Raw genomic sequence first — 142873 nt, forward strand, 5'->3', positions numbered from 1 at the left:
CCGCCAGACTGCAGGGCTAACCCTCTCAGGGCCAGGTGTGGCCCGAGACCCGAGTCCGCTGTCACCCCAAAACCTAGCAGGTCCAGACAGATAGTGAGGGTGGAGCACATAGGGGGAGCGTGAAAGGGGACGATGGGATGCAGGCCAGCCCCGGGCCAGGCACAGGGCTTTGATCAGACTGTCACCTCCGTTATTAACCAGGGGGCCTGGCTGCTACTGAAACGTATCACTGGCTCAGATGGGGCTGTGGAGCTGTCCCATCTCAGCAGGTCCCCCCCCAGGTCACCGTCCCTGCTCCCCGTCTTCTACCTGGTGTCAGCGCACGTGTATTTTACTGTCCCGGGTTTCTCCTCTGCCTCCCTCCCCCACTGGACCACTAGCTCCAGGAGGGGGGAGCGTATCTGTTTTATTCACTAATGTACACACAGCATCCAGGACCACACCTGGCCCGCGGCAGGGATGCAGGTGCATGCACGAATGTCTCTGTCACAACCCCTAATTCCACGCTGCTGCTGACCAGGGGAGGGCTGAAGGGGCTCCTTCCGTCTGCAGCGTGGGTCCCAGGCTGTGCTCGGGGCCGCAGGCGTGGGGGCATGAGGGCTGGTGGGGGAGGAGGGTCAGTGGAGCCTGCCCAGTGGCGTCGGGTGAGGCTGCTGGTCCAGCAGCTTTACGGAAAAGATGGAGTCCTTGGTGTCCAGCAGGACCACAGTCAGACAGAGCTCTACAAACATTAAAGATGTAAGTTGGGACTTCCCTGGCGGTCCAGTGGTTAAGACTCGGTGCTTCCACTGCAGGGGACACAGGTTTGATCCGTCCTTGGGGAACCAACATCCCACATGCCATGCAGTATGGCCAAAAAAAATTTTTTTTAATACTTTTTAAATAAAGAGGTAAATTGCTGTACAGTGCCGGCGGGGCTGCTCTGGTTCCTGCAGGTGAGCCCAGCTGTCAGGAGGGCAGCTTCCTCCCGACGTCTCCCCACCCCTGGGGCCTCGGACTCCTGGGGCCACTTCTGCTGAGTCAGGGCACAAACCCGCAGGGCCTGGTTCTCGGAGATAAGAGCAGCACACCTGGCGGCTGGGTGCCCCTTGACCCACTTCCTGCGAGGCCCCGCGACAGATGGGGAAATGCAGAACCTGGAATGCTCACCTCCCTGGAGACGCCATCTGGCTTGCTTCTTCCTCTGCTCCCGGGGGCGGCCACCAGAGACACATCCTCCCCTTGGAACCCGGGCAACGCTTCCAGGCCTTGGTGTGCAGTACAGAATTGCAAAATAGAGTCCGGCCCTACCCCAGTCTCCTGATAGAAGTTCAGGACTGGCAGAGTCGTTATCAGGTTGTCCTGGAACGATCTCGGGAGGACAAAGGTCACCTCGTGGAGGGGTCATTTTCAAGTAAAATTGCCTGGCGTGGGGCCTGCCTGCAGCCAGCAAGCCAAAGAGGAAATCGTGAAAGGGTGGGGAGAAGCAGCCCCTGCCCTGAGGGGACAAAGGAGCAGAGTTGAGGCCGTTACTGGGAGGTCCATGCAGGTCAGACCTTGACAACGGTGACATCTGTGAGATGCTCTGTGCCAGGTGCACTAAATCATCTAAGCCTCGAAGAGCCCTGCAACGTGTACTGTCATTTCTCACCATTTTACACACAAAGAAACTAAACCGTAGAGGGGTGAAGGTGTTTTTTTGCTTCCCCAGATAGTTCTGATATGGGCGGCCGGGGTTGAGGAGGCTCAGTGGCCAAGTCTCCCCTCTTAACCGAGGCCAAGGGAGGCCCTCTTGGGGCTGAAGGTTTGGACAAATAAAAAACTGAGGGGTTTTTTTTTCGGGGGGGGGTGTTTGTTTTTTTGTTGTTTAATATAAATTTATTTATTTATTTTTGGCTGCGTTGGGTCTCCATTCCTGTGCACAGTCTTCCTCTAGTTGCGGTGAGCGAGGGCTACTGTTCGTTGCGGTGCACAGGCTTCTCATTGTGGTTTCTCTTGTTGTGAAGCATGGGCTCTAGGCGCACGGGCTTCAGTAGTTGTGGCTCATGGGCTCAGTAGTTGTGGCTCGTGGGCTCTAGAGCGTGGGGGCTTCAGTAGTTGTGGCACACGGGCTTAGTTGCTCTGTAGCATGTGGGATCTTCCTGGGCCAGGGCTCGAACCCCTGCCCCCTGCACTGGCAGGTGGATTCTTAACCACTGCACCACCAGGGAAGCCCCTGAGGGGCTTTTTTGAATTGTTCAAAGTGGTGTCTTGAAACTCCCCAAGTCTTAAACCTGGGGCTCAGATGTAAACCTGGGTGGAAGCCGTAACCTGGGCCTCAGACACCAGCCGAACCCCGCAACGCTGCAGTCTGGAGCAGAGAAGGCAAGTGCCCAGTACCCCACATGACTCAGACCTGACGCCCAGCCTTCAGGCCTCTGCACCTGACCAGGAAGCCCCTGACAGGAGGCCACCCCTCAGGCATCTCCGGGACCTGAGGAGAGGAGCCCCTGATAGGACGCCCAGCTCTCAGGTGACTCCATGACAGGATGGCTGCCCGAGCCGTGTGGCTGACAGGGTCTTGGTTCTCCGGCCTGGTGTCAGGCCTGAGCCTCTGAGGTGGGAGAGCCAAGTTCAGGATATTGGTCCACCAGAGACCTCCCAGCCCCACATAATATCAAACAGCAGAAGCTCTCCCAGAGATCTCCGTCTCAATGCTAAGACCCAGCTCCACCCAACGGCCAGCAAGCTCCAATGCTGGACAACCTTTGCCAAACAACTAGCCAGACAGGAATGCAACCCCACCCATTAGCAGAGAGGCTGCCTAAAATCATACAAAGTTCAAAGACACCCCAAAACACACCACCAGACGCAGCCCTGCCCAGCAGAAAGACAAGATCCAGCCCCATCCACCAGAACACAGTTACCAGTCCCCTCCACCAGGAAGCCTACACAAGCCACTGAACCGACCTCACCCATTGGGGGCAGACACCAAAAACAACAGGAACTAGGAACATGCAGCCTGCGAAAAGGAGATGCAAAACACAGTAAGTTAAGCAAAATGAGAAGACAGAGAAAGAAAGAGCAAGGTAAAAACCCACCAGACCAAACAAATGAAGAAGAAATAGGCAGTCTACCTGAAAAAGAATTCAGAATAATGATAGTAAATGTGATCCAAAATCTTGGAAATAGAATGGAGAAAATACAAGAAACGTTTAACAAGGACCTGGAAGAACTAAAGAGCAAACAATGATGAACAACACAATAAATGAAATTAAAAATTCTCTAGAAGGAATCAATAGCAGAATAACAGGCAGAAGAATGGATAAGTGACCTGGAAGATAAAATAGTGGAAATAACTAACATGGAGCAGAATAAAGAGAAAAGAATGAAAAGAATTGAGGACAGTCTCAGAGACCTCTGGGACAACATTAAACGCACCAACATTCGAATTATAGGGGTCCCAGAAGAAGAAGAGATAAAGAAAGGGTCTGAGAAAATATTTGAAGAGATTATAGTTGAAAACTTCCCTAACATGGAAAAGGAAATAGTCAATCAAGTCCAGGAAACACAGAGAGTCCCATAGAGGATAAATCCAAGGAGAAACATGCCAAGACACATATTAATCAAACTATCAAAAATTGAATATGAAGAAAAATATTAAAAGCAGCAAGGGAAAAGCAACAAATAACATACAAAGGAATCCCCACAACGTAAACAGCTGACCTTTCAGCAGAAACTCTGCAAGCCAGAAGGGAGTGGCAAGACATATTTAAAGTGGTGAAAAGGAAAAACCTACAACAAAGATTACTCTACCCAGCAAGGATCTCATTCAGATTGGACAGAGAAATTAAAACCTTTACAGACAGGCAAAAGTTAAGAGAATTCAGCACCACCAAACCAGCTTTACAACAAATGCTAAAGGAACTTCTCTAGGCAAGAAACACAAGAGAAGCAAAAGACCTACAAAAACAAACCAAAAACAATTGAGAAAATGGTAATAGGAACATACATATCGATAATTACCTTAAATGTAAATGGATTAAATGCTCCAATCAAAAGATATAGACTGGCTAGGGCTTCCCTGGTGGCGCAGTGGTTGAGAGTCCACCTGCCGATGCAGGGGACATGGGTTCGTGCCCCAGTCCGGGAAGATCCCACATGCCGCGGAGCGGCTGGTCCCGTGAGCCATGGCCACTGAGCCTGCGCGTCTGGAGCCTGGGCTCTGCAACGGGAGAGGCCACAACAGTGAGAGGCCCACATACCACAAAAAAAAAAAAAAAAAGATATAGACTGGCTGAATGGATACAAAAACAAGACCCGTATATATGCTGTCTACAAGAGACCCACTTCAGACCTAGGGATGCATACAGACTGAAAGTGAGGGGATGGAAAAAGATATTCCATGCAAATGGAAATCAAAAGAAAGCTGGAGTAGCAATTCTCATATCAGACAAAATAGACTTCTAAATGAAGACTATTACAAGAGACAAAGAAGGACACTACATAATGATCAAGGGATCAATCCAAGAAGAAGATATAACAATTGTAAATATTTATGCACCCAACATAGGAGCACCTCAGTACATAAGGCAAATGCTAACATCCATAAGAGGGAAAATTGACAGTAACACAATAATAGTAGGGGACTTTAACACCCCAGTTTCACCAATGGACAGATCATCCAAAATGAAAATAAGGAAACACAAGCTTTAAATGACACATTAAAAAAGATGGACTTAATTGATATTTATAGGACATTCTACCCCAAAACAACAGAATACACTTTCTTCTCAAGTGCTCATGGAACATTCTCCAGGATAGATCATATCTTGGGTCATAAATCAAGCCTTGCTAAATTTAAGAAAATTGAAATCGTATCAATTATCTTTTCTGACCACAATGCTATGAGACTAGATATCAATTACAGGGGAAAAAAACTGTAAGAATACAAACACATGGAGGCTAAACAATATGCTACTAAATAACCAAGAGATCGCTGAAGAAATCAAAGAGGAAATCAAAAAATACCTAGAAACAAATGACAATGAAAACACGACGACCCAAAACCTATGGGATGCAGCAAAAGCAGTTCTAAGAAGGAAGTTTATAGCAATACACTTCTACCTCAAGAAACAAGAAAAATCTCAAATAAACAACCTAACCTTACACCTAAAGCAATTAGAGAAAGAAGAACAAAAAAACCCCAAAGTTAGCAGAAGGAAAGAAATCATAAAGATCAGATCAGAAATAAATGAAAAAGAAATGAAGGAAACAATAGAAAAGATCAGTAAAACTAAAAGCTGGTTCTTTGAGAAGATAAACAAAATTGATAAACCACTAGCTGACTCATCAAGAAAAAAAGGAAGAAGACTCAAATCAATAGAATTAGAAATGTAAAAGGAGAAGTAACAACTGACCCTGCAGAAATACAAAGAATCATAAAGGATTAGTACAAGCAACTGTATACCAATAAAATGGACAACCTGGAGGAAATGGACAAATTCTTAGAAAAGCACAACCTTCCAAGACTGAACCAGGAAGAAATAGAAAATATAAACAGACCAATCACAAGCACTGAAATTGAAACTGTGATTAAAAATCTTCCAACAAACAAAAGCCCAGGACCAGATGGCTTCACAGGCGAATTCTATCAAACATTTAGAGAAGAGCTAACACCTATCCTTCTCAACCTCTTCCAAAATATAGCAGAGGGAGGAACACTCCCAAACTCATTCTACGAGGCCACCATAACCCTGATACCAAAACCAGACAAAGATGTCACAAGGAAAGAAAACTACAGGCCAATATCCCTGATGAATATAGATGCAAAAATCTTCAACAAAATACTAACAAACAGAATCCAACAGCACATTAAAAGGATCATACACCATCATCAAGTGGGGATTATCCCAGGAATGCAAAGATTCTTCAATATATGCAAATCAATCAGTGTGATACACCATATTAACAAACTGAAGGATTAAAAGCCATATGATAATCTCAATAGATGCAGAAAAAGCTTCGACAAAATTCAACACACATTTATGATAAAAACTCTCCAGAAAGTTGGCATAGAGGGAACCTACCTCAACATAATAAAGGCCATATTTGACAAACCCACAGCCAACATCGTCCTCAATGGTGAAAAACTGAAACCATTTCCTCTAAAATCAGGAACAAGACAAGGTTGCCCACTCTCACCACTATTATTCAACATACTTTTGGAAGTTTTAGCCACAGCAATCAGAGAAGAAAAAGAAATAAAAGGAATCCAAATCGGAAAAGAAGAAGTAAAGCTGTCACTGTTTGCAGATGACATGATACTGTACATAGAGGATCCTAAAGAAGCTACCAGAAAACTGCTAGAGCTAATCAATGAATTTGGTAAAGTAGCAGGATACAAAATTAATGCACAGAAATCTCTTGCATTCCTATACAGTAATGTTGAAAAATCTGAAAGAGAAATTAAGGAAACACTCCCATTCACCATTGCAACAAAAAGAATAAAATACCTAGGAATAAACCTACCTAAGGAAACTAAAGACCTGCATGCAGAAAACTATAAGACACTGATGAAAGAAATTAAAGATGATACAAACAGATGGAGAGATATACCATGTTCTTGGATTGGAAGAATCAACATTGTGAAAAGGACTATACTACCCAAAGCGATCTACAGATTCAATGCAATCCCTATCAAATTACCAATGGCATTTTTCACAGAACTAGAACAAAAAATTTCACAATTTGTATGGAAACACAAAAGACCCCAAGTAGTCAAAGCCATCTTGAGAAAGAAACACAGAGCTGGAGGAATCAGGCTCCCTGACTTCAGACTATACTACAAAGCTACAGTAATCAAGATGATATGGTACTGGCACAAAAACAGAAATATAGATCAATGGAACAGGATAGAAAGCTCAGAGATAAACCCACACACATATGGTTACCTTATCTTTGATAAAGGAGACAAGAATGTACAGTGGAGAAAAGACAGCCTCTTCAATAAGTGGTGCTGGGAAAACTGGACAGCTACATGTAAAAGAATGAAATTGGAACACTTCTTAACACCATACACAAAAATAAACTCAAAATGGATTAAAGACCTAAACATAAGGCCAGACACTATAAAACTCTTAGAGGAAAACATAGGAAGAACACTCTTTGACTTAAATTATAGCAAGATCCTTTTTGACCCACCTCTTAGAGAAATGGAAATAAAAGCAAAAATTAAAAAATGGGTCCTAGTGAAACTTAAAACTTTTGCACAGCAAAGGGGACCATAAACAAGACGAAAATACAACCCTCAGAATGGGAGAAAATATTTGCAAATGAAGCAACTGACAAAGGATTAATCTCCAAAATATACAAGCAGCTCATGCAGCTCAATATCGAAAAAACAAACAACCCAATCCAAAAATGGCCAGAAGGTCTAAATAGACATTTCTCCAAAGAAGATATACAGCTTGCCAACAAACACATGAAAGGATGCTCAACATCACTAATCATTAGAGATATGCAAACCAAAACTACAATGAGGTATCACCTCACACCAGTCAGAATGGCCATCATCAAAAAATCTACAAACAATAAATGCTGGAGAGGGTGTGGAGAAAAAGGAACTCTCTTGCACTATTGTGGGAATGTAAATTGATACAGCCACTATGGAGAACAGTATGAAGGTTTTAAAGAAACTAAAACTAGAACTACCGTAAGACCCAGCAATCCCACTACTGGGCATATACCCTGAGAAAACCATAATTCAAGAAGAGTCATGGGGGCTTCCCTGGTGGTGCAGTGGTTGAGAATCTGCCTGCTAATGCAGGGGACACGGGTTCGAGCCCTGGTCTGGGAGGATCCCACCTCGGAGCAACTAGGCCCGTGAGCCACAACTACTGAGCCTGTGCATCTGGAGCCTGTGCTCCGCAACAAGAGAGGCCACGATAGTGAGAGTCCCGTGCACCGCGAGGAAGAGTGGCCCCCACACTAGAGAAAGCCCTCGCACAGAAACAAAGACCCAACACAGCAAAAATAAATAAATTAATTAATAAATCCCTACCCCCAACATCTTCAAAAAAAAAAAAGAGTCATGTACCACAATGTTCATTGCAGCACTATTTATAATAACCAGGACATGGAAGCAACCCAAGTGTCCATCCACAGATGAATGGATAAAGAAGATGTGGCATATATATACAATGGAATGTTTCTCAGCCATAAAAGAAACAAAATCGAATTATTTGTAGTGAGGTGGATGGACCTAGAGTCTGTCATACAGAGTGAAGTAAGTCAGAAAGAGAAAAACAAATACCATATGCTAACACATATATATGGAACCTAAAAAAAAAAAAAAAAAAAAAAAAGTTCTGATGAACCTAAGGGCAGGACAGGAATAAAGACACAGATGTACAGAATGAACTTGAGGACACAGGGAGGAGGAAGGGTAAGGTGGGATGAAGTGAGAGAGTGGCGTGGACATATATACACTACCAAATGTAAAATAGATAGCTAGTGGGAAGCAGCCGCATAGCACAGGGAGATCAGCTCGGTGCTTTGTGACCACCTAGAGGGGTGGGATAGGGAGGGTGGGAGGGAGGGAGACGCAAGAGGGAGGAGATATGGGGATATGTGTATACATATAGCTGATTTTATTTGTTATACAGCAGAAACTAACACAACATTGTAAAGCAATCATACTCCAATAAAGATGTTAAAGAAAAGTGGAGCCTTGCCAGCCCCGCAAGGCTGAACCCCACTTCTGCCACTTATTTCGTCTGTGCCCTGAGCAAGTTCTTACTGTGTGCGTTGGTTTCCTTGTTGCAAAGTGGGGATATTAGCGGGACTTCCCTGGTGGCGCAGTGGTTAAGAATCTGCCTGCCAATGCAGGGGACACGGGTTCAAGCCCTGGTCCGGGAAGATCCCACATGCCGCGGAGCAACTAAGCCTGTGCACCACAACTACTGAGCCTGCACACTAGAGCCCGCGAGCCACAACTACTGAGCCCGTGTGCAACAACTACTGAAGCCCGTGTCCATAGAGCCCGTGCTCCGCAACAAGAGAAGCCACCACAATGAGAAGCCCGCGCACCACAACAAAGAGTAACCCTGCTCACTGCAACTACAGAAAGCCCACGTGCAGCAACGAAGATCCAATGCAGTCAAAATTTAATTAATTAATTAATTTAAAATAAAATAAACTTACATTTTTTTAAAAAAGTGGGGACATTAGAGGCACCCGCCTTGCCTTGCACCAGTGGGTGTGCTGGGGTGAACGTGGGCATCATGGCTAATTGTTAAGGCACGTTGCTCAGCGGCTCACTGACAGTTTCTTACCTTCCAGAAAGTTCTCTTCACAGGACCGTGCAATGCGTACAAAAGGAAAGATGTGATTTGCCTGCTCCTTTAAGGAAGACTCTGCTTTACTGTCAAACCCATACCTTGAAATTGAAACTGGTATTTCACCTGATATGAAAAGTTCCTTAAGAAAACCTTCCAGGAATTCCTTGGCAGCCCAGTGGTTAAGATTCCACGCTTCCACTGCAGGGGGCACGGGTTTGATCCCTGGTTGGGGAAGTTCCACATGCCACACGGCCGAAAAAAAATTTTTTTTAATTCAGAAACATGAAGGGACTTCCCTGGTGGTGCAGTGGTTAAGAATCCACCTGCCAGGGGCTTCCCTAGTGGCGCAGTGGTTAAGAATCTGCCTGCCAATGCAGGGGACCAGGGTTCGAGCCTTGGTCCAGGAAGATCCCACATGCCGCGGAGCAAATAAGCCCGTGTACCACAGCTACTGAGCCTGCGCTCTAGAGCCCGCGAGCCACAACTACTGAAGCCCGTCCACCTAGAGCCCGTGCTCCACAACAAGAGAAGCCACCGCAACGAGAAGCTCGCGCACCGCAACGAAGAGTAGCCCCCGCTCGCCGCAACTAGAGAAAGCCCGCGCACAGCAACGAAGACCCAACGCAGCCAAAAATAAATAAATACATGAAAATATTTTTTTTAAAGTGAAACTTGGGGGGACTTCCCTGGTGGTCCAGTGGGTAAGACTCCGCACTCCCAATGCAGGGGGCCTAGGTTTGATCCCTGGCTGGGGAACTAGACCCCACATGCCGCAACTAAGACCCAGCAAAAATAAATAAATATTTTTTTTAAAAAAAAAGAGTATTAGAACTTTAATTAAAACTTTAGAACTTTAATTTTTTTAAAAAAAAGTGAAACAGGAATTCCCTGGCGGTTCAGGCGGCCCAGTGGTTAGGACTCCACGCTTCCACTGCAGGGGCCATGGGTTCGAGCCCTGGTCGGGGAACTAAGATCCCGGAAGCCATGCGGCATGGCCAAAAAAAAGTGAAACAATGCCTCTGAGAACACAACAACGAAGTAGAAAGAAAATGAGCAAATGCACAAAGAAAAACTGTAAGAGACCCTGTGAATAGAAAAAACACCTGCATGTTTCTTCTCTGCTCTGCTCTTACGACCACCCTCACACTGCTCTGCACTCAGGACTTCATGTCTGGCCCCCCAGTGTGGAGCTTTCCCCACACCAAGCAATCCTCAGAATCTCGGGACACCAGCTGAGGGCCCTACAGCTGAATTCTGACACCATCCACCTGGGGAGAGCCCAGACCCGGTCCCACAAGACAGCCCCACTTCAGATGCCCATGGCAGGTCCAGGTTGTCACCTGTGCTTCTGACCGACAGCGATAAACTAGAGATTTCCGTGACTCCCTCCTCAGGGCTGACTGTTTGCTAGCAAGCCTCAGAATGAAGGGAAACAGTTTCCTTACTAAATTCCTCACTTATTACAGAGGATACTAAAGGATGCTAATGAACAGCCAGGTGAGGAGGCACACAGCACAGGCCTGGACGGACCCTGAGCCCAGAAGCCTCTGCCCCCGTGGACTTTGGAGTCACCACCCTCCTGGCACATGAATGTTCCTGTTCACCAAACCTGAAGTTCTCCAAACCCCGCGCTTTAAGGATTTAACGAGGCTTCATTATAGAGGCATGACATTTATTTTTTTTGGGGGGGGGAGTTTTTTTCCCAGCTTTATTGAGATATAATCGACATGGAACACTGTGTATGTTTAAGGTGTACGACATGATGATCTGATACACGTAGATATTGCAGAATGTTGACCACCATGGCGTCAGCTAACACCTCCACCGCATCCCATAATTACTAAGTTGGCAGGATGGATTAAATCATTGGCTGCCAGTGATTAACTCGACTTCCAGCCCTTCTCTGCTCCTCAGAGGTTGGGGGTGAGGCTTGAAGTTCGAGCTAGGAGCTTTCCGAAAGTCACCCCATTAACATAAATCAGGTGTGGCTGAAAGGGACCAGTTATAACAAAAGACACACGTTCCATTCTGGTGACTTTTATCCTTTAGGAAATTCCAAGAGTATGTTTTAGGAACTCTGCCCCAGAAACAGGGATGAAGACCAGATATACTTTCCTTATTATAAATCGCAACACAGCTTGGAAATGGTATATAGCAGGGGTCCCCAACCCCTGGGCCGTGGACCGGTAGCGGTCTGTGGCCTCTTGGGAACCCGGCTGCACGGCAGGAGGTGAGCAGTGGACGAGCGAGCGAAGCTGCATCTGCCGCTCCCCGTCGCTCGTATTACCGCCTGAACCATCCGCCCACCCCTGGTCTGTGGAAGAATCATCTTCCACGAAACCGGTCCCTGGTGCCAAAAAGGTTGGGGACTACTGGTGTACAGGGTGTATAATGCAGGGAAATGGTTAAAGGAAATTCGAGAGGATCGGTAACGTTTCTAGGATGATTTGCAGGAAAAGCCAGCAGGAAGGAAGGACCAGAGAAGGGTCAGATTCACGGGAGCCCTCAGTCAGCTGCAGATCTGATGGGTGTTGGTAGCGGCAGCTGGGCAGCCAGGAGGTCTTAAGGAAGGCCCAGAGCTCCCTCTGGGACCGTGGAGGGCTACTGCTGTCACAACAGGATGGGGACTCATTGCGGAGGTCCCACCAAAGCAAAATTGGCCAAAGTGGTCCCAGCTGGACACCTGGGACCCTCCAAACACCTCCGCTCCCCTAGAGACTCTTGCCTTGTCTTTCTTGTCACATCCCCATCCTTCCACTGGGGATGGGTATCTGGACCCCTGGGACCAGTGGCCTTTGTCCTTCCCTGAAGAGTGGGGAGGGGTCCAGGGGTGGGTGCAGGGCTAGGATGATGAGACCTGTCTTGCTGCCCCAGAAAGAGTGGGGCACCTGGAAACTTAAGACCACCATTCCGCACCTGTCCTTCTTACCTGATGTCTATTCCAGAAGGAAGGGATTTGCCTGGGCCGAGGTGGCGGTTCCCAGGCTCCCTTCAACTTTGACCTTCCTGATTTCTGCTGTAGCCTACCAACATGGGTGTTAATAACTAACACTTCTCTCTAATTTCCCTCACTTTTGTATTTTTACTTAAACCCTTCCTTTAGCTTTGTCATGAGCCATTAGAGCTATGAAGTCCTAGCCTTGATGTAGCAGCTGTTTATTGACACAGATTAAACAAATGCCTAACTGTGAAAATCGATACTGTGTTCCTGTGTCACCCGAATCTCATCCTGTGCCCGGACGCACCCAGACCACTTTCGGTTCCAGCCTCCACTGATCACTGGCTACGGTCTGGAGCCAGTGCTCGACCCTCTCTAAGCCTCAATTTCCACCTCTGAAAAGTGGAGGGGACCTGGCAGGTGAGGTCACTGGACGTCAGTTTACAGGTGGACTGCCTAGTGACCCGCAGCAGGTGTGGGAGGTCTCCGCCTCTACAAGGTGTCTGACTCCGCCCCAGGCCAAGCTAAGCATGCAGGCTCCGCCCACTCCATCACTACCTTTCATCCAGTGCTTGCTGTAGGCCAGGTGCTGTGCCAGGCACTTTGCCGTGAGATACCATGCTGTGAAAATTAGTAAAGGGAAACCTCATTAAAATGGATTCAGGAGGCCACAAGGGGGAGCTCTCACCACTTGACCTTAATTCAGATTCTCCTCCGGAAGTGACACTGCTTACTTACTACATCCAGCAGGAGAAACAAAGATTTTCTCCTTGCCCGGCAACAGCTCAGCCAATGAGAGACTGTCATAACTCAGCCAATGAAAGGCCACTACACTTCCAGCCCCCAGTTTCCCCCAGTGGACTTTTTGTTTATAACAGTCCCTCCCAACTCCCCCTTCTCCTCTATAAAAGGGTTTCCTCTCCTCTGCTTTACTGGACTCGCATGTGGTTTGCCATGTTTGCATGTCTGTATTGCAATTCTTTGCTGCTCCTGAATAAACCCGTTTGCTGGTAAAATAACTGGCTATTTTGTTGTTTTAGGTTAACAACATTTAATCCCCCCAAAAATCCCATTGTGTTAGTCAGGGTTGTCCAGAGAAACTACCAATAGGATATATATAGATATAGAGAAAGAGATGTATTATGAGAGATTGGATCATGCTGTTATAGAGGCTAAGTCTCTCAATCTGCCATCTTCAAGCTGGAGACCCAGAAAAGTATAATTCTACTACAAACCTGAAGGCAAGAGAACAAGGGAGCCAATGATGTAAGTCCCACTCCAAGCCCAAAGGTTAAAAACCAGGAGCACTGATGTCCGAGGGCAGAGGTTGGATGTCCCATCTCAAGCAGAGAGCAAACTCACTCTTCCTGGGGATTTCCCTGGTGGTCCAGTGGTTAAGAATCTGTCTTCCAATGCAGGGGACACAGGTTCAACCCCTGGTCGGGGAACTAAGATCCCACATGCCACGGAGCAACTAAGCCCGTGTGCCACAACTACTGAAGTGGCACGCTCTTCAGGGAGCGTGTGTGTCCCCTGCATTGGCAGGCAGATTCTTAACCACTGCACCACCAGGGAAGTCCCAATAAATAAATATATTTTTTAATTATGAAAAAAAAAATTTCCCTTCCTCTCCCTTTTTGTTCAATTCAGGCCCTCTGTAGGTTGGATGGTGCTGTCTCATTGATGAGGGCAAGGCCACCTTCTTTACCCACTCTGTGATTCAAATGCTAATCTCTTCTGGAAACACCCTCACAGACACACCCAGAAATAATGTTTTACTAGCATCCCTCAGCCCCGTCAAGTTGACACATACAATTGACCATCACACCCATGTAATTCTCACAATAATCTTACAATAATCTTTTATTATCCTTTAATTATCAATACAAATAAGGAAATTGAAGCTGGGAGAAGTTAAAAAAACACATCCAAGTCCACACCGCGAGTAAGTGGAGGCACCTGGATTTGAGGCCAGGTGGCCTGTGTCCCGAGCCTCACTGGGGAGGTTTGTGCCAGCAGGGGAGGAAAAAACTATTTTCCTCTACCCATCATAGGTTCTCCAGCCAGGGCTCTAGAAATGAGACGGACCAAGGACAGGTTAATAAGAAAAAGGCAGGGACTTCCCTGTTGGTCCAGTGGTTAAGACTCTGTGCTTCCACTGCAGGGGGCACGGGTTCGATCCCTGGTGGGGGAACTAAGATCCCACATGCTGGGCGGTGCAGCCAAGAAGAATAAAAAGACAAAAAGAAGTTTATTAACATGGTCATCTCATGCGGACACAAGGGAGCACGAGTGATGAGTAACCCACTGCGTTCATTAGAACTTGACCTTAAATACTATCTTAGCTTAAAACCGAGGAAAAGGGTACTTGGGCTTTGAGGTGGCAGGGTACAAGTTATAGGAAGGTGACTGGGAAAGAATGATAACCAAGCGTTGTTTAGTAAGGTTTGCTATGCAGGTTTGTTTTTTAAATTTTATTTTTATTTATTTATTTGGCTGCGTTGTGTCTTTGTTACTGCACGCAAGCTTTTCTCTAGTTGTGGCGAGCGGGGCTACTCTTCGTTGAGGTGTGCGGGCTTCTTATCGCGGTAGCTTCTCTTGTTGCAGAGCACAGGCTCTAGGCACACAGGCTTCAGTAGTTGCAGCATGTAGGCTCAGTAGTTGTGGCACACGGGCCCTAGAGCACCTTGGCTTCAGTAGTTGTGGTGTAGGCTCAGTAGTTGTGGCTCACAGGCTGTAGAGCACAGGCTCAGTAGCTGTGGCGCACGAGCTTAGTTGCTCCACAGCATATGGGATCTTCCCGGACCAGGACTCAAACCCGTGTTCCCTGCATTGTCAGGTGGATTCTTAACCACTGTGCCACCAGGGAAGTCCCGCTATGCACATTTAAGTCTTATCTTCTCTATTGATGAGAGTTTCAAGTTCTCTACCTCCTTGACAGGAGAAGGAGACTCTTCACAAAAGGAAATTGCCTTTATGAATAAAAATTTCTGGGAATGGGCTTCCCTGGTGGCGCAGTGGTTGAGAGTCTGCCTGCTGATGCAGGGGACGCGGGTTCATGCCCCGGTCTGGGAGGATCCCACATGCCGCGGAGCGGCTGGGCCCGTGAGCCATGGCCTCTGGGCCTGCGTGTCCGGAGCCTGTGCTTCGCCATGGGAGAGGCCACAGCAGTGAGAGGCCTGCGTACCGCAAAAAAAAAAAAAAAAAAAAAAAAATTCCGGGAATGCCCTGATGGTCCAGTGGTTAGGACACGGCGCTTTCACTGCCATGGCCCTAGGTTCAATCCTTGGTTGGGGAAATAAGATCCCACAAGCCGTGTTGCACAGCCAAAAATAAAATTAATTACTTAATTAAAATTTCCTTTACAAAGGAAAACCTGTGCCCCATCTTTAGAGCTTTTCCTGTGTCTACTGGTTCTCAATGGCCTTTAGGTCAAAATAATTCAAAGGCCAAAGGGGCCTAGTTTGCGGTGGCATGTCTGGTGCCTCCACCTGCCTCAGAACTGCTCTCAGCCACTCTGAGGACCCTGTGCCTGGAGGCCCAGACTCCATCAGAGAAGCCTGTTGAGCTCAAAGAAGTTGATCCAAGGTTTTTATCTCACCATCCTTGATGCAGAAGTCTTCAGACTTCTGTAGGGTGGGGCGTGGCTGAAGGAGGGCTGCTGGTGCCATTACAGCCTGCTCTGGGCAGGACCCTACCAGGGTACAGAGTGCTGTTGGGTCACAGGAAAGAGGCAATCCCATCAGATGTTAATGTTTGTTGCTTTCACAGCCACAAAAGTACCTCCCCCAAACAGCCAGCCCTTATTCCAAGCAGAAACATCTGAGCCACACTTGGAGAGTTAGCTGCTGCTGCTGCTTCTCTTGTATTAAAAAGATTCAACCAAAAAGAAAGAAAGAAAGAAACAACAAAGAACAACAAAGAAAAAATAAAAATAAATAAAAACAAAACGATTCAACTTTCCAGAAAGAAAACCAAATGTAAAGTGAATGTCATACCTAGCAAGCTTTACAAAGAGGGTTTGACAAATTGTCCCAAAAGTCTTAACATTCATAACCTTTGGTCTGATAATATCAGTTCTAGGAATTTGTCCCAAAAAAATATTCAGATATGTGGAGATTTATGTTTGTACAAAGATGTGCATCATGGCTGGATTAATAAATAGCAAAAATGGGATAAATGCAGATGTCCAACAATATAGAATTGCTCAAATAATTATGTAACAGTCATATAGTAAAAACTATGGAATCATTATCAAAAAGCAGATTGTTGGTTGCCTGCAAAGGGGAAGGAGTGGGGAGGGATCATCAAGGGCAGGAGGAACTTTTGGATGCGCTAGATGTGTTCACTATGTTAATCGTGGTGATGTTTTCATGGGTGTATACAGATGTCAAAACTTACGAAATCATACACTATAATTATGTGTACTTTATTGTGTCAACCTTAAAATAAAATAGCCAGTTATTTTACCAGCAAGATGATTCAGGAATTCCAATTTGGGACATGCAAGCTATGGCAAACCACAGGCAAGTTTGGAAAACTAAGGAGAGGAGCATTCTTTTATAAAGGAAAGGAGGGATTTGGGAGGGGCTATTATAAACAAAAAGCCCATTGGAGGAAAGCCAGAGTTCAGGGTGGTGATAGTTTCTCATTGGCTGAGTGGTGGTGGTTTCTCATTGGCTGGGGTGGTTTCTGGGCTAGGAGAAAACTTTCTTCCTCTTGCTGTAGTAAATCAGTAATCTTCTTCCTTCTTCTTTTAAACGTAAAACTTGAAAGCATAGAAGTACTAAAAGAGAATATAGGAAATTTTCTTTATGACCCTAGAGTGGGGACAATTTTCTCCATAAGTCAGAATTTGGAAGCCATAAAAGAATAATAAATTTATAGAAAAAAAATTCATTAAAAAAAATCAAAGTCAAAAGACAAATTGGTTAGCCCTCAAGGAAATGCAAATCAAAACCATAATAAGATACTCCTTCATATCCACTAGGATGGCTATAATCAAAACTACAGTGGGAATTCCCCGGCAGTCAAGCGCTTACAACTCCACACTCTCAATGCAGGAGACACGGGTTTGATCCCTGGTCGGGGAACTAAGATCCCACATGCTGCACAATGTGGCCTAATAAATAAATAAATAATTTAAAATTTTTTTTAAAAATCAAAACTGCAGGTAATAACAAGTGTTGACGAGGATGTGGAGAGAGTGAAGCCCTCATACACTGCTGATGGGAATGTAAGATGGTGCCTAGCCGAACAGTGGAATAGCCACCAACAGATGAATGGATTTTTAGAGGTGGTACATCCATACAACTGGACAACATTCAGTCACAGGAAAGAATTAAATACTGACGTGCACCACCACACAGATGAACCTCAAAGACACGGCGCTCGGTGAAAGAAGCTGGACTCAAGGGCCCCACGTTGTATGATTCCATTTACATGGAATGTCCGGAACAGGCAAATCCATACAGACCTAAAGTAGATTCATGCTCAGAGTAGATTGGTGCGTAAGCCTGGGAGAGCTGGGGGCAAATGGGAAGCGACTGCTAGGGGTAGGAGGTTTCTTGTGCAGATAATGCAGATTTTCCAAAATTGACTGCGGTGATCATTGCACAACTCTGTAAATATACTAAAAACCATTGAAGATACACTTCAGATGGATGAATTATATCTTATATGTGAATTTTATACACACACACACACACACACACACACACACGCATTTCTTTTTTTTGGCCACACTGCACGGCTTGCGAGATCTCAGTTCCCTGACCAGGGATTGAACCTGGGCCACGGCAGTGAAAGCCCGGAATCCTAACCACTAAACCATCAGAGAACTCCCATGAATTGTATTTTGATAATGCTGCTTTAAAAAAGACACACTGGTGAGGGTATGCGGAATAATTTTATATGTCAACTTGACTGAGCCACTGGAGGCCCTGAACTTTGGTCAAACATTATTCTAGGTGTGTCTGTGAGGGGCTTTCTAGATGACATTGACATCTGAATCAGTGGACTAAATAAAGCAGATTGCCCTCCCAAATTTGGGTGGGCCTCATCTAATCAGTTGAAGGCCTGTATAGAAAAGGCTGACCTCCCCCTGAGTAAGAGAGAACTCCTCCTGCCTAACTGCTTTGGAAGAAGGACATCAATTTTTATCCTGCCTTCAGACTCAAACTGAAACATTGGCTCTTCCTGGGTCCTGAGGCTGCTGGCCTTCGGATTGGAACTACACTATGGGCTGTTCTGGGTTTCCAGTTTGCCAACTGCAAATCATTATTATGTGAGCCAATTCCTTTTTTAAAAAATTTTATTGAAGGGCTTCCCTGGTGGTGCTGTGGTTAAGAATCCGCCTGCCAATGCAGAGGACACGGGTTCAAGCCCTGGTCTGAGAAGAACCCACATGCCGTGGAGTAACTAAGCCCATGCACCACAACTACTGAGCCTGCACTCTGGAGCCCGCGATCCACAACTACTGAAGCCCATGTTCCTAGAGCCCGTGCTCCACAAAAGAGAAGCCACCACAATGAGAAATCTGCACACCGCAAGGAAGAGTAGCCCCCACTTGCCGCAACTAGAGAAAGCCCGCACGCAGCAACGAAGACCCAATGCAACCAAAAATAAATAAAATAAAATAAAAAATAAATAAATTTATTTAAAAAAGATTAAAATTTTTGATTGAAGTATAGTTGATTTACAATATTGTGTTAATTTCTTCTGTATAGAAAAGTGACTCGATTATACATATATATTCTTATATATCTATTCTTTTCCATATTCTTTTCCGTTATAATTTGTCACAGAATATTGAATATAGTCCCCTATGCTATACAGTAGGACCGTGTTGTTTATCCTGTATATAATAGTTTGCCTCTGCTAATCCCAAACTCCCATTCCTTCCTTCCCCTACCCCCTCTCCCCTTTGGCAACCACAAGTCTGTTCTCTATACCTGTGAATCTGTTTTTGTTTTGCAGATGTGTTGACCTGTATTTTAGATTCCACATATAAGTGATATCATATGGTATTTGTCTTTCTCTTCCTGACTTTCTTCACTTAGTATGACAATCTCTAGGTCCATCCATGTTGCTGCAAATGGCATTATTTCATTCTTTTTATGGCTGAGTAATATTCCATTTTATATATGTGTGTGTGTATATATATATATATATATATATATATATATATATATATACCACATCTTCTTTATCCATTCATCTGTCGATGGACATTTAGATTGTTTCCATGTCTTGGTTATTGTAAATAGTGCTGCTATGAACATAAGGGTGCATGTATTTTTTCGAATTATAGTTTTGTCTGGGTATATGCCTAGGAGTGGAATTGCTCTATCTTTAGTTTTTTGATGAACCTCTATACTGTTTTCCATAGCGGTGAGCCAATTCCTTATAATTATTACTTTATATTATATTATATATAAAATTGTATTTATATGTATGTATATCTCCTATATCCGATTGGTCTGTTTCTCTGGAGAACCCTAATACAGAGGGCAAACAGTAACACACATCAACACTGTGCACACACAAGGCCTTGACCCAGCTATCACAGTTCTGAACATCCACTCTATTGATTGACTTCCAGGTGGGCAAATTGACCTTTGTATAGTTATTCACTGCAACAATGTTATAGGGCAAGAGACAGGAAACACCCTGTGTCACGCTCTGTGTTACAGGGCACAAATAGACTGTGGTAAAATAAACCATATTGATAGAACACTGTGTACCTGAAACAATTTACAAATAAAGTTGAACAAGGAAGCTCTCTATGTGATGACAGGAAAATAGCGCCAAGACATATAAGTAAACAAGCTTCCTTTTACACGGGAAAGAAGGGAAGTATACATAACAACTCTTTTCTACTTGCATTTTCATAAGGAAATTCTGGAAGGATAACACAAGGAACCAATGAGTGGCTACCCATGTGTCCGATGGGCAAGTGCGGGAGTAAGACGTTTCCCTCAATACTTTTTTTTAATATAAATTTATTTATTTATTCATACTTTATTTTTGGCTGTGTTGGGTCTTCGTTGCTGCTCACGGGCTTTCTCTAGTTGTAGCGAGCAGGGGCTACTCTTCATTGCGGTGAGTGGTCTTCTCATTGTGGTGGCTTCTCTGAGTTGTGGAATATGGGCCTAGGCACACGGGCTTCAGTAGTTGTGGCTCGCGGGGTCAGTAGTTGTGGCTCACGGGCTCAGTAGTTGTGGCTCGCGGGCTCAGTAGTTGTGGTGCATGGGCTTAGTTGCTCCACGGCATGTGGGATCCTCCCGGACCAGAGCTCAAACCCGTGTCCCCTGCATTGGCAGGTGGATTCTTAACCACTGCACCACCAGGGAAGTCCTCCCTCGGTACTTTTTTATACTGACTTGATATTTGAACCATATTAGTGATTGGAACCGTCCCTATTTAAAAAAATAAAATACCCGTCCTGACCCACCTACAGTATACTTGTCAGTTGCCCTCGTAGAAGGTCAGGCCCCGGAAGGTGGTGTCTATTTTGTTCATTATTGTACTTTCTGAACCTAGGAGAGGTCTGGGTCTGGCACACAGCAGGTGCCCCAGAAACGCATTTGAGATGAACGGCTGAATAGAGAGAAACTGGAAACAAACGAAAAACAGCAAACAACAGAGAATGCTCGACAGGAATGAAGGTGCAAAGTATGGAATATCATAACGGAGTTAAGAAAGAGGTGTATCTAGACCAAGTGAGTTCCAAAACATACCGTTAAGTTGCGGGGTGGGGGGATTCCAAACAACCCAATCTGACTTACGTAAAAGAGACCCCTAAGTAAAACTGTGTGTGTGTGTGTGTGTGTGTGTGTGTGGTGTGATGTAAAATGTGGAAAGATCTGGAAGCACATCCAGCAGAGAGGGGAGTTGGCTGGGGTGGGGAGGGAGGTGACCAGGGGCTTCTGTGTAGTTTCCATGTATTCCAAGAGAATGCATCTAGTACTCGGGGAAAATGAATAACGTCAAATCAAAAAAAACCATAGAGACGCTTGTGTACCATACGACTTCCATTTCGTAAACACGCACGACATGAGAGTGAAAAGATACACAGAAAGCGCCATGGAAAGACGGCAAGGAAATGCAGCCGCGTCTTATCAGAGAGTGCGATTCCAGGCAATTTTAAAACTTTTTGATTACGGTTCAGTGTTCCCTGTTTTCCCACAATGAATACACCTTAATTGCGTAATTTAAAAGGTTAATAGAGGGATGGCCTGAGCAGCCAACCTTGTAAGTCAACTGCCGCTCCAGCCCCTGCGGCGACTGGCCGCGGCGTAAGCGGATCCGCCGGGGTTGCACGGACCGAGGGCATCCGGCTTGCGTAGACGGAGGGCACCCCAGGAGGAAGCGCGCGGCCACGAGGAAGCCCCGCGCGTGGAAGGGAGCAGGGAGGGCGCGCTCGGAGTACCACCGGGGCTCCGCGCTCCGGCCCGGCTCGGGGCTCCGGGCTGGAGGGCACGCACGCCGCCCCCAGCCTCCTCCCTGCGGCCTGAAATCGGCCAGGGGGCGATTTCACACGCCCGCCCGGCTCGGCGCCGAACCGGTCCCTCCCGAAGTCTGACTCTGACCCCGCGGGCGCGGCCCCGGGCGGCCTTGACCCTCCGCGATCGCCCGCCGGCCGACCTCTGCTGACCCCGGGCGGGTGTGCGGGGAAACAGCGCGCCGCCGAGGCCGCCTCTCCCTCTAACCTCCAGCTCCTCCTCCTGCGTAAAAGAGCGGCCCTAGGGGACCCGGAGACGCACAGGGGCCGTCGGCGGGCGCCGAGAGGAGGCAGGGAAGGGAGAGCGGAGGAAGCCGGGGGGCGTCCCGGGGCCCCCTCCCCACCCGCGACCAACGCCTCCCCAGCGAGCAGGACCGGCGGCTGCGCGGGACGCCCAGGACCTTGACCTTCCCCGGGCCTACGGCGGGCACCCAGGCGGGCAGGGAAGGGGCCTGCAGCTTCGGGATCGTCCTCCGAGCTTCCCACGAGAAAAACACAGATTCGAGGGAGCAGGACAATTGGGCATTTTTTCAACTGAAACTGCGTTCGGCAGCCGCCAGCAACCGCTGGTCTGCCGCTCCCGCCCCACCTGCCCCCCCCAATCCCCCCCAGCCCCGCTGCTGGGGCTGTCACTTCCTCCTCCGCACCCCACCCATCCCCGAAATTCCCCGGCTTTCCTCCTCCCGGCAAAGGCAAGAGATCTCAAGGAAACAGTTTATGTGGCGGCCAGTTAGCGCCTAGCCAATCCCCCTCTCTCCTTTCCACAAAAGGTTTGACGAGTTGGCGGAGTCCAAACGCAGGGGCTTCAGAAATGGGACTCCACCGCGGTTCCGGATCTGGAGTGGGGCGGGGAGACGCCTCAGGTCTTAGAAAAGGCAGGTGTCCCGGAACCAGGCCCGGTGGGAGGGCCCGAGAAAGGGGTCATCAGTCTATTTGGGGTCATCTGGGGACGCTTCTTGGAGCTGATGGTGTCTGAGTTGGGCTTTGAAGGTTAAGTGGGAATGTTTCTGGTGGGAAGGGAGACGGCCAGCGGCTTGTATTTCAGGGTCAAGGTCAGAGTAGGGGGCTGCACCCCTCCCCAGCCCTCCCCCACAGGCAGATTGGCAGCCGGTGTGTGAAAGAGCTGTGAGCATCCATCAGGGGCTGAATGGGTAAACAAAATGTGGCATACCCTTACCATGGGATATACGCGGCCCTAAAAAGGGATATGAAGCGCTGACACAGGCTACAACCTGGATGGGCCTTGAAGATATTATGCTCAGTGAAGGAAGCAGACACAGAAGGCCACATATTGTAGGATTTTATTTATATGAAACTTTCAGAATGGGCAAGGCTATAGAGACAAAAAGTCGATTCGTGGTTGCCAGGGCCTGGGGGCCTGGGAAGAGCGCTGCTGACGGGGGATGGGGTTTCTTTTAGGAAAAAAAGTTTTGGGGAACGTTCTGGAACTAGATTGTGATGGTCGTATAACCGTGTATATGTAAGAACCACTGAATTGTACACTTTTTTTTTTTTCTTTTTCTTTTCAGCTGCCCCCTGCACGGCTTGCGGGATCTCAGTTCCCCGACCATGGATTGAACCCAGGCCATGGCAGCGTGAATTGTACACTTTAAGAGGATAATTTTATGGTACACAAGAGTCATATCTTAGTAGATTTTTTTTAACAGGGAGGAGGGCTACGAGCAGAGCCCCACGTGGATCCAACGTCGTCCTCGTGGCTGCCTGTTTTGCAACAGAGGGAAAGTTTGCCCGCTTTGGGCCTCACAGCTGGACAGAGCCACAGCTGTGCCAGAACCCAGATGCCCTCTGAGCATCTTCTCTGGGGAATGGGGACTGGGTGTGGTTTTCCCCATCTCCCTTCCTGGCACCTAGCGCATGGCATGGGAAGGCACACTGGGTGGTGGGAACCGCGAGAATAGACGCCCAGAGGCCGGAAGTGAGGTGTGAGGTCTTGAGTGGAAGAAGCATCGCTCATCGAGGCTTTTGTAAACACAGGCTGGCGTGGTCTCTTGGGTGCAGACCTGGGGAGGTCTTGTGGCCCCGTCCTGGAGACAGGGCCGGCTGCCTGAGTGTCCCACCCGTGCGGTCGCAGGGCCAGCACTCGGGAGAGCCCTGTGGTTGGTGTAATGCCTCGTTGTCACTGTCTTGAAATTCTTACTGATTTTTGAACAAGGCTCTGCATTTTTGCTCTGTGCTGTGCTGGGCACATTACGTAGCTGGGTCTGCATGAGGTCACAGGATGCATCAAAGGTTTTGAGATGCAGAAGGTGACTTTAGGAGCCCTAAGAAGAAGGACAGGCAGGAGTGAAGTTTAGAGGGGTTCCTGCAGGGGACTTTGAGATGGGATGAGGGCCTGGAAGGGAAAGGCCAGATGGGAGGGGCCCCAGGGAGCTAAGCCGGCAGGGCCCTCCCTCCATCTGCCCACCCATCCATCCACTCAACCATCAGTGAATCAGGCAGCTAACATTTCTGAGACCATATGATGTATCAGGTGCTGGTTACAGCGTCCCCACCCTTTGGAGCGTATGGTCCATTGAATACCAGCTCCCATCCACTGCGTCCTAGGCCATGCACACTCTGTCCCACTTTCTGTTTTGTTTTGTTTTCTCATTTTCCCTTTCTTTTCACATGAGAGAGTGTTTGTTTCTCGCCTGCCTCTCCCACCAGAGTGTGGACTCCTGAGGGCAGGCCTTGGTCTAAAGGCTCTGTCACTACTGAGTTGCTCAGTATGTATTTGCCAAATGAATGAATGAATGGACAAATGAATGAATATGGGTAAGAAGAGGGCTGGATTCAGATCATTCGAGAGCCCTACTTGCTAGAAGGATTACGGTAACCTCTTCATGGGTAATTTAAAGGATTACGGTAACCTCTTCATGTGTAATTTAAAAGATATATACTAAAATAAATGTAAGAAAATCCATCAAAGTTCTCATTCTTCCCTTGAGGGCTATTTGCTGCTTTCTATAACATAGAAAATATAACACCCCTCGCCCATTTTTCTTTTCTCTGTGGCCCTGCTTTGCTCGCACCTGAAGTTTGACTTCTCCTCCTGGTGGGTGACAGCCCTAGGAAGCAAATGAGTCATGTCATTTCTCTTGGAGAGGGCCCCTCTGTTGGGGGTTTGGGAGGATCAGAATGGGGGTGCCAATGTGGCAGGGTGGAAGCTCGCAGGAGAGCAAGGCTAGTGGCAGAGGCAGGGCCAAGGCAAGAGGCCGGGAGCCTCACCTAGCCTGGGGTGGGGGCCAGACAGAAGGCAGCCAAGGAAGGCATCTGAGAACAGGTCCCAGGGGAGGGGAGAAGTGGGGCAGGGGTGACGCACGGGTTACAGAAGGAGAGGATTCTGGCGGGGGAAGGGGGGAGATGGGGCAACAGTGAAATGCAGCAGAGGGTCCCAACAGGATGGAACCTGGGGAAGAGGCAGGTGCGGCTGGTCACTGGGGAGCCCTGTTGTCTCTTCATCTGACTGTTCATCTGCATCCTTTATCACATCCTTTACTGAGTTGGTAAGTGTGTTTTCCTGAGTTCTGTGATCCACTCTAGCAAAGCAAGCAAACGCAAGGGTGGAACCTCTGATCCGTAGCAGGGGGCAGAAGCACAGGTGATAACCTGGACTTGCAAATGACCTCTGGAGTCAGGGGACAGTCTTGTGGGACTGAGCCCTTAACCTGTGAAATCCGATGCTATCAATGGGTAGATAGTGTCAGATTTGAGTTGATTCTTGGATACCCTAGTGGTGTTGGAGAATTGCTTGTTGGTGTGGGGAAAACGTCCACACACTGGGTGACCAGAACTGTCAGAAGTGAAGTGTTAGGGACTTCCCTGGCGGTCCAGTGGTTAAGACTCCACGCTTCCAATGCAGAGGACATGGATTCGATCCCTGGTCGGGGAACTAAGATCCCACACGCCATGCAGCGTGGCCCAAAACTTCTTTTTTAATTTTGAAAAAAGAAAATTCTTTCAAAAAAAATAAAAAAGGAAGTGAAGTGTTTCCTGTGAGCAGTGAAGAAAACAAACAGGGAAGAAACACATAGTGGGGAAGAGCTGGGGGTTTCCCTGCACAAGAAGGGTAGACAAAATCTGGTTTTCCTAAATAGGTACAAAACTGGTTAATATTCTACATGGCAATAAAAACACAACTTTGGCGAATACTTTTTTTCAACTGAAAGAAATCCTTGCATTGCTTTTTCTTTATTTAAAAAAAAATTTTATTGGCATATAGCTGATTTACAATGTGTTAGTTTCAGCAAAGTGAATCAGTTATACATGTATAACATATATCCACTCGTTTTTAGGTTCTTTTCCTGTGTAGGCCGTTACAGAGTATTGAGTAGAGTTCCCTGTGCTCTACAGTAGGTCCTTATTAGTTATCTATTTTAATCCTTGCATTTTTGTGGGACAAACATCTACCAGTTACATGTAACTTCATAAGAGTCTGGGGCTTAGTCAAAACACAATTCCCTAGAGAATGAGCCAATCCTTGGATGGGCGGGGTCAAAACACAATTCCCTAGAGAATGAGCTAATCCTTGGATGGGTGGTTAGACGGTGAGACAGTGAAACGACATTCCAGACATCCTTTTGCTTTGTTTCAAAATTTTGGATACATTTTTCTTAATCTATGTGGGTCAGGAGTTGATAAATGGGCTTCGGAAGGTCCAAGACTGAAATTATTTACCACTGTTGACGTGTGTGTGTGTTTTTCTGTAGCTGTCATCAGGTTTCCAAAGGGTCAGTGACTGCCTGCAGCTCCCAAGTTTCAAAACTATTGACTCAAGGTATTACCTCCTCATCTCCTTCTGCAAAGGGGAAGAATTAGCATCTCGACACAGAAGTCTTCTGCCGATGCTTATTTGGATATTCAGGCATCGGTTCAAATGTGCTGCAGGCTGGTCACCTCTTCCCCATCTCTGGGGTCCCAGTGTCCAGGCAGGCCAGACAAGATGCCAGCTTCAAGGAGCATCTGCTGAGGTGTCGCCTGCTCTTTGCCCAGCACGCTGCTCTGGTCACACCAAGGAGCTCAGGTCCTGGCCCGAGCTCACATTCTCCAGGTGGGCTGGCTGGTGGGACCCTCGGAGATGACTGGGATCTGAGGAGGTCATAATGCTGACCTCTGAGCTATTCGGACCTTTCCAAATAGCCTTAGAAAGGTTCCACATTTATCTGAAACGAACCTACATGGATCAAAGTGCGCATGTCGTCTGCCCCTGGCTGGCAGCCCAGCAGGTCTTGGCGATCCCTGCGCTTAGAGGCAAGCATCTCTTGAAGGAATGAATACATCTCATGCTGATTGTAAGATGGCAATTGTGCCCATGTTTCTGATTAATAAATGAGGAAATAAGTCATTAAACGTGCTGTTTATAGACAAAAGCTTTTAAAACATGCGCTCCATAGAGGGAGAAGGATAATCACAGCCAACATTTATATGGCGCCTACTGTGTACTGGGGAACATCCTAAGGGCTTCCCATCAGCTACTCAGGTAATCTTCATTAGGATCCTCCAAGGCAGCTTCCATTCCTCTCCCCATTTTCCAGGGGAGGAAACCACAGGACATAGAGGTTAGGATCACTTAGCTGGGAAGCAGCTGAGTCAGGGTTTGAAGGCCGTCTAACTTTGGAGTTCACACCCCTAAGTGACTAGAATTGCTGCTTCTTCAGATAAATAATGGTGGCGACAGACTTAGAGAACAGACTTGTGGCTGCCAAGGGGGAGGGGGGAGGGGAGGGATGGATTGGGAGTTTGGGGTTCCCAGATGCAAACTATTATATATAGAATGGATAAACAACAAGGTCCTACTGTACAGCACAGGGAGCTATATTCAATATCCTGTGATAAACCATAATGGAAAAGAATATGAAAAAGAATGTACATATGTGTATAAATAAATCACTCAGCTGTACAGCAGTCATGAACACATTATAAATCAACTATACTTCAATTAAAAACAAAGGTGGTGAAAATTTGCTCATTATCGGCCCAGCGAACGTCCTCGTTTTTTTCTTTTAATTAATTAATTTTTTAAAATTTTATTTATTTTTGGCTGCGTTGGGTCTTCGTTGCTGCGCACGCAGGCTTTCTCTAGTAGTGGCGAGCGGGGGCTACTCTTCGTTGCGGTGTGCGGGCTTCTCATTGCAGTGGCTTCTCTTGTTGTGGAGCACGGACTCTAGGCATGCAGGCTCAGTAGTTGTGGCTCATGGGCTCTAGAGCGCAGGCTCGGTAGTTGTGGCGCACGGGCTTAGTTGCTCTGCGGCATGTGGGATCTTCCCGGACCAGGGCTCGAACCTGTGTCCCCTGCATTGGCAGGCGGACTCTTAACCACTGCGCCACCAGGGAAGTCCCTTTTTTTTTTTTTTAAGTGAAGAAATTGAGGCCCAGATGGGGGAGCAAGGCACCCACAAAGCCAGCCAGGGTCAGACCTGGCCCAGGGTCCAGGCGTGCCCACGCCTGGCCACTGTGATGCCTCCCTGGGAAGGCAACCCTCACCTCTGCCCACCATCCTTGTGCCTACAAGGGCCCCAGCAGGGCCCTGGGTGTGGTGAGGTGCAGAGGAAAGAGAGTGGAGTCCACGCCCTGGAGAGGAGGGGGAGGCGACAGGACGGGAAGGAGAAGAGGGGCTGGGGCGCAGGTTTCCTTTACCACTCCTGCCCACAGCCCTGCCACCTCCCTGGCTGTGGACACTCTCCCCGCTGCTCTCCCTGCCGCTCCCCTGCACCAGCGAGGAGCTGGCAGCTGTCCGCACTCTTTCTCTCCTCCCCAGCTCCGCAGTCGCCCCAGGTGACCCAGTGTCTCAGCTTCATCACCTCTTCATTTCATGACCACCCAGATGGCCTCACCCCTACCACCAACAGTCAATGTCCTACTCACCTCTAAATCTTTTTTTAAGTTTTGATTATTAAAATTGAGGCCATGGGAATTCGCTGGCGGTCCAGTGGTTAGGACTCGGTGCTTTCACTGCTGGAGCCCTGGCCGGGGAACTAAGGTCCGCAAGCAGCGAGGCACGGTCAAAAAATAAATTAAATAAATAAATAAAATGAAATTGAGGCCTAACATCCGGGAGAAAACACCATCAAGTGTATAATCTTATGCATGTGGAGCAAGGCATTTTCATACACCCCACCTCCCCCCACCCCACCCCCACCATGGGCTCCTTTGTATATTTCTAGGTCAATAGCCATCACCTCTGTTAATATGTCTCACTTGGGACTTCCCTGGTGGCACAGTGGTTAAGAATCCGCCTGCCGATGCAGGGCACACTGGTTCGAGTCCTGGTCTGGGAAGATCCCACATGTTGTGGAGCAACTAAGCCCTTGCGCCACAACTACTGAGCCTGTGCTCTAGAGCCTGTGAGTCACAACTACTGAGCCCACGTGCCACAACTACCAAAGCCCGCGCTCCTAGAGCCCGTGCTCCACAACAAGAGAAGCCACCGCAATGAGAAGCCCGTGCATTGCAGCAGAGTAGCCCCCAGAGCCCGTGCTCGCTGCAACTAGAGAAAGCCCGCACACAGCAACGAAGACCCAACACAGCCATAAATAAATAAATAAATAAAAACTATCAGAGAGAAGAGAAAGAAAAAAAAAACTGAAAAAAAATATATCTCACTTATGTTATTGAAATAATACAGTATATTTATTTGTGTGTGTGTGTTTGGCTTTCTTTTGCTTAACATAAGCTCTGTAAGATTCATCCACCTTGTGTGTGTCAGTAGTTTACTCTTTTTTCTGGCTGTGTATTATTACACTGTATGGAGAAACCACGATTTATTTAACCATTCTACTGCTGATGGGCATCTGGATTGTTTCTGGAGTTTTGTCACCTTGAGCAAATCTTCTGTAAACCTTCCTGCCTGAGTCTTTGCGTGGACGTGGGTTCTCATTTCTCTTTGGTGCATACCCAGGAGTAGGATTACTGGGTCATAGGCCAAGCCCATTCAATTAAGAATCCGTTGTCACTCTGAGGTCCTTTCACTGGCACATGGTCTAGCCGCCTTCGTCCTTTGCTTGCATCTGCATTATCTCATTTTGTCCTCACCAGATCCCAGTGATGCTGGCAGAGCAAACATTGTCACCTCCCTGATGTGGAATTGCTACTATTTACTCACTGCCAATGGGGCTCAAGGTCCAAGTTCAGAAGTGCAGAACTCTGCGATTATAAAATTGTTTCCTATGGGAAATAGAAACTGAGTTCCAAAAAGTCTCACACACTTTTGGACCAGAACCTGCTGGGAGCTGCCAGCAAGAAATGAGGCTGGCAAGGGTGGGTGGGACTCAGCTGTGCTCTTCACAGGCCCAGAAGGCTTTACAAGTTTTGTATTACAATTGTTTCTCTATTTTAGGTTGGACAATGGCATTGCCATTCTGTTTTTTTTTTTTTTTTTTTTTTGCGATATGTGGGCCTCTCACTGTGGTGGCCTCTCCCATTGCAGAGCACAGGCTCCGGACACGCAGGCTCAGCGGCCATGGCTCACGGGCCCAGCCACTCCGCGGCATGTGGGATCTTCCCAGACCGGGGCACGAACCCGTGTCCCCTGCATTGGCAAGCGGACTCTCAACCACTGCGCCACCAGGGAAGCCCCGCCATTCTGTTTTTTATTTAAAAGGACCTTTATCTTTTTTTTAGCGATTCCTACTCAAGAACTTGTGGACAAAACGACAAGATTTCTGGGTTTGCTTTAAAGAAATCAGAAAAAAAGAGGGACTAGTTCAATATCCGAGTAATAATAAAAACATTACACGCATTTTTTAAAAAAAGTGTTCTTTATGGCCACAATAGGCGGCTGCTACAGTGTGTTCCAATCAAATCCGGGAAGAATTTCAAAAAAACAGAGCTTAAGAAAGATTACTTTCTGAGGCAGACTCTGGGATATTTTTGGCCCCAAGGGAACTCAGGATCCAACCAGGCCGGAGCTCCCCAGGGACCTAGTTCCTCAGTTCTTTATTAATAGCCACCCCGGGGAGCTGCAGTCCCAAGGAACAGAGCTCAAGAAGGGAATGAGGCCTCCACCGCTCGGCTGGAGTCGCCAGCAGGCGTGGGCTCATTATCGTCCCCGGAGAGAGTCCAGCCTCTGGAGCACAGGTGAAAGCGGAGGCGACCGCGGTCCCTGCCCCTGCCCCTCCCGGCCTGCAGGTGACACTGAGGCAGCGCGCAGGGAGGGGTGCACCATCAAGGCCACAGAGCCCTGGGAACAGACGGACGCCGGGCCAATCCCTGCGGGGCGCACGACGGGGCAAGGAGGGAAGGAGAAAGTGACCTTGGGGCGGGGACCTGCAGACAGCTGGGGTTCCAGGAAGAGGAGGGAAGGGCATATGGGGTAGAGCGACAGTCCAACTTGGGAGGCACAACCCAGGAAGGTCCACAGGCTGGTAGAGGCGCGCAGGTGATGCTGGAGGAGCCAGGGTAGGTGCGGTGCAGCCGAGCCTCGGGCAAGTGTGCCTCGGCCCAGACCACCTGCCCTCTTGGGCCACGAGATCTTCGGGGTTCGGGGCCTGGGATCGCTCGCGGGCCAGACAGGAGCCAGCAGGGGAACGAAATCTCCAACTTCTAACTTCAAAGAAATGCGAATGAAAATAAGGAGAGATACCCCCCCCCCCACTTTAGGATTGACAGCCAGCGGTGGTGATCTCCTGGAGACCAGGCCGCACTCCCACAACCGGGGAGGCAGGGGCGGGGGGTGGTGGACGCTTTTCCAGAGGGCAGCTCGGCAAGTAGCACCAAAATGTCACCAAGGTGTCTCACGTGCCCCTTGACCTGGCTGCTTCGCTTCTAGCGATCTACCGAGAGATGCAGGCGCTCAAAGATGCACACTGACGGCCCACACAGCTTCATTTGTGCCTGCTGCGGTGCAAAGGGGGTGCCTAAGTGTCCATGGGGCGCGTTACATACCGTGAAAGCCTCGGTCATCTCTGTGCCTCGACAGGGGATCCCGTCCACGACATAAGCCAAGTGAAATCAAAGGAGTGTTACAAACTGCACTCATCCTATGACTTCATTCAAAACAGCCTGGAGAGCGTGCGCCAACAGTGCACTGGGGGCGGAGGGGGGTGCGGAACTAGACAGGACTTTCATTTTCTCTTTGAAACCCATCTGGAAAGACAGAGGCCAGCAGGGAGTTTTCGCCGCCCGGAGGAGCGGCGGACTTTTAGGGAAGCCCGGTCTTTGTTCATAGAACTGGTTACTTTATGGAGCACCTGCTGTATGCGGGACCACCCGCTGGGGCCTGGGAAGCATTTTCGGCAGAGATAGGGAAGGGGCTGCTCACGCCGCGGGAAGTGCGGACCTCCACCCCGCGAAGTAGCTGCAGGTGGCAGCTACTGAATAGTTCACTAAATCTTACCTGAATAGTTTACTAAATCTTACCAAAGCCCAGCGAGGGAGCACTTTTTATCCCAGTTATATGAAGAGGGGGCTCAGAAAGGTCACTGGAATAGGCATTACCGTGTCGGTGTCGCGAGCCACGCTGCCTCAAGATCCTATCAGCTGTCACTCCTGGGATAAGGTCCAATGTGGAGTGTGGGCTCTGAAATCAGACCCGGGCCCAATGTCGAATCCACCTTCCTAGTGTGATTGTGGGCAGTTTAGTGATCCCTCCTCTGACCCGGGCTAGGATCAGCTATTTATAGGGGTGCCGTGAGGATTATACGGGGCAATGCCTATAAAGGGCGAGCTTGAGCTAGTCACTGTGCTAAGCGCTTGTACGGGCATGGCCCTAATGAGTTGGCCCATTTTTCAGATGAGGAAACTGAGGCTCGCAGGGCGAGAAATCTCGTCCTAGGCATCAAGCTGGCAGAGGTGGAGGTGGCCTGCACCCCTGCGAGCCTCAGTTTCCTCGCCCGACCCGCTCCTCAGGGCGCCCCGCCCCTGCTGACGCCCCGCCCCGTTCGTCCAGGTCCCGCCCTTGGCCCGCCGAGCGCCGGGAGTCGCCGCACAGCCCCTCGCGCCTCAGCCAATCGGCCGCGGGCGGCGTCGGGTGCCTTCAACCTCGCCCGCTGTCCTCCCGCCCGGCGCTCGCTCGCTGCCTCGCTCACTCAGCCGCCGCTGCTGCTGGGGCTGTCGCCGCGTCTCTGTCCACCGACTCGGTAAGGCCGGGCTAAGGCCGCGCGCCGCGGGGGGGGGGGGGTGCTGGCGGGAGCCGGGGGCTGGCTGCGGCGGGGCCCAGGGCCAGGGGCGGACGGGGACTGCAAGGGCCCGGGCCGAGGAGGGGGACGGGGGGCCGCCGCCTGTGTCGGGGCGCCGAGGGACAGCGGTTCTTAGAGAGCTCGAAACCGGAGCGGGGCGGGACTCCCCATACCCCGCAGTGGATTGGGTCTAGGGCGTCCGCGTCAGTGTCAGTCCGCATGCGGGCAGGTCCGGTGTGGCTGCGGGAGGGATGCTCAACCCTTCGGACTTAGCAGGACGCCTCCGGGCTGGGGCCAGTAGGGCCACCGGCTATCTTTCCCTTCCCATCTCACCGTCACTTCCCAGGAGTGGGTTGATTGGGTCTCGGGGTCTGCCCGAGGATCGGTCGGCCTTGCGAGCAGGTACTGTATGGGAGCTGCAGGGACGCTTGACTCTCCGGACTTGGCAGGATGCCCCCGGCCAGGGGACCCCAGGACTGCCGGTTCCCTTTCGCCAGCATCCCACTCCCCTCGCCGAAGTGGATTGGGTCTGGGGATCCGCGGTAGGGCGGTGGAAAGGACGCGACGGCGGGATGGATGCTGAGCCCTCGGGATATGGCAGGGCGCCGCGGATCCTTCCTTTATCTAGCCCCATCCCCTCCCCCTCCGAGAGTGGATTGGGTCTGGGGGGCCGTCCCGGAGTCGCGGGCCGGCCCAAGCGGGAGCCAGAGGGACGCTAGGGACTCAGCAGGGCGCCGCAGACCCCCTCCAGGCTCCCGACCCCCTCCAGGCTCCCGCCCCCGCAGCGCCGCCGTGGGGACACGCCCTTGGCGCTGGGACTCCAGGCGGTGTCCAAGCGCCCTAGGTGGATGCGAATGGAGGCGCCAGGCCTGGGTCCTCTCTTGCGAGCATCCTCCATCCCCCCATGCGGCGCGCGGTCTAGGGCAGGTGGGCGAGGAGAGCCTGCCCAAGGTCGCGCCGGGCCGGGGAACTTGCCTTGCAGGGGGTGGGAGGGTGTGGGCGCTTCACGTGACCAGGCCTGGGCGAACTTGGCCTGCGAGCCCGGACGGCACGGTCAGGGCGGTAGAGCAGCCCGGGCTCCGGGGCCCCTATTCCGGCAGCCCCTAACCCCATCGCCCGGGGCGAGCAGACAGTTCCTTTCGTTTTGGAAAGGCTGTGGAACAGTGTCTTTAGAGTGTAAATCGGTGGTTGACTCGCGTTAAAGCCGAACTGAACAAAGATGATCTTACTTTTTTAACTCGAAGAGTTAAAAATCTCGAGAAATCAGGTTGAATACAGAACTTAATATTCCCAACTCGGAGCTGCTTTCGGTTTCCTCTGTGCTCCATGTGATATTAAAATATTGAAGGGCAGATTTTAGTAGGCAACTGCTAACTTTGTAAGTCACCAAATAAAATCAGTTTAACCTTTTGAAAAGTGTATTTTGTTACACCATTTTCTCACACAGGCTTCCGGTTTCTGGTCATTCCAGATATTCAAGCATGCTTATTTCCTTCTAAACCACAAACCAAATGAATAAAAAAATGGCCGAACACACTGGTCTTTTAATTAATTTTTTTTTTATGCCAGCAAGCAATCACCCCCCTTTCCAAATTATTTAAGGTGACTCTTAGTGAGTGTGGCATAAATGAGAACATTAATGCTGATGATAATGCTTATCGTTGAGGCGAGGGAGTGTTTGGTTGTAAGTGATAGGAGCTGAATGCAAAATTCTCGTTGGAGTTTGGGGTGGTTCTGCCCCTGCGTGCCCGGGGGCTGCTTTTCGTATGTAAATGAACGGTTTCCTTCCAAAGATGTGTGGCTAGACCTGATCTTGCACATTGAACTCCATCTGAACAGCTGTTGGAATCAGAAAAAGAGCCATCTTAAGGAGTGCACATACTTTGTATCAAGAGTGGCAGAAATTGGCGTCATGCACAGGCCGAAATAACCTTTCGAGTTTGTACTGAAAACAAGCGGCCTAACCCAGAGGTGAAAGGAAGAAAGCTGGCGTCGCTGCCGCCCGGCCTTGGCCCCAGATCCAGCCCCCGTGGTCACCGAGCGGTCAAGCCTGGGTCTCCGAGGAGTCCTGGGGCGAGGGCCCGGGCTTACGCAACCCTGGCCCCGCGTGCCCATTCATGGAAGCACAGTTAATGGTTCCTTGGGCTGCGCGGTGAGCCCCTTCCGGAGGCGCTCTGGGCTCGCGGGGCGCGGGGCAGCGTTTCTGGTGTGGGTTGCCTTAGGGCACACCAAGCTCTTAAATGTCCCCCAAGTTGACCATGCAGGGCTCGGCCTTCCCACCCAGAGGCGCTGCATTTCGCCCGCTGTTGCCGGAGTGGCAGCGCCGCCGACGCACGCCAGCTCGCTCCGGAACGTGGCTCCGAGCCGACCCGGTGGAACAGGATCTGAACGCCCGGGGCGCGCCAGGCCGGGGGCGGGGCTCGCGGTAACCTTTCCCCTACTTTTCTCAGCCGTCACGTGACGCCCGGGGGGGGAGGGGCGGGCCGCGCCGACCGCAGCTGCTGGCATTGCCTGTGAGGACGCGTTCCAAGCGAGCAATTAAAGTTGCAGCCTGGAGTCTAAAGGCGGTGGGAAGGTGGGAGGCGGAAACGCTTACCCGCTCCGGCCCGGGGCTGCTTCTGCACTTTGATCCAATGCATTTTTTCCTTTGTTGGAAAAAATGTTTAGTCACTCTGCATGGTTATTATTGGCAGACCTGACAGTTCAGTTACCGGTGGGCGCCTGCACTTTGAATTCCGGAAAAATTGCTGCTTTTAAGAATAAAATTGTTGTTCAAGCTGGTGTGTTTCAAGTGTGTTTCGGAGACTCTCCCTCTTACTTTAACGAGACCTCTACTTTCTTCGAATGGCTTGAGCCCCTCTCGAGCTTTTCCGGCGAGGACTTTTCTGTTTTAAAAATAAGTACTACAGGCACACGGTGCAAAATGAAGGGGGTGCAGGTGGGAATTCAGCACAAAGCTGGCCTCCTCACCCGGTACCCCTCCGCAGAAGCTACCACTATTAAGTTTCCTTGACAACTGTAGAAATAGTCTAGGCTGTACAGGGCATTAAAAAAAAATCTGTTAGAGACATCTCACAGCTTCATCAACATCAAATCCTACTGCCAAAGAAACAGACCAATGCTGTATAAAATACAGAATTGGGAAGAATTAGGGAAGCAGAGGCCAAACTTTCATGGATATGTAAGTAAAATAGCCTTTTTGAGGGGGTTTCCTTTGCATTATATTTGTACACAATGATATTTATAATCTATATAATTATATTTTGAAAGATGTTGCATAAAAATAGGCAATATATGAATAATACTACCAACCTTCAACAGTTCATCCTAACGACATGGTAAAAATATGGATAATCTAAAGGAAGCTCTTAAAAATGTCTGTTACTTAACACGAGGAATATTTTCTGCTTGTTGATTTCTGATATTCTGCTGCGTTTTGTGAACTTTACCTTTTACCCCAAGCAAATATTAGGTGACTGAGAGCCTCAGTTCAGTGGAATGGCCTTTAGTTTTTTTGCATGTGAGCTGTTTTTATGTCCAGGACTGTTTAGGGAAGTTAATAATTGAAAGCAATTGTGCTGCCGAGTGCGGTGTGCCTCTCCAGGCGTACAGTAGGGTAGTGGCCACTATGGAGGGTTGGAAAATAGGGTAGCTACGCTCAGCTTACGAAGGCTTATCGGCTAATTGTTGGACACCGAGTTCTCTACGTAAAAAGGAAAGGAATCGTTCATACACTCCATGTGGTGGTTCACTCACCCATCCCAGGAATCTGAGGGTCATCCTAGATTCTGCTTCCTAAATGGCTCGTTTTGTTTTTTTTTTAATATTTACTTATTTATTTGGCTGTGCTGGGTCTTAGTTGCGGCATGCGGGATCTAGTTCCCTGACAAGTTTGTATTAAAAGCTAGAGTCTGTCATAGAGTGAAGTCAGAAAGAGAAAAACAAGTACTGAATGCCAACACATTTATGTGGAATCTAAAAAAAAAAATGGTTCTGATGAACCTAGGGGCAGGCAGGGATAAAGACGCAGATGTAGAGAATGGACTTGAGGACACGGGGGTGGGAGGGTAAGCTGGGATGAAGTGAGAGAGTGGCATGGACCTATATACACTACCAAATGTAAAATAGATAGCTAGTGGGAAGCAGCTGCATCGCACGGGGAGAGATCAGCTCAGCTAGGTGCTTTGTGACCACCTAGAGGGGTGGGCTAGGGAAGGTGCGAGGGAGATGCAAGAGGAAGGGGATATGGGGATATGTGTATACATATAGTTGATTCACTTTGTTATACAGCAGAAAGTAACAATATTGTAAAGCAATTATATTCCAATGAAGATGTAAAAAAAAAAAGCTAACACAAAATAACCTTTCCTTTAAGAAGCCGTCATATGCTGTAACTCGGACTTTGCTTTTTATGAAATAATACTTCATTTATAAGATTATACATGTATCACTGATTTTCCCAAGTGTCGGCCTCTCCGTGCCCTTAAAAAGATTTAATGCACGGAGTTTTGGTTTCTTTCTCCTTTTGCAAGCAGGCACTGTTGCGCAGAGTGAAGTACAGTAATGCTGCTGAAAGTTAAATGTCAAAGACGTTGGGCTGGGGTATCAAACGCAGTGGGAAGAGGAAGGATGGAAATCCACATTCTTGGAGGACTGCTGTTGGCCTGTGGCTGCAGTTGGGAAGGTACAGAGTATGTTCCTGCATTGGAGACCTAATGTGAGTTATGGGTAGTGTGCATACTTTATTTGACAGGAAACAGATCTTACGAATGGCGATGACATGTGCTCTAGCCGCCCCCCCCACACACACAGACGTCTAAGTGGCAGACCTGGAATTTGAACCTGGATCTGTGTTCTCCAAAACGTGTGCCCCCTCCTGCTGACAGGCTGCTTCCCAGACCACGGTGCAGGCAGAGGGCCTGGGTGTTGGCACCTCCCCCAGCCCAGGGCCCACTGGATGTGACATTGAATCAGCTGTGTGTGTTTCTGGGTTTCCACTTCCTCATCTCTAAGGCGGCCCCTCTGACAGCTGTCATCCTGTCTCACAGGGGTTTTCTGAGGATCCAAAAGAGGCCAGGTGTGAGAGTAGCTTTGAGGGTGTGAAATGAATACAGCTTCCAGCAAACAATACCATGGCCGCAGGCAGGCCTTTTTTTTTTGGCTGCATTGGGTCTTCATGGCTGCACGCGGGCTTTTCTCTAGTTGTAGTGAGCGGGGGCTACTCTTCGTTGCTGTGCGCGGGCTTCTCATTGCGGTGGCTTCTCTTGTTGCGGAGTACGGGCTCTAGGCGTGCAGCCTCAGTAGTTGTGGCACGCAGGCTCAGTAGTTGTGGCACGCAGGCTCAGTAGTTGTGGCTCGCGGGCTTAGTTGTTCCGCAGCATGTGGGAATCTTCCCAGACCAGGGCTCGAACCCGTGTCCCCTGCGTTGGCAGGCGGATTCTTAACCACCGTGCCACCAGGGAAGCTCCAGGGAAGCTCCGCAGTCGGGTTTTATGGATACGGCTGCCTTCTGCAGCCCCCAGATTGTAACGTGTGGTTTGACCACGTTCAACTGTACTTCTGGGTGCAAAGGAGAAGCACGTGCGTGGGAAATACGGGGCACCCCCGCAAGGTTTTAGGGGCGTTTGAGGGAACCACACCCTGGCGGAGAGGAGAGGTTCGGGGACTTCTCTTGGGTGGACGCATGCCTCTCCCAGCCGTTCTCGCTCAGGCCATTGTCCTGATGTTGGCCAGGCTGGAGGGGGTCCTTTTGGATGGACGTACAGAGAAAAACACCTGAAGAGGTAGTGCAGGTAATTGGGTTAGACAACTGTATTGGCAGGTTACGCCTGCCAAGACATTCTGTATTTTCTTTTTTTTTTTTTTGGCCGCTCAGCACGGCATGCGGGATCTTAGTTCCCGATCACGGATTGAACCCGCGCCCCCTGCAGTGAAAGCGCGGAGTCTTAACCACTGGACCACCAGGGAAGTCCCCAAGACATTCTGTATTTTCTTTCTAAAAATGTGACCCTCGATGACCTTTCCCCAGTTCTTTTTCTTGGTGAAATCACATTTCTCTGTATTTAACTGATTAACCATTACTTGTTGATACGGCACCGTATAAGTGTTACATTTGAATTTGCTTTATTTTTACAGTACCTCGGTAGGCAGAAGCTGTTGTTTCTCGAGAGCCATAGAAGAAGGGATAATGATTCAGGTTTCCCCTCTAACCTGCCTTGACTCAGCATCATTACCCTGTAAATGTGAACGGTTTATTATGACATACTTCACTGCGAGAAATGAACCGTGCGGCCCGTTTAATTAACGCGGCTATTCAGTGCTCTGTCATCAATTCAGGATGTAGTCATTCATAAATGAAAGTTCCTGCGCCTTGCCTGTGCACGAAGCCCTCCCCCAAATTTAAAGTGAGTCCTGAGTCTCATGTTCTTGCTTCTAAGATGCCTCCCTCAGATTAGGGAAAGAATAATTTGTATTTGTTTGTGTATACACTTGCTGAACAAACACAAGAGCACAATTACAGAGGATCATGTCTCCAAGGAAATAAGGACTGGCCCGTGGTGTGCAGAGAGGTGGGGTGCCCACACTCTAGTGGAGAGGAGCCCTTTTATTTTTTCTTCCCGTCACTGCTAATTTTTGCCTGCATCTAACCTCTCACCCTCATTAACAGCAAAATGGCAGGAATACTAAATACTAAAGAGCAAAAAGGAACCTGAGAAGACACATGAACCCCTGGGCTGGTGAAGCCTTTCCAGAACCTTCCTGGTACTTTCCTTGATGTGCTTCAGGTGGCAGTGCTGAGGTAAACCTGGGTACCACCTTGGTTGTCACGTATGGCAGGAACATGGTCTCCCCAAGTTGGAGCCAGTCCTGGAGGGCAGGATCAGCTTTGTTAGCTGAACCCTCCCAGGTGTTGGTCACCGGCCCATAGAAGAATATGTGGTAGATGGTAAGATAATTGCTCTGCCCCCCGCTAAAGATGGTGCTGCAGATTCTTTGCCTGCCCTGGCTTCTCACAGGAGGTTTTCCAGGGGTGGCAGCGCAAGTGTCATCCAACCTCACTCTGGTGAGGGATACAGGCTGTGCTCCTGGAGACCCTGCCCGGCACTCGTGCTGCGCTAAGCTGTCGCTTCCTGTGGGTGACCTTTTCTCAGAGGATTTCCAGCTCAGCTGTTTGCCTCTAGATGAGGTGGATTTTAATAGAAGGCAGGGTCCGCTCCTGTGGGCCTGTGAACTGTGCAGTTCTAGTGGGAATACTGGAAATACTGGAACATGGGAATAATTTTAGAGTTGGCACCCGCTGTATTTGTAGTTACTGTAGTTTGACTGCTGGTTGCAGTCACATCATTTTGGTTACGACAGAGTGACCTAATTTTATATCTGTGTTGTAACGTCAGGAATCTTAAGTAGAACTTTGTGTGGAGTACTTACCCCCTAACTCGGTAGGTAAGAACGTGAGTTTTGGAGCTGGACCTGGGACTGAGTCCTCGCCCTGCTGTTTGCTGGCTGTGACCTTGGGCAAGTTTCTTGACATCCAAGCCTCTGTCTTCTCATTTGTAGATGGAAATAGCAGGAGTAACCAATTCCTAGAGTTCCCGTCAGAATTAAACGGGGTAATGCAGGTACAATACGGATCGCATTGGCTGGCACATGCCAAAGACTTTGGTAGAAAGAATATTTTGTATCTTCCTTGTTAAAAGCACAAAAATTAATCTGTACGCCTTACCTATCTATCTACCTACTAGCTACTTCTCTCCTTATCTGTTAATTTCATGACTGTTCTGAAAGGCTTCTGACAACACATAATTTATCATATATTATATTATTATATGCTGTAAAGGCCGTTTTCTCGGAAACCTGCTGTCACATGGCCAGTTTTTATTGTTTGTTTTACATCATAGAGGTGATTTTCACACCTTAGTTTTCCCCAGGCCTGTTTTGAAGTCTGGCCCTGTACTTTCCATTGGGTGACCTTTCACCTCCTTTCCTGCTGCCTGTTGAAGAACCTGGGGGGGGGGTGGAGGAGGACGGCTCTGAAGGAGGCCAGATGCCCTTGAGGGAAACAGGATGTCTTATGGATGACTTTTTAAAAATTAATCTATTTATTTATTTATTTACTGCTGGCCGCATTGGGTCTTCGTTGCTGCGTGTGGGCATTCTCTAGTTGCGGCGAGCGGGGTCTGCTCTTCGTTGAAGTACGCGGGCTTCTCATTGCGGTGGCTTCTCGTGGCACGGAGCACGGGCTCTTGGCGCGTGGGCTTCAGTAGTTGTGGTACGCGGGCTCAGTAGTTGTGGCGCACGCGCTTAGTTGGTCCGTGGCGTGTGGGATCTTCCTGGACCAGGGCTCGAACCCGTGTCCCCTGCATTGGTAGGTGGATTCTTAACCACTGCGCCACCAGGGAAGTCCTTATGGATGACTTCTTGATTACATAACCAGTGTTACGATTTGCAGGCCACTGACCTCTGAGGTTAAAGGCTTTTGTTAAAAGGAATAGGTTGTGGAGAAAGACGGCAACGTGAACACATTTGACAAACAAAGTACAGACCAATTTATTGGCCAGGGAGTTAGAGGGTGGCAGTGGGCTGTTAAAACGAAGGTCGTCTTACCAAAATTGAATGAGATGTTGCAGCATTTTCCCCCCAGATTGTTCACTTCACGTTCACTGTTGGAGAACTGTCTGTGGGCTCATGGTTTGTTCAGAGAATTCAACAAGGATTCGTGTCCTGGGGAGCTTTACAGCTTATGTCGGGAGATTAAACGAATAACTGACAGGTGAAGGTCATTCGCCAGGAAGTGCAGCTGAAATGGCTAAATGTAACTGGTAGAACTCCTGTGCTTCCGGAATGTGCATTCCGAGGCAGGCACCTGGGCGAGGGGAGCTGTAAGCTAGGTGTGAAGCAGGAAAAGGGAAATCGAGAAAGGTCCGAGGCATCCCGGCTCTGAGTCGGAGTTCACAGGCCACAGGGCATGACCAGTGGGCCTGGCCAAAGAGGAGGTGACCGGGAGACTGAGCTGGGGAGGGCCTCGGGAATAGCGGCGTAATTCAAGACCAGAAGTGTGACTTTTAAAAACTGCAATAAATAGGTCGTCATTCTCAACCGGAGTGTCTTATTCTGGATCTCGGTGTTTTTCCTGGAGCGGATTAGCATAAGGTGCTTAAGTGCTCTGGTACAGACCTTGGTGACTGACTCCCTCCTTTAGTGGCCCTCCTGGTTTCTAAGGCGGCACCATCGCATGGTTCCCACCACGTTCAGCTGGGCGGGGGGTGGGGGGGAGGGCGGGCAGCAGCGCCCAGGTGTGTTCCGGGCCGGCAGGTTTGTGCACAATCACCATCAGGTGGGGCTCCAGGTGGGCGCTGTCCACCTGATGTGACCAGAAGTGATTTCTGTCCTCCCAGGGGAAATAAACGGGTCCGTAGCCCCGCGGCCGACACGCACACAGAGAGGGCTTTGTTTTCAGCATGTTGGATCAATTTCTGGATGTCTCCCCGCAGCTGGGGGGTTGCTGCCACCAGCGGCCACCTCCAGTTTACCCCCGAGCTGGTCTGGCGGAGCACTGCAGGAGGTGGCCTCACACCAAGAACAGTCCCCAGGGGGCCTTCTCCCCCCACCTAGCCAGACCTTCAGCAGGGAGGAGCAGCCAGCCTGCGCTTCCAGAAGGTTCTTCTACTGTCCCCCTGTTCCCTCCAGTTCAGAATTCTTGTCCGAGGGCCTCCGGTAGCTGCCCAGTGATGATTTGCGAGGACAGCCGAGTGCAGACGTGGAGACGGTTGGTGTGTTTTCTTCTCCAGCCTCCCGAGAATCCGGGGCACAGGTGCACATCCTGTGGGTGGGTCCCTGGGGAAGCCACGGCTCTCCACCCAGGTGGAGTGGTACTCGGGGAGAGGGGCAGCATACCTTCCCAGGGCAGCAGGTTCTGGTGCTGGCCAGCATGGGGTGAGGGATGGAGTGAGGACTGCCCTAGCCCGTCCGTGACCCGGCATGGCAGGCGGTTGGAGGTGTTTCAAGGAGAGAGTCGGCCGGGAGGATACGGGAAAGGTGCAAGGTGGGTCTTCAGTTGACTTGGTTTCGGCATCAGTGAAGGTGAGTTTGGAGAGAGACTCGTGCACAGACACAGGGCAAAGCCCTGGGCAGGGCCCTGTGGGTGGTTGGATCCCGGGTGCAGAGGGGCTGGAGGAGGACCCTCAGCAGATGCACTGGTGACCTTACCTGGAAGGGAGAGGAAGCTGGAGAGGGGGCCGGCGCGTGGACACTCAGGGTTTAGCTGCACACCGTGTGTGGGCATGGCAGAGCCTGCGCCAGCCCAGGGAAGCTGGGAAGGGGGTGCTGCCCGCTCGCCTGGCCCTTGGGGCCCTGCCGTACCCTTTTTTTTTTTTTTTTTTAATTTTTTGGCTGTGCCGCGCAGCATGCGGGATCTTAGTTCCCCGACTAGGGATGGAACCCGCGCCCCCTGCAGTGGAAGCGCGGAGTCTTAACCACTGGACGGCCAGGAAAGTCCCCTAGCGCGCCCTTTGCCTTCACCCTGGAAGGTGGAAGGGATGCAGAGAAGAGGCTGCCCAGGGTAAGTGGCCCGGATCCAGACACGGTCCCCAGCCTGCCAGCTGGCCCCAGGGCCCTTCCTCTCCTGGTGTGTTGAGGTTCCCAGCGGTGCTGACAGTGACAGGACAGCCGTGCCAGCCTGGGCTGGTGTGCCTCGGGGCTCCAGGGATGCAGGCCAGGAAGGGAGAGTTGGGGACAGGGCAGTCTCCGGTCCACATGACAGAGTATTAGTATCTGTTCCTTCCGGGAGGGGATATGTAGGTGTGATTCCTTGCTCTCGTGCGTTGGCAGTATCTCCTGCTGTAAGACAGAAAACATCCTGCTGTGTTAACACAGTGAAGCTCACTGGGGCTCTTTTGCGCTCCTCATAACTCCTGATGTTCCACGAGTTTATTACTGATGTGCCTCCTTGCACCTGGAGCAGGTCTGGCCTCTCTCGGCATGGCAGGCGGTTGGAGGTGTTTCAAGGAGAGATCTGCCAGCAGTGGGGAGGCCATTCGTCAGCAGTGGCCCTTCAGCTCCAGGCACTTTTGCCAGCTCTGCGGGGCTGCTGACCTGATTGACTGCAGGGAAGTATCCGGAGGAACGGCTTGGCTCTCTGTTGGCGAGGTTCGCACCATTCTCACGGTGGTTTTCAGACTCTGGTCTGGAGCCCTCCACCCCTCAGGGCCAAAGGGAGGAAGAAGAGGGTTGAAAGGCTTTATCCACGAACCTCTCCTGTGTGTTTACATTTGAAGAAAAAGGTCCCCATTTTTAGAGATGTTAGGAACCCTCTGGGCGAGCGACCCAGGGGAGCTGCTTCATGTCCAGCGGCCACGGTCAGCCTTTGGGAAATGATGGTAGCTGTGTCTTCATCAATTACTCCAGCTGCTGCTTCGGGGCGATTCGAAGGTGGGAGAGGCAGGGCAGTGCGTTCAGGCTGCACCCACACCCACCTGGGTTGGGTGGAAGGTAGGAGCTGGGGGTATGACCTGCGAGGGTGCCCCAGGGCAGGGGGCGCAGTGACCCCACAGGCAGCCTCGCCCTTCCTTTCTTGTTTCTGCAGGTGTGGTTGGGTGGGTGAGCAGCTATTGAAAGTTGGTCTCTGGGTGTGAGATTTAGCACCGGCTGCAGTGGACACGTGTTTTATTTCCTTAAACATATTTTAAGCAATTATTAGAGCAGATGACAAACATACAGAAGAGACACAGGCGAGAATTCCCTGGCGGTCCAGTGGTTAGGACTCTGTGCTTCCACTACAGGGGGCACGGGTTCGATCCCTGGTCAGGGAACTAAGATATCCTGCAAGCCATGTGGCATGGCCACCCCCGCCGCCAAAAAAAAAAAAAAAAAGCACAGGCATAAGGATTCTCACTTGGTCACAGCCCAACTTCACCAGTTCTCACATATGGCATTTCCTACCCCTGTCCATCCTTCCCCCACCTCCAGTGGTTTTGAAGCAAATCCCAACATGATAAAAGATAAAAGCGCATTGGTAAATATTTCAGTATGTATCGCCAAAAAGATAGCAGCTCTTACCATTCAATTAAAAAATAGTTTTCTAACTTTGATTGTAAAATGTGTGCATATTATATTTGAAACAGTTGTTTTCAGGCACCTGCAAAGTCTCATCCTGATGAATGAAAACAGACAATACAGCATATACTTATATTTCCATGTGTACTGGTGAAGCAATGCATAGAATTTAATTTGAATCACAAAGTTGGTGATTTGACATTAAAAAAAGACAGCAGCTCTTTCAGAAAATAACCACCATATCACGTGACACCTAAAAGCATTTAATCGTAATTCTTAAGGTTATGAAGTAACAGTTGTTTAAAGGGGTCCTTAGCGTGAATGCAGAACTGGGGCACATCGGGGGAAAGGAGTAGTAATGCACCCGCCTGAATTACATGTCTGAGGAGAGAAGGTTCAGATGCATGAGTGTTAAATAGATAACACTTCTGTTTCATGAGACAGCGGTGTTTTTGTGACAGCTTTATTGGGAGATCATTCACATCCCATACCATCCACCCACCTCAAGTGTACACGTCAGTGATTTTAGTATATTCACACGTATGTGCAGCTGTGACCCCCATCAATTCTGGGACATTTCATCACCCCCCAAAGAAACCCTCCTCTCCTTAAGCCCCACCTCCCCCCGGCCCTAGGCAACCACTGCTTTCTGCCTCTGCGGATGTGCCTGTTCTGGACACTTCCCATAGGTGGAGTCGTACAATACGTGGCCATCTGTGTCTGGCTGCCTTCACTCAGCATCATGTTTTCAAGGGTCACGCGTGCGGTGGTGTGTGTCAGCACGTCATCCCTTCGTATTGCCTGTAAGTAGCATCCTGTTGTATGGACGGGGCATATTTTGTTTACCCCCGTTCGTCAGTGGGAGGGTGTTTGGGCTGCTTCCACTTTTTGGTTATTATGAATACTGCCGCCGTGAACATCACGTACAGGTTTGTGTGCAGACACACGTTTTCATGAGCATGAGCCTAGGAGCGGAATTGCTGGGTCGTGTGGTAACTCCACATTTGACCGTTTGAGGAGCTGCCAGACTTTTCCGAAGGGGCTGTGCCGTCTGACATCCCGGCCAGACGTGCACGAGGTTCCGATTTCTCCACATCCTCTCCAGCGCCTGTCATCGCCCATCCTTTTGATTATGGCGGTCCTGGTGGGTGCGAAGTGGTATTTTACTGCAGCGAAAGCTCTGCATTGTCCTGGTGGCTGCAGGGGGCAGTATTCCAAGGCTGAGTGTTTGCAAGTGCGAGGCTGTGGATGCCAAAATCGAGGGTGGAATTTTCACTCGATAGATTTGCAGAGGGAGCTTCTCAAGCCCTTGTCATCCGGTTCACTAACTCCTGCTTCTGGCTCAGATCGGGGGAGGCCGGCTCACGATCGTCATCCTGGCTCCTGCAAAACTAGAAAAACAAATTGTCCACCTGGAGGGTACTTAAGACTCTTCTATTTGGTTTTTAGTCTGAACCAATCAAAACAAGCAAATCACTAGTTAAATTCAGAGTTTTTTCATTTTTAAAAAGAATAATTTTTAGGGACTTCCCTGGCAGTCCAGTGCTTAAGACTCCATGCTTGCACTGTAGGGGCCATGGGTTTGATCCTTGGTGGGGGAACTAAGATCCCACATGCCACATTGTGTGACCAAAAAATAATAATAATAATACAGTAATTTTTATTGGAGTACAATTGATTTACGATGCTGTGTTGGTTTCTGCTGTACAGCAAAGTGAATCCGTTATGCATATTTCAACTCTTTTAGATTCTTTTCCCACGTAGGTCATTACAGAGTATTGAGTAGAGTTCCCTGTGCTGTACAGTATAGGCCCTTGTTAATTATCTGTTTTTCAAAGAGTTCTGATAAAGGCCTCCAGAAACGGAGGCTGTAAATATCCTCGTCTGTGTGCCCCTGCCCAGCAGAGGTTAGCTCCCCGAGCAAACAGCGGACACATACCTTTGGAGAGAATTGGCTACAAACACTACGTTTAGTCTACTGCCATTAATAATCCCTTCCTGTTCTGCAGAAAGCCCTTGAAAGATTTTAAAAATCATTGAGGGACTTCCCTGGTAGCACAGTGGTTAAGAATCTGCCTGCCAATGCAGGGGACACGGGTTCGAGCCCTGGTCCGGGAAGACCCCACACGCCACGGAGCAACTAAGCCCATGGGCCACAACTACTGAGCCTGCACTCGAGAGCCTGCGAGCCACAACTACTGAAGCCCGCGTGCCTAGAGCCCGTGCTCCACAACAAGAGAAGCCACCGCAATGAGAAGCCCGTGCACCGCAATGAAGAGTAGCCCCCGCTCGCCACAACTAGAGAAAACCCGCGCACAGCAATGAAGACCCAATGCAGCCAAAAATAAAAATTAATTAATTAATTTTTAAAAATCATTGAAAGGGTAGCCAGTCACATAATTTTATTTGCTGTGATGCATGCTGTGCAGAATTCTTATCTTTGTAAGACCTGCTTTGTGTTCACCCCAAGGCTTTGATGGGGGGAGGGGTTGAGTTAACCTTCAGGTTCTGGAAGCATCTTAAGAGCCACCTTGGGTAGCTTTTCGAGAAATTGATTCCAGCTGTTGGTTTAAAATGTCTTCAGCATTTTCAATTTACCTGTAGCGAGCTTTTGCTTAGAGTCGTGCTGCTTTCAAATGGCATCTGTCTTCATAGTTAGCCAGGCTCTGGACGTTTGCTCTGTGCCAGGTAAATAATGTGTAATTTTTCTTATCCTTCTTTTTGCCCACACCGCACGGCTCGCAGGATCTTAGTTCCCTGCCCAGGGATCGAACCCAGGCCCTCAGCAGTGAAAGCACAGAGTCCTAACCACTGGACCGCCAGGGAAGTCCCAAATAACGTGTAACTATTCTTGAACGCTGGACACATGGCACCAGGCCAAGGTTCCGTGAGTGGGATGCAAGTTTCGCCGACTTGCTTTTTTTCTTTCAAGGTCATCCGAGCAGCGCTCTCGGGTGCCCATCCCAGCCACTCCGTCTGCCCCAGCATCTCCACGTGGGTGCCCCGGTCCATCCCGGGGTGAAGGCTCCACTCCCAGCCCACCCCGCGCTGTGGCCCTTCTGTGTGTGGAGGCTCAGTGGAGCCCACACGGTTCAGACCCCAGCCCCAGGGCACCTCCGAAACCTGTCTGGAGCGGGTCACCCTCCCCGTCCCCAGTGTTCCCACTCTAGGCCACGCTCTCCTGGAAGACCACCCCAGCTTCGTACTGGTCTCACTTCCTCACCCCACCTGGCCCTGGCTCCAAACAGCGGCCCGAGTGGTGTTCTTTAGAACAGACACAGACACAGGAACTGACGCCCCTGACTCACAGCCCTGGGATACTTTACCATTGCCCTTAGCATGAAACCCGACTGCCTCCGGGACTTCCCTTTCTGAATTTAGCGCCCACCTCGAGCCCAGCCACCCTGCACCTCCAGCCCTTTCCCAGGTCTGCCTTCAGGCCTGAAAGTCTTGCCCTCTGGCCAATCCTTCTCCTGGGCTTCCGTGTCACCTGGGAGGTCCCCTCTGTCACTCCCTCTTCTTTCCACCCCCTGTCTGAGCTGCAGGAGGGCAGGGGGACCTCCATCCTCCCCACGGCTGGCACATAGGAGGCAGTCAGCACACACTTGTTGAACAAACCAGTGAGTGAAAGTTGAGATCATTCGTCCTGATTTGCTGAAGACTAAGCTAGTTTGACTTTTGTAACTGGGTGTCTCTGAAACCGCCTTGCCCTTGATTTTGACGGGTCCGACGTCTGCCCCCAGTGGGCTTATTACACGGGTAAAAAAAGGAGACATGGCCTGCGATGGGGATACACACACGCACTCCCAATTTCGGATCTTTATTCTGGTTTGTTCTGGATTTTTAGCTCCTCTTTATCCACGTGTGCTTGGTGCCACACGGTTTAGGAGGAGATGGTACCATCGCCCGCCTTCAGAAGGTTGGCAGAGGGGCTGGTGCTGGGGAGGCCAGGAGGGATCCCGCCAAGGAAGCGGGTGAAGGGAGACCGGATATACCCAGCAGGGGAAATGCAATGCACTTGCCTCTGCCAGGCAGGGAAGCCTGCAGGGAGGGCTGAGCCTGCAGCGGGGGAGGGAGCGTGATACTGGCTGTTGACGGCAGTTGGATTTCTGCAGCCTCTGAGGAGGAAGGCCCAGCCTGTCTTGTCCACACCCCACCTCCCCCTGAGGGTTCTGTGCGTCTGGTTTTCGTGGAGTCCTTTGTGGAGCCTGAAGGGGTTTCTCGGGCAGCAGCCCCACGCGTACCAGGGGCCAAGGTGTTGGGCGTTGGTCCTGTTTTCCCACCGTTGATCCCTGAAGATAAGGGATCAGGGGCCATTGTGGACGCATTTGTGGACTTTCTGTGCCAGCCTCTAGGCTGGCTGGTGGGCGGGAATGGGATTTGCCTCCCATTTGCGGGGCAAGTTGCTAAACCTCCTCTGGCTTCCTGGGTCAGCCGGGTGTAGACTGGGCGGCAGAGTTGGGTGGATGGCGGGTAGTGGAGGGAGGAACGAGGGGTTCCCGCTCCTGGACTCTGCTGACCACCCAGCGCCTCTAAGCAGAGGCCGCAATTGTCTGTATCTGGCTGGACCAGCAGGGGAGGGGTGATGGCTAATCACAGAATCGGGTGTGTTAATGAAAAACTTGTAATCTATCAAATGGGAGGAGACAATCAGATTCAGAATGGATTACGCTTCTCTACAAGTTAGAGGTTTTCTAACGTCCGGTCAGTGCCCCCTCCATGTTACGTTCTCCCCTTGTCTTTCCAGGAGCTCGATAACCATGGCGGAGGCTCACCAAGCCGTGGCCTTTCAGTTCACGGTCACTCCCGACGGAATCGACCTCCGGCTGAGCCACGAGGCCCTCAGGCAGATCTATCTGTCTGGACTTCATTCCTGGAAGAAGAAGTTCATCAGATTCAAGGTTTTCAGACACTTGCTTCAATCTGTACAGTATTCCCTTTATTGAAGTTTCAGCGTGTCAGAGTGGTAGTTGACACATCATGTATGTTTCCGTGGTCCTTAAGGCTTGTGAAACACTTTCCCATGGATTGCCTCGCTGAATTCTTGGAGAAATTCTGTAAGGCAGGTAGGGTGAATCGGGGCCCCGTAGGGCAGATGAGGAAATCAGGACTCGGAGAGGGTAAGTGACCTGCTCGGAAGAAGCAGAATAAAGGCTAGACTCCACGTCTGGGCTCCGAGTCCAGAACCCCCTCTACACCTTGTAGGAAAAGGATTGTTTTTCAGCTGTGTGAAACCGCAGCGAGTTCAACAGCAGTCTCGCCAATAAAATAGTCCAGCGTTGAAAAACATGCACGTAAATGCAAATACAGCTAACCACTCATGCTCTCAATTCTGTTTACCTGCAAGAGTGGACATGTATTCACTGTTTGTAAGCACGTGTCTTGTTTTTAATTCACTTATGTAAAAAATTACAAAAGTCATGAACATGCATGTACCCTTCGCTTAAAACTTCCCCAATTGTGCTGTTTAGGGAAACACTGCTGGGGAAGATCCCCGGGGTGCTCCTTACCTGCTGCCTGTAAGAATAAATCCTTCCTTCTCCCGAAAAAGAGAAAATAAGAATCACAGAAGGACAAATGCATGTTTAAAAAAATTCAAACAAGACGAAAGTGCACCAGGAGTGTCTGCCCCGCTGTTCCCCAGTTTGTGTGTTTGTTGTCCAGTTTTCCCTTCAGAGGGCAGCTCCAAGGCGGGCTTTTGAAAAGGGACTTCCCTGGTGGTGCAGTGGGTAAGATTCCACGCTCCCAATGCAGGGGCCCCGGGTTCGATCCCTGGTCTGGGAACTAGGTTCCACATGCATACCGCAACTGAGTTCACATGCCGCAACTAAGGAGCCTGCCTGCCGCAACTAAGGAGCCTGCGAGCCGCAACTAAGACCCAGTGCAACCAAATAAATAAATATTAAAAAAAAGAAAAAGGCCCAGGAGCTAGGGTGGATGGGAACAGTGACCAGGGAGACAGTGGACCGGCCCCTGGGACCTGGCCAGGCTGGACAGGTGTTCCCGGGCTCTGCCAGAGGGGTCTGGGGCTCAGGTACATGGCCCCGTCACGCTGGTCCCTTGTGGGCGCCAGCAGCATGACCCACCCGAAGTGGAGGAGGGCGCCACCTACAGGGGAAAGTGCCCTTTGCGCTCCTGACCTTGCTGGACGCCTCCTTTTACCTACAAATGGAGGAAAGTAGAAGCTTGGGTGCCCCGGTGTGGCCGTTGTCGTCACCCAGCGTAGACGTTGTTCCCGGACTTTAAAAACCTTGTGGTACTGCCGAGGGGGCAAAACTAGCGTACGAAAACAGTGCACAGCAAGGGTGCATCCTAACCACGTGGTTCCTTAGGGGACCGTCTGATGCTCAGAGGAAGCGGGGGGAAGGCTTGCATAGCTGCTGCCGGTCGGGGGGATGTGGTGAGCAGAGACCTTTAATCTAGAAACGTCCTCCCTCCATTTTAATTTAGCGTATGTACCTGTTTATTTTACAAGAACGGTTCAGAGAACACCAGAAGGCCCCCCTGCACCCAACCACTTTGTTTAAAATCTTTTGTGATTCTCCATTATGAGAATAACATGTAGGGATGTGTAAGTCTCTTCTGAGAGAATTCAGATAAAGCTTTGAGAGTTTTTTAATCTATTATCTTAACTATTATCATGGCTTCAGTAAGATTTTTTTTTTAATGTTTTATTTATTTTTAAATTTTTAAAATATTTTGCCTGCGCTGCGTGGCATGTGAGATCTTAGTTGCCCGACCAGGGATCAGACCTGGGCCCCCTGCATTGGAAGTGCAGAGTCGTAACTGCTGGACTGCTAGGGAAGTCCCAGGATTTTTTAATTGGGAGTTTTGAAACATACGCAAAAGTAAAGAGGGTAGTAAAGCCCCACTGCTCGTTTGCACAGCTGTCAACGTTTTGCCAATTTGGGGTCATGTGTCTTCCTTCCCCCTCCACTGCTCCTTTTTTTTTTGAAGGCAGGCTGGGGGAGCTTTGGCTGAAACATCTTATGGCAAATTCTTGACATGAAGTGAGGTTTCCTGGAAATACCTCGGGTTGAATGGTGTCTGATTCAGGAGCAGCAGGAGGGATGGTTTTGGAGTTGGTGGGGGGGGCTGTCCAGGCATCCTTGGTGTAGCATGTTGGGGAGGGGACATCGTGGTTGGCAAGGTGGCCAGTGTCCTGAGTCAGTCTGGGTGAAGCTCGGGAATCTGTATGTTAAACTAGTGCTTCGGGTGAGTCTAATGTCCTGGGGTCACTCTCTGGGGGAACTGTTTTAGGAAGGGTTTTGGCTCAGAAGTAGAGGAAGGGAAGGAGCTGGACAGAAGTCGGAGCAGCTGGGGGCTGGAGGCTCAGGGGAACGTTTCCAGTAGTGATAGTGTGGCCGCTTAGCTGCCCCTGTGTGCAGACCCCCCACCCCTTCACTGCCTGCCAGCTCACGGGCCCCCACCACCAGGAGGGACGTTGCTCATGCCGTGCGTGTCTGTGTTTAGAATGGCATCATCACCGGCGTATACCCGGCGAGTCCCTCCAGCTGGCTCATCGTGGTTGTGGGCGTGGTATCAACAATGTACACCAGGATCGACCCCTCTTTGGGAATAATTGCAAAAATCAATCGGACCCTTGACAGGACGTAAGTAATCCTTTCAAATCTCCAACCGTCTAGGGAGTTATTGACTTCTTTGTTGCTGACGTTTTCATGTCTTCTCACACGTCATGGCTGTTGTGGATTCAGTTTGAGGCTTTTGCTGTGGTTGTCATGTCGGCTTTCTCCCCATTTCCTGGACTGGTATGAAGGTCCCCTCGGGCGTTTGGGGACCCTTGTGGCCCTTTCTCTGGAGACCAGGGACAAGAAGGGCAGCCTTGGTCCTGGGGTACCCGCCAGGACATGTCAGGGCCCGAGGTGGGAGCCAGCAGTGGCAGTCAACTTAGCCTGGCCAGGGGGACCCTCGAAACGAATTTCTGCCCCAGGAGCCGGTTCTGGACAAGGTCTCTTCCCTGCACTGGGGTCCGTCCTGGAGTTCTGGGACCCCGGGAACTGACTGCTGTCGGGGGCTCTGGGGAGACCTCAGCCCCTCAGCTCCCTGTCTGATTGGCTTAGAACACCGGCGGGACCCCAACACTCTCCTGGTTGCTGTAGATTTTTCTAGAAGCTTTTTTAATACCATGATATTCGGCCAGGCGGGGCCTTGGGTTGATATTTTTCTTGCAAGGTACGTGGTGCTGGGGTCTCATGCCAGAATGTTGGCCGTGCCCTCGAGGGCATTTCTGGAGCCCCTCTTTCCTCCCTCCGGTCCTGGGGGTGGCCCTGGCTCCCGTGTAGCCTCTCCTGCCGTTTGGCCCCTGCGCTGCAGTGACCTCTCTCCCTGGGGTCTCCGACATGAAAAAGTGAGGAAATGTTCAGAGGTGCAGATTCCTGCCCAGAGTCGCAAAGAGGGGAAGTGGGGAGCTGGAATCCAGACCCAGCTCCGCGTGGTCGGACACCTGTGCTTCCTTCAACGTGCCCTGAGCCTCCCCTCGGAGAACCTTCTTGCCAGGCAAACGCAAAAAACCAGCACCTCTGGGGGCTTCCCTGGTGGCGCAGTGGTTGAGAGTCCGCCTGCCGATGATGCAGGGGACACGGGTTCGTGCCCCGGTCCGGGAAGATCCCACATGCCGTGGAGTGGCTGGGCCCGTGAACCATGGCCGCTGAGCCTGCGTGACAGGCTCTGCAACGGGAGAGGCCACAACAGTGAGAGGACCGGGTACCGCAAAAAAAAAAAAACCAGCACCTCTGCCTTACTGGTGTTTGAGTGGCCAAATGATGGGACATACACAGGGCTGTTTCCATTACCCCATTTGTGATGGCAGCCGTGGCTCTGGAAGGCACATTTACAATGTTTGTTTTGGCTGTACCAAGCAGCTTGTGGCGGGATCCTAGTTCCCCGACCAGGGATTGAACCCGCGCCCTCGGCAGTGAAAGCGCCAAGTCCTAACCTCTGGGCCGCCCGGGAAGTCCCGTGGAAGACATATTTTTATCTTCTGGTTGGAAAGTACTCGTGCCTCCAGCTCGGCTGTGGCTGTCCCCTGCCAGACCTTTGATCCTATTCCTGTGTTGCTTGTTAACACCGGAGGACGTCGTACGTCTGTTACTAGGGAAATAATAGTCCCCAAGTCCTCGTCCCGTGCTTGGGCTTTGCTTTTTGCGCCACGGGTTTTGGGAGGCAGGTGGGGTCTGTGAGGGATGGGGTGCATCCCAGGTGTGTCTACGGGGTCCCTGGGCCGTAGCTACAGGGTCGGGGCTGGGCCTGAGCTAAACAGATGAACTTCTGGGCCTTTTACTAAATCAGTTGGTTGTTTGGATTTGAATATCGTTCTTTCAGAAAAGAACAGGAAAGTAACGTGGCCAAATGTGACATAAAGGAAAGCTCCCAGCTCAGGACTGAATTTGATTCCGATCACTCTAAAGAGATGATTAAGCGGTTTTAAGTGAAAGGTCTGAATCTTCTTACGTTGCTTTGAGCGGGTGCCCCTCACTCCTGAAAGCTGCCCCACATTCATGGTGTCCAGGGAGACGCGAGAGTCACCGCGAGTCCAGCTGAGCCCCTCGGAGCCTCTGGCCACCTCGGGATCGCTGGCTCCTGCCTTTATAAGCGTCCGCAGGGCCCAGGATACAAAGCCCTGTCATTGCAGTGGAAGCACGCCTGTGCTGGACGCCTGCCCGACTCCTTGCTCTGCCTGGGGGCTGGGAAGCCAGGCAGGGACCCTGTTGCTCTCACCTCCCTGCCCCAGGCTCTCTCTTCCCCTCCTTTATTTCCGGGGAGCCGCAGGCCTGCGCCCCCTGCAGACAGTTCACCTCCGATTTCCTGTCTGCTTGTGTTTAACACAATTTTTTAATTTACTTTTGAATGGGGGCTGTCTCTTTGCACTGGATTATATTTAGAAGTGTTGCCTATTTAAAGCCCTTTCTAATCTGGGTCTTTATAAGATTTGTTTCTTTGTCCCTCTAAACCAATTGTGGTAAACTGGGCCATCCCTGGCCCAAATTTAGAAAGACCAGGTGAAGGGGCCAGCGTCTTCCAGGTTCAAGGGCTGTTCTGCAAAGTCTTCCTGGAGAGGGTTCCCAACGTTCTGAGGTTGCAGCTTCCCCGAATGCAGGTGTACGGCGTGCTCTGTGTAAGCCCATCCCCTGCAGCCTCGGAAGGGGCATGCCCTTTAACAGAAAGCTATTAAAGCTGATGCTTGCTGTCAAAGTGCCTGTGTGCATATATATAAAAAAAGCTGGGTGACTTCCCTGGTGGTACAGTGGTTAAGAATCCGCCTGGCAATGCGGGGGACACGGGTTCAAGCCCTGGTCCGGGAAGATCCCACATGCTGCGGAGCAACTAAGCCCATGCGCCACAACTGCTGAAGCCCGTGTGCCTAGAGCCCACGCTCCGCAACAAAGAGTAGCCCCCGCTCGCCACAACTAGAGAACGCCTGCATGTAGCAACAAAGACCCAACACAGCCGAAAAATAATTTTTAAAAAAAGAAAAAAATATTTTAAAAAATGCTGAACACATCATTTGTTAATGTAAAAATACTACTTGATTTTTGTGAATCAAGTGGGTGTGTCTTTTCCAAGGTCAGTGACATAGGACTTAGAAGTCTAAAGCATAGATTGTCTGAAAGACAGGTTCTTAAATCCAAACTTGCTTGTAGATTAGACCATCAGAAAAGAAGCTAGAGGTTTAAAGTAGAGACTACAGTTAAACTTGAATGCAAGAACTGACAGGTTATAGAAAGAGACGTTTTGAAGCAGACGTTTTGCCAGTATTTTACTTTTCGTTTCTGTGTTCCTGAAGTAAGAGAAGACGTTGAATTGGTGGTTTCCAAATATTGGCGAAACCTTTAGGTTAAGGATATAATTGACGTAAAACATTGTATTAGTTTTTAGGTGTATAACATAATGGTCTGATATATGTCTATATTGCAAAATAATTACCAAAGTTTTGTTAACATCCGTCACCAAATATAGTTACAAATTGAAAATGTTTTTTAGATTTCATGTATAACTGAGATTGTACAGTATGTGTCTTTCTTTTTTCAACATTTTTTAAAAAATTGAAGTACAGTTAATGTATGATATTGTGTTAGTTTCTGGTGTACAGCAAAGTGATTCAGGAATATATACATATATATATTATAGTTTTCTATATCTGTGAGTCTGTTTCTGTTTCATTAAAAAGCTCATTTGTGTCATATTTTAGATTCTACATTTAAGTGATATCATATGGTATTTGTCTTTCTCTGTCTGACTTATTTCACTTGGTATAATGCCCTCAAGGTCCATCCATGTTGTCACAATGGCAGGATTTTCTGCTTTTCTTCCTAGCTAAATAATATTCCATTGTATTGATACATACCCACCACCTCTTCTTTATCCATTCGTTTGTCCGTGGACACTTAGGTTTCCATATCTTGGCTGTTGTAAATAGTGCTGTCGTGAACATGGGGTGATTTCATTTTCTTCAGATAAAAGCCCAGAAGTGAAATTGTTGGATCATGTGGTAGTTCTATTTTTAATTTTTTTTTTTTTTGAGGAACCTCCATACTGTTTTCCACAGTGGCTGCATCAATTTACATTCCCACCAACAGCGCGTAAGGGTTCCCCTTTCTCCGCAACCTCGCCAGCATTTGTTATTTAAATTATTTTTATTTTGAAAATATATTGTGGGTTCCAAAACAACTAAAACTACAGCCCACAAAGGTGAATGAGTAGCTGCATTTCTTCTCATTTTTGAAGTCCCATCTTTACCAGGTAATATATTACTCTCCTTAGCAAATGAAAACATTTTCTTCGTCAGTTTTCGATTTAAATGATCATTTTACGTCCTCAGTGTCTACGTGTATTCATGGTAAGTGTTCCTACCCAGATCGAAAACAAGCTCTTTTGATCTAAATAGTTGAAGTAATAGTTGTGCCAGTTGATCTGCGTTTCTTGTGCATCCTGGTGAAACCCCAAGGTGTGTTTAAGGAAAAAGCGCCACGAGTAGCAGGAAGGGAAGGTGCAGGATTGCTGCCGGCTCCCAGCCCAGGAGAAAGCAGGTCAGTCTGGGGCTGAGCTCTCATCGCGGACGGGCCACCGCTTCCCCCGTAATCTCCGTCCTCATTCCCGGGCCTGGAGGAGGTCGTCCATGCTCCCCAGGTGTGCAGATTAGCCTTGGTTGTTTCGAGGACCAGCAAAGCAGATGCGGCTGGTTCATCTCAAATCCAGGAGAGAGAGGGCTGAGTCTTCTGAGAGTTGACCTAACATGGGTTGTCGTCTCCCTGATCAGGCCTGACTCCGATTGGGGTCTGTGGCCTCAGCTGTGTCCACAGGAGACCACCCACCTTGTAGCACGTGGCGCCTCTCGGCGCCATTGCCTGTGGCCTCCTTTCCACGCGGATGAACCTGTGGCTTGTCTGGTCTTGTCTCGGCAGTGGCTACATGTCCAGCCAGACGAAGAAGGTGGTCAGCGGCGTCATCTTCGGCACGGGCCTGTGGGTGGCCCTCATCTTCACCATGCGCTACTCTCTGAAGGTGCTGCTGTCCTACCACGGCTGGATGTTCGCCCAGCACGGCAAGATAAGCCGCGCCACCAAAGTCTGGATGGTAATGATGCGAACTCGCCCCAGGGCACAGCTGGGGTGGGCGTTTCTAACCCGCTCTCTCGAGGTATGCCTGACACCTGCGAAGCCGCAGCTCTGTCACAGCCTGATGTGTTCGGAGATCAGTGTGCACTCGTGACGCCTTCATCACTGCCAAGGCCACAGATTTATCCACTCTCCAGAAGTTTCCTCGGGCCCTGCTTAGGCCTCTTGCCTTTGGCCGTAAGAGCATTTAACGTGAGATCTGCCCTCTTAGCAAATTCGGAGGAGCCCAGCACAGGAGTGTTGGTTCCAGGCCCGATGCCTTAGGGTAGGTCTCCAGGACGTACTTATTTCTTGGAACCGAAACCTTGTCCCTTTTAACCATCCCGCAGCCCCGTGTCCCCCAGCCCCCGGCAGCCCCCATCCCTCCTTGCTGCTTCCATGGTTCTGCGGACCTGTGAGACCACGCAGGATGTGTCCTTCTGTGCCTGGCCCATCCGTCAGCTCCACGTCTGGTGTGGGAGGCTTTTCCTTCTGAAAGGAAGGTCCTCGCTGGGCCTTTTCCCCTGGGTGACTTTTTTTTTTTAATTAATTTTTGTTGGGGTATAGTTGATTTACAGTGTTGTGTTAGTTTCAGGTGTACAGCACAGTGAGTCAGTTATACATATACACAGGTCCATTATACATATATCCATTCTTTTGTAGACTCTTTCCCATATTGGTCATCACAGAGTGTTGACTAGAGTTCCCTGTGCTCTACAGTCCCCTTGGTGACTTGAGCGTTGCCCTGTACATGCCAGAGAGCTCTGATTCAGCGTGCCTCCTTGTTTGGGCCAGACGCTCTTTTTCTCTAACGATCTTAGTGCGTTCTGAACATCTGGTATTAATGTCTGCTGGGTTTCTCATCCACGTCACTCATCAAATAAAAGTACCATCCGGCCGCCTCTTTGTAGCTTTTCTAACCTTAGCCGACCAGTTGACCGGGACTCGCTGACTCACCCTTAGCTTCTAGTACCTTCCATCAGCTCACCTCAGCCCTTAGTCCGCCTGTCACTTACCGGCCACGTGCGTGGAGGTTTGTCCCGTGATGGGTTCATCGGTGGCTGAATGCTGTCCCCTGGGGCTCCTCGTGAAAGGAGCAGGCACCCTCGTGCCCAAGCCCACCGTACTCCCTGGGCTTCACTCTTTCCCGAACCGACTTCCTGCTGTTGCTTGGATGTAAGATTTCTGATTTCCAGAGAAGTAGAATTCAGCTCCCAGGAGAGATTCTGAGATGGTTTCCATGCTTTACAGAGCAAGGTAAACGACCTTCCCCAGGGTGGCCTTCATGGCTGGTGTCCAGGTGAGTCCCACCTGCTCTTCGACATCAAGAATCACCCTCCTGTCCACACACACACTGTGAGCCCTAGAAGTTCCTTTGAAGTCTGGTCTGCATGAGATGACCAGTCATCACAGCAAGTTTAGATCATTCCAGACTAGAGCAGGCAAGTATGTGCCGCCACCAGGCTTGATACTGACCGAAGGGGCTGCACTTGGCTCCAGGCCCCGGGAGCCAATCCCGAAACCGAGGGCCTTGCAGAAGTAGGTGGGTGGAACTTACCCGCCGTGCAGAAGTGCAGTCAGACCCAGTGTCAGGGTGCCCGGGGGACAGCACCGCCTGGACAGGGCAGGACGTCTCAGGCATCTGTCAGACCTAGGGTTTTGTTCACCCTGGGTCTTATTTGGGGTTACTTGTTTGCTGAGGCCTGCAAGTGTAGGGGCGGAAAATGGACTAGAGGAAATGAACCAGCACAGAAAATCAGTCCGCGGTCGGCAAGTTGTATATCCTGGAGAACTGGTTTCGGATCTCTGACAGAGCTCGTCTCTGAGAATGTACCTTTTTTTTTTTTTTTTTAAAGGGTATGGTCAAGATCTTTTCAGGCCGTAAACCTATGTTGTACAGCTTCCAGACATCTCTGCCACGCCTGCCGGTCCCAGCCGTCCAAGATACCGTCAACAGGGTAGGTGCGGCTTCACGCGTCCCCAGAACGCCCGCTCTGAAACATTAAGGTCTGTGACTCGATGGGACTTCCCTGGCGGTCCAGTGGTTAGGCCTCTGTGCTCCGAACGCAGGGGGCACGGGCTGGATCCCTGGTTGGGGAACTAAGATCCCGCGTGCCCCACGGCATAGCTGGAAAAAAAAAAAAAATCTCATGGCAAACCCAGGGCCCAGCAGCAGTTTTGTGTCCCGTAAGTTTGCTTATGCACGTGCTAGATGCGGTTGTGTGCTGTGAACTGCTACCTGCCTGCTCTTACCTGCAAGGGCCAGAGCAGATCGACATGGGGACCCCGAAAATTCTGAACTGGAGGCCTGGCCTTGACCTGGTGGCGTGACCTTCTCCGTCCCTATCATTCTGGCTCCTTTCCCGTCCTGGTGTCCTGAACACACCAGCCTTTGGTCCTACCCTTGGCTCTCAGGGCCTCCCCAGCCATCTCATTGGCACCTGTGAAGGCGCTTAGGTGAGAGTAGAGCTCTTATTAAGGACCAGATGACGGAGAAAAAAATACACATTGAAAGTTCCTTGTCGATCAAACCTCGATCTTGTCAGTCTAGCATCCACTTTGATGATTTTTGTGGTGATTCAAGATCTGGGAGCTTGTATGCCAGTAAAGGACAAAAAAGTTTACTTGTTGAGTTATCACTGACCTGAAACATCCTTTAGTATTGGAGTTAGCTACCTTGTGTGAAGACCTGCCTTTGTCTAAGGTACGAGGAAGGAAACCATCTGTTTTAACTAGGCTTATGTTTTTTCCATCAACCCCAGTACCTGGAATCTGTGAAGCCTCTTATGAAGGAAGGAGACTTTACACGGATGACAGCTCTGGCACAAGATTTTGCTGTCAATCTCGGGCCGAGATTGCAGTGGTATTTGAAGCTAAAGTCCTGGTGGGCTACCAATTATGTGAGTATACATACACGCTATTTTTCTTGGTGGAATTTTCTGTAGGAGCATATAATCTGTTCCATGAGCCAGCTAGCTTCCCTGCGCATGGCGGGCGGGAGGAGACGTTGGCTGATGAAATGAGGCCGGGGTGGGGGAGGGGGGGGATGAGGTTTTGAGGAATGGCTAGCTTGGAGGAGAAGGTGTGACCCAGACACACCCGGTGGGTGGGGCTGCAAGTGGGCGGTGGCTGGAGAAAACCCGCCAGAGGCCACGGTGGGTGGGGCAGGTCGCCTTCAAGTTTGATCCTGCGCTGGTTACATGGGCGTGTTGAGTTTGTAAACATTTTCACACGTACGCTTAGGTTCTTAGATGCGCACTGTTCTGTATGTGTATGTACTTTACAAAGTGAGGGAATCGTGATCCTTGGGTCCTGGAGGTTGTGGATGTGGTTGGGACGAGGTTGCTGGCCTTCTAGGGGACATCGGGAGGACAGCACACATGGACCCTGTGTGGCTCTGAAAGGGAGCCGAGCACGGCTGAGTCAGTGGCTGCCTTGGGGAGTCTTGGCGGCAGAAGGCGAGAAGCAGTCTGTGGGGTGGTTTGGGGTGTTGTTGATGGTCAAGAAATGTTAGCAGTCCGACATTTATCCCTTCTTTTCCGTTTGGTCTTTTTTTTTTTTTTTTTAAACCCTGTATAAAATGAAGGTGATCTACCTTCTAGCTATGTCTTGACTCAAATAAAACCGCTTTCCAGTTCCTTCCCACTGTTCTGCATTCCATCTAGTTAGGGCTGTCTTGGCCCCCAAGAGAGGGAGAAATGATGTCAAACATACATGACAAAGCACGAAATGCACCCTCCCCGAGCCCCCCACACCCCGCCTCCGCCCTGGGCAGCCTGGTTAAGCCTGTCGGTTGGTCTCTCCTGTGTGCACCTGACAGGTGAGTGACTGGTGGGAGGAGTACATCTACCTCCGAGGACGAGGGCCACTGATGGTGAACAGCAATTACTACGCGATGGTGAGTCTCGAGCGGTGTCTGATGGAGACGATGCACCAGGGTGGCCTCTTCCCGGCCCTGTGGGCTGCCTGGGGACGCTGTGGGTTTCCCCGTGCTCCTCTGGCCCTGCCGTCCCTGTCCGAGGCCTCACGCCCCTAGCAGGGAGCCCAGGACCTGCTTTGCACACTGGAGAGCCCCGTGGATGTCCTTTTGGAATTGCCAGGTAGCTCAAGGCACCCACCAATCTGCTGCAGAGAAATTCGGATCGCACAGGTCCTCTCGTGGCGACTGACTTTCCTCGTGGCAGCGAACCTCTCCCTCTTTTCCTTCCCTCTGTTTTCCTGATGGAGCCTGCGTGGCGGTGAATGATCACATCCCTGCCCACCCCGAAAAGCTCAGGGTCTGTGGGGCAGCTGAGAGTTTGTCCACACGCTGAGCTTTGTTCTTCTGGGCCCTGGGACGCCAGGGGTGCTGCGCTGAGTGTCGTTTTCACATCTCCTCGGTCTTTCTTGCCTTTTGAGACATAGGTGGTCTGCAGAGCACACCCTGTTATTTTGTTAGAAGCACCTCATTGGGGTCTAATAAGTGGCCTTAAATAACTGGTGAATCTGTCTTTCCCTTTCTTTCTGCTCTTTGCTTCCTTTGAGTTTTTCCACCTTCTTCTGTCTGTTTGCTTTTTCTGTTTTTCTCCTTTAAAATTTCTACTGTTTAAAAAAAATTTTTTTTCCATTGGAAACAATCGCAAACTTAGAGAAAAATTGTTGGTGTGGCCCAGAAGACCACTGTTTGAGAGTGAGCTGTCCACCTGGTGCCCTTTCGTTCCTGAAGACTTTGGTGTCTACTTCCCACGTAATCAGGGGCAGCCCTGCACATAGGTTCTCTCAAAATACAGTTGAGACAAGCATCCCTTGGACTTGAAAAATGTAGACACTTAGAAATGTGTCCCCAGGTTTAGAAAGTTGCAAGCACTGCTCTATATAAAAGGTTGTTTTAACCTTTGGTTCCTTCTCATTCAGAAAACTTCCTAATTATCTCATTGCTCCTTTTAATTTCTGCTTTCCTTTTGATGCATTCTATGAGGATAATTGGGGTGAAGCGCTGTTATCTTTTTTTTTTTTTAGGCTTGAGTTATATTTATTTACAATTCACTTTTAAAATATACTGTTACCTTTCCTAGCCCAAGAATTATCTGGGGGCTTGAAACGTGAACACAATAAAACTGAAAAAGTGTAGAACATGAAAACGATTTCTTTTCCAGCAGAGCAGATGTCATTAACACATGTATAGAAATATTTTAACTGTGTGTTGAAGTTCACTTGTCTCTTCCTATGCACATTCTCCCTGCTGTCGTGTGTTTTCTTGTATCAGGATTTGCTGTACATCACGCCGACTCACATTCAGGCAGCGAGAGCAGGCAACGGTATCCATGCCATCCTGCTTTACAGACGCAAACTGGACCGGGAGGAAATCAAACCGGTACGGAAACAAACTACTTTCTAAACAATTCTTTTCGAGCAGCTTTATCAAGGTGTAACTGACGTACTGCACACGTTTGAAGCGTCCGCTTTGCTAAGTTCTGATGTACTGATGTGTATCTCTGTACTCGTGAAACCATCGCCATAGTTGAGTTAGTGAACCGCCCCCAAGAGTTCGCTGGCGTCCCTTTCCACCGCCCCCCACCGTCGCCCTGACCTGCTTTCTGTCACTCTAGGTTAGCTTTGCATCTTCTAAAACTGGTGAATGGAATTTGACAACATGCATTTTTTTTTTTTTTTTTGGTCTAGCCTCTTTCACTCAGCATAATTACTTTGAGATTTAATTCTCCTCTGTATCCTAAATGGATATATGTTTGATGTATTTTAGTTCTGCAGTCTGTCCTACGAAGAAACCCTCACTTGCTTGTGAAGGAAATAATATAGCTGTCTAGCTACTCACGAGAAGGCATTTTTTTCCTTCTTTTTCCTTTTTTAAAATTTTTATTAGAGTATAGTCGTTGTGGTAGTTTCAGGTGTACAGCAAATTGAATCAGTTGTGCATATACGTATATCCACTCTTTTTTAGCTTCTTTTCCCATGTAGGCCATTACAGTGTTGAGCAGAGTTCCCTGTGCTATACAGCAGGTCCTTATTAGTTATCTATTTATATATAGTAGTGTGTATATGTCAATCCCAATCTCCCAATTTATCCCTCCCCACCGCCGGCATTTTTTTTTTTCTTAAATACCCCTTTGGTTTAAGTGTCAGTTTATAAATGACCCATTAGGGTGTGTTATTTGGGAATAAGAAGCAGGATGTTGTACGTTGGCCTGGTTCTGCAGACTCCAGGGCAGCACGGTGTCCCAGGGAACCACCATTCTTTATAGCGTTTGGAAAAGATGAAGTCCGGCCACGCTATGTGCACAGAAAAGAAATCCAGCCTTTAAATGTGTGGACTGGGTCTGCTCCTCGGATTTTTGTTTGAAACATGCTTCTATTACAGATTTTTCTTTTGGGATCTACAGTTCCGCTCTGCTCCGCCCAGTGGGAGCGAATGTTTAATACTTCTCGGATCCCAGGAGAGGAAACAGGTGCGTGACCTGCTCGGGGCTCCTTTGGGAATCAGAACGTTCCACCCTTATGCTCAGGAGTTGTTGGAGGAGACCACACTGATGAGCGCTGACCTTCTAAGGTTTCAGAGATTTCAGGCTCGTCAACCTTCCTTCTGTTGAATTTCCTTTGTCTTTCTGAGGCCTGGACAGTTGACCGATTTTCAGACCTCAGTTTCTCTTCGGTTGAAGGCTGTCTTACGGTGGAGTTTTTTCTAGGTTGGGTTAGGAATATTCCTGTTTCTTCATCTGGATCTTTCAGGGGCGTTTTGCTCTGGCTCCCACGCAGGGCTTATGGTGGAAAGCGCCCTGGATCATGCTCAGGGAAACCAGATTTGTGGTTCAGCAGCTCACTTCCGGCAGCCTGACCTGGGACACCTGACCCGCCTCCTTTCCCACTGCCCAGCATAGGGGGGCCACATCTGTCCCAGCCGGGACACCCTCAAGAATGTAAGGGAGAGACAGTGGCGCCCCCTGGGTCCATCCCAGGCCCGCCAGGGCTCAGGCTTAGCGAGGGTTGCGTCCTTCGCTCCAGGGGACACGTCCAGCGAGCGGCCGAGCAGAGCTTAGCACTCAGGCCTGTCTGATCCCAGAGCTCTCGATCGGGCGCTCTCCCAAGTCCTCTGCGGACCTTCGGGAAGTGGACGCGTGAGCTGGGCGGAGTGATGCGGGCAGAAGAATTGGTGCTGTCACGGGCGGTTTCCTCCCCTCCCCTAACCGGGTGCCTCCGGATTCTGTCTCCCCCACCCCCTCCCCAGACACCCTCCAGCACCTCAGGGACAGCAGGCACATCGTCGTGTTCCACAAAGGCCGCTACTTCAAGGTCTGGCTCTACCACGACGGCCGGCTGTTGAAGCCCCGCGAGATCGAGCAGCAGATGCAGAGGATCCTGGATGACCCGTCGGAGCCCCAGGCTGGCGAGGCGAAGCTGGCGGCCCTCACGGCGGGAGACAGGTGTGCAGCCCCTCTGTGATGCCGTTGTGTCTGGGGGCCATCGGGGGCGGGTGCCCCGAGTGCTGTCCTCACCCAGGGTCCCATCTGGCGGGGAGGTGTGTCCACTACTGCGGTGCTTGGCTTGGCTCTGTCCCCTGGGAGCGGGCTCTGCCCCCACCCTCAGGTCCCCTTGGGCATCTCTGTGGGACAGGCAGGCGTGCATGTGCACGGGTCCCAGGGCACGTGACACGAGGAAGGAGGTAGGCGTCTTCCCCGGGCTGCGGCATATTTAATCTAGAAACAGACGTGTTTAACCAGGGCCTCTGTGTTAGGGTTAACTTCCTGCCTCGTCTGAAGCTCGAGGACCTGGCTTGTGCAGCCTCGGCTCTGATACCTTTGGGGCTGGATAAGTCTGTTTTAGGTGGCGGAGGGGAGCCCTGTCCTGTGCACCGTAGGGCGCTAAGCAGCATCCTTGGCCTCTCCCACCGGATGCCAGTAGCGACCCCCAGCGTGGCAAGCAGATCTGTCTTCAGGCTTTGCCAGGGCCGCTGGGGGCAGTGTGGTCCCTGGCTGAGGACCCCTGAGGTCAGCAGTGTGGCCACCGTTAGGGCAGCACCGGGAATACGGCGGTGAGTGACCGACCTGTGGAGAAGAGGAAGATGCCCGGGTGAGGGCACACAGAGGCCGGCAGTGAGCCGTGGGGACCGACAGGCCGCAGAGGCGTCCGGGGAGCAGATGCTGGGAGCCGTGGAGTGGGCCGGGGCGCCGGAACTCCGGGTGGGATGGGTCCCATGTGCCCGGCTGTACTTGGGCTTGATTCTGTGATGGGCTGCTGTTAAAGGGGCCGTGTTAGGCTGGCGCGACCTGAGCAGACTTGGGCGATCGTTCTGGTCCAGGGGCTCCTGGAAGCAAGATCCTTGCCGCTTGAGGACCAGAAACAGGCAGTGTGAGTAGGAAGGGAGGCTCAGTCCGAGAAGCTGGAGTGGTTGGCCATCTCTGGGGGGCAGAGACTCAGCTGGAACAGAGGAGCCGTGTGTCCTGGGGAATGAGCCCTGGGTCCCCAGTGCTGATTGAGTGTCATTGGGGCACCCAGTTGGGCAGAGGTGGGGCGGGGCGGGATGCAGGCTCAGTGAGCTCCACCCTGGTGCCCCCCCCATGGGGGCATCGCCCATTTCATCTGCCTGAGCGCTGACGCTGTCCCCAGGCACTGAGGAGAGCGGTTGAGGCTGAGCCTGTGATGGGACCCGTTGTGTTTATGGCCGTTTTGGCCCCATGGGCGGCCTCAGCTGAGCACTCGGTGCACGGAGAGAAGAGGGTGGGAGACAGAGGCCAAGTGGCCCTGACGTGGAAGGGTGGGCGGGGGCCTGAGTGGGGGGGCCCAGGAGCCATTCGGGGAAGCCACGGCTGGGGTGGCTCTCAAGAAGCGGGCGTCCCGTTAGCTCTGTGTACCCCACGTAGGGCGGGACGGAAAAGGATCCCTGAATTCCGCTCCCGGGGCGCCCCTTATCACAGGGGTGTCGTGCGGTGTTTGTAGCATGGACGCGTGCACCTGGGGCAGGCTGGCCTGGGTAGGAACCCAGCCTGCCACGAAGGAGCTGTGACTTCACCTCTGTGCCTCAGTTTTTTCATCTGAAAAATGGGACAGTGGTGTCGGGGCCCGTGAGCTCGTCCCAGCACCAGGGAAGTGCTCTTGGCCCTCACTGTGGCTTCCGTGGGGTGGTTCCGTGGAGGGGGGCTGGCCGCGGGGCTGGGAAGGATGTGAGGGGGGCCCTGCCTGCCTGTGGGTCCGCTGCCCTGGACGGCGGAGCTTGGGGCCCGTCTGGATTCTTGTCCTTCACTCGGCATTTATGGACGAGGTTCCATGCCTGCGACCGCCCTGGAGCAGGTACAAGGAGAAGGCGAGGCCCCTGCCCGCAAGCAAAGCAGCCCAGCCGGCAGGCAGGTGGGGGCCTGCAGATGCAGGAAGTCGCAAACGTGTAGTTTTCCTTAAACCCTTACAACACGGGAAACTGAAAACCGTTGTCGTTTCAAACATCCCACCTAAAGAGATGTCACCAAACTGCTGCAGGTTTTTTTATATGTTTCTTTTTCATTTACTTCTTTTCATTTTTGGCTGCGATGGGTCTTCGTTGCTGCGCAAGGACTTTCTCTAGTTGCGGCAAGCGGGGGCTGCTCTTTGTTGCGGTGCGCGGGCTCTAGGCGCGCGGGCTTCTGTAGTTGTGGCACGTGGGCTTCAGTAGTTGCGGCTCATGGGCTCAGTAGTTGTGGCACATGGGCCCTAGAGCGCAGGCTCAGTAGTTGTGGCGCACGGGCTTAGTTGCTCCGCGGCATGTGGGATCTTCCCGGACCAGGGCTCAAACCCGTGTCCCCTGTGCTGGCAGGTGGATTCTTAACCACTGCGCCACCAGGGAAGTCCCTGCTGCAGGTTTAATTGTATTTAATCCTCGCTACAGAGTCCCCTGGGCCAGGTGTCGCCAGGCCTATTTTGGACATGGGAAGAACAAGCAGTCTCTGGATGCAGTGGAAAAAGCCGCGTTCTTCGTGACATTGGACGAAACAGAACAAGGGTATAGGGAGGAAGACCCGGTTACGTCGATGGATAGTTACGCCAAGTCTCTGCTGCACGGCAGGTGTTTCGACAGGTATCATGCTTACCTTCTGAAACACAGTGGTTTGCCTGTGGACTTGGAAGAAATGTTACACGTGGCTGACACCCAGCCGCAAGCATGTATCTACGCTCTTAAGGAATAAGGCTAGCGTGAAAATATGACTGGTAACTCTCTTCTTTCCACCAAAACTGTTACACACACACAGCTTAAGCAGCAGCTTTGAGGTCCTTCCCCTCTCTGTGCACGACACCTCCACTTGGAGTTGCTCGTGAGGAGTGGCTGTGGGTCACCTGGAACCAGGTGGGGGAAGGTGGTACCCGGGGTCTGACCTGGATGTCGGCTCTGGCTTTGCTCACCGAGCGTGTGATTGTGGTGAGGCTCTTCCACCTCCTGGAGGCTCCTTTGCCTTGTCTGTAAAGTGAGGTCCTGCCTGCCCATCAGGTTGGGGGTGAGGATTGGCTGGGGTGGGGGAGGGGTGCGGCAGGCACAGTTGGTCTTCCGTATCCGCAGGTTCAGCTAACTACAGACCGTGGACCGTTGTTTAAGAGCCTCGGTTGTGGAGCCTGCGGATACGAAGGGCCAACTGTGTGGGGCTGGAGCATCCTCAGGTTTTTGGTATCGGCAGCAGGTCCTATGACCAACCCCCCGGCAGATACCGAGGGACGACTTTGCAGCCTCCTACTTCTCCGCAGTTGCCTTGTGCATCCTTTTTTGTTACAATGATAACGCCCTGTTCTCCTGCTGTCCGGTACCTGAATGCATATCTCAGCGTCTTATCTGCTTTTATTGTCACCTGCAGAGACCCGTTCACCCCTGCGGGTGCCAAGTCAGCGAGCCCATCCAGAGGAAAACAAATACATCGTTTGGGTTTATTTTTGTCTTTGTAAACATGTAAGTCACATAAACATTTTTGTTTCGTGTAGGTGGTTTGATAAATCGATCACATTTGTCATCTTCAAAAACGGCAAAGTGGGCATAAACGCGGAGCACTCCTGGGCCGACGCCCCCATCATCGGTCACCTTTGGGAGGTGAGTGTCTGCAGGTTTAACCTGAGTGTGGAAATTGCTGTTGGAATTTCTGAATTTTTAACTTCATAGTATCTGTCTGGTCATAAGTGTTTTCAGCGGGTGTCGGCACCGAATGTAAAGTTAAAACAGTAACGGAAGTCATTCCTGTCTTCATTCCCTACGGCTGAGGTTCCTTAAATGGAAACATTTAATGTCATGTCGTGATGGAGCTAAAATAGTGAGATGGCCTCAGCTCCAACGCAGTGACATCAGGGTGGAACTGAAGCTCAGTTATTTTGAAATAAACCACCCCTTCTTTGCTGTGTTTTCTAGATTTTCCTATCTGCCGAGCGTTAGGCCAAATAAAGGCAAGGGTATTAAAAATCTTGGTTTATAAAAATGCAGCGTGCCTTTTACCACTTCACTTAATTCTTAGAATTACCAAGTTCTAAGAAAACCCACCAAATCCTTGTCATCCTGTCCCTCCACCTAATATTTTATTTTTATTCTTTTGGCTGTGCCGTGCGGCATGTGGGATCTTAGTTCCCTGACCAGGGATCGAACCGGGGCCCCCTGCATTGGGAGCACCCACTGGACCACCAGGGAAGTCCCTTGAGTTGTTTTTTGTTTGTTTGTTTTGCTTCCCCCACTGGAATGTAAGCTCCCCCAGTGCAGAGATTCCTTTTTTAAAATATTTTTGTTTCTGTTTTATTGGATGTAATTCCCATACCATGAAATTCACCCTCTTAAAGCAAACAGTTCAGTGGCTTTTGTACATTACGAGGTGGTTGTCTATCCATTGCCACTAATTCCAGGACGTTTTTATCACCCCCCTGAGGAAACTCCCCACCCTCAGCCTCTTGCCGCAGCCCTGGGTAACCACTAAGCTCCTTTCTGTCTCTGTCAGTTTGACTGTTCTGGCCATTTCATAGAAACGGAAACACACAGTACGCAGCCTTGTGTGTCTGGCTAATGTTTTCAAGGTTCATCTACATTGTACTGTTAACGGTATTTCATTCCTTTTTATGGCTGAATAGTGTTCCTTCGTATGATTAGACCACATGTTGTTAATTCATCACTCAGTGGACATCTGGATTCGTTTCACTTTTTTTTTTTGCGGTACACAGGCCTCTCACTGTTGTGGCCTCTCCCGCTGCGGAGCACAGGCTCCGGACACGCAGGCTCAGCGGCCATGGCTCACGGGCCCAGCCGCTCCGCGGCATGTGGGATCTTCCCGGACCGGGGCACGAACCCGTGTCCCCTGCATCGGCAGGCGGGCTCTCAGCCACTGTGCCACCAGGGAAGCCCTTTTTGACTACTATAAATAATGCTTCTGTGAACATTAGCATACAAGTTTTATGTGAACATGTTTTCTTTTTCTTTTCTTTCTTTCTTTTTTTTTTTTTTGCCGCACTGCGTGGCTTGTGGGATCTTAGTTCCCTGGCCAGGGATTGAACCCAGGCCCTCAGCAGTGAGAGCGCAGAGTCCTAACCACTGGACTGCCAGGGAATTCCGTATTTTCATTTCTTTTGAGTACGTACCTAGGAGCCAAATTGCTAGGTCATGGCCACCTTTAACCTTTTGTAGAAGGGCAGACATTCTTGTCTGTTTTGTTCACTGTCCTATCACGGGTGCTCAGAAGCATTGCTGACCCATAGTAGGTACTCTGTAGATACCGTTGAATAAGCTGACTTAGGTTTACCTGCCAGTGAACAGGAAACATCCACACCTGGGCCCACATCCTGGCTCCCTGAGCAGTGTGAACTGGGACAGACTCTTCACCCCTCTGAGGCTGCTTTCTCATTTATACAAGCAGGAATGATAGTACTTTACAGGCTAGTGTAAATATCCAGTGGGGTAGCACCCGGAGGGCACTAGCGCACAGCCTGGGACCTCGAAGCAGGCTCTGAGCTGCTTTCTGTGCGTCAGACGCTCTGCTCACATCCTGGCTGTGCTCTTTACCTGTCCAAACGCTGTTGAACCTCTCCAGGTCCATTTTTCTTGCCCCTGAAATGGAGGTAAGAATATCTCATTAGGTGGCTGTGCAGAGGATGTCAGATGCACAGCAGACTGTAAGCAAGTAGTTATGGTTAAGTCTTTTTTTTTTAAATAAATTTATTTATTTATGTATTTTTTAAATTTTTGGCTGGCATTGGGTCTTCATTGCTGCGCTCAAGCTTTTCTCTAGTTGTGGCGAGAGTGAGGGCTACTCTTCATTGCGGTGCGCAGGCTTCTCATTGTGGTGGGTTCTCTTGTTGCGGAGCACAGTCTCTAGGAGTGCAGGCTTCAGTGGTTGTGGCACATGGGCTCAGTAGTTGTGGTGTGTGGGCTCTAGAGCGCAGGCTCAGTAGTGGTGCATGGGCTTAGTTGCTCCACGGTGTGTGGGATCTTCCCGGACCAGGGCTCGAACCCGTGTCCCCTGCATTGGCAGGCGGATTCTTAACCACTGCGCCACCAGGGAAGCCCTATGGTTAAGTCTTGATGTTATCTCTAGAAAGAACGCGGGTTTGTCTACTTTGGGAGGTCAGATAACTTTTGTGTAACGCTATTAGCTGTGATGAGCTCTGACTTCACAGATGTATCTTTTTATTTTCGACAGTACGTACTGGCCACGGACAGCTTCCAGCTGGGTTATGCAGAGGATGGACACTGTAAAGGGGACACCAACTCAAACATCCCATACCCCACCCGGCTACAGTGGGACATCCCTCAGGAAGTAAGTCCCAGTGATCAGGCACTTGTTAATTATCTTGGGTGGGAAACGAGTTTAAACTGTAACAGTCGACTTTTCCAGCTGTCCTTCCTAAGTGTTCACGAGGTCAGTTGAAGACCCCCGAGATGGAAATCTGTCTGCCTGGGGGTTTCTTACTGGGACCTCGGAGTTGCTACAGCTCCAGTTGCCTGGGAAGCCCCAGTAAATATTTCTTCTTTCATTTAAAGCATTTGGCTAAGATTGTCAGTGAAAATTCCAGCTCAAACTTAGCTAGACATCACAATGAAAAAGTGAAAACCAAAATCACTTGCTTTGGAGTTGGAATACTGTAAATCACTAATTTGTCATTTTTGTTCCTCTAAATGTTCTCCAATGCAGTTCGCTCAGTGGAAGCCATTTCCGGAAGGAATTTAAGGGTTGGAAATACCAAATCCTAGCTTACCCAAGCCAAGCAGGAATTCCTGGGGCCTGTGAAGTGTTTTTCTTTTTTTGGCCGTGCCGTGCAGCATGCGGGATCTTGATTCCCCAACCAGGGATTGAACCCACACCCCCTGCAGTGGGAGCACGGAGTCTTAACCACCAGACTGCCAGGGAAGCCCCAAGAAGTCTTTTTTTTTTTTTTTTTTGTGGTACGCAGGCCTCTCACTGTTGTGGCCTCTCCCGTTGCGGAGCACAGGCTCTGGACGGGCAGGCTCAGCGGCCATGGCTCACGGGCCCAGCCGCTCCGTGCCATGTGGGATCTTCCCGGACCGGGGCACGAACCCGTGTCCCCTGCATTGGCAGGCGGACTCTCAACCACTGCACCACCAGGGAAGCCCCCAAGAAGTCATTTTGATGTGGAAAATATTGCATCTAGTCCTGCAGTCTTGCCCATCTGCACTTTTTTGTCCAGTCTGCCTCCCTGGGGCTGATGTGTGTTCCTCAGAGAGATGTAACCTCTGCTGAAGTGTGTGGTTGAGGGTCCTTTTAGCTAACCAAGTCACTTACCGTTTATTAAAAAAAATTTTTTTTGATGGACTTTATTATTTAAAGCAGTTTCAGGTTCACAGCAAAGTTGAGTGGAAGGTTCAGAGAGTCCCCACGCTCTCGCTGCCCTCAAACATCACAACCTCCCCTGCGACCAAAGTCCCCTGCCACTTGGTGCATCTGTAACAGTCGAAGAAGCTGCACTGACAAGTCAGTATCACTAGAGTCCGTAGTTCACGTCAAGGCTCACTATTTTTTTTCCCTCTATCCGTGCTGTGTGGCTTGCAGGATCTCAGTTCCTTGACCAGGGATTGAACCCAGGCCCTGGCAGTGAGAGCCCAGAATCCTAGCCACTAGGCCACCAGGAAACTCCCCAGGGTTCACTCTTGGTGTTGTGCATCTGTGGTGTGGACAAAGGTGTACTGACATCATAGTATCATACAGAGCAGTGTCACTGCCCTAAAAAACCTTTCCTCTGTCTATTCATCCCTCTCTCCTGCCTCACTCCCAGCAACCAGTGGTCTTTTCACTGTCTCCATCATTTTGCCTTTCCCCGAATTTCATAACTGGAATCGTACAGTGTGTACCCCTTTCAGATCGGCTTCTTTCACTTAGTGGTAGTCATTTAAGATTCCTCCATGTGACTTCACGGTTGAGGGCTCATTCCCATTGTACGACTCGACCACAGTCCCTTTCCTTTTTACTTTATTTTTCTAATTTTTTGGCCACACCGCATGGCGTGCAGGATCTTTTTTTTTTTATATTTATTTATTTGGCTGCGCTGGGTCTTAGTTGCGGCACATGGGATCTTTGTTGAGGCATGCAGGATCTTAGTTCCCCAGCATGGCTCGAACCCATGCCGCCTGCAGTGAAAGTGCGGAGTCTTAACCACTGGACCACCAGGGAAGTCCCAGTCCATTTCCTTTTTAAAACTAGTTCCTCAATGGCCAGCATATAACAAGAGTGGATCTCACGAAACAGAACCTGTGACACTTTGAAATGCCCTTTGGGGTCCCACTGGGAACCAGGAGTTCCTCCTGCTTGGGCCACCCCACTGCTCTTCAAGGGCAGGGGGGGTTGCCATGTTGCTAACTCATTGCAGCTCTTAAGTTAGAAAGGTTGGGGAAAACCGAGAAGAAAATGTGATGTGTGTATTTCCAAGCGGCAAGTCTGTCAGCTGTGCTGAAAGCCAGCTTGCTCTTTTCTTCAGAGTATGTGTCAGTATTTTCCCTCCCATTAAGTGAAAGCTTTTCTCCTTTTTTCCCAAGTGTCAGGAAGTCATAGAGACTTCCCTGAGCAGCGCGAACCTCCTGGCCAGCGACGTGGATTTCTGTTCTTTTCTGTTCAGTGCTTTCGGTAAAGGGCTGATCAAGAAATGCAGAACCAGCCCGGACGCCTTCGTGCAGCTGTCCCTCCAGCTGGCTCATTACAAGGTGAGGAGACCCCAAGCTGGGGTTTTCATCCTGAGGGCTGCTGGGGTTTTCATCCTGAGGGCTTCTGGGGTCCCTAAGTGCAGGTCCAAGGCCGTTTGCCCAGCAGATAGGGAGGACCCATCATGGGAGCAGGTCGTGCCTGTCATGGTGTGGGGGCTCCTCCCACAGACAGATGGGACAAGCGTCCAGCAGAAGCGCCTGGAGCAGTGGCGGTTTCCTGTATTGCGTAGGAGTAGAGGGAGAGTGTGGGGGATGGTAGCCAAGTGAGATCTCATTGCTCCACAAAGTGGGAAATAAACCTTTAAGCTCCCAGTCCTAGGGTTTGGTAAAGCAGAACTACTTAAGGCAAATGACTGGGTGTCTCTGACCTTTGACACCCTCTTTCATAAAAGTGGATATGCCAGGCCCTGGGAGGTGCTCTGGGATAGATGGGGTCCCTGTAGGATCAGAAGCTCGTGGTGTTTCCACTGCCTCTCTGGGCCTCTGGGCACATTCTGGCTTGCACGTGACGGTCCCATCAGAGACATAGCCCAGGCCCCAGGAGGACCTTAGTGGGATTTTTTTCTGTTGGAGGGAGCGTTCCACCCTGAGAGGGCACCCCTAGTTTCCAGGGCTGGCAGAAATCCTAGTGGCATTGGCTCAAGATATGCCCTGGTTTTCTGTTGTTGTTGTTTGTTTGTTTTTAATGTTTTTTGTTTTCATTTTTGTTTTTTCTTTGGCCATGCCAAGCAGCAGGCAGGATCTTAGTTCCCTGACCAGGGATCGAACCCATTTTGTTTTTTCTTTAAGAATTATTTTTGATGGGGAACATTTTTAAAGTCCTTATTGAACTTGTTACAATATACTGCTTTTGTTTTATGTATTGGTTTTTTGGCCACGAGGCATGTGGGATCTTAGCTCCCTGACCAGGGAACGAACCTGTACACCCTGCATTGCAAGGCAAAGTCCTAACCACTGGACCGCCAGGGAAGTCCCAAGATGTGCCCTGTTTTTAACAGAGAACTTTCGTTTTAAAGCTTGAGTGCTGTGCCCAGATGCAGTGCAGCATCCCTGGATACCGGTTCTGCCCTTGTGAGTTTTGCTTTGTGCCAGGCACTGGTCTCAGCGCTCTCACAGTCCCCTCACTAGGGAGGAGCTATTGTTCGCCCATTTTACAGGTGAGAAAACAGAGGTTCAGAGAGATGAGGTGACCTGCCAAGGTGACACTGGAGTCGGATGGATCCAGGGGGTGGCCTGTAGGTTCGATTCCTCTATAACTCAGGTCAGGAAGATAAACAGATGCAGAAGAGCACAAGAGGCAATGTTAGTATCAGGTAAACGACAACTGATGGGCCACAGTTGTACCTAAAATTAACTGTAATACAGTTCTTAATAAAGATGGTCATGATCGAGTCCCTCCCATCAGGGAAACTTGCACAAGCCTCTTAGATAGCCTAATCCACCAGAAGGCAGACAGCAGAAGCAAGAAGAACTATAGTCCTGCAGCCTGTGGAACAAAAACCACATTCACAGAAAGATAGACAAGATGAAAAGGCAGAGGACTATGTACCAGATGAAGGAACAAGATAACACCCCAGAAAAACAACTAAATGAAGTGGAGATAGGCAACCTTCCAGGAAAAGAATTCAGAATAATGATAGCGAAGATGATCCAGGACCTCGGAAAAAGAATGGAGGCAAAGATCGAGAAGATGCAAGAAATGTTTAACAAAGACCTAGAAGAATTAAAGAACAAACAAACAGAGACAAACAATACAATAACTGAAATGAAAAATACACTAGAAGGAATCAATAGCAGAAACTGAGGCAGAAGAACGGATAAGTGACCTGGAATACAGAATGGTGGCATTCACTGCTGTGGAACAGAATAAAGAAAAAAAATGAAAAGACATGAAGACAGCCTAAGACACCTCTGGGACAACATTAAACGCAACAACATTCACATCATAGGGGTCCCAGAAGGAAAAGAGAGAGAGAAAGGACCCAAGAAAATATTGGAAGAGATTATAGTCGAAAACTCCCCTAACATGAGAAAGGAAATAGCCACCCAAGTCCAGGAAGCGCAGAGAGTCCCATACAGGATAAACCCAAGGAGAAACATGCCAAGACACATAGTAATCAAACTGGCAAAAATTAAACACAAAGAAAAATTATTGAAAGCAGCAAGGGAAAAACGACAAATAACATACAAGGGAACTCCCATAAGTTAACAGCTGATTTCTCAACAGAAACTCTACAAGTCAGAAGGGAGTGGCAAGACATATTGAAAGTGATGAAAGGGAAGAACCTACAACCAAGATTACTCTACCCAGCAAGGCTCTTACTCATATTCGATGAAGAAATCAAAAGCTTTACAGACAAGCAAAAGCTAAGAGAATTCAGCACCGCCAAACCAGCTCTACAACAAACGCTAAAGGAACTTCTCTAAGTGGGAAACACAAGAGAAGAAAAGAACTTACAAAAACAAACACAGAACAATTAAGAAAATGGTAATAGGAACATACATATTGATAATTACCTTAAACATGAATGGATTAAATGTTCCAACCAAAAGACACAGGCTCACTGAATGGATACAAAAACAAGACCCATATATGTGCTGTCTACAAGAAGATCCACTTCAGACCTAGGGACACATACGGACTGAGAGTGAGGGGATGGAAAAAGATATTCCATGAAAATGGAAATCAAAAGAAAGCTGGAGTAGCAATACTCATATCAGACAAAACAGACTTTAAAATAAAAAATGTTACAAGAGAAGGAAGGACACTACATAATGATCAAGGGATCAATCCAAGAAGATATAACAATTGTAAATATATATGCACCCAACATAGGAGCACCTGAATACATAAGGCAACTGTTAACAGCTCTAAAAGAGGAAATCGACAGTAACATATTAATAGTGGGGGACTTTAACACCTCACTTACACCAATGAACAGATCATCCAAACAGAAAATTAATAAGGAAACAGAAGCTTTTTAATTTAATTTTATTTTTTTTTTCTGTACGCGGGCCTCTCACTGTTCTGGCCTCTCCCGTTGCGGAGCACAGGCCCCGGATGCGCAGGCTCAGCGGCCATGGCTCACGGGCCTAGCCACTCCGTGGCATGTGGGATCTTCCTGGACCAGGGCACGAACCCGTGTCCCCCCTACATCAGCAGGCGGACTCTCAACCACTGCGCCACCAGGGAAGCCCCGAAACACAAGCTTCAAATGACACAATAGACCAGATAGATTTAATTGATATTTATAGGACGTTCCATCCAAAAACATCAGATTACACTTTCTTCTCAAGTGCGCACAGAACATTCCCCAGGATAGATCACAGCTTGTGTCACAAATCAAACCTCAGTAAATTTAAGAAAATTGAAATCATATCAAGCATCTTTTCTGACCACAACACTATGAGATTAGAAATCAATTACAGGGAAAAAAGGTAAAAAAACACAAAACACATCAAGGCTAAACACTGCTGTACTAAATAACTAAGAGATCACTGAAGAAATCAAGAGGAAATAAAAAAATACCTCGAGACAAATGACAATGAAAACACGATGATCCAAAGCCTATGGGATGCAGTAAAAGCAGTTCTAAGAGGGAAGTTTATAGCAATACAATCCTACCTCAGGAAACAACAAACACCTCAAATAAACAATCTAACCTTACACCTAAAAGACCTAGAGAAAGAAGAACAAACAAAACCCAAAGTTAGTAGAAGGAAAGAAATCATAAAGATCAGAGCAGAAATAAATGAAATAGAAACAAAGAAAACAATAACAAAGATCAGTAAACCTAAAAGCTGGTTCTTTGAGAAGATAAACAAAATTGATAAGCCATTAGCCAGACTCATCAAGAAAAAGAGGGAGAGGACTCAAATCATTAAAATTAGAAATGGAAAAGGAGAAGTTACAACAGACACCACAGAAATACAAAGCATCATAAGACACTACTACAAGCAACTCTATGCCAATAAAATGGACAACCTGGAAGAAATAGACAAATTCTTAGAAAAGTATAACCTTCTAATACTGAACCAGGAAGAAATAGAAAATATGAACGGACCAATCACAAGTAATGAAGTTGAAACTGTGATTAAAAGTCTTCCAACAAACCATAATTCAAAAAGTCATGTACCACAATATTTATTGCATCTCTGTTTACAATAGCCAGGACATGGAAGCAACCTAAGTGTCCATCGACAGATGAATGGATAAAGAAGATGTGGCACATATATACAATGGAATATTACTCAGCCATAAAAAGAAACGAAATTGAGTTATTTGTAGTGAGGTGGATGGACCTAGAGTCTGTCATACAGAGTGAAGTAAGTCAGAAAGAGTAAAACAAATACCGTATGCTAACACATATATATGGAATCTAAGAAAAAAAAAGTCATGAAGAAGCTAGGGGCAAGACAGGAATAAAGACAGACCTACTAGAGCATGGACTTGAGGATATGGGGAGGGGGAAGTGTAAGCTGGGACAAAGTGAGAGAGTGGCAAGGACATACATACACTACCAAATGTAAAATAGATAGCTAGTGGGAAGCAGCCGCATAGCACAGGGAGATCAGCTCAGTGCTTTGTGGGTTAGGGAGGGTGGGAGGGAGGGAGATGCAAGAGGGAAGAGATATGGGGATATATGTATATGTATAACTGATTCACTTTGTTATGAAGTGGAAACTAACACACTATTGTAAAGCAAGTATACTCCAATAAAAATGTTAAAAAAAAAATCTTCCAACAAACGAAGGTCCAGGACCAGATGGCTTCACAGGTGAGTTCTATCAGACATTTAGAGAAGAGCTAACATCCATCCTTCTCAAACTCTTCCAAAAAATTGCAGAAGAAGGAACACTCCAAACTCATTCTATGAGGGCACCATCACCCTGATACCAAAACCGGACAAAGATACCACAAAAAAAGAAAATTACAGACCAATATCACTGATGAATATAGATGCACAAATCCTCAACAAAGTACTAGCAAGCAGAATCCACCAACACATTAAAAGGATCATACACCACGATCAAGTGGGATTTATCCCAGGGATGCAAGGATTCTTCAATATATGCAAATCAATCAATGTGATACACCATATTAACAAATTGAAGGAGAAAAACTATATGATCATCTCAATAGATTCAGAAAAAGCTTTTGACAAAATTCAACACCCACTTACAATAAAATCTCTCCAGAAAGTGGTCATAGAGGGAACCTACCTCGACATAATAAAGGCTATATATGACAAACCCACAGCAAACATCGTTCTCAATGGTGAAAAACTGAAAGCATTTCCTCTAAGATCAGGAACAAGACAAGGATGTCCACACTCACCACTATTATTCAACAGTTTTGGAAGTCCTAGCCACGACAATCAGAGAAGAAAAAGAAATAAAAGGAATACAAATTGGAAAAGAAGAAGTAAAACTCACTGTTTGCAGATGACATAATACTATACATAGAGAATCCTAAAGATGCCACCAGAAAACTACTAGAGCTAATCAATGAATTTGGCAAAGTTGCAGGATACAAAATTAACGCACAGAAATCTCTTGCATTCCCATACACTAATGATGAAAAATCTGAAAGAGAAATTAAGGAAACACTCCCATTTACCACTGCAACAAAAAGAATAAAATACCTAGGAATAAAACTACTTAGGGAGACAAAAGACCTGTATGCAGAAAACTATAAGACACTGATGAAAGAAATTAAAGATGATACCAACAGATGGAGAGATATACCATGTTCTTGGATTGGAAGAACGATTATTGTGAAAATGACTATACTACCCAAAGCAATCTACAGATTCAATGCAATCCCTATCAAATTACCAATGGCATTTTTTACAGAACTAGAACAAAGAATCTTAAAATTTTTATGGAGACACAAAAGATCCTGAATAGCCAAAGCGGTCTTGAGGGAAAAAAATGGAGTTGGAGGAATCAGGCTCCCTGACTTCAGACTATACTACAAAGCTACAGTAATCAAGACGATATGGTACTGGCACAAAAACGGGAATATAGATCAATGGAACAGGATAGAAAGCCCAAAGATAAACCCACGCACCTATGGTCAACTAATCTATGACAAAGGAGGCAAGGATATGCAATGGAGAGAAGACAGTCTTTTCAGTAAGTGGTGCTGGGAAAACTGGACAGCTACATGTAAAAGAATGAAATTAGAACACTTCCTAACACCATACACAGAAATAAATCCAAAATGGATTAGAGACCTAAATGTAAGACTGGACACTATAAAACTCTTAGAGGAAAACATAGGAAGAACACTCTTTGACATAAATCACAGCAAGATCTTTTTTGATGCACCTCCTAGAGTAATGGAAATAAAAACAAAAATAAACAGATGGGACCTAATGAAACCTAAAAGTTTTTGCACAGCAAAGGAAACTACAAACAAGACGAAAATACAACCCTCAGAATGGGAGAAAATATTTGCAAACAGATCAACGGACAAAGGGTTAATCTCCAAAATATATAAACAGCTCATGCAGCTCAATATTAAAAAAAACAATCAACCCAATCCAAAAATGGACAGAAGACCTAAATAGACATTTCTCTAAAGAAGACATACAGATGGCCAAGAGGTACATGAAAAGCTGCTCAACATCACTAATTATTAGAGAAATGCAAATCAAAACTACAATGAGGTATCACCTCACACTGGTTAGAATGGGCATCATCAGAAAATCTACAAACAGCACATGCTGGAGAGGGTGTGGAGAAAAGAGAACCCTCTTGCACTGTTAGTGGTAATGTAAATTGATATAGCCACTATGGAGAACAGTATGGAGGTTCCTTAAAAAACTAAAAATAGAATTACCATATGATCCAGCAATTGCACTACTGGGCATATACCCAGAGAAAACCATAATTCAAAAAGACACATGCACCCCAGTGTTCATTACAGCACTATTTACAATAGCCAGGACATGGAAGCAACCTAAATGCCCATCAACAGATGAATGGATAAAGAAGAAGTGGTACATATATACAATGGAATATTACTCAGCCAGAAAAAGGAACGAAACTGGGTCATTTGTAGGGGCCTGGGTGGATCTAGAGACCGTCATACAGAGTGAAGTAAGTTAGAAGGAGAAAAACAAATATCGTATATTAATGCATATATGTGGAACCTAGAAAAATGGTACAGATGAACCGGTTTGCAGGGCAGAAATAGAGACACAGATGTAGAGAACAAACGTATGGACACCAAGGTGGGAAAGCGGCGAGTGTGGTGGTGGTGTGATGAATTGGGAGATTGGGATTGACATATATACACTAATATGTATAAAATGGATAACTGATAAGAACCTGCTGTATAAATAAAATTCAAAAAAACAAAAAAAAAAAGATGGTCGCGATCATGATGACGCTTTCTTTTCCCAAGTATCACATTCCCTGAAATGAATGCGCCCCAGGCGGTTGGAGAGAAGCACAGTCATTGTAGGGGACTTGAGCTTTGTCTGACAGATGAAGTGAATAGAAGATATAATGGGATTGAGGTCCTGGATCTTAGATTTAATTATCTTGATTTTTAAAAATTGATAAGCAAATGGCACGTAAGTCTGCAGCGTTAGGAACTGAGGAGGTGGTGACCCTTCAGATACAGAGACGATTTTAATAAGAGGATCCCAGGTTCCATAGCAACACGTTTGAAAATCTCGAGGAAATGAGGATTTTCTGCAGGAACACAAATGAGTAAAGTGGGCCCCAGACAAGGTAGACAGTCTGAGAAGGTCGGTGTGCGTGGATGACAGACAGGTAGTTGGAGAGCTGCCCACCCGCCAGTGTGAACCGGCAGGCAGCAGCTTCGCGGCTTTGAAGAGCGGGCAGCTCCAGAGGCTTCAGGAAGGAAGGAAGCTGCCTGATGGCCTCCCAGGACTAGCCTCACTCTGGTCGTGACAGTGACCTGCACGGAGCCTGCCCAGTGCCGGGCTGAGTGCTGGCAGCAGCCGGTTAACCCTCATAGCAACCCCGAGGAGGGTACTTTCTCATCTCCGCTTTATACTCGAGGAGGTGGGGTATCCTGCCTGCAATCTATAGCTCGTTTGTGGCAAAGCTGAGGTTGGATCCAAGCAAGCTAGTCCTCAGCCGCTGTGATACAGCTTTTCAGCTGATGGTTGCACGAATAAAGGAAGCCATGGGTCAAGTTTGCTCACAAGTGCAGATGCAAAAAATCTGAGTATAAGAAGAGCGAATAGCATCTACCAGTACAGGGAAGATATAATCACCAGCAATAGTTGATCCCAGCGGCAGGAGGACAGTTTGGTATTAGTAAATCCGACAGTAGATTAAATCATATTACTAGATCAGAGAAGAAGCCAGTCATTGTGGCAGTTGCTAAGAAGGCATTCAAAATGTAGCATCCTGTCTCGATAACTCTTAGTATGAGGGCTGTTTCCTTAACACAGTAAATCCCATCCTGTATCAGCCACCAGCGTATTCCTCAAAGGTAAAGCGTGGAGGCGACCCCATTAAAACAAGAAGGATGAGGAGGCCCCAGGAGGCTGTTCCCAGACAGCTTTCCGTGAAGTACAGCGAGTGCAGCCGACAGGCTCCTGGGGCAGGAGGAATATTCGCTCATCTGCTCAGAAGATGGAGCAGGCGGAAAAGCTTTTACGGTTAAGAAGCGTGTTCAGGAAGGAGGGCCGGTGCAGAATTATGCAAAGATCAGCATCTTCCTCGTAGAGCCACAATAGCCAAGCAGGAAACATCGTAGGAAAATGTGATGCAAACTGGAAACAAAAATCTGGGACCCCAGGTGTTTCTTTCTTTCTTTGTTCCTTCATGCAGGCAGGCGTGCTGTGCCACGCGGCTTGTGGGATCTGAGTTCCCCGACCAGGGATCGAACCTGGGCCCTAGGCAGTGAAAGCGTGGAGTCCTAACCAGTGCACTGCCCAGGCGTCTGTTTATAAAGCAGACGGGACCTTTGGGAAGGAAGGCCCAGAGCTGTCGAGAAGGGATGGACTCTCAGAAAGGGAGAGAAGGCTGTGATTTTGGATAGAAAGACTTGTCACCGTGGAGATGGATGTTCCTGGTTCACGCGTGCAATGTGAACATAGTAAGAGGTCTGGAGGTGATTGTAGGAAAGGAGCTGACGGCTTTACCTTCAAGTTCATCTGGAGGGCTAACATTTATATGAAGCTTATAGTGATTAATATGGTATAGTTTTGGTGCCAGAATAGTTCTGTGAGATCATATAGCGATTCATTTAACATTATGGGAAGGAATGACTTGAGTCATCAGTGGAGTTGGAAAAACTGGCTAGATGGTTCCATTTCGGGAAAATAAACCGCCCAATAGAAAAACATGGAGTCAGAGCAGAAATTGGTGGTTCACAAGAGAAGAAAAATAGCAACAAACAGTCAGTGAACGTACAGCAAGAGTTTAATCTTACCAGGAATCTAATAAGCGCAGCTTAAATAAGACTGAGTTTTTGCCTGTGCAGTTTGCAAAGAGCTTTTCTACATTCTGTGTTTGGAAGGGTGGCCTGAGAAAGGGGTGTTCGAACTCAGCAGTTGGGAATGGTCATCTGTGGGGCGCACACAGCCTGAAGAATCACTGGGAAGGCACACCTGTTTACCCAGCAAATTCTACTCTGAGAATTGTATTCAGTGAAAGGACAGGTTGACAAAGATGAGTTTAAGCTTGCCTCTCTGTAAAAATTTGAAGCAATCTAAAAGGTTCTCAAAGTGAAATTTGTTAGACTGTGGCATTTTTATACATGGAGTATTATGTAACTATTAAATGATTTCTATGGTGTATTCTGGGAAAAAACTTAGTCATAAAACAAGATGTTATTCATTGTTTACAAGTGATCTGCAAACTCTGGCCCACAGGCCACAGGAGCCCTTCAGCTAGTTCACATGGCCCTTGAGTGGAGAATGGTCTTACTTTCTTTGTTGTTTTTTTGGCTGCGTTGGGTCTTCGTTGCTGTGCGCGGGCTTTCTCTAGTTGGGGAGAGTGGGGGCTACTCTTCGTTGTGGTGTGCGGGCTTCTCATTGCAGTGGCTTCTCTTGTTGCGGAGCACGGCCTCTAGGCCTGCAGGCTTCAGTAGTTGTGGCACGCGGGCTCAGTAGTTGTGGCTCGTGGGCTCTAGGCGCGTAGGCTTCAGTAGTTATGGCGCACAGGCTTAGTTGCTCCGTGGCACGTGGGATCTTCCCGGACCAGGGCTCGAACCTGTGTCCCCTGCATTGGGAGGCGGGAAGTCCCTGGTCTTACAGTTTTAATAATTGAAAAAAATTAAGACTGTTTTGTGATAGGTGAAAATCAAATGAAGTGTCAGAGAGCAGAGATCAAGTTTATTGGCACGTGGTCATACCCACTTTTTGGCGTATTGTCCACGGTTGTTTGTGAGCTACGGTGGCAGAGCTGAAAAGTTGCAGCAGAGACCACCTGGCCCACCAGGACGATGATATTTACCACCTGCATTTTACAGAAAACGCTTCCTGACTCTCACTTTATTCTATGCAAAGTCTGGAAAGGAGAGAGGGGAAAATATTGGCAGGCAGCACTCTGAAGATTGATCTTCATTTTCTTATATTTTTCTATGTTTTAATTTTTTGCATAAGCATGTATTACAGTGACTCTTAAATCAAGTTACTCTTTCAAAGTTAAGGATTATTTGTTTTTTGGGGTTTTTTTTTGCGGTACGCGGGCCTCTCACTGTCGTGGCCTCTCCCGTTGCGGAGCACAGGCTCCGGACGCGCAGGTTCAGCAGCCACGGCTCACGGGCCCAGCCGCTCCACGGCATGTGAGATCTTCCCGGACCGGGGCACGAACCCGTGTCCCCTGCATCGGCAGGTGGACTCTCAACCACTGCGCCACCAGGGAAGCCCAAGATGGCCATATTTTAAAATTGTGGATATAATGCATGATTGCGCTGACCACTTATACAGTTGAAGTTTGATGTTGGAAAGCTGACTTCAAATAAATCATTGCATCATGTATCCCAAGTTAACCTGTATCAAATGACTAAAATACTACATTTATACTTCTTCCTTGTCCCCTCCTTCCCTCCGTGCTCCCCCCAGTGTTTCATGATGAGCCCCTTGGAAAGCACCCCCATAGTAAGCTCCCCTCCTGTAGGGAGTTCTCCCAAAGGCATATTTGGTAAATGACCTGGGACCCCCTGCTGACCGTAGGCCAGAATGAGGAGTTAGAACCTCTCGGACCCCATCCAAGGGAAATTTAATAACCGGTGTATTAAAGGACGAGTGTTGTGAGCTGGTAGGTCTTTGTGCTGGGCGCTGGGGGCCACCAGAGGCTGGGATGGCACTCAGACCCCATGGCCGGCTGGCTTCATCCCTGTACATGCAGGATGGTGGGAACAGCCAATGTTAAGTCAACCCTACCAGCCTTGGGAGTCGGGGGAAGAGCCCTGCAAGGCTACTCACGGGTCTGGCTCACACACCGGAGGTTCAGCCTTGCCCGCTCCTGAATTTACTTAACAGTATCGGCCTATTGCAGGGTGTCCCCTGTCACCCTGGGGCTACCAGGACCCAAATGCCCAGAGGGGTGTCGTCTGGTCAGGAATCATCTGGGTCTACAAACTGCCGCTCAGCACTTTTCCCGTCCACGTGGGGGAACTTGGTTGTCTTCGAGCAGGTGGTTTGCAGATGGTTTCCTCCCATGGCACGGGTGCTGGGCTGCCCCGAGCTCCCATGGACCTGACCCAGCTCTCATGCGTCACCTGCTGTGCCATCCGCATATCACCTGCAGGGTCCCAGCCCCAGGCGCCTCTAGCCCTTCCCGTCATCCCGTCTCCCCTCTGCTCCCTGACCCCAGTGTTCCTGGACCCCATCAGGGCCTCCACCCTGCCCTTCCCTCTGCCCATCTTGCCTCCCTCTTTTTCTCTCTGGACTTGGATTCCACAGCCTGTCACCATCACCCCGACCTCGGCCCTGGGGCCCCAAGCACAGCAGACCCATCCCCAGCGCGGTCCAGGTGTCTGCCTGCTTTGGTCCTGCACAGCCGGAGAAAACCCCCAAATCGCTGGCTCATCTTCCTTAATTCATGAGCCCTGACTCTGATGGCCCCAGACCACCACTCTCTGTGCCCTTAGAACCTGTTTTACACCCGCTTTCTGACTCCGGTGCCGTCTCCCCATCCTCACTCTGAGTAGATGAACTTATTTCACCGAGGAAACGTGAACATTCTAAAGAGACCTCCCATCTGCCGTTCCCAACCGGTTCCCTCTCCTGAAGTTAAATAATTTCCTACTCTTGCATGCCGATCTCCCGGTCCTGTCCTGTATCCCTCCGTAGTCACGTCTGCACTCCGGCAGGTGTGTGAAACTCAGGAAATCGGGTCATGGCACCAGCTGCATTTGGAAACAGAAACCTGGACCGCCCCCTTCCTTTGCAAAGCTAATGACGTTTCCACCTGCCTGCTGCATAAGCCCGAGTAAAAATTGACGATGACTATAAACTGCAGCTGACGGTGAAGTGTGTTTTTCCCGGCTGATCTTAAGCGATGCCTTCTCATGCTTTAGTTTGTCAACATGCCCTGCCTTGTGTTAAAATATTTTTCCTTTCCCAGGACATGGGCAAATTTTCCCTCACCTACGAGGCCTCCATGACCCGGCTCTTCCGAGAGGGCAGGACGGAGACCGTGCGTTCCTGCACCACTGAGTCGTGCAACTTTGTGCTGGCCATGGTGGACCCCACGCAGACGGTAGGTGCTGCCCGGCCGGGAGCGGGACAGTGCTTTTCACAGAACAGCCCCTGAGGTTGACACGCAGCCTTCCCTGATTAAATCCCGTGCATACTTTCTCCAGCAGGTCTGTATCCAGCATCTCCTTTCCTTCACCCCTCTCGAAGGGACAGAAAATATTAAAAGGTGACTGTCGGGGTCTTCCCCGGTGGTCCAGTGGTTAGGACTCCGCGCTTCCACTGCAGGGGGTGTGGGTTCAACCCATGGTCGGGGAGCTAAGATCCTGCATGCCTCGTGGAGTGGCAAAAAAAAAAAATTTAAAAAAAGAAAAAAGGAAACCGTCAGGACAGACACAAAGGTTCATGTTTGCATCAAGCTTCTGTCCTTCTGTAACTCCTATAAATCAGATTATACTTCCTAAGAGTCTTCAAATCAGAGCAGTACACAGCCAGTGAATAAAGGAGTGGCAGGGAGATGCTGCAAGACAGTGCAAGTAGTCAGTGTCTGGGTGGGAAAACTGACTATCACAGGAGCCTTCTGCTCGGGGTTCCTGAAGCCCGCTGCCCATGCTGAAGCTCCTTGAGCAGGCTTGGGGCTCCAGGTTTTCTGTACGTCGCCTTTGACGATCCTAGCGGTGGCCCATGACGTATCATCAGTTCATTTTTGTAGGTAAAGGAACAGAGACTTAGATGGATTCAGCAAACTGCTGGGCCGCACACCTGGTTAGGGGCTGAGGTCCATCCACAGCCAGTTCTGCCTGACCCGGAGGGCAGGTGCCTGCTGACCCCGGAGGAGACATGGCCCAGGGCTCTTGCTCTGCCCTGGAGGAACCTCCGTTCTGGAAAGGCTTTCGATTCTGTGGGAAGAGCTCAGGAGGTCTTGTGACGGATTGCTCTGATCTGTCACTAGCTGCCTTCAGAATCAGCCTTGAGGACCGGTTCTGGAGTGGGTGGGCCAGAGCCCGGATGGGCCTCCACATCCCACGGAAGGGTGCCGTGTCACCTCGTTCTGTGATTGACTGAACAGGGCCCAGACGAGCTGAAGCAGGCTTTTCGGGTCCAACCTGAAGGCCCCGGAAGCGCTGTTTTAGTAGAGCTTCCAGACCACTTTGGAGGGTTATTTATGACCCGCAGGAACATCACAGCCCGCTGAGAGGGACAGACCGTCATTTCCACCTGATGAGGCTTGGAGGCTGGCGCTTTCCTACCTGCTTGGTGGTCTCATTTGTATAAAAGGTGGAATGATTGATGCCCAGTGGGCTGCACACAGGACCCCGAAACTGCCTCTCCAACAACTTGTCCCCCTGCAGCCTCCACGCCGCCCCGTTCGCAGCGTATCTGCGGAAGCGGCAGTCGGCCAGTGGGGTTTCTGGTCAGGTCGCCTTGGCAACCACCCAGAGACACCCCACACACACACCCGCACCGCCACCAGTGACGTGCTTTCTCAGCACCCCGTCGGACCGCTGGAGAGAAGGGCCGTGAGCCTCATCCTGGAGCTTAGCCCATGACGCACGACTTGAAAGTCCTCGTCTTTTGTTATTTTAGGTTGAACAGAGGCTCAAGTTATTCAAGATTGCGTCCAAGAAGCATCAGCACCTGTGCCACCTGGCGATGACCGGCTCCGGGATCGACCGCCATCTCTTCTGCCTCTACGTGGTGTCCAAATATCTCGCTGTCGACTCCCCTTTCCTGAAGGAGGTGAGTCACTTCTGGGGCAGCCCACTCAGCTTTCTTGGCTAAACCAAAACTTCGTAGATCAGTAGCACAGCTTTGCCAGTCGGAACTGGCCTCACAGGTGGGTCTTGGGGCTCAACTGTCCTCACCATGGAAAATTGGAGCCGCATTTCTTCATCCCCTGGGATGCCATGGCTTGTACTAAAATAATTAGCAGGGGATGAGCTCTGAGTGTTGTTTTTCTTTTTTTTCGGCCGTGCCACGCAGCATGTGAGCTCTTAGTTCCCCAACCAGGGATCGAACCCAAGCCCTCTGCAGTGGAAGTGTGAAGTCTTAACCACTGGACTGCCAGGGAAGTCCCAATAAAATTTAATTTTTTAATAATGGCTGTGTTTGGGCTTCCCTGGTGGCGCAGTGGTTGATAGTCCGCCTGCCGACGCAGGGGACGCGGGTTCGTGACCCGGTCCGGGAGGATCCCACATGCCGCGGAGCGGCTGGGCCCGTGAGCCATGGCCGCTGAGCCTGCGCGTCCGGAGCCTGTGCTCCGCAGCGGGAGGGACCGTGATGGTGAGAGGCCCGCGTACCGCAAAAAAAGTAATAATAAAAAAATAATGGCTGTTTAACAAGCAGCTTGGAAAGTTCCGGAAATCTGGCAGCCATCTTAGGGGAGCTGGTACCAGTCAGCTCCAGCACACCACTGCCCCCGTTCCAAATCTTACGTATCTGCCACCTTCCCTGCCTTAAGACCCCATCAGCCGGTGTTGGCCCCTCCAGTCCGGGTGTCCTCACCTGCTCCATCCCTCTCTGCAGACCTCCTGCCCCGAGCCGGCGAGGCCTTCAGGGACATAGGCCTCTGGTGTCTGAAACAGTGTGAACACCGAGCAAGCCCTTTCTTGTCTTCCACCCGGGCTCCTCGGGGCCAGGAGAGGATGGAATTGGGAAGTGTCGTTGGAACATTTCCTTGTTTTACTCCACAGGTGCTATCTGAGCCTTGGAGATTGTCCACCAGCCAGACCCCTCAGCAGCAGGTGGAACTGTTCAATTTGGAAAGGAATCCAGAGTACGTGTCAAGCGGAGGCGGCTTTGGACCGGTAAGCGGCCAGGCGTCTGCAGATACTGATGGCAGTCTCACAGTGAAAATGTCAGAAATCCCCTTTGCCCGTGGCCTCGTTGCCCAGGGTTCTATTGGTGGATCGGCCGTGCCCCGCAGCATGCAGGATCTTAGTTCCCCGGCCAGGGATGGAACCCGTGCCCCCTGCAGTGGAAGCGCGGGGTCTCAACCCTTGGACCACCGGGAAGTCCCCCCACGGATCCATTTAAACCTTTTCCGTAGGTTGCTGACGACGGCTACGGGGTGTCGTACATTCTCGTGGGTGAGAAGCTCATCAGTTTCCACATTTCTTCCAAGTTCTCCTGCCCTGAGACAGTGAGTACAAAACAAAAGTTCTCTTTTCTAAAGTTGGGGTTTTTCACTGTTTTCTTTTGAGCACATCCTTGATTTGACAGAAAATTTCAATTCAGTTATGTACTCTTACTTGGTTGGGACATTTTCAAAACAAGGATTTTGAAAGTCTCTTAATAGTTTTAAAGGGATCGATCTTATTTGGTTGAAAGTGTGTATCTTTGCTGGTCACAGTGGTTTTAAATCATAACGTTGGAGTGCTTCTGCAGCTTCCAGACTCTCTGTAACATTGGAGGGTGGATTCAGATTCGTGTGCACGTGCTAAGAAATACATATACACATTGAAGCAGGGGTCTGCAGTGTTCTCTGTGAATGGAACCCGTGACCACCTTCCTAGCATGGCACATTTAATCCTTATTTATATTCTCTCCTTTCCACATGGTACATAGCCTGACAGGCAATGCCAGGCTCACCTTTAACAGAGAAGATTGGAATTCACTTGCTTATTGTGTTTTATGTAACGCATTGACATTAGGGGAAGCCTTAGATTAGGGGAAACCACACCCACACAGAATGTAAATTGGTGCAGCCACTATGGAAAACAGTATGGAGGTTCCTTAAGAAACTAAAAATAGAGCTACCATATTACCCTGCAATCCCCCTCCTGGGCATATATCCAAAGAAAACTCTTAATTCAAAAAGATAACATGCACCCCAATGTTCATAGCAGCACTATTTACAATAGCTAAGACGTGGAAGCAACCTGAATGTCCATCAAGAGATGAATGGATAAAGGAGATGTAGTGTGTGTGTGTGTGTGTGTGTGTGTGTGTGTGTGTGTGTACACATACACACACAGTGGAATATTACTCTGCCATAAAAAAGAATGAAGTAATGCCATTTGCAGCAACATGGTTGGACCTAGGGATTATCATACTAAGTGAAGTAAGTCAGACAGAGAAAGATAAATATCACATGCAATCACTTATATGTAGAATCTTAAAAAATGATAAAAATGAACTTATTTACAAAACGGAAATAGAGTCACAGACATAGAAAACAAACTTACGGTTACCAAAAGGAAAAGGGGGTGGGGAGGGATAAATTAGGAGTTTGGGATTAGCAGATACACATTACTATATATAAAGTAGATGGTCAATAAGGACCTACTGTATAGCACAAGGAACTCTACTCAATATTCTGTAATAACATGTATGGGAAAAGAATATGAAAAAGAATGGATATATGTATAACTGATTCACTTTGCTCTATATCTGAAACTAACACAACATTGTAAATCAACTATAATATAAAATAAAAATTAAATTAAAAAAACAAACTATCAGAGTTATTGCACTGCAAAAGATAAAGTGTTGGAAGCTAATGGAAACTTCAGCAGGTGTGTGACAATTAGCTGAGGCATGGAAACGATGTTTGCTCCATACAATAAGTTATATGACAAGAATAAGACAAGTACTGTTCAAACTACTCTTTTTTTTTTTTTTTTTTTTTTTTGCGGTACGCGGGCCTCTCACTGTTGTGGCCTCTCCCGTTGCGGAGCACAAGCTCTGGACGCGCAGGCTCAGCGGCCATGGCTCACGGGCCCAGCCGCTCCGCGGCATGTGGGATCTTCCCGGACCGGGGCACGAACCCGTGTCCCCTGCATCGGCAGGCGTACTCTCTACCATTGCACCACCAGGGAAGCCCCAAACTACTCTTGATAAGTTGTTTTTACAAAGAAATAAGCACCTTAGTTTTCAAAAACAAAACAAAACAAATATACACTACTATATATAAAATAGGTGAGCAACCAAGTCGTACTGTATAGCACAGGGAACTACATGCAGTGTCTTGTAATAACCTATCATGGAAAAGAAAAAAAACACACACTCACACAAACATGTTTGCTATCTTTTTTAACCCTTAACATCTCTCCAGACGCTATAACTTAATGATTAAGCGACTAAGTCAAAGCTTAGAGAATTGGTAAAAAGGAATGTTAGTTCTTCGAGTCAGATTACAAGTGAAAAGGCTTGAAATGTGAGAATTTCCACGTTGTAACCTGTTTCTGTTTTTTGTTTTTAAATGAAAGGATTCTCATCGCTTCGGGAAGAACCTGAAACAGGCAATGATTGACATCGTGAGTTTGTTCGGGCTCAGCTCCAATTCCAAAAAGTAAATCCCTTAGCACTGCCGGGAAGGAAAATGAGCTCTTCGGATGAAAAACCAAATGAAAACTAGCTGTGAATCCTGATTGTAGTTCAGGATGAAAATTTGCTCTAAAAGACTCAGACGTTTCCTTTCCTTCGAGGGTTTGGTGTTTTTGCTTTTCTAGATGGCAGGCTCCACCCCATGAAGTATAACCCTACTCCTTCCAAGCAGGTCCTAACCTGGGGGACATTGGATAAAGTCCCCCCTAAGGTCTTCCCATCACCTTGTGTTTCTTAAGGGGTGAAACTGTCGTTGAGCGATTTATGGAATGAGTGGGGCTGTGGCTTCATACGCGTTGGAAACAACCGACCCGGCACGCTTCTTCGGCGGCCACTGGACACTTGGTACTTACGGGCATTTAATTTTATCAGAGCGATGTAAACATTTGTTTCCTTCCGGGAGAAAAGCATTGTTTAAGCTGCAGATGTTAGCAGTTAATAGCCAACGCACATGCAATGCACTAACCAAGAAAAGTTGTGCTTTTGGAACCCATTCTGTCCCTGTGGTAACTCTGTCACTGTCTAGTTTGGTCGTCTGCATTTGCCTCCATGTTTGAAGCATGTAATATGCCTCATCTTTAGTTTTCCTGACCTTGCAAGTCTTCAAAACCCAGTGCCTTAAAAACGGGAGGCCCTAAATGTAAGGGAGACTGCACGAGAGATTTATTTTGTAAAGTCTTTAGGTGGAATTGTGGGTGTCTTACTCCTTCTCAACTTACTGGGTGGATAACCCTATGTAGGCATTTTACTGTGGTGTCCCTGTATCCCAGAAGGACCAGTTCCCTTACGAGGGCAGCTGTGCTGCATTCCCCCATCAGACTGCCTTCCTTATGCTTCCTCCTTAAGCTGCAAAAGAAGACGTGGGCATGCCTCAGAAATGGGGAGCGAGGGATGTGGTGGTCAAAGATTATGTGTCTGGAGTACTCACCGAAAAAGCAAACATCCTAGGTACCTCAGGGTTCCTGCTTACCCAAACTGGCGACATTTGCCACTGAGGAAGGAACAAAACTTGAGAAAAGCAAACCTCAGGGCAGTCAGGGTTGGGCATCCCAGCTGGTGAGAGAGGAGACCCGCTCCCGTTTCCAGGGAGACGGAGGGAGATGGGTTATCGGTGACCTCCTAGAATGTCGCAGGTGACAGGTGCTGGGTTTAACACAGCCTACCCTTCGGATGGGAGTGCCTTGATCGAGTGACCAAAAAGCGATGAGGCGCTGAATCGTCTTCAGTATTTTAAAAGAACGGATCATGGAATGAAATAATACCCACTGCCTCTGGGCTGTAATGACAAGCTTAGCTGTCCGTCTGTTAAAATCATGTATTTATTTTTCTGACCACTATGTTCTGGTGGGGCTCGCCTCTCTAAGAGTTCTGAACTCCACTGATGCGGGGACGAGGCCGAACCCTCGGAGCCGGAGGAAGGCGCTTGCTGCAGAGCACGTGCATATTTTATCCCTGTACATGTTGTGATGTAAAAACCCCACCTAAATGGGCCAAAGACTTTTTTTTTCTTTTAAAAGCAAGCAGAAATGAGAACAGACAAAAAAAGCAAAAAGGGATATCTAACCACCACAGCAACAAAAGGCCCTGTTCATCTGTGTTATGTAGTCAAGGAGGCGTGAGGGGTACAGCCCCTCTGCCTCAGCGAGGCGTAGCTTCCAGTCGAAGCCAGGGCCACTGAAATCATACACTGTTGACCACTGAGCAGTCTGTATTATGATTCACGGGTGAATTCGAGCACAGACGTGTTAGCACTCAGACTTATTTGGGCTTGTCTCTCAGGTTTTAAGTGTTTCCAATGTAATCACTGCTAATCCGTGCAGTTATCAATGCAATTTTATATTCCCTAAAAGGAGGAAGAGTGGGTTTTTACTGTACATGTTGAAAGCAGGAGGTAGGAGTGTGATGTATTTAATTGAATTTGGAGTAAGCCATAGTCTTCACGGAGCTGTGGTCTGAATTTGTGATCTTGAATTGGCCATTGCATGTAAATACAATATGCTTTTTTGGATAAATCTTAGAAATGCAGTATGAATGTTATCATTAATAAAACCATTAATCCCAGTCTACCACAGTATTGCTTTCTGTCTCTTTTGTTATACTGATAAGGAGGCTATAGGTCAAGTTCCAGGCTCAGGCACTTGGGACAAAGGTGACCGACAAGATATGCAGAAAAGGCCTCGGGTTGGGCAGAGTGGGCATCGCTCGATTCACACACCTGACAGAGAAGGGTGGCTGCTAAGAAGGGCTGTGGATTTTGCTGTGTTCATTTGTGCATCCTCACCCTTGCCCCGGGGCTTAGAACAGTGCCTGACATAATAGGTGCTCAATAAATACCTGTTAAATACATGAATTCTGTTTTCTCCACAGTTCTTATTGAACACCTACTGTATGCTTAGCTCTGTTCTAGGCACTGGGAATACAGCGGGGACCCCAAAAGGTTCTGGCTGTCGTGGAGATCAAATTTCATTGGGAGGAGGTTGAGAACCAAGGAAACCTCTCAAAGGATCTTAAGGGTTCCTGGGCACTTGTATGTGTGTGTGGGGGGGGTGGGGGAAGAGTAGCTGGCTTGGGGAGGAGGCTGATTTAGAAATGGGTTTGGGGGAATTGCCTGGTGGTCCAGTGGTTAGGACTCCTCGCTTCCTCTGCAGGGGGCCCGGGTTCCATCCCTGGTCAGGGAACTAAGATCCAGCAGGCTGCATGGCCAGAAAAAAAAAAAATGGGTTTGAGCTGAGGCCTGAATGACAAGACAGAGCCGGCCTTGGCCAATCCAACAGGGCCAGAGGAGCATCTCAGAACTGCAGGTGCTCAAAGGCTCCAGGCCTTTGATCCTGCCCGGCATGGTGACACACAGGTGGCCATGCACGCCTGACCCATGGGGACTGCTCACTAGAAATGTCTGATGTGTGAAGGAGTGAGCAGTACGGCCTGGGGGTTGATGTGCTTCTCAGGCTATTCAAGCTCTTCACGGTTTTTCACTTGGGTTCTTCAGTTTATATTGCCTACAGTTTGGGAAGCCTGAGTTGCATTCTCAGGCCTGCCCCCAAACTCAGCTGAATTCAAAAAGATGTGGCTTTTCCAGCCATAAAATTAAGAGTAAGGAGATCCAGGGCTTCCCTGGTGGTGCAGTGGTTGAGAATCTGCCTGCCAATGCAGGGGACACGGGTTCAAGCCCAGGTCTGGGAAGATCCCACATGCCGCGGAGCAACTAGGCCTGTGAGCCACAACTACTGAGCCTGCGCGTCTGGAGCTTACGCTCCGCAACAAGAGAGGCCGCGACAGTGAGAGGCCTGCGCACTGCGATGAAGAGTGGGCCCCGCTCGCCACAACTAGAGAAAGCCCACGCACAGAAACGAAGACCCAACACAGCCAAAAATAAATAAATAAATAAATAAAAAAAAGAGTAAGGAGATGCACATGCACATGTGTATGTTGATCTCCAGAGAAAGGGCTGGAAAGATGCACCGCAGACTTCACAGGGATTCCCTCTGAAAGGCAGCGTGATCGCGGATGGTAGGGAACCCAAGGGGACTTCAGCTTTATCTGTAATATTTAATTATTTCGGTAGGAGAGTTTATGTACTGTACAGGTCTTCATCGACCTGTGATAGGGTTAAGTCCTGATAAACCCACAGGAAGTCATAAATGCATCTAATAAACCCACCCTACCAAACAGCACAGCCTAGCCTAGCCTACCTGAACTGTGCTCAGAATACTAACATTAGCCTACAGTCGGGCAAAACCATCTAACACAAAGCCTATTTTATAATAATGTGTTGACTGTCTCATGAAATTTATTGATACTGTCCTGAAAGTGAAAAACAGAATGGTGGTAAATGTATCGGTTGTTTATCCTTGTGATTGCGTGTCTGAGAGCTGCCCGGCATCACTAGAAGGGAGCATACATATCCCTAGCTTGGGAAAAGAGCAAAATTCAAAATTTGAAGTTTGGGTCTTCCCTGGTGGTGCAGTGGTTGAGAGTCCGCCTGCTGATGCAGGGGACGCGGGTTCGTGCCCTGGTCCGGGAAGATCCCACATGGCACGGAGCGGCTGGGCCCGTGAGCCATGGCTGCTGAGCCTGCAGGTCCGGTGGTTTCTACTGAATGCATATCACTTTCCAACCATTATAAAGTTTAAAAATCCTAAATGTCCATTGACAGATGAATGGATAAAGAAAATGTGGTACATATATACAATGGAATATTACACAGCCATTAAACAGAATGAAATAATGCCATTTGCAGCAACATGGATGGACCTGGAGATTATCATGCTAAGTGAAGTAAGTCAGAGAAAGACAAATATCATATGAAATCGCTTATATGTGGAATCTAAAAAAAATTAGAATGATACAAATGAACTTATTTACAAAACAGAAACAGACTCACAGACTTAGAGAAGGAATTTATGGTTACTGGGGGGAAGGGTGTGGGGGAGGGATAGATTGGGAGTTTGGGATTGACATGTACACACTGCTATATTTAAAACATAACCAACAAGGACCTACTATAAAAAAAAATCCTAAATTACAGATATTCTGTATAACTAAAGAAAAAATCTGTCCTAATTTTAATCTGAAGAAGCAACTAAAGCTTTCTATGGAGTCCTGCCCTATAGATCATAGGCACACAGGAAATGAATTCTCCAAGAACTGGACAGTATTTCAAGGCAAGTATGTTTGCAATGAACTAGTGGCTGGGAATATATTTTAAGTCGTTCACATGGTAGGAAAATTCCAACAGTGAGAATTTAATTACATTATGTTCTTTTAATGTCAGCTTTTAATGTCCCATTATAATTTTTCAGATAAGAAAGTCCCAGCAACTTAAAGCTGTGCCTTAAATTTCCGGATTGTCGACTGTGCAAAATTTTCTTGCGATTTCTTGAACGCTGAAGTGTACAGCCAAATAGTGCATAGTGCTGGTGTGCCTTGGTTACTACTGTTTGATTTAGGAAGGTATTTTTTCAGTGAGATTAGAAAGCGAATGTCTTACTTTTTTTTGTTTTTTTTGGCCGCGCCGAGGGTCTTGAAGGATCTTAGTTCCCCAGCCAGGGACTGAACCCGGGGATTGAACCCTGGGCCTTGGCAGTGAAAGCCCGGAGTCCTTGGGTTGCTTACATTGACAAGAGACGCCTAGTCTTCCTCCCAAGCTCCGGCACCAAGGACCTGAAGTGCACGCTAGGTTGGGAACTTGCATGTGCCGATCCCTGGCCGTCCACCCACCCGCGGTGCTCCGTGGCTGGCCGGGCTCTGTCCTGAGGAGCTGAGGGGCAGAAAAAATACACGGTCAAGATTAAGGTCTGAGGTCAAGCCAGGGAGTCCCAGCCAGAGCTGCCTCAGACTGGCCTGGGGGCTTCTGGTTCCCCACCTGAGCCTGGAGCTGCTGGTCCCGGGAGTGCCCTTCCCCGTCCACCTCCCCTCAACTGGCCGGTCCCTGGCCTCCGGCCCCGACTCCGCCCAGCTCGCCCCGCCCACCACCCTCCAGCACTGTCACGGGGGCCGCCTCCCCCGCCCCCATCCCTGCTTATCCCCTCGCACTTCCGGGACCCGCCCATGCCCCCACTAACTTCTGCGCCCCGCCTTCGCATCACCCCCAACCTCTCCCACCCTCTGACCCCGCCTCACGTGCCCCGCCTCCGCCTCCGCCTCTCCCTGGCCCCGCCCACCTCCGCGAGCCCCGCTTCCGCGAGCCCCTGGCCCTGCCCCAGTCCGTGGCCCCGCCTCCTCCCCAACGGCCAGTTGCTCGGCCCCGCCCTTGCGCTCGGTGCTCTGCCAGCTCCCGGGGCCACAGGTGCGCCGTCTGAGGAGTCCTGACTCGGCGCCCCTCCGGTGCCTGAGACCCCGGCCGCCGTCGGGTTTCCCCGCGGTCCCCGGCCCGGCCTCGGGTCTGCAGAGGGGAGGGGGACGGTGGGCCCCCTAGTCAGCCTCGAGGGGGCGGCGGGACCCCCCTCTCCAGTCGTCCCCGTCAGGGGCGGCGGGACCTCCAGGTCTGCCCCTCGGGAATGACGGACCTCCGCCCCTTTCAGTCCCAGTCGGCCGGTCGGGCCAGCAGGGCCCCTTCTCCGGTCGGCCTCGCCGGTGCGGGGTGGGGGGTGGCCCCCTAGGCCGGCCTCTCGGGAGCGGCGGGCCCCCCCGGGTGAGATCCCCGGGAGCGGCGGGCCCCCTGGGTCGGCGGCCGGGGCGGGTGGGGGCCGCCGCCCTGACTGGGCCGCGTCGTTGCAGGTGTGCGGTTCCCGCCGGATCCTCCTCGCGCCGGGTGCGGGGCGATGCCCGGGCCCGGGTGCCCCCAGTGGACATGGAAGAGGCCCCTCTGCTGGGCGGCATGTGCAGCCCCGAGGACGAGATGGTGACAGACCTTTTCAGCGCCGAGAGTCAGTTTGTTCCTGAAAACCTTCCCCTGAAAACCCCGGTGTCGGTGAAGCACGAGGCAGACGAGTTCCACGTCTTCAAAGACGCGTACCTGGGCTCCGCGGACCCCAAAGAGCCCCTGCTGCACGCCTTCAACGCCCCGCTCGACGGGGACTGCAAGGGCAAAGTCAAAGTGGAGCTGCTGGTGGATGAGAACGGAGATGAGGAAACGCGCGGGGAGTTCCCGAGTCTTCCCAAGCTCAATCCCCTGGAAGACGCCGTTCTTCCCGCCGCCCAGCAGCCGCAAGCCTACAACCTCTACTTCCTGTCCTCCCTGCTGACCCCGCACAGGAGTCCTGCTGTCGGGCCCCTGGGCACCTGGGCCAGGGAAGGAGCCGCCCACCCCGGCGTCCGCGTGATTCCAGTAAGATCCACGTCGCACAGTACCCCCTGCACCCCTGCCCTAGTGGAGACGGGAGACTTCCTGCTTCTACCAAGATTTTTCTCTTGTCCGTAGCATCCCTGATCGGATTCACTCATTCCCTGCAGGGCGCATCCCTTGCTAAACGCGAGATGCATTATCCAGCCAATCCATTCTACCTGAAGGTGAATTAGGTCCTCGGTCCCTGGTTCAAACCTGGCCTAACCCAGCAGAGATCATACAACAAAAGAGGAGGGAAACAAGTAGATTTTTTTTTTTTTTGCAGCCAGGCATGTGGGAGCTTAGCTCTGTAGCCAGGGATCCCACCTGTGCCCCTTACAGTGCAAGCGCGGAGCCCTAACCACTGGACCACCAGGGAAGTCCCTAGGAAGTTTTAAAAGTGGCTTTAGGAAAGAAACCCTAGTGTCTGTGAAAACAAATGCAGTGGGAGTCTTCACGTGCCCAGCTTTTACATTTTTCCGCTTTAGATTGATAAGGGTTGTAACTCACAGCCAGGACTCACAGTTAGCACTTGTGTTTGGTGAGCCTTGAAATCAAGGTGTTAGGGCTTCCCTCTGCTAATAAGTGGTTGTTCCTCAAGCGTATGTAACATGAATCAGAGTCTCCACGAATTCATGGTAATTGTCGGCCAGCTCTTTGGCTGTGGATAACTACCGGCAATTTTCTGCTTTGTTTGTTTCTCTCTTTATTTTGAACCCGGACACTGGGCAGTGAAAGCACAGAGTCCTAACCACTGGACCGCCAGGGAATTCCCCTTTTCTGCTCTGTTCTTGCTGAAGCTGAACAAATCAGTTTTTAAAGGAAACAAAGGATTGTAAGGACATGTGTACTGGCCCCTCAAAAGGATCTAGTTTGGAAAACTAGATTACTCAGCTGTTAAATCATTTTAGTAAGTCATAAATTAAGCTTTTGTGGAACATTTTTGAATTGGTGTTGAGATGGCTGGAGCCTGACTTTGTTTGCATATCATAAGCCGTAGCAGCAGGAGCTTAGACTTGTTTTCTGGTGTTCTTTGAGCATAATCACTGCTCCTTAGTGCACAGGAAAGGTGGGGAGGAGAGGCTGAGGCCTAGAGAAACCAGAGAGCACACCTAGTCCCACCAGCTTTCAGCTGGTGCAGAGGTCTTCCTCGGAATCTTTTTCAGATGGCTTGAAATGTCAGACACTCCATTTTGCTACCAGACCAAACGTGTGTCCCAGCACCGTTTGCCTGTTGGTTCTCGCACGGCTCCCTTCCTGTACCAAGGGGACTCAGTGAGCATTCACCAGAGCAGGAAAGGAACTAGCTCACGTTAAAATAGTAAATTCTCTTTAAATGTAATTCAATTTTAGCAAAATAAAGGAGAGACTATTTGGATGATATTTCTTTGTTTATTTTGAATTTTTATTGACAATTTCCTAATTCATTAATAAAATGAAAAAGACTTAGCATGGACATGTTTGTCTTTTAAACAGAGTGGAACTATTTTTCAGTAAATATTCAGGGTTAATTGCTAATTTCCTTTTTCTAGAAATTCATTCCCACATATTGACCTCTGTTTATTCTGTAAAAATACGATTTCACTATACTGTAAGTAGTTCAGATATCAGTTGCATGGAGCTGAGGAATTGATATATTTACTGCATAAGTATTTGTTAATTACAGGGAGATAAGTTAAATCTAAACTTTGATGATGTGGGACTTCCCTGGTGGTCCAGTGGGTAAGACTCTGTGCTCCCAATGCAGGGGGCCTGGGTTCCATCCATGCTTGGGGAACTAGATCTCACATGCCTGCCGAAACTAAAGGTTCCAACGCCACAACAAAGATCCCGCGTGCTGCAACTAAGACCCGACACAGCCAAAATAAATAAATAAATAAATAATTTTTAAAAATAAAAATAAACTTTGATGATGTGTACATGACAAATTCCCCAAAGCAGAAAGCAGAGGAAAATTGAAAACTTTCTACGTTTCTATAAAATTTGAAATATCTAAATAAAGTTATAACTTGAAATATAGCTAAACTTTCCTCTGTCTTTTGAAACATTTATACCTAGATGCTAGTCTGCTGTGCTAAGGGATTTGGCAGTCCATGAAAACTATTAATTGTTTAGATCCCAGATTTTAAGTTAGACGATCTCCAAGTTTGGAGTCAACACCCACACTTTGAAAGATAGTTGTCTGTGCTGTGATTTTATATGAGGTCTTCAGAAAGTTATCACAGAATCACTCTTCTTTGAAGGACTTTATGACCTGCCTCCTGGCCTCTGGGGAAGCTCACCTGTACTCTCTAATAGGCAGTCTGGGCAGGTGGAGGTTAAGGGGGGGAGGGAGAGATGATGTGAGTGCAGGTTGACTGCTGCTTCCCAATCCTCCGCACATTATCAAATCTTAAAAAGAAGCACCCTGATTTTAAAACACTTAAATCTAAAGGTTATTATTTTTTTAATCATCGAGACTTTTTAGTTTTTTAAATTCTGTTGATTTTCAGTAACATCATTGGTATCTCTCCGTATTTTTGGTAATTTTGCCGGTGTGTCACTGAGTCGTTGCAGAGGATAGCTTAAAAACAAAGTTAAAGTTGGCAGTTATTCCCTACCGTCACTGTTTTCATGTTAATTATTGTCCTACCATTCAGTTAGGGAAGTGCTACTATTTACTTATAAACATTACTCTAAATACATTGTAAGTTACAATATAAATATTACTGAAACATCAGCAAGGATGTCAGGCTTCTTGATGGAAAAGCCAAACAATAGACTAGAACATTAATACAGCCTAGTGAGTGTGCTCCGAAAGCGGCCATAGAGGAGCAGCATTTCACGCGGTTTTAAGGAAGGTCCCATGAGGCAGCAGCCCCTTTGGAGTAGGGGGCTGTCGAGGAGCTCAAGGGGCAGCTGACCAACTGCAGAGTCTTCTCAAGCTACTTATACTGTGTTTTTGAAGCCGCAAGAGGGCCACGTTAAAATCACATCTCCACACCTCGTGGGCAGATGGTCCTTGTCCTCGGGGTCCTTGATCCCCAGTGAGGCTGGTCAGAGGACTTGTCACCCCATCTTGCTGCCCCAGAGAGAGAATAATAGTTGGGGAGAGAGGACATTAAGGGTAAGGCTGCTCTTTACTTAAAAAATGTAACTTCTAGGGGGCTTCCCTGGTGGCGCAGTGGTTGAGAGTCCACCTGCCGATGCGGGGGGCACGGGTTTGTGACCTGGTCAGGGAGGATACCACGTGCCGCGGGGCGGCTGGGCCCGTGAGCCATGGCCGCTGAGCCTGCGCGTCCGGAGCCTGCGCGTCCCGAGCCTGTGCTCCGCGGCGGGAGAGGCCGCGGCAATAGGAGGCCCGCGTACCGCAAAAAAAAAAAAAAAAAAAAAAAAGTAACTTCTGCAAAGAATTTTCTGTATTATGCAACTGTAAAGTACAACGTCCAAAATGTGATTTCTAAAATAACGTTTGCTTTTTTAGGTTGAAATCAAGGAAGCAGGTGGTACTATCGCAAGTAACAATCTGGAGGAAGCAACTTTTCAGAGCCTTCCGGCCCAGGAGTCCTGTTGCAAGTTCCCAACAGCACAAGAAGCAGAGGATGCCTCTGGGGGCTCTCATAAGAAAGACTCTAACCCAATGGTAATTATGCCAAAGAAAATGTGTCTGACTAACATATCAAATGTTTGACCCTTACCATTACTAAGTCAACAGTAATATATTTTCAGTCATTATTTTTCATTCTGTTTACTTGTCGTATCAGCATTTTTGGTTGTCTTATCTATGAAAAGAGGGATATAATTAGAGCCTTTGTAATGTTTCTGTCACGTCTAAGATTCTCATTTCTACTTGATCTTAGCAAATCAAACAGAGATTAGGACACCGCTCTCTTTGTTAAGGAGAGAAGCCATAAGTGACATCAGTCCGTGCAGACCAGCGGTTGGCCCAGGAACGGGGCAGCTGGCTGAGCTGCATGGTTTGGCATGTTGCTGGGATGGTGAAGCTCCCGTTCTGTGGCTGCAGCACAGAGGCTGCTTTCCTTCCTGCCTGCCTCCAAATTCCTGATACTAACATGCATGTAAGATAGGTAATCAGTAACATTTGTGGTTTATGCGATATTTTTGCATGTTTGTAATTTCATGTAATCCTCTATCAACTCTGTAGGGTATGCATTGTTTTTATCTACGTTTTATGGATAAGAAAACAGAGATGTTACATAGTCGTCTTGTAAGTGGTACGTTGAGGACTCCAGGTCTCGGTGTCATGAGGACTGGGAAGTGGGGGGAGCTAGGGAGCCCAGCCCCAAGCTTTATTTTAGCGGAGCCCGGAGAACCAACATCTGCCGTCCCCCCATCAGCTCCTTATTCTGATAAAGGAGGCCTTAGCCCTAAGGCATATACTTTAACTAGAAAATACTGGAAAATGAGCTTAGCTGTGGCATACACCAGTACTCGCCTCTGTCCATGGTTCTCAGGCCCATGCGTTCTGAGAGCAGAGCTGTTCCAGGACACCTGGAGCAGGTGAGCAGGATGAGAGCTCCTCCAATTCCACCAGCCTCCTGAGTAATGTTAGAAGGCTCCCAGGAGGGACAGGGCAGAGCCCAGAATTGTGCAATAGGCAGAGGTCTGGAAGGTCCACTCTGAGCCTTTCCCCCCAGTTTGTGCACCTGTGTGTCTGTGGCTATAACTTTATCCTCCACATACAAATAAAATTCCAACCAAACATGAATGCTGGCCTCTTATCCACCGTCAGGATGATCTGAAGGTTTGACCCAGTGATCAGCACCTCATTAACGTAGGCTCTGTGTGTGTTATTTTGGTAACATTGATCCTGTATGGTTATTTGGGTTTTCCTGTCTAGGAAACCCCAAGGCAACCTAACAGCAGAAGCCACAGCTTCTCTGGGTATCTGTGGTTTTACCGTCCGAATTAGAAGCTATGTGCAAGCAGAAACAGTGACTTCTCTCACCTTCATGTTCAAGCTGCATCCCTGTGGACAGGGCTGACTGGTGTGGTTGACCGGCCAACTCACCCGGCTCACTGAGGACGTATTTATGGTCGGAGCCCAACTAGGTGATCTTAGGGTTAACCCTTCTAAAGCGCACGTGTAGGAAATGAAATAAGTGGGTATTTTAAAAACACCCCACATGTTAGCTAATAACGTGTGCATGTGGCAGGGAAGAACAGCTGCCGTAAAATTGACGATTATTCTAAGTATCTGGTCAGCTACAGAGATGGAGGCAGGGGGGCAAAGTCCTTCGTATAGTTCACTGGACCTGAATGGGGCCGGGTCTGGATCGGCACACTCTCTCCGTTTACGATGACCACGGAGCACGTGGACAGGTGACGGAAGCTCGGGCTCACAGTCACCTGTTCCCTACCCTAAACCTCAAGGGCCAGACACCCGCAGAGAAAGGCGTGAGCAGGAACTTCTCTTAACACACTAAGCACATCTCACAAGACATTTCCCAGGGGTTTTGCCCTGTGGTACCTCCAGAGAGCACGTTATTGCAGGGTAGGAAACTGAGAACATGTCTATAGTTAACCGCTTTCCATGAAAACTTAAATTCTGGATTAAAACTGTGTTCTCAGATTTAAGTTTACTTAGGTTCATATTACTGGATATCTTTTGAAAAATGAAACCTGATCATTATTTTTCATTTTAGGTGATATATCAGTTGAAAGGGGGTACACAAATGCTGTGTATAGACAATTGTGGCACAAGAGAACTAAAAGCACTTCATTTGGTTCCTCAGTATCAAGACCAAAATAATTATCTACAGTCAGGTACAAAGTAAATTAATAGAAAAATATGTCATATATCACATGGAAGTTGGTAAGTGACTATGTTTGGCTTTGTATAGAGAGTAAAAGTGAAATTGGCAGTGAGGCAATTTGGCAATCCCCATAGCCCATATGAGTGAGCTAAGAATAGAAAAAAATATCTTTAGAGATTAATTTATGTGCATTGTACTGACAATCTCAAATTCTTGGATAGCTTTCCTCTCCTTCTGCTAGTTGCAGAGAGCTTTGTGATCCTACCAGGTGACTACTTGTACCCATGAGTGCTGTGGATAGAGGTACCTGGGTTGAAACATCAAGCTTTCGCAGATTGGGCGGCGGGTTGACTGTTCAGATGTGGTAAAAACTGCATATGTTTCAATGTAAACGTTTTCATGTAGTCACTGAGAACTGCCACCCTGCTTTAATCACCATGAGTTCTGAAATGACTATATCAAATGCTGATTTATCTGCCATTCAGTTACTCAGAATCGTCTTTAAACTGGTGCGATAGTAATAAATGATCTATAAGTACTTGATTACCATCAAATGACTTAGGAATGATTAAAGAAAGGCCAAATGACACAGTTTTAGGATTGTGTTTACAAAGGTTAGACATTAATACTTGAAAACTGGGCCCCTATGTGTACTGTATACATAATTGCGTTACTCTAAAGCTTGGCCTAACCAGAGCCTCTCATTATCAGATGATTCACGGACCTTGTCAATAATTTAAATCAGTATTACATCCAAATGTCATATCAACGGGCCTTTGGAGCCCAGTGCAAAAAGAAAGAGTGTGACTCCCATTCCATCCCGGTGGTCTCTTTATCCGGGGACAGGGAACATGCCTTTCAGACATTTACTTTTCTATGGTGCAGAGCGCCTTCAGGAGCGCTTTGCGGCACACCAGCCACGGCTTCTCCGGCTCCGTTCCCTGCGGGTCAGAGCTGCATCTGCTCCTCTACAGGCAGAGAAGGGTTCTTTCCTAATTCCCTTCCTTCTGGAACACAACAAAATCCTAATGCCTTTAGATCACCTACAGAAGGAAGATTTACATAATGCTCTCCAAGCCTATTTCCTTGTCATGTCATCATAACTGCCCCCCCAGCCCAGTCTCCTTTGTTTTGCTGTGCACACATTAAATATCACCATAAAATAAATGCATTCTGTTACCGAAGTCTTAAGGTTACATCATTCAAAGAATGCACAAGCCTGGAGCAGGAAATGTGTTCAGCTGCTGGGCAATCAGGAGACTAAGACACATTTCTCTGGCCACTTTGACTCAAACATAGAGTTTCACAGGGACCTTAGTGTCTCAGGGATGTTTTGCACGGCACCCTGAGGCCAAAGAATACCTATCGGTTCCAGTCTTAAGTAGTTTGGTCCCAGTAGCCTAATAAGTATTTACATCCTGATTAGTTAGTAACCATTTGAAGAAGAGTGCAGGTAAATTGAAAGTAGTTCATGTGGCGTCCTACAGATGGTGCTGTGCTCTCCTTGAAAATGTGACATGCCTAGCGCGTCCCTGGTGAGTTCGGGGCAGCACTGGAGGGCACCGTAGCGCACAGCTTGGGAACCTGGGCACTGACAGCATTTTTTAGCATAGCTATCCCTGGAAGCTCGAGTGAAGTAGCATTATGACAAAGAAAAGGGTGTAATAAGTAAAAACAACAACAAAAAAACCCAAAAACATTGACCAGAAAGGTTTTATAGAAAACATAAATAGGATCAAGATAAGTGGCAATGACTTTGCACATGTCCAACTCAGGATACATGGTCATTTTTGTACTTTCTTCCATGTGCAAGTGGGAGAGGAACAATATATGCTATCAATTAATTGTAATTGTCTTCCTTACAGATGTCCCTAAACCCATGACTACTTTAGTAGGAAGATTTTTGCCAGTACCAGCAAATTTAAATCTCATTACACAACAAGTGAGTCATTGTTTTAATAAAAAAAAATACAATAGGGGGCTTCCCTGGTGGCGCAGTGGTTGAGAGTCCGCCTGCCGATGCAGGGGACACGGGTTCGTGCCCCGGTCCGGGAAGATTCCGCATGCCGCGGAGCGGCTGGGCCCGTGAGCCATGGCCGCTGAGCCTGCACTTCCGGAGCCTGTGCTCCGCAACGGGAGAGGCCACAACAGTGAGAGGCCCGCGTACCGCAAAAAAAAAAAAAAAAAAAGTTTAAAACGCTTTTATGATTACACCATAATATGCATAGATTAAATATAATTATAAGAAAAATGTGCTCTTTTCCTTAAGTCTTGTTTTTTTTTTAATTTTTCAGTTTTGACAGTCTAGGGTTGTATTTTTTTAAATTAATTAATGTATTTATTATTTATTTTTGGCTACGTTGGGTCTTCGTGGCTGCGCGCGGGCTTTCTCTAGTTGCGGCGAGCGGGGGGCTACTCTTCGCTGCGGTGCGCGGGCTTCTCATTGCTGTGGCTCATTGCGCAGAGGTGGCATTTAAAGCCACGAGACTAGAGGAGATCTCTGAGGCAGTGGGTATAAATAGAGTGAAATATTTGCTGAGTGAGTAAATAAATACTTCTCGAATGAAGTATTTATTAGCCAGGAGGGGCAAGGAGTTAATCAGGGCCGGAGATGAGTGTCAGCCTGATGCTATGAGCGCCTGATGCAAGTCTCTGTTGATGCTGCACGTAGGCCTCTACCTCCTTGCCTCCTCCACACCACCCGTCTTGTTTTGCTAATGATTTCAGCCCCAGTCAGCAAGGCACACGTTGGACTTGCTTTTCTACCACTGAACTTGTGCACTGAAAGGCCCCTTTGGACCATAGTCTCCCTCTTTCTGCCCCTCCCCTCTTTTCCTTGGCTGTGTTTAGACCTACCTCATTTTGGCTCCTCTGACCTCTTATCCAGTGTGGACCTTGGGGTAATTATTTTAGCAATGCCTTTGCTGCAACCCTAGAACCCCGGCTTCCTTGCCAAACCCCGATTCTGTATATTCTTCAGCTCTTTGCTACTCAAAGTGCGTGCGCTGTGTGGACCAGGAGCGTGGGCATCACTAGGAAGCTTGTTAGAAATGCAGGATCTCGGGCTCCACCCCAGACTCACTGACACAGAAACTGCATTTTAGCAAGATCCCCAGGGGACATGACGGGGAAGCACCCTCTTAGGTTTTATTTCTTCCATCCTAGGCAGTTCGACATTGCCGAGGAAAGTCATGGATTCTAGTATAAAGCTGCCCTAGATTTACCACCTATGTAGTACTGAAAAGACATCTCTCTTTCTCTGCTTTACTTTGGGGCTAAACAAGCAAAGGAGAAAAAGAGCAATTGTATCTGGTTTATGCAAAGAATTGTCTCAACCCCAAGGACTGTGAAATCCTTTCTTCAAAAGAATGCAAAACTTTGGACTGCCACCTGGAGATGTTGGCCCAATAATTAGGTGTCTGGGTGACTGCAAAGGAAACAGTTGCAGTAACCTGTGAACACTTCCCTCCAGTAAAGTGAGTGAGAGGAGAGCAGAGCCCCCCAGCTCTCGGCCAGACCCAACAGGGCAGGTCCTGGGGGTGACTTCTCAGTGGGACTCGGGGTTTGGGGTGGGGGTCGGATTTGTAATGAAGGAGTTGGACCCAGAGCGGTTTCTCAGTGTCTTCAGGCCCCAACAGGGATTACACACTATTTAAAAACAGGCAGAAGAGAGAAAAGAAGGAAGATGAATAAAATGTGTTTTTCTAAGACCATGCTTTTTCTTTCTTTCTTTCTTTTTTGGCCTCACGCTTGTGGGATCTTAGTTTCCCAACCAGGGATTGAACCCAGGCCCTCGGCAGTGAAAGCACGGAGTCCTAAGTCCTAATTCCCTGGACCGCCAGGGAATTCCAAGACTGTGCTTCTTAAATAAAGCTTATTTTTAAATTTCAAGTTTTCAGGGACAAGGATAGGATGTTTAACTGTGATATATACAAATAATCTCAAAACCTAAATTTATTCAACACTTTAAATTTCTTCAAGCTTCTGATAAGAAGAAAATTAGGTCAGTGTTGATTATGCTACCCTTTCCTTTCCCTGTGAGCCATGCTAATGGATAATATAAAGGAAAATGAGAATGGAGAAAGCAAAGGACATGGATGATGCAGAGATTATGACATTGCTTTTGAATTTGTTAAAATTGACTACAAAATTTTTTATGACTAGATGAAAAAGTAATGGTTGCCAATGAGACTTCAGATGTCAAGATCTCTTGTGTTGTACTAAGAATATAATAATAATTAAAGAACATTTTTAGCTTACAGAAATTTGTAGTTGAATTTATTTCACAGTTGGTAGTTCATCAAAATGAAAAAGATGCCCATTGCAATGTCGCCGGCCAGCCCACTGACAGCTGTGTGTACTGCTTGCCAGCTTGTGGATGGCCCGGCCCAGAATCCACAGCGCACTTCTGTCTCTGTCCACAGTCAGGGCTTTCTCACCCCAGGGCATCCTGTGGTCAGGCGGGGTGAGATGACTGGGCTGGGCTCCTCCCACTTCTGCTGAAAAGCCTCGGCTGGAACCTGCTCAGGTGTTAGCAGAATCATGGTGGTAATAAGGCCTGGATGAATGTAAAGGGATTGTGATGTAAACCTCTAGAAGAAAAAGAATCATTTTTATCTGTACCTAGGGGCTGACGGGAATAAACTCAAAATGTATACTAATTCAAATCATGCTTGCCTTTGACTTTACACAGCTTGATAATGGAGCCTTACCATCCGTAGTCAACGGGTCTGCTTTCCTTTTGGGATCAACTCCTCCAGGACCACCAAAAATGACTTCGGCTAGGTAAGGATTAAAAGCAATCAATTGTCACTTACTTTAATGTAAGAGTTTAAGAGGCTCTTGGGTACATTTGTGATTTTTTTCCTGAGTTTTAAAATTAGTTTTACCTGAAAACCTTTATGACTTCTAAAATATGATGTTTATATTCAGCAGTGCACTAACAGTGTTGCTGCGCATGTCTGGTTTGTGGCTGCTGGAAAGACTGGTCTGTAACCTCCATTTGCTTCCACTCTCCGTCCACCGTCCGCTGTCATTGTTTCAGAGACTTGCTGCCGTTCCTAGCTCTGTCTTGAGTTCACGTTGATCTAAACTTAGCTGCCGTTTCTTTTTTGCTGTCATCAGCATAAGTAATGGTGTGGCAGTCACTTAATGTCACTTAATGTCGACGGCAGTCTTTATGTGCCTTTATGGCTGCCTCTGCCCGCTGCCTTCCCTGTTCTGTCAGTTCACGTTCAATGGCAGGGGCCGAGGCACACAGTCTCCAGGTGGACGTGGCTGCTCTTATCTGGGGCTTCGTCTTGCCATTTTAAAGTCATGTCTATAATTGTAACTAATTAAACTAACCAAGCCGGTTGAAACTCTTTGTTGAGTTAAAGAGTAACATTCATGTGCTATTAGTAGATGGGGCAGCCCTTTCTGTTCACGGAACCCTTTCGTTGGTGATGGAGATCAGTCTCTTCCTGCCTTCCGAAGTTTTGGGGCACACAGCCTAATGCAGATGTACATCTGAGGACCCGAAAGAAGTCAGGGCAGGCAATTTAGGAAACGTAGACTGTAGCCTCTGGAGCCTCCGGGCTCCTGAAGTGTCCACCATCAGGCACATCCCCACCGCGGCGCTGCTGAGTGTGAGGACGGTTGTCCGGGGCAGTGTGAGAGGCTCAGGTGGAGTTCTGGAGACTGGCTGGGATTCAGTCGACACTCCACCTCCGCGACGTCGCTGAAGAGTGTCGGTTGCTCGTGTGACTTGCTGCTTCGGTCTTAGCTGTTGGTTGCGGAGCTGGTCAATGACTCGCACTTAATTTGATGGACTAAGACTATAGGAGCCTTTCTCCTGCCTCCACTCTTGCGCCATGGATCAGCGAGGGTATGGCTGCTGTCGCTGTAATTGGTTCTAGAATCACGGCTCTTAATGTTTCTGGACAAAACAACTCTGTGGGCAGCCTCTAGATTCTAATGCTATGTAATACTGCCAGCATAGTGTTACACCATGTACCCAGGGCGTTACTGTCCTGAAGATACTCACTTCATCTTTCTTGTCATCTGGGAGCATCTGGCCAACAGTATTGCACCACTATGTGCTTTAGCGTGTCTAGCGCATTCAAGGGAATTTGGTGTTTCTAACACTTTAGTTCAAGTGTGTGCTCTCAGAGCTACAGTGCCATTTGAGGTTTCTCTGTGTTGCAGCTGGTACACGTTTCCACAGAGGAGCAGTAGTGAGGAAGTTTTCACTGCAGTGTATTTCTCCTTTTTCCCACCCTCCCCCTGCCTTCTTCCCAGTCTCTACTAGGTTTTCTCTAGTGTGAAGGAATTATGCAGGTCATAAAATATTTTTCAATTATAAATGATGTGCCAGGAACAACATGAGCTTTGTTTTTGTATTTTTTTGCTGCAAATAATTACTTGATGTCACACCACTGAACCAGCCAGATGATTTTCATCTCAACATCCATGGTACTGACGGTGTGCTGGAATCTCTACCAATTTATTATTTGTGGTGAGGGAGCTGTCAGAAAACTGTTTGCTGCCTGTCTCATTCTGTATGAGTTCCCAACCACAACTAATTGGCTAGACCTCTTTATCTCTTTGTTAGGCTTTTTTTTTTTTTTTTTTTTTAAACTTCCACGAGATAAGAGGGTCAAGCTAGGTCTGAAGACATCAGAAAGGAAATTCTGTCAGCCCAATACTGTTTAAACGTTCTAAAATAGTAGATGACGTAAAAGCAGGCCAGCTTGGGCCTTACGGCCAGCAGTCCATATGGGTGAATTCACCCAATCGTCATTCTTTAGAGATAGGTGGTGAACTGGCTAACTTATTAACTACCTTATCATATGAATAAAAATTCACGTCCTGTCACTCTGCATAGCTTTAATAATCTGATTATCAGTCAGGCGTTAATGTGAATTTTGTTACATCATTGAGGCCTTTATTTTTGGTGACATAATGAACATTATAATATGCAAGAGTCCGCTTCTCTGGAAATTTTTTCTTAAAGATAAGGTCATATCTCAACTGTGGTACAGTTTATTTATAATACTTTTCTGAGGCAGAGTTGTCCAGATCTCTTCTAACCCTTTACTCTTCAGATTGGCAAAAAGAGTAGTCAAACATTATTAGAGCCATGGAAGTTTTTTCCCAGTTTAGTCCATTACAAGGAACTTGTCCCTTTACTGTCCCCTCAGGCGCTCTGTGCTCATCCCTGATGTGGTGTCTTTGCTCATGCTGTTATTTCAACTGAAACATCCTTTTGTTGAATAACAAAAAACTTCACACCCTTGAAAGTCAATGTCAAGTTCTACTTCTTACAGAAGTAGTTTGTTTTGTTTTTACATCTCTATTAAACTGCCCCTGAATTTTGTGTCATTTACAATCAGTATCATATAATTTGATAGTTGATTATATAATATCTTCTGTTCTCTAATTTTTCAATTGTATATATCATCTCATGTCCCAAATTATTTGGTGGATTCCTCTAGAACAGTCACTGTAACTTTAAAAATATATATATTTTTTGGTGTTCCCCTGAAGCTCTTATGACAGTCCTGGCCACGTGGTGATCTCTTAGTCAGTGCCTGTTGGCATCTTTCTGACACTGTAGGTACTCAGTGAATTGTCCTCTCTGCTTCCACAATTGTGGCGGGTCACCACTGGAGTGTCTCCATGGACCTCCACCTCATTCTTAAAGAGAAGAGTTTTGGTTCCTCTGGACAGGTAGTGCCAGGCCACCCCGTGCCCCATTTTAGAGGCAGGGCTGAGGGCAAGAGCAGTGAAGTCTGTGCGTATGTCCCCTTCCCCTGAACAGCCCATGTGTGATCCAGGGTGGGTGGGCCAGGAGCAGTGTAGCCAGATCTGCCACCTCCAGGCACCCATGAGAATAGAAGGCTGCAACTCTCCTCTCTCTAAAGGAGAGAACTAGACTAGACGAAGAATAAATAAATATAGCATTCAGTAACATAGTATGGGGACATTATTTTAAAAACGAGAGACATCTCCAGAAGAAGGAACACTTAGCAGCTCACCCAGGAGTCAGTTACCATTTGCTGTTTCAAATGAGGGAGGACGGGGTCACGAAACAGAAGCAGAGCCGGTGAGAAGAGTGGCGGAGCCCTGATGAGCGAAGCAGCCAGAGCAGAGGGGAGGGTGGGCTGAGCTGAGGCTTAGACCGACCTCAGCCCTGACTGGAGACGGTTGTGTTTGTGAGGGCACGGAGCACAGGCCGAGGGTAGTTCCCGTGCTCCGTGGGGTGACAGGGGACTGTCAGCAAGCCCTGTGTGTGCCAAGTACTGTAGCAGCTCCTGTAGGAAACCCGAGACCAGGATGTGTCCCTGCCCGGAAGCAGCCAGTGGTTGCAGAGGCGAAGCCTGCACACGCCGTCTCGGGGAGCAGGTGGCCGAACTCGAGGGAGGGAGGGAGGGAGAGCCCCAGTCACAGACGGGGTTTTGACACGTGTGCTCCTTCTCGTCCCCAGATCTACCCACCGCCTCACGTGGCCAACATCCCAAGTCCCCTCAGAAGCAACACTTCTAAGCAGCCCTTGGGAACTTGTCCCGGTTTCTTAACCCACAGCCGCCTCTCAGGTTTAGCCGCCTCCAACGCACACTCATCTCTCCTCCTCCTTCACCCTTGGAGATGGCTTCTAGGCTAATCCCCAAAGGAATGGTGAGGAGGGAGGTCCCCAATGCCCACATGACACATTCAAAACACGCTTTGATACTGGTGGTAATCCTAGTTGGACAGCTCTAACAATGTGAACAGCCGTTTATCTGTTAGTCTTTAATTCATACTTTTCGTTAGTGTTCTGATTTTGGAAAATACAGAAAATAAAACTAAAAAGCTATTTGGTGTGGGGAGCCACACACAGTAGAGGTTTAAACAGATCAGTGGAAGAAACTCGGGGAAGGCTTCTTGGGGAGCAGACAGCGATAGGGTCCCTGGACGTGCAGCTGGACCTGGCCAGGCTCGCGCCCCCACGTGTGAATGTGCGTGCCACACCCCCTCCTGATCAGGCACCGATAAATAACACCTGTAACTCTCTGGTGTTGAGATTTTCAGTATTCGTTCAAAAACACCAGATGCTTATCTAATTCTCTTTTTAAAGAGTAATGATCTGAATACATTTTCTTTTTTAATCTTTATAGAGTAACTGTTAGTTCATGGGACACAGAGTCTAAAAAGCCATGTAACTGTACCAAATCACAGTGTCTGAAATTGTAAGTAATCCCAAATCCTTCATTATTAAATAGAAATAAGGTTGTTTAGAAGTCAGTAAGTGGAGCAGAGTCCAGACAGACCTGAATGGCTAGTAGCGTGTAGGTTACAGTTGAGACTCAACAGCTGGGTCCTGACGCTCCTTGTAAACCAGAGCAACAAGAAGCCACACGTTCTGCATAAGCCTGGTTGGGATCTTTTGGTGTTATCTTGACCAACTAACCTAGGAAAGGACCTCAAGTGGTGTGATTTTCTTGGATTTAGGTTTACCTTGTTTAGCGCCCCAGACAAGTGCTAAACACGGCATCCTTGTTGAGCATTAACTGTAACATTTCCACCTCCTAGTTTTTAAAAGTTTGATGCATTGGTTTACTCTATATTGAATTCCTCTTAGAAACATTCTCCCCCAGGGGTGCCAGCTCGCTGGAGGCTCGCTCAGCAGCGTGGTAGGGCAGGTTGTGAAGCAGAATCATGGGCCGGGGTGGGTGGTGTGGCTGAAATAGGAAGCGGACCAGCCACCCCGACTGACGGCACCGTGCGCTCGAGCCGCCGTCCCCACCCTGTCACGCGGAGACTCTTACTGGTGTGGTCTGCCGCTCTCAGCCTCTGCTCCGGGCTGCTGCCTTCTGCCCTGAGTGCCTGCCTAGCTTTGTTACGTGGTGGAACGGGAGATGCCGCCTCGCCCGATGTCTAACAACCCTAGCCACCATCTCCACGTGATTTTTCCGTTGCAGAGCTTCTGCTGAAGTCACTGAGAGCTCCAGTGATGGGACAGTGATGTGGGGGTGCAGACGTGGCTAAAAATCCAGAAGTCCATGAAACTTGGTTCACAAAACAAAATGGAGAAAAAATCTGATTTTTTAAAGTTAATGTTGAAATCTAGGGTTGACTGTATGTGAATACTGAGCTGTCATTGGTTTAGTCTGTGAATGCGAGGCCTGTACCTGTCTGAACGTTGGAAACGCCACGAGACCACTGATCAGGAGCTCTAAAAATGCAGCTGGGTGAGGAGGAAGGAGAGCAGAGGGCAAAGCCCGGACCACACGACACTGTCAAGCCGGAGTGGCCGGCCCAGATGGAAGTTCTGATGCGGTGGAGGACCAGGTGGTAGAGTCTAGAGTGGACAGAGCCGGGGGTGGGCGCGGCTTCCTGTGCACAGGGGCTGCCAAGCTGCTGGCTGGGCTGGCGACTGGGGAGCCTGTGAATAACCCATGAAGCCTAGAGCAAGGTGTAGACTATGACGGGGACGGAATGAGGTAACTCTTAAGGACGTGGAGATAAGATGAGTCTCCAGGAAGGGTTTAACTTATTGATTACCTCATAATGGAAAAGCCCAAGAAAGAGCTTCCTGCCTAGAGGCAGCTTTCCAGATTAATCGGTGACTTGACACACTAAAGAAAGAATTTATCATCACAAGGGGGCTCGGTCAGCACTGGAACAAAGGAAAAGGAGGCTCAGAGCGTTTCCAGTGCTGTCCAGGGAAGGGAGGCAGTGTCGCTGGGGGCCACGGGTGCGGCCTTCTCCAGAGACGTGCTGTGTGCTGTGTGCCGTGTGCCGGGGGGCTTGCACCCTCCCGTTGTGCCCCGTGACTCTGCGCCTCTGTTAGCACACTCAGCGCCGCCGTTTAGCTTCCTCAGTAGCTCCATCCTGAGGAGCAGGGGGCCCTGGGTAGAGGCTGCAAACGTTATGGGCACCGGAGGGGTTATTTCCACCATAAATTAACACACAGCATTCTGAGCAGTGCATCGCGGTTTGGTTGTTATCAGTCTGTCACTGAGAAACCAACTATCTCTGGAAATACTGCTTTTGGAGAGGCCAAGGAATGGGCAAATGTACCCCCGCGGAGCTTCTTGGAGAGACCCGTGAACTGGTGCTGGCGGCAACACCACTCTGTCTCTCAGTGTGCCACAGGCACTCGCACTGGAGCGAGTCAGGGGTGGGTTCACCGTTGCCTGCTTCGCCACCAGGCTTCACTGCTTCGCTAGCAAGCATCACCACTGGCTTCCTTTAGCTCTTTACTCCCCGCAGCTAAGCCACGTTCAAGGCAATGGAATCTAATTTTCTTGGAGTGCATTTGTCCTACTTTATTTGGGAGTCTCTCCTGGATAAAGGTTAAGAATGATTACTACTAATTGGCCATTAATAAAGAGAAAAACACATTATTGTATTTTTTAGAAATCAAAGTGATACATACACGTGGGTAAAAATCAGTGACTATATCTGATTATGATGGAAAGTCCTAGTACCCTGCTCCACCTCTCCCCACTCTCTGGACTCCTCCCTAGAAGCTACCATTTTAGTGACTTCTGTTTTCAGGCTTTCTGAAGTTTGCTTCTGCGTCTGGAAAGGTTATCTATTGCCTTCTTGCTGTGGGCGAGGAGGGGCCCACTCTGCACTCACCTCCTTTGCTAGAGCCGCTCTTTGTCGTGCCTTTGCTGATTATGCTCGAAACCTGAAATCATGTGCTCCAACCTTTTGTTGTTGTTGTTCCATTAGCCAAAAAAAGCTGAGAATTATTTTTAAATGATGAAGTTAATCTGTATAATTAAAATGGTGTTGATGTAAACTTAATTAAAAGGTAGATAAATGTTTTGTGATTATTTTATTGAAAATTTATCGATTATTAAAAATTGATTTTAAGATTTTATAAGTAGTTCATGTCTACCTTTCCATCACTGTGGGAAATGATTTTCTTAATAATTTTTATGCATTTTAAACATTGATTTACTGCATCATGATTAGGTTATTAAAACACTGATTTGTAACCCACTTTTGTATCAGGATGTTTTTTGATACAGGCAGTGACATGTGTTAAGTTCTGAACCTTTGGACAATAATTTCATAGAGTGATAAGGAACCCTCTGCAGTGGAGTGGAGAAAGGGCTCTTCTCTTTCACGAGCACGCTGAAGGAAGGAATTGGCTTTATGTTATGAGTATAGGGTTTTTCCATGGCAGTTTTAATTAGCCCTTTCATGTATCGACTTTAAAGAAATCCAAACTCAATTTTTTAAGCATCTTCCATTCCAACTCAATTTTTGCTGAGATACTGGGTGGAACTTGTTGGGAGAAGTTATACTATCTAATTTTTCACCCTAATCAAATCTAAATCAAGATTTTAATCATAGATTGGGTAGTCTCCAATATTGCTTCTTCAAATGGCCTTTGCCTCTGCCTCAGGTTAATTGGATTAATTAATTAACTAGAATGAATTAACCAGAATTCTGTGGAGTAGAAGGTCAAATCTGGATGGTCATTTTTTTATAGTCTCTTGTTCCTTACTTATACTTTTGATCCCTTCTTTTATATTTTAGAATAATAAATACTTGATTTCTATTCTATAGCTTATAATTCTAATACTAAAGTCTCTGCTTATCTGATTCTGGTGTTTGTTTCTTCTCTCGATCTTTCACTCATTATGGCTTGTTACCTCATGTATTTTGTGATTTTCTGTGTGTGTGTGTGTGAGAGAGAGAGAGAGAGAGAGAGAGAGAGAGAGAGAGAATTATAATCACTGGAACTTTATATGTGGGAATTCTTTGAGGTTGGCTTGAGAGTACATTTCTTCAGAGAAAGTTTGAGTTTGTTTCTACTTGGGACTTGGTGGCCCCTTCAATTTGGACAACCTAAAATTTTTGGCTAAGACTTTTTTTTTTAGGCCACACAGTTAATATGAATTCAGGTCTCAAACCCAAGTGAGCCCCCTCCTCTCAAGCCAAGGCACACATGCATTTTTCTTGCCCTTTCTTTTGCAGGGCATTTTTCCTAGTTCATTCTTCCACTGGGTACAGACCTTCTACCGTTCCAGCTTTATGTGTAGATCTTGGAGCTGATCCCACGCCTTGAGCATTAATGTATGTAAATATATTAAATATACGTAAACACACGTGTGAGTGTACAAAGCACCTAGAGCGATGGCCGGCATATTGTAGATGTTCTGTTTGCCATGATTATGGTTGTTGTCGTCCCCCGCTCTTCCTCCCTGTAACAGTTAAAGCCAAAGCCTTTGGTTGTTGGGATCAGCGGAGCCCTGAGATAGCTGCAGGCTTCGCTTCAGCTTACCCCGCTGAGTGTTTGCTTCTCTTTCAGTTTTTGGTCTCTGAGGCATTTCTTTAATTTTTTTTACCAGCTCAAATATGCATCTAAAGCGTTTCAAATATTTATTCCAATGTTTTCAAGTGTTCCTAGCTGGGGATTTGTCAGGGTGCCAATGAATGAAGAGTGAGTTTCGAATATATATCATCTCAAATCTTTTCAAACACTACAGCTAATTCTAGGATACAATGTGCTTGTGAGAAGTGACTGTACCACGGGGTATCGCAGGTATTTTCTTGACAGTATTACCACCTTCTCGTTAAGTGACAGAGTAAGATTACCCACAGAGTGCTGGAATGTTGCCAGCCTGCCAGCACTGAAACAGTCTGTACCTCAAGGACAGCATCTTTAACAGATGGTGCTCCCTTGGTATTTCACAGCCAAGAGAGGGGCCACCAAACCTCAAGTGATGGCTGTAGATGTGGTTTCCTGGGCAATAGTGAGAGTAGACTGAAGAAGGGGGACAGCACGAATACCTTGTACGAGAATACCTAGACTGCAGATGGCACGGTGACAGAGCCTAAACTCACAGGAATGAGGCATGCCCTGAAAGACCACCATCCACTCTCATTCATCAAGCTGCAGGCAGTCAGATTTCCTTCCACTGAAGACTTGGAACCCTTACCTCTGTCTTGACTGACCCACCAAGCGGGGGAGCCTGAGACCAGAGAGGGTGATGCTTTTCCAGCTCTCTTCTTGTGGCTGCCACTATCGCTGTTACCAACAGGAGCAGACCAGTCTGAGCCTACTAGGAGAGGACAGCAATTCTGCGTGGAGGGGAAGCCCACATGAGTAGTAGAAGGGAGTGGAAGTTTGGCTGGGGGCCAAGGTGTATATCCCGGCCCTAGACATGGGTTTTCAACCCTGTCTGACCCTCATTCTAACCCCAAGAGGGAGCACGACCGTAAGTCTTATGACAAGGAGGACTGTGTCTTATTTATGACTGTATCACCAGTGTCTAGCGAGAGGTCGATGTCTACTGGGCCCTCGATACGTATGGCTGAAGGTGAGCAGTGACTTTTGATGAACAGAAGTTTTAAATTTAATGTAGTCAAAATTATCACGTGTCTTTATTAGTTTTTTTACGTGTCTTTATTATTATTGCCTTTTTGTGCCCTGTTTAAGAAATCTGTCCATATCCCAAGGTTACACAGATGTGTCATTAGACTATTTCCAAAAGTTTTAAAGGTTTGCTTTTTGTCATTGAGGCCTTATTGCACCTGAAATGGATTTTTCTGAGTGGCATTAGGTAGGAATCTAATTTTTTTCCCACAGGTACAATTAATTTTCTAGCACCACTTCTTGCAGAACCGTAATATGGTCCCCCACGAACTGCAGTGTGTTCCCTGTCAGCTGTCGAGGTCTGAAGTACACGTGTGGGTGTGGTTCTGGGTTCTTAATCCTGCTCCTTGCGTGGATCCCGCTTCTTAGTTGTAGTGATTCGCCTGTGAATTTCCTCCACCTTTGTATTTAAACAGTCATCTTGCCTGCAGAGAAGGACCATGGTATCTTTCCTATCTCATCCTTTTCCTTGCCTTATAGTCTTAGCTCGGACCTCAGCGCGGTGATGAAGGGAAGTGCTGGTGCTGGCATCGCCTTGCTCCTGATTTTAATAGAAACACTCCTAAAATTCCCTTACCCTGCCCGAAATAAGATATTTGCTGGAGGTTTTTGAGAGATGCTCTGTAGTAGGTAGAAGACATGCTTAGACACTATTTCAAAGACTCTAAATGACAACCATTTCAGGGCTCTGGGGCAGCTGATCAGTATCAGTGTCTCCACCTCCTTTATCAGCTGCTCTGCCATCCTCAGGTGAGTGGTTCGGTTCTGTGGGCTAAGAAGGCTGCCCCAGCTGCCACCCTCACATTTGCATTCCACCCACTGGGGAAGAAGAAGAGGAGGGCGAAGGCACACTCCTTACCTTCCAAGGCGTAACCAGAAACTGCCACAGTCACTTGCACTCGTATCCCTTTGGCCAGAACCTAGTCATGTGGTCAGACCATACCGGGTAGGAAGCTGGGAAGCGGAGTGGAAATTGAGCGGAGTTGACCACATGCTCAACCAGAGTTGCTGGCAAGGGGCAGAGTAAGGGGAGGGTGGGTCCTTCTCTGCCACATGCCCACTTCGAGCTAAGGAAGTGTCCTTCTATGCCTGGTTTCCTAAGAGGTTTTCTTTTTAAATTCTTATTATAAATGAGTGGTGATTTTATCAAAGCCTTTTTGCCTGCATTCATTGAAATGATCAGATTGTTTTCCTCTTTTAATCTTACAGTTTGATCTATTACAACATTTTCTAATGGTCATCCACCCTTGTAGACCAGGGATTAAACCCAATTTGATCATGATGTACTAATGTTATCTTTTGTATGTACTGCAAGATTTAGTTTTCAATATGTTGCTTGGGATTTTTGTATCTTTTTCATGAGTGAGATAGATCTGTACTTTTCCTTTCTCATATTTTCTTTGGTTTTTGTTTTAGTGCTGAATTGCCTAATAAAATGCATTAGCAGTCTTGCCCATTCCCACTGGACTCTCTTCTTTTTCTCTAGCCTCTGAAAAGGTTTGGGCAAAGTAGGACTTACTAGTTCTCTGAAGTTGGATTAAACTTTGTGCGTAAAGCTTTCTGGGCTGGCGTCTTTGGGGGCTGGAGTGGAGATATGAGATGGATTACTCATTCATTTTATTTAGTACTTATTGCTCTCTCTAAGTTTGTGTTTCTTTTTGAGTTCATTTTGTTATTTTATTTTTTCTTGAAAATTGTTGATTTCTTTAAATTTTCAAGTCTATTAATATATCCCTGTTCATATATTCTTTTATTATTTTAAAAATTATCTCTGTATCTGTAGTTATAGCCTTTAACTTTTTCTAATTTTAATTTCTGCTATTGTTTATCTGTACCTTTTCTCCTCCTCAGTCAGTCTCATGAGAGGTTTGTCTGTTTTGTCAGTCATTTCAGAGCACCAACTTTTGGTTTTACTGATTTTCTTGCTAGTCTTTCTTTTTTTTTTTTTTACATCTTTATTGGAGTATAATTGCTTTACAATGGTGTGTTAGTTTCTGCTTTACAACAAAATGAATCAGTTATACATATACATATGTTCCCATATCTCTTCCCTCTTGCGTCTCCCTCCCTCCCACCCCCACATCCCACCCCTCCAGGCGGTCACTTCTTGCTAGTCTTTCTGTTTCCTATTTCAGAAATACAGTGACTTTTACTCTTTACTATTTTCTCCCTCATACCTTTATTATTTTACTCTCTTGTTTTACTAGCTTTTTGTGTTAAATGCTTATTTATTTCCAGTCTTTTTTGATTTTTGAGGAAATGCATGTAAAACTATAAACTGCCTGTAGGTACTGCTCTGCTGCATCCTCCAAGAGTTATGTGTTACTTTCATTGTCATTCACTCAAAATATTTTGTAATTTTCATTATAATGTTCTCTTCACCTCCTGACTTATTTAGGTGTACATTTCAAAGTATCCAGACATGTATGTATGCATATATGTGTATGTATATATATTTTTTAAGCAACATTTTTGTTGTTAATTTTTATGTTTAATTATAATGTGGTAAGATAATATGGTCTATATGATATCAATGCTTTGAAATTAATGAAGACTTCCTTATGACTTAATGTTTGATCGATTTTTAAAATATTCTATATTAACTTAAAAATGTATATTCTCTATTTGTTAGATACATTTACTATCCATTAGCTCCAGTTTGTTAATTTTGTTTTTTAAATCTGCTAAATGCTTATTAAATTTTGAGTGATTTATCTGTTTTTGATAGAAGTGCATTAAGACCTCTCACTGTGATTGTGAATTTGCTTATTTTTCCCTTATAATTCCATTTTGGTTTGTATATTTTGAGTCTATAGTGAAGGGTTATACAAATTCGTGATTGTTATATCTTTTTTGTGAATTATTCCAACGACTGTTAAATATATCTCTGTAACCTATTGCTTTTTGCTTTATATTTGGTTTTTTTTTGGGTTTCATATTAATGTTGCTATACCACATTTTCTTTGGTTAGTATTAGCAGGTTGTGCTCATAACATCCCTTTATGTTCATACTTTCTGTGTGGTAGTTATGTTTTAGGTGTGTCTCCTGTAATCTAAATATAGTTGGCTTTTTAAAAAGCAAATCTAATAATCCATGTTTTAATAGACTTTAAAAATCCATTTGCATTCTTTGTCTTATTATTGGTATACGTGGAATTATTTGTACCACCTTTTTTTGAAGGCTTTTTTTTTTAACATCTTTATTGGAGTGTAAATGCTTTACAAGCGTGTGTTAGTTTCTGCTTTATAATGAAGTGAATCAGCTATACATATACATATGTCCCCATATCTCCTCCCTCTTGCGTCTCCCTCTGAAGTCTTAAAGTTTATTTATTGAAGTTCTTTTCTTTCCCCAGTAAAATGGCAGCATTTCACGCATGCTCTCTGCACATTTTGCTTTTTAAAATCGTGGTAAAATATGCAAAACATGAAATTTACCATTTTAACCATTTTTAAATGTATAATTCAGTGGCATTAATCACAGTCACGATGCTGTGCAACCATCACCATCATCCCACATGGAAACTCTGCCCACATCAAGTAGCTTTCCATTACCCCCTTGCCCCAACCCCTGGTAACCTCTGCTGTACTTTCTGTCTCTTAGTTTTCATATTCCAGGCACCTCATGTAAGTGGTTTCAAACAATATTTGTCCTTTTGAGTCTGGCTTCTTTCACTAACATGATGTTTTCAGGGTTCACCCATGTTGTAGCATGTATCAGTACTTTATTTTTTTTCAGGCTAAATAATATTCCACTGTATGTACAGACCACGCGTGTTTATCCGTTCGTCTGTTGATGGACACTTGGGTTGTTTCTGCCTTTTGACTGTTGTGAATAATGCTGCCTATGAGCATGGGTGTGTAAGTATCTGCTTGAGTCCCTGCTTTCATTTCTTTGGGTGTATACCTAGAAGTGGCATTGCTAGATTATACGGTAATTCTATGTTTAACTTTTTCAGGAAACACCTTACGGGTTTTCACAGTGACTGCACCATTTTACATTCCCACCAGAAATACACAATACCACTTTTGTGTTTTCTGATTACCGCTTTTTCTTTGCTTCTTTTTGCCTGATATATGTTTTAGGAAATTAGCCCTAACGGCAAAGTGGAGGAAGTTGAAAGTTAAGAGGCTGTCACAACAGTATAGACAAAAGATGCTGATGACCTGAACTAGGGCAGAGATGGTAGCAACGAAGAAAAAATCCACAGATTTAAGAGACATTTCAAACATGTGCATTGTAGCATTTTCTCCACTCATCGTTTATTCTTTCCACAAAGTATTTTTGAATGCCTGTGATTTCAGGAATAGGGAAGACAGAAATGAGCAAGAGAGTTATGGTCGCTGCCCTCTCAGCAGTCACAGTCTAGTGGGGGAGACAGACATGAATAAAACAATCACACACGTGGAGGTCATGGTGGAAAGGAGCAGCAATGGGCAGAGGGCGACGGGGGGAGCTGACCAGGTATGACAGCCAGGAAAGCTTCCCAGAGGACAAGAGCGGTGTTGGATGAGGGGGCAGAGGTAGATTGAAAGTGGAAGGAAGTGGGGAATGTGGTTCTGGAGCATAATAGTGTCACACGCTGCTGAGAAGTAAATGCAGGGAAGAGGTCCTTGCCTTTCTGGTTAAGGAGGTGGTTTGAGAGTTAGGGGGATGGAGAAGACGGTCCAAGCACAGTAGGTTAAAGAAAGAATAGGAGATGAGGAAGGATAAGCAGCAAGCGTAGAAACCCTTTCTTGATGTTTGGGGAAGAAGAAAATGAGTGTTCGGTGATACACAGCTACAAATCTTCAACATAAAGTTTTAAAAAGTAGAGGGGACAGAGTTAATAAATAAAAGCACCCAGCAAGGTGTGGGTGCAAGAAAAGAAATATGCCTAGCTTGGACCTTGGTGAGTAAGCGTAGTTTGACTAGGTATAAAATTCTAGATTGTCAGTTTTTCTCTCAGTGCTTCGAAGGTATTATTCTACTGTTTTCCACTATTTCTAACATGAAGTGAGTGGTTAGTCTAGGTAATGTCTTTTCTTCTGGTCTTTTTACAATTTTGTCTTCAATTTTTCTTTTTATTTGCCTTTTTGGGGTTCATTAGGTTTCTGAAATCTGAGGATCCACAACTTTCAACAGTTCTGGAAAACTCAGAGATATCCTCACTCCAAATATACCTGTCTTCCCTTTTCTCTTTTCTGTCCTTCTGTAATGCTAAGCAGACATACGTGAGCCCCTGTAACTAGCGACCATTTCTTTTAATCTCTCTTCCATATTTTTAACTTTTTTGTCTTTTTATGCTGAATCTGGATCTAATTTCTTTATCTTTCAGTTTATCCTTTCTGACTTTTCATTTAGTTATTATTTTTATCCAGCTCACATGCACATAAAGAGCCAAATAGTTATACAAGGCTTATGACAAAAAAATGTAGTTCCCTGACAATTGTTCCTTATTTTCTGATCCCCAAGAACTTTTAGCCCTTAACCAAATCTTTTAATATTTGCCTCCATAAATCTAAATAACGTGCTTGTGTTGCTACTTCTTGGCTTTTCAGTTTGGGCATGATCTCTTGTATTTGTGCCATGAAAGATGTGGATTTAGCTCTCTTCCCTCTTGCTACTCACACGTAACCCCCCTCCCAACACACACATGTCCTGTTCCCAGACATCAGATGTACTTGGTTGGATCAGTAGTATTCACTTTTTATGACTATGAAAACACTACTCACTGCTGAGCCTTGATTAATTTTCTTCCTGCACTTCTTTACCTTTTCCCTTGAGTCAATACTCAGTTTTCTAATGTACCTAACACTAACTTAACCCTTAACTCTCCTCCGCTTGTGTAACTGTTCTCTCAACGTGCTCCAACACACTAGGTACTCAGTGAATTGGTCTGGAGGAAGCCTTTCCTGCAGCCGTCACCGCCCTGCTCTTGGGTGGTTGGTTTCCAGGCCTGCTGCACAGTTCTCTTGGACCCTCCCTCCAGCATCAGGCCCAGGGTTCCCTTTGCTTCTTCCTCAGGTTTGAGCCCCTGGCTCCTGGATTCCATTATCTTCCTCATTTGATTCACTGCATCATTTTGGTGCAGCATGTCCTCCAGTAGCTTCCCGAGCAAGAGTGATGGGAGAGAATGTTTTCAGACCGTATGTGTCTAAAGATGTCGTGGTCTGTCCTCTCACTGACATGATCATTTTGGATGGACAATGGGATTTCCACCTTCAACTAGTGGAATTTTCCTTTAAAATTTTGAAGGCTTTGCTGCATTTTCTTCTAGATTCCAGTATTGCTGTGAACTTTTTTCTTGCCCTTTGTATGAAACCTATTTTATTCTTTCTAGAACCTTGTGGAGCTTCTCTTTGCGCCCCGTGCTCTGAAATTTGGTGAGAGGTGTCTTGTTCTGGCCATTTGGCAGTCCCTTTCACTCTGGGAACCCATGCCCCTTAGCGCTGGGAAATGTTCTTGACTTACTTTCTCCCCTTCATTCTTAAAATTCTGTCTTTCTGGAACCCTTATTTTTTACATAAGTGTTGGACCCTCTGATGCTCCTCTACATTCTTCTTTCTCCTATTGTTTTCTACTTTTTTGTATGTGTGTTCTGTTTTCTTATCTTCTGTTAAGTTTTTCATCCCTGTGATTACTTTTTTATTTTACATAATGTATCTTTTGTACTCTGAGTGTTTTTTAGCATTGTGTTCTTGTTTCCTGGATACAATAACTTTTCTTAATCTTTCCAAGGCTATTGATACCCCCTTGTCCCCCGCCCCCTTTTCTTTTCCCTTCAGAGTCTGTTTCTTTAGGCCTCTGTCTTTCATATTGGATGAGTCCCTAAAATGTCTGCAGATCTTGGCCTGCCACTCTGCTCATGGTTAAGAGCAAGGCAGAAGGGAGGGGGCTCTTGGTACGTTGGTGGGAGCTTGCTCCCTGTGGCTCCACCGTAGGGTGATCTTACCAAGCCACTTATCGGGGGATCTCAACGTCAGACTCTCTATATTTTCTCTTGGGCTAGTGGGTGCTCAGAGAAGGCCTTTCCAATCTCCTGCTAGAATTCTAAGGGCTGAGTGGAAAAACCTGGGGGTCTCAGATTCACCTTTCCCCCCTTTTGTTCTTTAGAATACCCCAGTCCTCAATTGTTTTACCCCAGAGAGTAATTTCAGTCTCTTGCCATGGTGGTGGAGGAGCAGTCAGGTACTGGAAGGGAAGGAGCCTGGGGACCCCCTACCTCCTAAATAGAATTTCAGCCACCTTCACCCCACTTCAGAGCAGCCTGGTACCTGCCACCCATTCATGCCTTCAGAGCTGCTTCTCCACTCTCTCTTGCTAGCTCAGGTTTCAGAGTTCTTGAATCTGCTGTCCATTAACTCTCTCCCCTCTGTTTTCCAGCCTCCGAATCTTCTGTAATTGTCTCCGCTCCCTTCTGTCCATCCTAGTGGTCAGGAAAAACTCACATTTTCCCCTTGCTCTCTGCCTGTGGCTCAGACAGTGCTGTGTCTCCACGCTCTCCTTCTGTGAAGTAGATTTGTGGGGAGGTGGCCTTTCAAGGATTCACACTTTATATGGGTTTTTTTTTGATCCAACTCCCACCTTCTGTAGCTCAGACTTTGTCTCCTGTCTCCTGCAGGAGTGGCCCATTTGATCCCTAGGACCTGCAGAGGGCCCAGGACAACACTTGGCAGCTACAGAACTCACCTGTCTGGCTTCACAGTTCCTTATCTTTTCACATCTGACAATCTCCTTTACTCTCCTCTTGGTTTGACATGCATTTTGACACATTATTTAAAAATATTAAAATAATAAATGTTAAAAAAATAATAATAATGTTAAAAGAATTGTGTTCAGGAACTCTGTAACAGGAAGGTTTCTGCAAACATCCAGTCCACCATAGAGCCAGACGCAGAGGCCCTCCTGCATTCGTTCAGCACTCTGTCAGAGGCACCCGCTATGTGGGAAGCACGCCAGGCCTTCCCTCAGCAACCCTGCGAGCCCGGGAGGTCAGGTGCCAGGGCTTCCTGCCTCCAGACGCTGACTGATAACCTGGATCAGATAACGTGGGGGGCCAGAAGCAGAGCTGATGTTAGACCTGCATTTGAAGCTCTTTTCAATGAATCATGCTCTCGGAAGAGAACGCCGTGGGTCTTCTCTAGTCACAGGCTGAGGCCGTGGAGTGGCTGATGAGCCTCCCGAAGGCTCTCGAGGGCGCAGGTTACAAGCAGGATGTTTTACATGAATTTTTACAGGAGTTGAGGAAAGTGTCTTGCCCCCGCCCATACTGAAAAGGTGTAAACCTCAGGCCTATCAGGGCCTCTGTCTCACAGCACAAGAGCAGGCTCCTACGAGAGCATGTAAAGCGGTTCACAGTCATAAACGCTGAGAGGTCTTCAAGGGAAACGCAGCAGAGAAGGTGCTCGGCACTGCCCTTGAACTGCCGGGCACTGCCCGTCTGACTCCAGGATCCCAGGGGCAGGTCCTGGAACAGGGTCTGCTCAGCACGCTGTCCTGTGGACTCTGCTCGTGGACGATATGTATTATCACAGTGTGGCAGCAGTCGTGTCACACCCGTGTTTCTGACCCAGTCATGCCTCCTTTCTCCACCACTGACATGGAATGAAAGTGACACAAAGCCTGGGCCAGGGTCCACCTCTAGGTCCCTCGTTTTTTTCTCGTAGGCGAGGTCTGGCCGAGACGTGAACTCACTTTCAGCCGGGTTGGGATGGTTGATGGGAAAGTGGCTCTTTGCTCACCAGCTTACAGTGTTCCTGGGAGAAGGGCGGCGGGCATTAGGGGCAGGAGACAGTGGACGCCAGCGGACATTGTCCAGGAAATTGTTTACTCTGCACATGCCTATTTTATGAAACCAATGGTTTTTAACGAGTCTCTCTCTCCTGTGTTGGTCACTGGAAAGCATCATCCCAGTGGATCTAATTTTCACATAAAGAGGAGAATTGCGTAACTAAAAGTTGTGTTGACTTGGCGTGTGACCAGCTCTCTCCCTGTAGGTGTGTGCACACTTGTTTTTAACTACTCGCAGGGGTGCCTTTGACACACTGTGTTGTTTTATTCACAGGTACTGTGATTGCTTTGCAAGCGGGGACTTTTGCAACAAGTGCAATTGTAATAATTGTTGCAACAATTTACATCATGACATGGAACGGTTTGAGGCCATTAAGGTAACAAATTTCCATTAAATACACACATTCTGAAAGCATTTAAAAGTGCAGGGGATATTCACAAAACGATCTCGTCAGATTTCTAATTTCAGTATTGGGAAAACCCAAAGTGTTGAAGAGTATACATTAAGTAGGACTCTATGCCTGAAGGTGGCGGTATTGACCATGACCAGGGGCTGTTGTGAGAGTGGCGGCTGGAGAAAGACCTTTATTCTCCACCAGCACGGGAGGGCTTCATGGGGGCAGCAGGGTCCCAGAAGGGTGTGGTTTAAGAGCATGGAAGTATCCACGTTGTCTTTTTTTTTAACCACTTTACTGAAATACAGTTGACCTGTAAAAAGCTGTACGTTTAATGTATACAACTCAGTGAGTTCGGGGTTAAGTATACACACGTGAAATCACAACCATGAAGGCCATAAACATATCCACCACCCCCCAAAGCTGCCTCCCTCCTTAGCAGAAAGGCAGCCCTCTGCTTGGAACAAAGTGGGTACCCAAGAACAAATTTAAGGGTGTTCAGTAAAGATGAAAGGCTGCTCAAGTCACTGGAAGCAGCAACTGAAAAGGACAACTCAGGTTGTCACACAGTGATCAGATACAATGTCTAACAGTTACATGAATAGAAAAACTCACTTAAATGCAGTTCAGTAGACAGTCTTTTGGGGAGGGGATAAAGTCTTCCATACAGAAAAGCCTGTGAGTACATTTGATCCATTTCCTTGGAAACTGGCAATACCTTCTACTTCCATGGGCATCAGTGACTCTGCCTTATTTTGGCTAGATCTTTCCCAATTCTGTCTTCAAAAGAGTTAGTTACTGAAAGATACCTAGCCATCACTTTTTCAGGTGACTGAAGGAAGTGGGAGCATTAGTGTTCCTAACAAAATAGTCATTGCACGTCCACGTTTTTAGAGGGCACCCCTTCCCAGAAGAGCTACTCAGCAGTGTGAGAAGGGCTCTTTTTCATCCAGCTTTGGTCAAGAGATATTACCTGCGGGAGCCACAAAATACTCCTCCACGCCTCGGTGGGAGTTTTGTAGTAGTTCTTCAGCACAGTTGCCTTCTACCACATTGTCGGATCTCAGGTACAGACATCTGTCCTCCAGAACTGACTCTTTGGGCTCCACCCGGTCCGTGTCCACGGCACGGAGCCGGTCGGCGAAGGCGATGGCTTTCTCCAGCCTTGCCACGGCCTCTTGGCTGCCGAAGTCCACAAGCGCTAGCCGCTCCAGGTGCTCGATCAGCTCAGCCGTGACCCGGCGGCTTCCCTGAGGATCGGCCTCGGAGGTGAAGCCCCGGCACCCGCCCGCCAACGCCCGAAGGCCCAGACACACGGCCCGCGTCCACATTTCTCTCCTTCTCGGCCTCTGTAGAGCGTCCTCCTCCACGTTGCCTTGATTTGAGGTTTAGAAATTCGGATTGTGTTATGCCGCAGATAAACCTGAGTTCAAAGAGTGTAGTCTGAAAAGGCGAGATGGTCCACTGTGTGAAGAAAGCTGGGTGAAAGCTCTCGGCCATCGTTACTTAGACTGATTTTTATTCTCCTTGGCTTCCCGGTGAAGGGAGAATCTAGGGGCAGACGGCACCTTGGAGAGCCCCGCAGGCCACCTGCTAAAGGCTAAATGCATTAGGGGCACTTTTCATCCCTTCCCGTGGGCACAAAAGATTACCAGAGAAGGGAGCACAGCCCACCTGCTCGGGCCACGGCTTGGTGTCCTCTCACTTATCCAGGGAAACTGAGGGCCATCCCCTGTGGACTTGAGGCTCTCCTACTGTGCCATGGTTGGTCTGTTTATTTTTTCTAAAATACTTTAACTTGCCTCTTGAATTATAGATAAATCAGTTGAAAATATCAATTTTGATACAGGCAGATCCACAGCTTCAATTGCATCTAAGCTTCAGTATAGTAGCCTTTTCTTCAGGGGTAAAGGATACTGTCTGCAATTAAAAGTATAAAAAGTTCTATTTGAAAAGTGTTGGGGGACTTCCCTGGTGGCGCAGTGGTTAAGAATCCACCTGCTAATGCAGGGAACACGGGTTTGAGCCCTGGTCCGGGAAGATCCCACATGCCACGGAACAACTAAGCCCATGCACCACAACTACTGAGCCTGCACTCTAGAGCCCACAAGCCACAGCTACTGAAGCCCATGCGCCTAGAGCCTGTGCTCTGCAACAAGGGAAAGCCCGTGCACAACAATGAAGACCCAATGCAGCCAAAAATAAATAAATAAATTTATTTTTTAAAAAAAGTGTTGGAATTCTCATGCATTGCTGGTAGGGATGTAAATTGGTACCAGCACTTTGGAAAATTGTTTGGCAATAGTTACTAAAACTAAACCTTTGTATGTGCTGTGATCCAGCAGTTCATTCCTAAAAACAGAGCCCCTAGAAATGAGTGTACATGTCTACCAGAGGCTTGTGCAAAAATGTTCACAGCAGGGCTTCCCTGGTGGCGCAGTGGTTGAGAGTCCGCCTGCCTATGCAGGGGACACCGGTTTGTGCCCCGGTCCGGGAGGATCCCGCGTGCCGCGGAGCGGCTGGGCCCGTGAGCCATGGCCGCTGAGCCTGCGCGTCCGGAGCCTGTGCTCCGCAACGGGAGAGGCCGCAACAGTGAGAGGCCCGCGTACTGCAAAAAAAAAAAAAAAAAATGTTCACAGCAGTTTTATTCATAATAGTCCCAAACTGGAAACAATCCGTGTGTTCAGTGGTAGAATGAATAGATCTGTCGGGGTGTATCATCTAACAGGTGACACACATCAATGAAAAACAAAGACCCACAGCTCTGCGCCACAGCCCGGAGAATCTCACACGGCGCTGGCGAAAGAAGCCAGCTGGAAAAGAACACACACCAAATGGTTCCACTTAGATGAAGTTCCAGAACAGGCAAAATTAAAGCAATCCCAGTCAGAATAGAGGTTCCCTCAGGGGTGTGTTAATGGGGAGGAGTCATGAGGGACCTCGGCATGGGTGGGCTGGACTGTCCTCTGACCTGGTCTGGGTGGGGGTCGCACGGGGCTCACACATGCTCAGATTCGTCACGTCCACCATCCCTCGGGCTGCAGTAAAAAGTGAAAGCACACAAACAGCAGCCTCACTGCAAAGGCACTTCTGCAGCTAAGGGGACCTCCAGGGCTCTGGTGCCGACGGATCCCCGCTGCTCACCTGTGAGAGGGAGAGGGAGGACGGGGGCTGCCGCTGTGCCTTCCGCGTTGCTCCAGCACAGCGTTATAAAGAGCACGGCCTCACCTTGTCATTGAAAATAGTCTAGGTAGGTAGCAGACAGGCAGAAGAGTCAAACAGACAAAGCACGATAAAAAGCCGAGCGTGATGTATGCCAAAGGCACCTGGTGGTTGAGACCCGGGGCTGGACGTGAGCACAGGGACCGGAACCGGACTCCATCACTTGGTCGCTGTCATCTGACCTCTCGGTGCCTCAGTTTCTTCATCCGGCAGACAGCAAGAACAGTGGTAGTGTTTCCTCCACAAGGTTGCTGTGAGGATTAAATGAGAGATCGCGTATAAGTCACACAGAAAGTGGAACACAGTGCACGTTTAGCAAACGTGAGCTGGTATCAGAGTACCATGATCCCAACTATCTCAGGAAAAAAAGTACAAGAGATGCAGGAAGGAAATATGTCCACATGGACACAATGATTTTCATCACATCTTTACTGTCCATAAATTTTCTACCTTTAAGTGTTCAAATGAATTAAAATGAAATGGGGGGGTGATGCACTTCCTCAACGATGTGAGGAGATGAGGCACACTGCTCGTCGGGCAAGCCAGGTACTTTGCACTGAACATTATTTTTAAATAATAAAATATATCTTGATGGAGTTTTGCATTTTCTGTCTTAGGCATGTCTTGATAGAAATCCGGAAGCTTTCCAACAAAAAATTGGGAAAGGACAATTGGGAGACGTTAAGCCTCGACACAGCAAAGGATGTAATTGCAAGAAGTCAGGCTGCCTTAAGAATTACTGTGAATGCTTTGAGGTCAGTCAGCAATTCCTAAGTATTATTTTTAAAAACCAGCTAAATATATGGCCTAAGTAACTTTGTGGTTAAAAAATCTTCAATTTAAAGGGAGAAATATAATTTAATTTCTTCCTTCCAGGGCTTCTAAAAGGGCACCCATCAATCTACCTTAATTTCTCAAATGTGAATTACGCCTTATGAATCAAGTAAATGAGCTCAGGCCTCCTTTGGGAGCATGTTGTCTCCCCCGAGCCCGCCCTGAGTGTCCAGCAGAAGGTGCCCAGTGCCAGGGCCTTGCCCGCCCTGCAGCTGCTGACCAGGGGCTGGAGCTCCCCTCAGTGGCCAGCACCTGGTGGCTCCCAGAGGCGGGCCTTTTCCTTGCTGAGCAGGGCGGAGACGCTCTGGGTGGGGTAGTGGGGGCAGCCTTGTCCTCAGGTGAGCATTCACCTGGGTGCTCTGAGCAGGCAGCTCCCAAGCAGCTCGTCTGGCTGCCGAGACACCGTGTGTCAGCCCACTTTCCTCTGCCGGGCAGTGGCCCACGCAAAGTGCTGATGTCCTGTAGTGTCTGGCATTACAACAGACTAGCAACCTCGAAAAACCTCCTATTCAAAACACCGAGAGGTGCAGAATAAAACACACCCCATTAGATGCATGTCTGAGCTGGAAAGGACAGACGGAAACCCCCAGGGGCTGAAACTAAGAGGAAACTGGAAACCAGAGTGTCACAGGGCCAGCCTTCTGACTGCCCCCAGGCCGGGCGTGAGCAAGGGGTTGGTCCCCAGCCCTGAGTGTCACACAACTGTGTGACAAGAAACAAAGTCCACCCACAAGGAAGCAGGAAGGGCCTCCCCCTAGAATGCCCACCGCAGGCCCGGCCTCGGGTGGGTTTCATGTTCTACCCACTCGCACGTTCTCTGCAACAGCAGAGCCAGCACGACACCCTCGGTGCTGAAGGAGAAGGGTGGTCAGGCTGGAGTGCTATAACCGGCTGAGGCAGGCTTTGATTAGAACAAGGGTCAGATGGAGCCTTCGCTGTGCTCCGCTGGACGATGGAGAGACCCCACTCTCTGCTCGGGGCTCACACCCACACCCGCCCACTGGCCCTCGGAGGCCCCTCCCCACCTCTCTTCACCTCACAGTCACCTGCCCCTCTTCACTTCTGCCTTTCTTTGGTATGAAAATCGCAGATTACATACGTGCGTGCACACACAGATATAAACAGTTATTTAAGATCCAAATAGAATTTGTTGGTTTTTGATGAATGGTAGGACAACCTAATTTTATTGAAGCATTTTACATTACCAGGCCAAAATTATGTGTTCTTCTATTTGCAAATGCATCGATTGCAAAAATTATGAAGAAAGCCCAGAACGAAAAACACTAATGAACATGCCAAACTATATGGAAATCGGAGGTTTTGAAGGCGGCCATCATTTGTCAACAACTAAATTTTCAGGACTACCAAAATTCAGAAAAGATAGGTAGGTACTCTGAACTAACCCTCCTAATAGGGGAATTCAAGGTTATTTTGAGAGGAGAGTTGGAAATTCCCTGGCAGTCCAGTGGTTAGAACTCTGCACTTTCACTGCCGGGGCCCGGTTTCAATCCCTGGCCGGGGAACTAAGATCCCCCCATAAGCCGTGCAGCGCGGCCAAAAAAAAGATAAAATTTGAGAGGAGAGTTAAAACAGTTTGCACACTGGGAAGAAAGCGTGTTTGTCTGTAGGTGGGGGACAAGGGATGGGGAAGGAAGACGCCAGTTTCTTTCTCTGTCTTGACCAACCCTAGATCACACACTGTTAGCTCAGAGGAGCGCCTGCTGTCGAATTCGCTTGGTCCTATTTGTCCTCTTAGCTTGACCTTTTTGTCCTGACCGTCTGAGTTACCCCGGGTTTCGTACAAGAGCAGAAGGTCCCTACAGGACCTCAGGAGGCAAGGGCATGATCTCTAGGCAGCAAACACCCGAACCACTCTTTACCATAGGAAGTGACGGCAGAGAGATGTTCTCGGTGTGTGCTGTATTCCTTACTAAAGTGATTATGGAGTCCACTTTAGTTGGATATCTTCCCATTTAATTATTTTGAGGTCATATTATACTCCTAGCAGGTCTCAAAGATTGAGTAATAATTTTATTATATATTGGACTAGATACATCCATTTTAAAAAGTTTCTTTGAGTTCTCTGTGATGGGTCATGTCATGATAAAGTACTGGATATCATTAATTAATTGATAACATGTAGAAAAGCCAAGTTCATGCTTATTTGGTTAGAGACATCAGAAATACTCATCACTGTGACCTGCAGAGGTCGTCATTGGTAAAAATGTACTGAAACATGGCTGCATCTTCTGTGAAATTATATGTGAAAACATTGCCTGACATGGGGATGTTGTGTGTCCGATGGAATGTGATAGGGGCTCCATACGTTGGAGTCTGGTCTCAAAATGTTAAGACTCTTGACCTGAGGACAGCCCTGTTCTTTCATCTTCAACAAAAGTCATTGTGTATTGCCTTTATAGAGAGATTTTAACCAATCCCAACGTCTATATTTTCATAATCCAACACTTTTTAATACTTTATAGTTTTCCTAAATTTTTTCAGTTTGAGCATGACTTGGGCAACTATCTAGCTAAGCCACAGTTGCCCCTTGAGCCCAGTGGGGAGAGTGGCTGGTCCCGTACAACGGAATCTCTTCAGGGATCCAGGGGGCATTCCGAGGCAAGGCCATGCTGACAGCACGCCCCCTAGGAGGCGAGTCCTCAGAGCCATCGTGTGTCTGTAGCGCAAGTGCCGCTGGGAGGAGGGGCCGGTGCCCTGGGTAGCTGTCCTACTGCCGCTTTCCTCAGGTAGACTTGTGCACAGAGCTTAGAGCAAGGCTGCATGGCTTGTCTTAGCTAAGATTCCTGCTGCTTCGACCGCTGCCCAGCCCATGGGCTTGATACTGCAGCCCAGGTCTCTGGGCTCCTTAGTGGATCTCAGTTTGAGAAAATTTAGGATCTGCCGTGAGAGGGACGTCTAGGAGCTGACAGATTCACCTGACCTCTGTATTCTTCTTCTAAGAGCAATCCTTTATGTCATGACAGGTAATATAGCTTCCAGTGTTAGGAAGACATTAGATTTTACCGGTGACATTCTTACAATGCTTTGACAAACACGTCTCCTTGAATACGAAAGGTATTTAAAAACAGTGGAGTGACTGAACGTGGCCTTTAACTGGTCTGCTTCTGACAGGCAGTCATCCTCATGTATCTCCTGGGAGGTGGTGGAAGCCACGTGCGCCTGCCTGCTGGCTCAGGGCGAAGAGGCCGAGAAGGAGCACTGCTCTGAGAGCTTGGCAGAGCAGATGATCTTAGAGGAATTCGGGAGATGCTTGTCGCAGATTCTCCATATTGAGTTTAAATCCAAAGGGTTGAAAATTGAGTCAAGTACAACGTGGTGAAATGTGCATGCGTGTAGATTTTGTCTCCATATTCTGCAGGAAAACTCGTTTAGAAAAGTTGTTTTAAGGACCATGAGGCCAGGTCTACACCAACAGCTTCATCGTTAAAATCAAGCTTTCCCTCTGCATCAGGGCACCAAGGGGTTACTCAGAGTCTCTGAGGGATTTGGCGATTAAAACCCTCCCTCCGTTTTTGAGGAGGTGCATGACATAACTGCTGTTGTCTGGACCCGAGGAGAGAGCATGTGTTCCTGTGATCCCGGGAGAATTGTCTGCACTAACACTGAGTCATGGAGGGTGGAAGCAGGCCCTGGAGAGAAGTAAAAGTCCATTCCTATTGACTTCACCCTCTCCCGGGAATTTCTTCCTCTGGCGGGTTCTCTGCATAAAAAGCCATAATGATTTTCCCCTAAATTGTTTAGAAACAAATTCTCCAGATAGGCTGCTAAGATACAACTTAAAATCTGTAGAGAACTACTGAATACCCTGGAGAATTTCTGAGTGTAGATGTTTCCCCAGAGTCACAGGAATTACCAGTCTCCTCTAGGGCCACAGTGAAATGCAGACAGCAGGGTTGGTTTGGTCAGTAGCATTTTGAGTTGTGGGACTGAAAATTATTTAGTTTCTTATGTGTTTCCATTTAAATTGTGGAAAAGCTCTATTATCCAATTAACTTCTCCATAATTATTGTTATAATATTATTATTGTTTGTAAAGTAACTAGTTTGCAGAAATCAGCAGGTAAGATAAGTTATTAAGTTGACTCTCTTTTGGTTCTATTGTAAAAGAAAAGAAAAATAAAATTTTGGCATGTCTTCCATTGTTGTAATTAACTTAATAGTTATGTTTCTGTGTTCATTAATAGTATTGGCCCCTTGGAGAATGTTTAGAAAGCTCATTTACAAACACACCACTAAAAGAAGTGGGGTCATAGGGCCTGGCCACTAGGCACACCAGTAAGCCAGGAGCCAAGGAGCAAGCTGATGATTTGTAGAGTTGTGTTTGGAACAGCCTAGCTCTGATGGGGAACGAAAGCGGGGAAAAGAAATTCTTAATTCTTCTCTGTTTCAACGCCTTTGTGACCCCTTGGGATCTGGGTTCTGTGGCAGAAGCCGGAGGTAGAGACAAGCATTGTAGGATGGCGGAGTTCTCCATGAGCAGTGTTCCCTGTTGCTCTGTGCGCTTTCAGTCCCATCAACATCTCGAGACAGAGCAGGGAGGGGACGCTGTGGAGGAGCCCACCTGGCCCACTTCACCCTTGGGGGCTGGAAGGGGACTTGGAAATGGGGGCTTTGTGACTCCTTCTGGGAGGGCTGCCCTCCTTTCCATGTCCCTCTTGGCAGTGCTGCCAACTGCAATATCTGCCGACCACATATAATTTAGAATTTTCTAGTAGCCATATATGAGAAAAGTAAAAAAGGAACAGGTGAAATCAGTTTAATAATCTTTTATTTAACCTCATATATCCCCAACACTATCATTTCAACATATAATCAAAATAAAAATGATTGAGATAGTTCACATTCTTTGTATGTACCGAATATTTGAAATCCAGTGTGTATTTTACACTTGTAGCACATTCCAATTTGCATCAGGCACATTGTAAGTGCCCAGGAGCTGCACGGTGCAGGTGTGGAGGGAGGGGAAGGGAACAGTGTCCTCCAGGACTACTTTGAGGCAAACAGCTGCCTAGAAAGACCCTGCAACTAGGTACAGCCCCCTGCAGAGGCCGGAGGCAGCCCTGACCAGCAAGTGAGCAGCAATCCTTAGGGCAATGACCCCGGCATTTCAGGGGAGTCCGCCTGGAACCTGGGCTCCTGTGAGCTAAGGGACCTTTGGTGCTGCCTGAGGATACTCGGGCTGTGGCCAGGTACACTGAGCTGAAGCCTGAAAGTTAGGGAAAGGGCATCTGGAAAGGCATGACCCCTGCAGGGATTCTCAGTGGAGAGAATTTATTAAGTCAGTACAACTTGTAGAAAATTTAGTATGAGAAGTAAAAGCCAAAGTAGAGTTGTGAATAAAGCCACTCTAATGCCCAGAGTTAAAGTTACATAGGATGACTAAAAAAACATAAAAGCACGTCTTTTTGTTTCTGAGAGAGAAGTAATGCTATTTTAAAACCATATAAAAATAAAAATAGTATGTCCTTATTTCTGGGTGTGGCTGTGCAAATTTAACGACCTTGTCATCTTTCTACCTTCTGTGTACTAAATGACATGGGCCACCTTTGTGATTAGGTTAGATTATCTGCTGGGTTTTTGTTTTTCCAGAAATGCAGTTTAGCTTACGTCTTATCTTTTCAAGAATCCGAGAAAAAGTCATTTAAACAAAAATGACACACGCTAAAAGAGAACTATTTCTCTACTCACACTTCCGACACCAAATGCGTGGTGTTTTAAATTTTTTCCAACACCAACCAATTCTCCAACTCTCAGATGTCCTGTAATTGAATTGAATTGAATTCAGACTCCACAGGATTAAGGCCTCAGTCCCACAAGACTGCCCCCACTGCAGACACCAATCACACGTAGTGGGTCCCAGGTTACCCCCACTTCTGTCTGACTTCACTACAAACCTGAAGCTCCCATGACCCCTCCTCGGGTTAGATAATTTGTTATAACAGCTCACAGAACTCAGGAAGACACTTTACTTACCATTACTGGTTTATTATCAAGGGTATAAATGAACAGATGAAAAGGTACATAGGGCGAGGTCCAGAAGGGTGCTGAGCACAGGAGTTTCTGTCCCTTGGAGCTGGAGTGCACCACCTTCCTGGCACATGGCTGTGCTCACCAACCTGGAAGCTCTCCACACCCTGTAGTTTAGGGATTTTTACTGAGGCTTCATCATGCAGATTAACTCAATCTCCAGCTCCTCTCCCCTCCCTGGGGGATGGGGACGTGGCTGCAAATTACAAGCTTCTAATAATGGTTTGGTCTTTCTGGAGACCAGCTCCCATTCTGAAGCTATCCAGGAGCCCACCAAGAGTCACCTCCGTGGAACAAACGACATTCCTACCACCTAGGATATTCCAAGGAATTCAGGTGCTCTGTGTAAGATGCTCCTACCACCCCTATCATTCAGGAAATTACAGGAGTTTTAGGAACTCTATGTCGGGGGCAGAGACCAAATATATATTTATGTTGCACATGCTGAAAATCTTCTTTCCTATCAGTTAACCACAAGCTTATACACAATACAGAAAATGTGGGAGCAAGCAAACCATCCTTAAGAGACAAGCTTCTATTGGCTGCAATATATCAGCAGGAGCCTACTTGTAACCCTCATCGTGGCTCTGAAGACCTTTATCCCTTTTATTAAACCCTGCACCAATACCTAAAATTCTGCCAGGGATTGTCTAGTTTCAGTGGGGTGAAGCTTTTAAAACCACAATAGACAAATTATTGTAAGAAGTAAATATACTTGTTTAAGGAATTGAAGGTGGAATTTTCATCCAAGATAAAAATGATGGGAGAAGTTAGAGAATCTAAGAGAACTGCAGTTTGAGGAAAGGATAAGGACAACTGGAGGGGAAAGGCACAGCTCATTCTGCAGGTGAAGCTCTCTTTATGAAGGTCGTGGGCCCAGGTGGGCAGAAGTGAGCACTGGGTGGTGTCAGTGTTTTGGATTTTGGCCATTTTGATAGGTGTGTGGCCGTATCTCGTTGTTGTCTTAATTTGCAATTTCCTAAGGACAAAAGATCTAAAGTATCTTTTCATGTGCTTACTTACCACCTGTGTATTTTCTTTAGTGAGGTATCTGTCCAGGCCTTTAGCCCCTTTGTAACTGGGCTGCTCATTTTCTCACTGTTGAGTTTTAAGAGTTCTCTGTATATTTTGGATAATAGTCCTTAATCAGATGTGTCTTTTACAAATATTTTCTCCCAGTCTGTGGCTTATCTTCTCAGTCTCTCAACAGTGACTTTTGCAGAACAGTTTTTAATTTTAATGAAGTCCAGCTCACCAGTCATTTCTTTTATAGATCACAATTTTATCTTCTAGGAGTTCTGCATTTTACAGTTATGTCTGTGATCCACTTTGAGTTCATTTTTATGAAGAGTATAAGGTCTATGTCTAGATTCATTTTTCTGCATGTGGATGTCCAGTTGTTCTGGCACCATTTGCTGAAAAGACATTCTTTCCTCTATTGTATTACCTTTGCCCCTTTGCCAAAGGTCAGTTGACCGTATTTATGTGGGTATGCTTCTGGGCTCTCTATTGTGGTCCATTGACCTATTTGTTAATTTTTCCACCAAGACCACACTGTCCTGATTACTGTAGCTTTATAGTAAGTCTTGAGGTTGGATAGTGTCAGTCAAACTTTGTTCTTCTCCTTCAATATTGTGTTGGCTATTCCAGGTCTTTTGCCTCTCCATATAACTTTAGAATCAGTTTTTTGACATTTACAAAATAACTTGCTGAGATTTTGATTGGGATTGTGTTGATTCTATAGATCAAGTTGTGAAGAACTGGCACCTTGGAAATACTGAGTCTTCCTCTCCATGAACATGGAATATCTCTTCAATTATTTAGTTCTTCTCTGATTTCTTTCATCAGAGTTTGTAGAGTTTTTAAAATAAATTTATTTATTTTTGGCTGCGTTGGGTCTTCCTTGCTGCACGTGGGCTTTCTCTAGTTGCAGCGAGCAGGGGATACTCTTCGTTGCAGTGCGCAGGCTTCTCACTATGGTGGCTTCTCCTGTTGCAGAGCACAGGCTCTAGGTGCACAGGCTTCAGCAGTTGTGGCGCACGGGCTTAGTTGCTCCGCAGCAAGTGGGGTCTTCCCGGACCAGGGCTTGAACCTGTGTCCCCTGCATTGGGAGGCAGATTCTTAACCACTGCGCCACCAGGGAAGTCCCTGTAGTTTTCCTCATATAGATCTTGTACATATTTTGTTAGATTTATACCTAAGTATTTTAACATAAATGGTATTGTGTTTTTAATTTCAAATTCCACTTGTTCGCTAGTGTTGTATAGGAAAGTGATTGACTTTTATATATTAACCTTGTATCCTGCAACCTTACTATAATTGCTTTTTCTTTTTTTTTTTTTTTTTTTTGCGGTACGCGGGCCTCTCACTGTTGTGGCCTCTCCCGTTGCGAAGCATAGGCTCCGGACGCGCAGGCTCAGTGGCCATGGCTCACGGGCCCAGCCGCATGTGGGATCCTTCCAAACCAGGACACGAACCCGCGTCCCCTGCATTGGCAGGTGGACTCTCAACCACTGTGCCACCAGGGAAGCCCCTATAATTGCTTTTACATTCCAGGATTTTTGGGGGCTGATTTTCAGATTCTTAACATAGACAATCATGTCATCTGTGAACAAAGAAAGTTTTATTTCTTCCTTCTCAGCCTGTATAATTTTGATTTCCTTGTCTTCTCACATTAGCTAGAACTTCCAGTATCATGTTGAAAAGCAGTGATGGGGGACATCCTTGCCTTGTTCCTGATCTCAGTGGGAAAGTTTCTAGTTTCTCACCATTCAATATGATGTAAGCTTTAGTTTTTACTGTAGATAGTCTTCATCAGTTGTAGATATTCTTTATCTATTCATACTTTGCTGAAGGTTTTTATCACCTCTGGGTGTTGGATTTTGTCACATGCTTTTTCTGCATCTACTGATATGCTCCTGTGATTTTTCTCCCTTAGCCTGTTGATGTGATGGGTTACATTAATTGACTTTTGAATGTTGAACCAGACTTGCTTACTTAGGTTAAATCCCACTTAGTTGTGGTGTATAATTCTTTTTATACATTATTGGATTTGATTTGCTAATATTTTGTTAAGAATTTTGGCATTTATGTCCATAAGAGATATTGATCTGTAATTTTCATGTAGTTCCTTTGTCTGGTCTTAGTATTAGGGTAATGTTGCCCTCATAGAGTGAGTTAGGAAGTAGTCCCTCTGCTTCTGCGTCCTGGAAGACATTGTAAAGAATTGGAATAATTTTTTCCTTACATGTTTGGTAGAATTCACCAGGGAACATACGAGGGCCTTAAAAAATATTTTAAGTAGCTTTTAAAAAAGTTAAACATTTCATTTTGAGATAATTGTAGATTTATCTGCAATTGTAAGAAACAATACAGAGAGATGCTGTGTACCCTTTATCTAGTTTCCCCTGGTGGTAACATCCTTGCAAAACTTTAGTACAATATCACAGCCAGGATAGTGACATTGATACAGTCAAGACGCAGGACTCTGTCCGCTCAGCGATCCCTCAAGTCTCTCTTTCCCACCATCTCTCTTCTTTCCCCGCCCCCTCCTGGACCCTCGGCAGCCGCTAGCCTGTGCTCCATTGCTTGACTTTCGTCATTTCAAAAATGATATATAGGGACTTCCCTGGCGGTCCAGTGGGTAAGACTCCGCGCTCCCAATGCAGGGGGCCCAGGTTCCATCCCTGGTCAGGGAACCGGATCCCACATGCACGCAGCAACTAAAAGATCCCGCACGCAGCAACGAACAGCCCGCACGCTGCAACTTTAAGACCCGGCACAGCCAAATAAATAAATAACTATATATATTTTTCATTTTAAAAAAGAATGCTATGTAAATGGAGTCATACAGTTTGTAACATTTTAGGATTCTTTTTCACTTGGAAGAATCCTCTGGAGATTCTCCCAGGTTGTTGTGTATCTTAATAATCTCTTATTTTGTTATTGCTGAGTAGTAGGTACATGGTGTGGATGACCAGAGTTTAATCCCTGAAGGACATCTGAGCTGTTTCCAGTTTTTGCCTGTTATGAATAAACTACTATGAACGCTTGCGTGCAGGTCCTTGTGTAAAGGTGGGTTTCCATTTGGCTGGGATGAAGGCTCAGGAGTGCAGGTGCTGGGCTGGACAGTAGTTGCGTGTTTGATGTCAGCATTTTACATTCTCAGCAGCGACGTACGAGTCATCCACTCTCTCTGCAGCCTTGCCAGCATTTGGTGCTCTCACTATCTTTTATGGTAGCCGTTCTGACAGGTGTTTAGTGATACCGCACTGTGTTTTTACTGTGCATCCCCCAAGTGACTAATCATGTTGAACATCTCTTCTTGAGCTTTTTTTCATCTCTGTAACCTCTTCGGTGAAGTGTCTGTTCATGTATTTTGCCCATTTTAACTCGATTTTTTGTTTTTGTTCAGTTTTGAGGGTTCTTTATATGTTTTAGGTGACAGTCCTTGATGTCCCTATTTTGTCTTTTCATGCTCTTTCTTGATGGGAACTGTGTTAAGCCTGTGTATCAGCTTGGAGCAGATCGACCTCTTCACCCTGTTCAGGAGGCAAGCAGGAAACCCAGGGTCTCCGCACCGTGTCACCCTTCACTCCCGAGCTCCCTGGCTGGGCTGCTGCTTCTTGACTTGGAGTCTCCTTGTGCTTGTTTCATATATAATGTCCAGGGCTTTTCATTGTGCTGACAAGAGGGTAAGAGAAAAGTATACCCACTCCGGAAAGTGGAAGTCAGCAAACATTTTTTCTTAAACTTAGATCAGAGGTGGTCAAGCTTTCTGTTTTCTAGAGCCTTCTTCGTTTTTACCTTGGGTAAAGTAGGGTAAGATCCAGACTTTAAAATGGACGGCTAGAATCTCTCTCTCTCTTTCTCTCTTTTGCAACGTACTAAAAGCAAAAGTTGTGGGTTGTACGTGAGAAGGTAATCAGCTGTGATTTTTTGTCTTTCTAAGACTTCACCGCCCCGCCCTAGGACCCCCTCAGCCTCCCAGTACCTCTCTCCTCTCCTCTCAAGCATCACTTTCCCCTCCCTCCCGGAAGGGCCTCCGGAGCGCGGCTCTCTCTTCCTCGGCTTGGGCGGCCGCTCAGCAAGCCCCCCCGCACTGAGTA

The 142873-nt window shown here is 47.8% G+C and overlaps 2 protein-coding genes and 1 pseudogene across 3 annotated transcripts; 2 read left to right on the forward strand and 1 right to left on the reverse strand.

Annotated features, from left to right (window-relative positions):
- Positions 1-32663: 32663 nt before the first annotated feature.
- On the forward strand, positions 32664-93681 carry CPT1A (carnitine palmitoyltransferase 1A). 2 transcript variants are annotated; one of them, XM_030833252.2, is made up of 19 exons: positions 32664-32817; positions 49655-49808; positions 52381-52520; positions 57330-57501; positions 59378-59479; positions 60284-60421; positions 61342-61419; positions 62767-62874; positions 63877-63964; positions 64741-64936; positions 67369-67557; positions 68448-68553; positions 71132-71248; positions 73480-73644; positions 86212-86346; positions 87870-88022; positions 88976-89089; positions 89332-89424; positions 91493-93681. In XM_030833252.2, exons 2-19 carry the CDS (start codon positions 49668-49670, stop codon positions 91577-91579), a joined length of 2322 nt encoding a protein of 773 aa, XP_030689112.1. In that variant the 5' UTR covers positions 32664-32817; positions 49655-49667; the 3' UTR covers positions 91580-93681. The 2 variants fall into 2 exon arrangements, with proteins under 2 accessions (XP_030689112.1, XP_030689113.1); XM_030833253.3 differs by lacking the exon at positions 32664-32817 and adding an exon at positions 33087-33258.
- A 4221-nt stretch (positions 93682-97902) lies between these two features.
- Positions 97903-135069, forward strand: TESMIN (testis expressed metallothionein like protein). Its single transcript, XM_070046228.1, has 9 exons — positions 97903-98379; positions 101840-101998; positions 104022-104142; positions 105998-106074; positions 108826-108917; positions 127542-127644; positions 131502-131639; positions 132927-133102; positions 134851-135069. Exons 1-9 carry the CDS (start codon positions 97903-97905, stop codon positions 135056-135058), a joined length of 1551 nt encoding a protein of 516 aa, XP_069902329.1. The 3' UTR covers positions 135059-135069.
- Positions 128622-128993, reverse strand: LOC132597764 (glutamyl-tRNA(Gln) amidotransferase subunit C, mitochondrial pseudogene; annotated as a pseudogene).
- Positions 135070-142873: the final 7804 nt, after the last annotated feature.

The sequence above is a fragment of the Globicephala melas genome, chromosome 8 (assembly GCF_963455315.2).
Source record: "Globicephala melas chromosome 8, mGloMel1.2, whole genome shotgun sequence".
Lineage (NCBI taxonomy): Eukaryota > Metazoa > Chordata > Mammalia > Artiodactyla > Delphinidae > Globicephala > Globicephala melas.

Coding starts and splice junctions, on each gene's coding strand:
- CPT1A (XM_030833252.2), top strand. CDS start 49,668: ATGGCGGAGGCTCACCAAGCCGTGGCCTTTCAGTTCACGGTCACTCCC. Junction 49,809..52,380: donor AGAAGTTCATCAGATTCAAG/GTTTTCAGACAC, acceptor GTCTGTGTTTAG/AATGGCATCATCACCGGCGT. Junction 89,090..89,331: donor GCGGAGGCGGCTTTGGACCG/GTAAGCGGCCAG, acceptor CCTTTTCCGTAG/GTTGCTGACGACGGCTACGG.
- TESMIN (XM_070046228.1), top strand. CDS start 97,903: ATGGAAGAGGCCCCTCTGCTGGGCGGCATGTGCAGCCCCGAGGACGAG. Junction 106,075..108,825: donor TAAATCTCATTACACAACAA/GTGAGTCATTGT, acceptor GACTTTACACAG/CTTGATAATGGAGCCTTACC. Junction 108,918..127,541: donor CCAAAAATGACTTCGGCTAG/GTAAGGATTAAA, acceptor TTTTATTCACAG/GTACTGTGATTGCTTTGCAA.